This window comes from Ailuropoda melanoleuca, chromosome 2 (assembly GCF_002007445.2).
Source record: "Ailuropoda melanoleuca isolate Jingjing chromosome 2, ASM200744v2, whole genome shotgun sequence".
Lineage (NCBI taxonomy): Eukaryota > Metazoa > Chordata > Mammalia > Carnivora > Ursidae > Ailuropoda > Ailuropoda melanoleuca.
In genome coordinates, this window is record NC_048219.1 from 177853797 (window position 1) to 177997975 (window position 144179).

The 144179-nt window shown below is 38.8% G+C and overlaps 2 protein-coding genes across 13 annotated transcripts; one reads left to right on the top strand and one right to left on the bottom strand.

The window, feature by feature from the left end:
- The first annotated feature begins 15242 nt into the window (after positions 1–15242).
- Positions 15243–43845, top strand: ATIC (5-aminoimidazole-4-carboxamide ribonucleotide formyltransferase/IMP cyclohydrolase). Its single transcript, XM_034655129.1, has 16 exons — positions 15243–15402; positions 15704–15830; positions 18978–19054; positions 20209–20275; positions 23555–23643; positions 24179–24330; positions 24632–24788; positions 28969–29094; positions 29865–29972; positions 30822–30907; positions 32078–32167; positions 34976–35104; positions 39896–39988; positions 41195–41377; positions 42926–43081; positions 43622–43845. Exons 1-16 carry the CDS (start codon positions 15384–15386, stop codon positions 43739–43741), a joined length of 1779 nt encoding a protein of 592 aa, XP_034511020.1. The 5' UTR covers positions 15243–15383; the 3' UTR covers positions 43742–43845.
- An 8642-nt stretch (positions 43846–52487) lies between these two features.
- On the bottom strand, positions 52488–116892 carry FN1 (fibronectin 1). 12 transcript variants are annotated; one of them, XM_034655138.1, is made up of 46 exons: positions 116465–116892; positions 115364–115492; positions 114302–114439; positions 112807–112938; positions 111463–111600; positions 109117–109275; positions 106805–106996; positions 105839–106018; positions 105040–105216; positions 103807–103959; positions 101971–102099; positions 100811–100954; positions 95971–96092; positions 93451–93631; positions 93109–93285; positions 92019–92147; positions 91824–91913; positions 90842–91036; positions 89817–90089; positions 88231–88497; positions 84269–84363; positions 82685–82853; positions 82016–82102; positions 81578–81769; positions 80000–80272; positions 78700–78882; positions 76563–76652; positions 75036–75305; positions 74015–74131; positions 73186–73350; positions 72513–72668; positions 71724–71837; positions 70643–70912; positions 69247–69434; positions 67946–68033; positions 66914–67090; positions 65823–65912; positions 65431–65610; positions 64178–64267; positions 62796–62902; positions 61423–61561; positions 59081–59245; positions 56873–56998; positions 56255–56361; positions 53598–53705; positions 52488–53233 (listed from the first exon to the last, which is right to left on the bottom strand). In XM_034655138.1, the coding sequence occupies exons 1-46, from the start codon at positions 116610–116612 to the stop codon at positions 53162–53164; spliced, it is 7071 nt and encodes a 2356-aa protein (XP_034511029.1). In that variant the 5' UTR covers positions 116613–116892; the 3' UTR covers positions 52488–53161. The 12 variants fall into 12 exon arrangements, with proteins under 12 accessions (XP_034511029.1, XP_034511022.1, XP_034511021.1 ...); XM_034655131.1 differs by having other exon boundaries at positions 62796–63187; XM_034655130.1 differs by having other exon boundaries at positions 62796–63262.
- Positions 116893–144179: the final 27287 nt, after the last annotated feature.

Here is a 144179-nt window from a genome sequence, read left to right on the forward strand (position 1 = left end):
AACACACACACATATATAAACTTGAACTATTTATATATTCTATCTCTGTAAGTTTACAACACACTTTCTTTTTTTGTATTTTAATCTTCTGAAACTAAAATGCAACTTAAAATTAATGTGGAGTGTTACACTTTTCTTCCTACCCAGCAACAAAAACCTGATATAAAATCGAAGGTGTACCTTAGAATTGAAACATTCATTGATTGCACCTTTCTAGGCTGAAATTTATGCTCCCAGGAGGGTGCCTTTTATCACATGCTCATGATTCCCTATTAATACCAGCACAGACTTTGGAGTAGGAAAAGGCAGTTTCAACTCTACTTCCTGGCACTGTGACCTTGAGCTTCTATAAGCCTTTCCTTTCTGCATCTGAAAAATGGGCAAGGATAGGATATCCCTGACTGTGTTATAATGGAAATGAATGATAAGAACACTTCGTTGACTGGAAAGCATTGTGCAAATGTAGTTGGCTATTTTTGACTGAGATTCTGAGTTGATGCTGGTGACCCGGGGAACAACCTCTACTGCTCCCTAGTGGTGGTACGTTCTCCTGGAAGCCCTGGTCTAGAAATAAATCATCTTCTCTTTCATTACTCTTTGAGGAAATGCTTTTCTTTTGATATGCTGAATACTGTGTGTAGAACTGCATGAACTCATTACATGAATATGTAGAGAATAATCTAAGCAGGAAATGGTTTATGTATTCTGCTGTGGCTGTGCTTTCGTGAACATCCCCATATCTCCGCCCTTGTTAAGCTTAAATGACCTAAATTGCCTCCATTTATCCATTCCAATCTCCTTGCCCTTAACTTCTTAGTGAGCATGAATTTTTGGTGATTACACATTTATGTTGTGTGGCCCCTTTTTAGTTTGCATTATCCTCTGGCCCCTTTCTAGTCTGCATTATCCTTAAAAATTAAAACTAATAATTTCATTTAAATACAGCTTTTCTAGCTTCCTTTCACTCTTAACCAGAAGAAGTTAAAAGTTTTTCCTAAGAGCCAAAATCATGTTTATTCCTTATTATGTTATTTAAAGGAACTAGTCATTGCCCTGTACTCTCCTGCTATCATACACATGTTGAATCACTATCTTCTCAAAAAACAAATGAAGGAGACACATTCTTAAATGCTTTTTGAAAACTTGGTATCAAGGAACCCAAACATATTACATTTGGGTTTCACAAAACTTATATGTAAAAATCATCCCTTTGCATTTAATGACCAAAAAAAATAATAATAAATTATACTGATGCTATTCTGAAATAATTCTTCTGCTTGGAAGTTCTTTTGACATCCAGGTTCAACGATAAATTGATGCTGCATGTGTTCTCTGGGTTTGATATTTAATCTTAATCCTAAACTAGATTCTTTGCAGGGAAAGGAGACATATGACAGATGACAATTGTATTTCGTCTGTAATTGCACATATGGAGTCTTTTCTCTACTCTTGAAGGGTTACATGTTTTTTTTTTTTCTGCAAGAAAAGCAACCAAGTATGTTAATATGCTCTTATTATTTCTAGTGATCCAAAATATTTTTCTTTTGCTATTGATTTTTATATGGAACTTTTCCAGGTGTTAGATTAAAGATTTTACTTTAACCTTGCAAACTGACCTTTTCTCTTCAAACACTAAGGATATTGGTTTTCGGTGCTAAAAATATGATGTAATATTAAAGATTTGATTTTTATGAGTAAATTCTGAGAAAAAACAGCTGATTAAATAAATTGATCAATATGAAGTATAGAGAGCAGTGCGCAGCATGTAATAAGTAATATATAATTATTAGCTATCTATTTATAACGACACATAAACATTGCTATGGCTATACTTTTGTAATGGGGATATATACAAATATATTGCTAAAAATCAGTATAACATATTTTGCTGAAAGAAGTTATATAAAATTAATGTAAATCCATAGAAATTATTTCTTTTAAAAATCAGTGCAAACAGGAGTTTTATAAAAACCTTAAAATACAGAAATTTACTTTCCTATGTATTCAGCCAAAATGTACACTTTAAAATCTATGTATGTATTCAACAATTTTATTTCTAAATTTAAAAACTGATATATTGGCAAGCAACCCTGAAATAAAACAAAACTTTTACATGGTGGTTACATTGCTTTTTAGCATGAGGGAAAGGTCAAGGTTCACCCACTTCCTTGGAGCCTTATATAGGAACATAAGGAGAGTCTATATCATGCTGTGTTCTATTTCTATTTTTTAATGATATTTTTTAAATCAAGTTTTAATTTAGCTTTTCCTGTTGATAGAAACATACCCTATGATAGAACCCAAAATCCAGGGTTTTAGGGTTAGAGGAACATACATTTCTGATTTAAAGAACTGAAATTGTACAATATGCATTTATTTGTCCCTGTATATTATTCAGTATCTCAGACACAGGAGGAAGATATGAAGAATACATCTGTAGGATCTGGTACCCAAATCTTGAATGTAAATAAACTAGGCTCTATATAATCAATCCTAAGTGTTTGGAACTTTTAAGAATTCAGACAAAACCAAATGTACCACTTTCCTCACTTTAGAAAATTTCTAAATTTGCAATTTATATTTGAATCTTGCTATATAAATAGTATTTGCAAAGTGTCAAATATAAAGCATGTCAAAGAATTCTGCACCTTACCTCAGTTGACAAATGATATGACAATTCTTGAATTCTGTCTAGATTAGTGCTGTCCAATAAAAATAAAGTGGGAACTACATATCTTTAAATTTCCTAGTAGTTCTGTTAAAAACAGTAAAAAGAAAAAAGTGAAAGTAATTTTAAGAATGTATTTTATTTAACCCAGTATGTCATAAATATTGTCATTTCAACATGTAATCAATTAAAATTATTAAAAACACCTTATATTTTTATTATTCTTGTTATAAGTCTTTAAAACATGATGTTTATTTTATACTTACTGAACTCTCAGTTCAGATTGGGCACGTTTCAAGTGCTCAACAGTCACATGTGACTAGCGGTTACCATATTGGACAGCAAAGGATGGCACAGTTAAATAGTCAACAATATACTCTATGAAGTAGGGATGTCTTTGCTAGTCTTTTTCTGAAACAATTTTTTTTGCTAGTCTTTTTCTGAAACAATTTTTTTTTTTTAATTTTGAGGATGTTTTAAGCTACTTGTATAGGAGACAAAATCCCAACAGGCTTAAACAACAAAAAGAAATTAATTACTCAAATACCAAGAATTTGAAAGTGGGGTGGCTAAGATTTGGCTAATTCAGAGGCTTCAAAATGGTATCAAAAACTCAGATTCTTCTCCTCTTTCTTTAGCCTCAAAGTAGAACTTGTAGTTAGAAGAGATAGTTAAAAGATTGCTGCTACAGTTTTAAGAATCATATCCAACAGAAATGGGGTTGCTTTTTCCATGACCCTCTTTTTAATACATAAGAAGAGTTTTCCAGAGGCCCTACCATAGACCTTCTTCTACTATGTCTCATTATCTAAAAAATGGTCATATGTGCACCCATATACCTATCATTGCCAAGGAAAACAATATTACAACAAACAGCTTCTTTTGTAAGTATTTCTGGTCCTCTGAAAGGGGTAAATTGGAATAAAATTGGAGATCTGCCAGCAATAAGTAAGGAGGGGGAATAAAATTTTGCATGGGCAATTAAGCGTCTGCCACACATTGTCTTTAAACAAACTTTCTAATGGGGTTTTAAAAATTTTCTCCAATAGAAAGTATCAAGGTCCTTATATCAAGTCAAGCTCCTAAACTTATGTCTTCCTTTCTGAAAAAAGAATTTATGTGTCTCAAAAATGCATCATTTCCAGATATAGAAATTTAGAAAGACTCCCACTCCCCCTGCTTGTGTTCCCTCTCTCTCTGGCTTTCTCTATCTCTGTCAAATAAATAAATAAAATCTTTAAAAAAAAAAAAAAAGAAATTTAGAAAGATACATGGAATCTCAATTTGTTAAGTTTTTAAGGTGTCACATTACATTCTGTTAAGTATAACCATACATCACAATTTTACCAGAACCATGAAATTTCATGAATTTTGTCTGACTGTAATTATTAAATGACAATAATGTTCACTCTAAGGGTCCTACTTCTTTAAAAAAAAAAGTTGGTAAAAATTGCCTTTTACATAAGCTCAAGTTTTGAATTTAGCAGACAAAACTTCAAAGTAGTTACTATAAATATGTTCACAGAACTAAAGGAAATCATAGTTAAACAATTAAAGGAAAGTACAATGACAACAATGTGTTGAATTAAGAATATCAATAAAAGGGGCGCCTGGTTGGCACAGCAGTTAAGCGTCTGCCTTCGGCTCAGGGCGTGATCCCGCGTTATGGGATCGAGCCCCACATCAGGCTCCTCTGCTGGAGGCCTGCTTCTTCCTCTCCCACTCCCCCTGCTTGTGTTCCCTCTCTCTCTGGCTGTCTCTATCTCTGTCAAATAAATAAATTAAATCTTTAAAAAAAAGAATATCAATAAAAGATATAGATTATTAAAAAATAATCAACTGAAACTCTAGAATTCAAAAACATAATAAAGGAAATGAAATATTCACTAGAGGGGGTCAAGAGTAGATTTGACCTGACAGAGAAAGAATGTGTGAACTTGAAGATACATTCCAACAGATTAAACAATTTCAAGAGTAGAAAGAAAAGAGAATGAAGAAAAATGAAGAGTCTCAGAAAATTATGGGATACCAGTAAGTACACCAACATAAGCATAATGGGACTACTAGAAGGAGAAGAAAGAGAAAGAAGGACAGAAAAAAAATATCTGAAGAAACAATGTTTGAAAACTTCCCAAATTTGATTTTTAAAAAATTAATTTACAAATCTAACAAGTTCAATAAACTCTAGGTAGGATAAAACCAAAGATATCCACAACAAGGCATATTGTAGTAAAATGTTAAAATCCAAAGCAAAGAGAAAATCTTTAAAGCAGCAAAAGAAAATAATTCATCATGTACAAGGGAATTCAATAATATTCATAGCTGACTTCTAATAAAAAAAAAAAATGGAAACCAGAAGGCAGTGTGATGACACAGTCAAATTACTTAAAGGAAAAAAAAAAAAGCTGTCAAGCAAGAATCCTACATGTAGCAAACGATCTTGAAAACTAAGGCAGAAAGGAAGATATTTCCAGATAAAGAGAGACTGAAAAAATTTGCTGATAGCAGACCTATCTTGCAAGAAAGACTAACTGAAGTTCTTCAAACAGAAAGGAAGTGACATTAGACTGTAATGTGAATCCACATGAAAAAACAGAGTGCCAATAAAGACAATTAGATAGCAACTACAGAAGATAGCATCATTTCATGTCTTCTCTTTTTCCCTCTCAATTGATTTTTAAAAACAATAGCACAAAATAATACCTATAAAATTGAATATGGGGATTTATAGTTTATATAAGTTTATATATATATGAATTTAGGGGATTATAGCATAGAGACATATATTTAACAATAGCAGCACACTGTGGGGAAAGAAGGAAACTAGAGTGGAGCAAGGAAGTGACATTATACAGTGACTCAAATCCACAAGAAGAAGTGAAGAGTATGGGAATTGGTTAAGAATGTTAACATAAAAACTTGGTTAATATATTTTTTCTTTTCTTAATTTTTTCAAAAGACATATGATTATATAAAACAATAATTATAACACTGTACTGTTGGATTTGTAACAAGAAATGGAACTACAGTGGAGCAAGTTTTCTGTATCACACTGGAATTAAGTTAGTATAAATCTCAAATATATTCTGATAAATTAAGATATATATTGTAATTCTTAGAGCAACTACTAAGAAATATAACTCAAAAATATAGTTAAAAATCAATAAAGGTATTAAAATGGTAGGTTAGAAAATACCCAGTTAATCCCGAAGAAGACATTTTAAAAAAGAACAAAACAACCAAGATACTAGCTCATAGGATCCAACAGCACATTAAAAGGATTATTCATTACGACCAAGTGGGATTTATTCCTGGGCTGCAAGGGTGGTTCAACACCTGCAAATCAATCAATGTGATAGACTACCTAAATAAAAGGAAGGACAAGAACCATACTATCCTCTCAACAGATGCAGAAAAAGCATTTGACAAAGTATGGCATCCTTGATTAAAACTCTTCACAGTGCAGGGAGCGAATATACCTCAATATTGTAAAAGCATATATGAAAAGCCCACAGAGAATATCATTCTCGAGGGGGCAAAACTGACAGCTTTTCCCCTAAGGTCAGGAAAAGGGCAGGGATGTCCACTATCACCACTGTTATTTAACATAGTACTGGAAATCCTAGCCTCAGCAATCAGACAACAAAACGAAATAAAAGGCATCCAAATCAGCAAGGAGAAAGTCAAACTTTCACTATTTGCAGATGACATGATACTCTACACAGAAAACCCAAAAGGCTCCATGAAAAATTGCTAGAACTGATACAAGAATTCAGCAATTCATAGGATACCACCACTGTTTTTTAACATAGTACTAGAAGTACTAGCCTCAGCAATCAGACAACAAAAAGAAATAAAAGGTATTGGAATTGGCAAAGAAGAAGTTAAACTCTCACTCTCTGCAGATGACATGATACTCTATGTGGAAAACCTAAAAGACTCCACTCCAAAACGGTTAGAACTCATACAGGAACTCAGCAAAGTGGCAGGATATAAAAATCAATGCACAGAAATCAGTTGCATTTCTATACACTAACAACGAGACAGAAGAAACAGAAATTAAGGAGCCAATCCCATTTACAATTGCACCCAAAACCATAAGAAACCTAGGAATAAATCTAACCAAAGAGGCAAAAGAGTTTTCTGTACTCAGAAAACTATAGAACATATAGAACTATGGAACACTCATGAAAGAAACTGAGGAAGACACACACACAAAAAGGAAAACCTTCTATGCTCATGGATTAGAAGGACAAATATTGTTAAAATACCTATGCTACCTAGAGCAATCTATACATTCAATTCAATCCCTATCAAAATACCATCAACTCTTTTCACAGAGCTGGAACAAATAATCCTAAAATTTGTATGGAACCAGAAAAGACCCCAATTAGCCAAAGGAATGATGAAAAAGAAAACCAACATCATAATTGTTGGCATCACAATTCTGGACTTCAAGCTCTATTACAAACCTGGAATTATCAAGAGAGTACGGTACTGGCACAAAAACAGACACTTAGATCAATGGAATAGAATAGAGAACCCAGAAATGGACCCTCAGCTCTATTCTCACTAATCTTAGACAAAGCAGGAAAGAACATCCAATGCAAAAAAGATAGTCTCTTCAACAAATGGTGTTGGGAAAATTGGACAGCCACATGAAGAATGAAACTGGACCATTTTCTTATACCATATGCAGAAAATAAACTCAAAATGGATGAAAGACCTAAATGTGAGACAAGATCTATCAAAATCCTAGAGACCACAGGAAGCAACCTCTGTGACCTCGTCCGTGGCAGCTTCTTGCTAGACAAGTCTCCAAAGGCAAGGAAAACAAAGGCAAAAATGAGCTACTGCGACTTCATCAAGATAAAAAGCTTTTGCACAGCAAAGGAAATAGTCAACAAAACCAAAAGACAACCGACAGAACAGGAGAAGATATTTGCAAATGTCTTATCAAATAAAGGGCTAATATCCAAAATCTATAAAGAACTTATCAAACCTAACACCTAAAGAACAAACAATCCAATCACGAAATGAGCAGAAGACATGAACAGACATTTCTCCAAAGAAGACATCAAAATGGCCCAACAGACACATGAAAAAATGCTCAACATCACTAGCCATCAGCGAAATACAGATCAAAACCACAATGAGATACCACCTCACACCACTCAGATTGGCTAAAATTAAATCAGGAAACAGCAGACATTGGTGAAGATGCACTGTTGGTGGGAATGCAAGCTGGTGCAGCCCCTCTAGACAATAACACAGAGGTTCCTCAAAAAGTTGAAAATAGAGCACTGGGTGTTATACTTAACTAATAAATTGTTAAATACTACATCAAAAACTAATGATGTACTATATGTTGGCTAATTGAACGTAAAAAAAAAAAAAAAGAAAAGTTTAAAATACAACCCAGCAATTGCAATACTAGGGATTTCCCCCAAAGATACAAATGTAATGATCCAAAGGGGCACCTGCACCCCAGTGTTTATAGCATCAATGTCCACAATAGCCAAACTATGGAAAGAGCCCAAATGTCCATCAACAGATGAATGGATAAAAAAAATGTGGTGTATATATATACACAATGGAATACTATTCAGCCATCAAAAAAACCCAAAGTAAAATCTTGCCATTTGCAACGATACGAATGGAACTACAGGATATTATGCTAAGCAAAATAAGTCAATCAAAGAAAGCAATTATCATATGATCTCATTCATGTGGAATTTAAGAAACAAAGGATCATAGGGAAATGGAGGGGAAAAGTAAAAGAAGAAGAAATCAGAGAGGGAGACAAACCATAAGAGACTCTTAATCATAGGAAACAAACTGAGGGTTGCTGGAGGGGAAGGGGGTGAGGGGATGAGGTTACTGGGTGATGGACATTAAGGAGGGCACGTGATGTAATAAGTACTAGGTATTATATAAGACCGATGAATCACTGAACTCTACCTCTGAAACTAATAATAGATTATACGTTAGTTAATTGAATTTAAATTTTAAATTTTTAAATTTAAAAAATTAAAAAGAACAAAACAAAAAGGGACACAAGACTAGAAAACAGTAAAGCTGCAGACACAAATTCAAATATATTAGTAAATATAATGTTATTATTAAGTAAAATTCATATTGGAATACCAGTTCTAATAATATGTTAGTAGGAGTTTCTCAAGGACAATTCTAAGGAAATTTGCCACAGATTGGTACCACTTTAAAGTTTTTGAGTTTTTTTTTTTTTACACATGGAGTTGAGGAAGTGAAAGACCACAGTATTAAATGGGTCACTGATGGGGACAGTGATGTTACCAAAATAATCACAGAGGTTGAGGTGGAAGGGAAGACTGTGAGCCTGGTGCCAAAATCTCTGTAAGTAGGGATGGTGTTTATGAATTTGAGGTGACAAAGACTGAGAGAAAGTAGTAGAGCCAGATCTTTTGAGCTTCTAAAGTTAATGTCTGTTATCTATTAGTTATCATATTAGGCATTCAGCTAAATACAGAAAAATAAAACATAGTCTTCACCCATAAAATATAATGATATAGACAGCTTTATAAACATGAATACAGTACAATGTAAAGGTGTTATCATTAAAGTAAGCTCTGGGATTAAAGGAAGGGAAAGAATCATTGATCTGGGGACACAGTGATAAAGAAATCCTTTAGTAGTGAAGAGCTATCTTTTTCTATCTTGGGATTAATTTCTTATGACATTTTATCATTTGAAGTAGGGTAGCAGGGGTCCAGTTGCTGAGAAAGCTCTAAAAACTACAAAATACTGATGTGGTTATTTAGTCAAGGGTGAAATATAATGGAGGCTGGGGCTAAGGAGTAATCTCCAAACCTAGTTCTGACAAATGGGGACACAAGTGATCTAATATAAGTGGCAGAGGAATTCAACAGTTGGGCAAGGCTGGCCAGAAAGACCAAGATATTAGCAAATATTTGAAAATCCAGGCAGTTATGCCTAGGAAGAATAGGATAGGGGCACTGACAGGAAGGGCCCTAATCCCAGCTGGAGACTGGTCTAATTGGTAGATGACTGGAAAGGAACCTCAGAATAAAAATCAAAGCAAAAGGCCTTTTTTTGTAAATCTTTGCCCAGAATGTTCATTATCTGCACGGTAGCTGGAGCACCATTTTCGGTTTTAGCATCCATCGATGATTCTAGTCTAAATTAATTCTTAACTATCAGAATTGCAAAATTGTGATAATTTGGCTTTAATTTCAAGTACCTTAAATACCCAGGGGAGCCAAAGTTAGTGCTAAAATGAAAAAGATACCTATGTTAAATGTAATAGGAATTTGTGAATTTATAATTTACCTTTATACCTCCATTATAATTACCTTTAATAAATTCATATTTAAATATATTAAAATTGATATTCTTTTTAAAAAGATTTATTTTATGGGGGTGCCTGGGTGGCACAGTCGTTAAGCATCTGCCTTCGGCTCGGGGCGTGATCCCAACGTTCTGGGATCGAGCCCCACATCAGGCTCCTCTGCTAGGATCCTGCTTCTTCCTCTCCCACTCCCCCTGCCTGTGTTTTCTCTCTTGCTGGCTGTCCGTCTCTGTCAAATAAATAAATAAAATCTTTAAAAAAAAAAGATTTATTTTATTTTGAGAGAGAGAGAGAGAGAGCAGTGCAAAAGCACGAGTGAGTGCGTGGTGGGGAGGGGCAGAGGGAGAGGGAGAGGGAGAGTCTCAAACAGACTCTCCCCTCAGAGCCTGATGCAGGGCTTGAGTTCATGACCCGAGCTGAAACAAAGAGTTGGACGCTTAACTGACTGTACCACCCATGCGCCCCTAAAATTGATATTCTATGCTGAGTTATATTTTATACAAATAACAACAAAATTATAAAAATTCCATTTGGACCACATAATTCATTTTCCAAATCAAAATACTTTAGAAGGTAGAAGTTAACACTATTTACAAGTACCAAAGAAAAACAGACAAAAACTGGCAAAGTCCTGGGCACCCGAATTAGCTTCTCTCTAAACTCTACTCAACTTCCCACTCACATGACCACACTCTGAATATGGTCAACAACCAAAACTGCTCCGCCCTTAAAAAGCCATTCTCTAAAACAGTGCTTCCTTCCATCCTTCCAGCTTGCCATATCTAATAGTTATTCTTCATCTGCACATTTGACCTGCTAAAGCCTTCCTCTTGTCTTTACTTCTCCCCCTGACCAGCTTAGATTTCACAGCCTATCAAGTAAATCACACTTGCCAAAATTCCAAAGTCCCCTGACTCTTGTTCTTTTCTCACCCTCCTGGCAAAACCCCAATCCTGGATGAACTGAACCATCTACCTTCTTTGTGTCTGCATAAAGACTTCCAAGCTGCTGTAGAAAAATCATACATTTCAACAGTCTCCATAAATTCATGATCACCAATTTCAAATGGCTTTCAACATTGCCTGGCAATCTTCCTTCACCCTGGCTTCGGCTGTCACCACTCTACTGAAGCTGGTCTTACCAACATCACCATTAACCTTGATAATGACAACACTGCTAGTCATAATGATCACCTTTTAGTCTTTTTATTGCCTTCCAACAATATTTAAAATAGTTGACAGCTTTTTTTGACTCTATCCTTGGTTTTCATGACATCTTGAGCTACTTCTCCCTGGAGACTTAGTCCAAAATGCTCTTCTCATTCTGCTTTTTCTCCCCTGAAGTATCTTTGTAACTAGCACCCTATAAATTTTATGTATCTGTTTTGTTATTAACTGTCTTCTCCTCTGAGAACATAAACTCCATGAGGGCAGGGATTTTTCTTTTTGGTCTGTTTGGCTTACCTTTGCAATCTCATGGCCCTCTAGCCTGTGCACACTAGGGCCTCGGTCAATATTTTTTTAGTCAATCTATAAGTGAATAGGATCGTTAATAAATATTCATCAGATGAACATTTGCCATAATAGCATTTTTTTTATTACACTATCAGCTACTGCATTAATTATATGAAGGCTAAGCAGTTAAAATCCACAAGTACTCCTAGTGCATTAAATGCTTGCTTGAGCAAATGTCCCGTTTTTGGCCGTCTGACTTAGTCTATTTGTTGGGCCTAATTAAGCAAGGGTGGCTTCTTTCAGGCTTAAACCACTACTTCAGTGTCATTAACTTTCCAAATTTGTTTATCTTTAACCTCACATCTATTCCTTATTTGTATTTCCAAAAACTTACTGTATTATTTTCATTTTGATGTCCATCATTATTTATATTTCAAACTCAACATTTAGAAACTTAAATTTATCTACCCAAACTCTCACACTGACCTCAAATAAATAGAGACACATGCTGAAATTGTTTCTCTCTCATTTTTTTAACGTTAATTATTTGTTTCGCTGGCTACTCAAATGACCAGGCTAGAAACAATGGTGTCTCCCTTATTTCTTTCCATTTCATATTTCCTTTATGTAATCGTTCTCCATGTGATGCTGATTTTAACTGATTTTGTGTCACACAAATCTCTCCTTTTCCATGCTTTCAGGTCTTTGGTCAGGAGTTTGTTAATGCAAAACCTTCCTAATTGCTTTCCCTGCTTCTAGATAATCAATTCGTTCTTTGCATCATTGCCAACTTTACAATTCCAAACAGCTCCATACCCTTCAAGGAAAATGTTCAAATTTCTTAATACATCATAAAATACTTTAACCTTTAGATTACAGAGGGAGTTTGTAGACAATACTTAATCCTATTATCCAAACTCCTGGGAATCCCATCACATGGCAAACTACACCCACATGAGTAGATAAACCCTTGGAATAAGTTAGCCCCAAAACAAGCAGTTTAACTAATCATTAGAGATTGGTAGGAAATCCCAGATTTAGTAATGAGATGGAGGCTTTTTGGAGAAAGGTTTAAGTTTACCCAAAGAACAAATAACACATAGGCCAAACAGATTATAGCACACTTGAGGAACTCAAATCACTTATAAATATATTAAATATTTTTCGATACAGTAGTCCCCTCTTATTCGCAGGGGAAACGTTCCAAGACACCTGGTGGATGCTTGAAACCACAGATAGTACCGAACCCTATATATAACATGTTTTTTCCTCTACATAAGAATGATAATAACGTTAAATTTATAAATTAGTCACAGAGATTAGCAACAATAACTAATAATAAAATAGAACAATTATAACAATACCCTGTAATAATAGTTATATAAATCTCGATCTTTCAAAATATCTTACTATACTCACCCTCGTGATGATGCGAGATGATAAAATGCCCACGTGAAGACATGCGGACCATGAGGTACAACTGTGATGTAGAGTTAGTCTGCTATTGACCTTCCGCTGATTCGTCATGAGGAGGACCATCAGCTTCCCTGCCGCAGTTGACCACGGATAACTGAAACTGCAGAAAACTAATCCACAGATAAGGGGGAACTACTGTATAAAAAGATGATCTCTCTTCAAGTTTCCTTTGGGAGGGGTGTGAATTAAGAAGAGAAGAAATGAAAATGTAATCACTATAGTGCATGCATGTTCTTTTCTATCTGAAACAGTCATCATAGTGATAAACCCTTGGGGGATGAATTCATCATGTCTTTGTGGGATCTTCTTCCATTTCTAATACACTAGCTTCTGATGACAAGCATCTTTAAGGAGGATACACTCTGAAGCCCAGAGAGAGACACATTTATTCACCTACATCAGGGGAATGAACCATGAAGGAAATTACAGGTTCTTTATTACCCTTACCAGTCACTTTACAGTTTGTACTTTTTTTTTTTTTAAGATTTTATTTATTTATTTGACAGAGAGAGACAGTCAGTGAGAGAGGGAACACAAGCAGGGGGAGTGGGAGAGGAAGAAGCAGGATCCTAGCGGAGGAGCCTGATGTGGGGCTCGATCCCAGAGCACCGGAATCACACCCTGAGCCGAAGGCAGACGCTTAACGACTGCGCCACCCAGGCGCCCCTACAGTTTGTACTTTCAACAGATTAATTTACTTCTTACAATCTGAAGAAGCCTGCAGAACAAACATTATGTCCGTATTACAGACAAGGCAACTACAGTCCCTAAAGTTGGAGTGATGTGGCCAGGATCACAAAGCTAGCCAAAAATCCATTTACTCATCCTGCCATTAACAACGTAGTTATCAGGTCTGAACTTTAAAACTATGGCGGGATTAGTCAGAATTCAATTTAGTAAACATCTTTATATGAAAATGTTGTGTCTTGGTCTGGAACCCACAGTTCATTCTTTCTTAGTACATATGACAGCATTCTGAAAGACCACTATAAAAATCGGCTTAATATCATATTTTTTTCTTTATATCAATATTTTCTCGTCGTACCTATGTTTCTATACTTTCCATCGTGAGCCCCTTAAGGACAGTGACTAGGTAATATTCATCTATTTCTTTCTGACACTGTATTTCTGCCATTTACACAGAAAGGGCTCAATAAATATTTATTAAATTAAATATTTAAAATTCACATGCAGGAAAAATATCCAATGCCCAAATACTATTTTCCTCTTATCACTATTCTCAGCATTATATTCTCCTTTCTCTGCTTTCTGTTTTCCATAAAAACCTAATGGTGACTGGGCAGGAAAATCAAAGTTGGCAAACACAACCTGAAGTCACTGTGATAACCTTAATATTTCTTTTAGAAATGTGAGAAATATTCAGAGCAAGAAGTTCACATATTCAGAAGTTATAAAACAAAGCTCTCGATTCTAGCCAATAAGTATTCATTTGGGGGAGTAAAGAAGAGACTGTAAGAATTACAGAGGGTAACAGGAAAAGCGCAAATAAATAACACACAGGTAATAAGAAAATAGACTCCTTTCTGCAGCTGCGAGCCCCAGACTAAAAATAAAAGATAGAAGTACAATTTTGTAATATAATTCTAATAAGGAACATTTTTAAAAATGTCCGTAAACAGCAATATGTATTTATTTTGTGGCAAAGTGTTTTTTTCAAAAGAAACAAGTGTGCAGTTTTTTCCTATTTTTAATGAATTGAGAAAGGTGTTCTCTCCCTCCCCCTTAACCATTATCATTCCTCTCACCAGGCTTGAGTCAAATATTATTTACTGATGCAAGATACCATCTTTAAGCAGATTTCGGGCTATTCCATAATGTGGAATCAAAAACTTAAACGAATGTCAGTTTCACTTTGTTTTGCCTCTATTACCTGAACTGTGAGCTTATCTTTAATTATCAGGTCTTCGTTTTATCAATTTTTTTAGTCTATTAAAATGGGAGTAGATGATTGCCAAGATGCTTTCTACCTTCCCCGCTGTAGAAACTTTCTGGTGTTGCTCTTGTTTTCTGTACCAGTATTTTGACACTTGTTAGCTGCATTCCAGCCTCTGGGGACAGGCTGCCCTGGGCAACAGAAATTTGCCCCTGAGGTCCTGCCGCCGCCTCACCTTTGCGAAAAGGGACAAGTCACGCTCAGAATGTGAGACTGGGGCGGCGATCCCTTCAAGTTCCGGGCCTAGGAAGGCCAGCGGTAACCTCACTCCCGCCAACCCTTCAGCCCGGATGTTCGAGTTCCAAGCCAAAAATTGAACAGGGCGGGGCTCCGGGTGGGGCGACTGGGTCACGTGACAGGTCAGGCGGCCGCCCAGCGCGCCCCGCTGTCTGCCCGCGCGCGCGCCCTGGCCGCTCGGCGCCCCTCCGCACGTGGCGTCGCCGCTACTGCCTCCGCTCGGTCCAGACTCCGCCGCCCGCAGCCATGGCACCCAGCCAGCTCGGTGAGCCCCTCGCGCGCCCTCCCGGAACCCCGCCCGCGGCCCCCTGCCCCGCGGCGTCCCGAGCCCGCAATGGCGGCGCCCGGCTGCGCGGCGTGACTACGAGCCCCGCGGCCTGTTGGCGGTAGAGCGGCTCGCGGGTGTCTGACCCCGGGAGGCCCCGGGCTGGGCCTGGCTACTGTGGGCCGCCGTGATGGCCTCGAGATTCGCGACTGCCCTCCCAGCCGATCCCCTCCCCGCCAAGGCCTTGAAGGACTTAATGTTTTGTACTGTGAGTGATGAGGAAAAACGTCTTCTGTTTCAGCCTTATTTAGTGTCTCTGACAAAACGGGCCTTGTGGAATTTGCCAGAAACCTAACTGCTGTTGGTTTGGATCTGATCGCCTCCGGAGGGACTGCAAAGGCTCTCAGGGATGCGGGGCTGGCAGTCAGGTAAGGCACAATTGAGTTCTTAAGCTCAGTCCAGTCGGAACGTAGTGTGATCCGGTTCACTGGAAAGTCATGCACCCCGGGCACAGTGAGTAAAAAGACGTCATTTCCCCCTTCCAACACCATTTACCCCGTTACGGAAGAGGAAAGTGAGGCTCAGAGAGATGAAGTAACTTGTGCTCAAGTTTACAGAGTTAAGTGAGGAGTTCAGGGTTGGAACCCCAGGAGTCCCCATTTCATAGCCCTCTTTCTTACACTTGCTATGGCACATTAATTTAGGTGGGCCATTTGTTATTAAAGAAAAACTCAAATTAATATGAGTCACATGATCTGTTTTGATTGGGTTATTAGTGAAGCTGTTGACAGCGTCAGGATTCAAGTCTACCTGTGTTCCCTTTCCATCTCTGTTAATTATTTGAAGGCACAAATCGGTCATTCGTTCCCTTATCCACAAGCTGTTCATTACCTGGCTAAGTGATGGGAAGAAGGAATGAGCAAAAGATAAATCAGGCTGCCATTCCTGACCTCAAGGAGGTGGCATTCTGGTTGGAGAGGGAGTAACTACTGAGGGGTAGAAAATGGAAAAGGCTATAGGACAGCTGTAATGAATGACAGTGAGACTTCAGTGGAAGGACATACCCACTCCTGAAATATGTTTCAGAAAAGGAGTGAAAGATCTGTCTGCTTTTATTGCCATGTGAAAAATTTTGCTGCTTGCCCTCTGGGTCAGGTTATTACCTTTTTAATCGTATAATTCTGCCTTCTATGGGCAGTAGACAGCTTTCCTAAATTTGACAAGTTCAAAAGGCAAGAATGCCTTACTTTATTTATTAAATAAAGAATTTATATTTTACAAAGTCTTTTTGCATCATGTTTTTGATGTTCTCATAAGAGCACTGTAAGAATCATAAAAGACAGTTCAGCCTTTTCTGAAGAGCAGCAGGGTGAGAATCCAAAATATAGACTGTTCTTTCTTTTGGAGCATGTTGGATGCTGTTGTAGTTGGACCTTTCAAATTAAGCAAACTCCTATAGCCTTTTTTCCTTCACCAAACTGTATTATGGAACTATTTGAGACATAATCAAAAATATAAGAATATAATTAGCCATCCTGTTGCGTATCCATTCCTGTTTAAAAACTTATCAACAGTTTAGTCTTGTTTGATCTGCACCTCTCCCCACTCCTCGCTTACCCATTGTAGCTATGTTTTTTTTTCCTTTTTTTTTTTTTTTTGAAAGGTTTTATTTATTTATTTGACAGAAGCAGACAGCCAGCGAAGAGAGGGAACACAAGCAAGGGGAGAGGGAGAAGAAGAAGCAGTCTCCCAGTGGAGCAGGGAGCCCGATGCGGGGCTCAATCCCAGGACTCTGGGCTCATGCCCTGAGCCGAAGGCAGACGCTTAACGGCTGAACCATCCAGGCACCCATTTAGCTATGTATTTCTTAAAAATTGGGAATGTAAATGTATTTCTCTCCCGTTGAAGTGTAAAACTGTTCACACATATTATGCACACACACACGCACACACTCATGTAATCCTTACAACAACTTTTTGGTGCAGGTAATATTATCTCCCTTTAATAAATAAGGAAACTGAGGCACAAGGAAATTAGATGACTTGCCCAAGTACATACAGCTAACACAGCTAATAAAATGCAGAGCCAAGATTTTATCCCAGGAAGTTAACCTGGAGGTGTAAGGTAAACTGATGGGATTTTAATCGGTGACTATACAGCAGTGAGCATGCAGAGAATTATTTGAAGACTGCCCCTGTTGCATGCAAATTCTGAAATCTAAAGGAGCAACAAGCTTTTTAATTCCACCACATGGTTTATCATGCTAAGAGTACATCTCCCTTCTTTGTTTTTAGCAGTCATCCTCTGTTGGAGAAACTGGATTTTATTTCCTGAATGCCAGGAAAGGGAATTTTGAATTGGACACCATGATGTCACCAGTTTTCAGTTTATTGGAAATATGTGAGCCTTTGGTCAGATACCAGTCATCTGCCAATGACCCTTAAAAGGAGACTCCACCCAGGAAATTCTATATCCTATTGGAATTTGCTGCTTTAAAATATTTATTATTTTTTTGTACTACAAAGGCAATGTATGTTGATTGTAGAAAATGTGAAAAATATAGGGGCGCCTGGGTGGCTCAGCCGTTAAGCGTCTGCCTTTGGCTCAGGTCATGATCCCAGGGTCCTGGGATTGAGCCCCGCATCAGGCTCCCTGCTCCTCTGGGAGCCTGCTTCTTCCTCTCCCGCTCCCCATGCTTGTGTTCCCTCTCTCGCTGGCTGTCTCCCTCTGTCAACTAAATAAATAAAATCTTTAAAAAAAAATGTTAAAAATGTAGAAAATAATAAAGAAGGTAGTAAATAGCTTATAATTCTGTTTAACATGTTGATGTTCTTCCTTCCAGTCTGTTTATAGACATATTTCATAGCTTATACAGAAGATAATTTTGCTCCTTGATTTTGTTCACCTAACATTGTTGGCATTTTTTCCTCTCATTAAAATTTGCTTGTAAATCAGGCTGGGGGCAGGGGAGTTCGTGCCAGTTTAGTGATCAGAATCGATATTTAAGTATTGCCTTGCATTTGACCCTTTGTCATATTTTGCAATTATTTTTTCCGGTTTAATTTTTTTTTTCTGTGTAAAACTTTAAACATTTTACATAGACACATCTGTTGATCTTTTGTTTAATGCTTTGAGCACATTCCTCGTGTATTGAATTTTGGCAGTTCTATGCTTTTTTAAAAATGTTCAAGCCTTAGATTCATTGGGAATTTATTTTTATACGGGCTAAACCAGTATTATTCCAATACTAGCACCACCTTACTAAAACACAATCTTTTTATTTCCCCACTCATTTGATTTGCCATCTTTAGCGTTTGTTTAATCATAAAGCTAAATGCTTGTTTTTACTTTAGTCCGTTTCTGAGATAAAGATATTTTTAGTGCTTTTTGTATATACTGCTAAATACTTCTCAATTGAATATATGGCATATGATTCAGTTTCTGAATTCTGAACATTCAGGCTCTGGAAAAATGCCCCCAAATGAGGACAGTAGATGTAATGTTGGAAGATGCTTTAGAATAGTGTAAAATGACAGTTCAGCAGAAACAACAATATGCTTTTCATCTATTTTCAGAGATGTCTCTGAGCTGACGGGGTTTCCTGAAATGTTAGGGGGGCGTGTGAAAACCTTGCATCCTGCAGTCCATGCTGGTAAGTGGTTGGTACTTTCCATTTAAAACAATCAGTGGTCTTCAGGAATATTTTGGTTGATTACTATGTAGAATAAATGAAAAAGGCAGGTCATAAGCTCAGAAAATTACCTGTGAGTCTATATTGGTTTTGTCACATTTGCTGCTAAAGTTCATAATACGTTAGAACCTATTTAAAATCTGGTTTGCTTTATTTGATGATGGATTCATATTGTTTTCCTCTGCTCACTATTAGTCCTGACCTGAGAATTAATTTAGAGTGATATTTTCTGCTGGAGTTAATAATGAAAATGTTTCAGTTTCATGTGTGAAAAGACTTTTATTACAATCCAAACTTAGAATGAAGTATCACAGTGTAAGTGACTTTTTTTTTTTTTAAAGATTTATTTGTTTATTTGAGAGAGAGAGCAGGCACATGTGTGCTTGAGTGTGGGGAGGGGCAGAGGGAGGGAGAGAATTCCCAAGCCAACTGCCGGAGGAGCCTGAGCCAGACAAGGAGCTCAGTCCCAGGACCCTGAGATCATGACCTGAGCTGAAATCACAAGTCGGACTTTCAGCCGACTGAGCTACCCAGGTGCCTTTGTAACTGACTTTTAAAAGAATTCTTTTTCAAAGTGCTTTAGTTCGCTCATCTGAGACTGCAAATTATATATCAACCAAAAATAGTAAGAAGCAGATATATTGCTAATTTACCAGTTAAAGTAAAATTAAGCAGCATTAAAAGCTGTTAGGCTGCTGAGGACCGTCAGATAAGCCATTTACTTATGGGAGCACGTAGATTAATGGAACTGGTAACAGTTATGTGAAAATTCTTTTACGTTTTGTTGCTTAAGAAAGAGTAAGGGGGGGGCACCTGGCTGACTTGGTGGAGTGTATGGCTCTTGATCTTGGAGTTGTGAGTTCAAGATCCATGTTGGGTATAGAGATTACTTGAAAATAAAAAATCTTAAAAAAAAAAGAAAGGGGTGATGAGGAACTGACAAAAGAGCTTTTTAAATATACTCTAAATTTTTAACTCTCTATTTTGTCTTCTTGATTAGGCAGTATTAGAGGCTTTAATTTGATTGGTGGGACCATATTGGAAAGAAGTATTTTATTCTGATGTGTTTTTTGAACCTTTACTTTGTTAAATTTACTTTAACTTTGTTAAATTAGGAATCTTGGCTCGTAATATCCCAGAAGATAATGCTGACATGGCCAGACTTGATTTCAGTCTTATAAGGTAAAATTTGGGTGTTAAAATTTTAATACATTAAGGATCAAAGAATAAGTATGCCAAACTTGGTGCCCTCCCTTTAAGACCAAGATTAACATTAGGTTTAGTTTCCTATTCACTCACTATAAACATTTATTGAATACCTTCTGTGTGACATTTTACATACATAAGCATATTTAATTTTGCCAAGTTTATATTACCAAAATTCATACTTAAACTAAAAAAAAAAAAACCTTTATTTTTTTAAGGAAGTTGTGACCTAAATGTTGGTACATGTTAGCAGTGTAATTATTTGCATAACAATATGCACTATTTCTTTTCAATGTATGTAACTCCATTGAGATATAACCCATATACCATATAATTTCCCAAATTAAAGTCTACAATTCAGTAGTACTTAGTATATTCAGAATTGTGCAGCCATCACCACAGTTAATATTAGAATATATTCTTCATCCCCCCCCCAAAAAAACCCATACCCATTAGCATTCGTTCTTCATTTCCCCTAAAACCTTTAACCCTATGGAACCGCAGTCTTTTCTGTCTTTATGGATTTAGCTATACACAGCATTTCATACCAATAGAATCATATAATGTGTGGTCCTTTGTGACTACTTCTTAACATGTTTTCAAGGTTTATCCATGTTCTAGTATGTCTCAGCACTTAGTTTTTTTTTTTTATTACTGAAAAATAACCCATTGTATGGATATACCCCATTTTATTTATCAGTTCATCAGCTGATGGGCATTTGGATTGTTTCCACATTTTGGGTACTAGGAACAGTGCAACCATGAGCATTCATGTACAAGTTTTTGTGTAGACCTATATTTTCATTTTTCTTGGTTATACATCTAGGACTGGATTTCATTGGTCATCTGGCTAAGTATGTTTAACGTTTTCAGAAGCTGCCAGACTATTTCCTAAAGTGCTGCATCACTTTACATTCCCTGCAGGAATATAGGAAGTTTCTCCACATCCCCACCAACATCTTTTACCCATGATGGCTGGCATGTCATTGTGATTATTATTGACGTTTCCTAGTGATGTTGAGCACCCTATCATATGCTCGTTGGCCATTTGTATACCTTTGGAGAAATGTGTGTTCTAATCCTTTGCCTATTTTTTTTTATTGTTATTTCTCATTTTATTATTGAATTGTAAGAGTTCATTTTATCCCATTGTGTGGATTGTCTTTACTTTCTTTATGGTATCCTTTGACCATCATAAAACCTTTAAATTTTGGTAACATCCATTTTATCTATTTTTCTCTTGTTGCCTATGCTTTTGGTGTTATATCTAAGAAGCAGTGGCATAATCCAAGATGGTAAAGATGTAAGAGTTTTTTAGTTGTAGCTCTTTTGCTTAGGTCTTTGATTTTTTTAAGTTACTTTTTATACATGGGTATGAGTTCGGGGTCCGATTTCATTCTTCTGAATGTCGCTGTCCAGTCCCAGCATCATTTGTTGAAAAAACTTCTTTCACCCGTTGAATGGTCTTGGCACATTCAGTAATATTTATATCATTATTATATCTTTGTGGCAAATACTGAAATTGGGAAATGTGAGTCCTCCAACTTCTTTTTCAAAATTGTTTTGGGCATTCAGGTGCTTTGCATTTCTGTGTGAATTTTAGGATCAGCTTGCCCATTTCTGCAAAAAACAGAGTTGGAGTTTCCTAAGGATTGCGTTGAATCTGTATATCAATTGGCGGGGGGGTTGGTTTGCCATCCTAATATTAAGTCTTCTAGTCCATAAACTGGGATGCCTTTCCATTTGTTTAGATTTTCTTTAATTTATTCTTCCAGCAGTGTTTTGTACTTTTTAGTATACATGTCTTATGCTTTTGTTAAATTTATTCTTAAACATTATTTTGTTATTTTTGATGCCACTGTTAACAAAATTGTTTTCTTGATTTCCCTTTGGGTTTTTCGTTGCTATTGTACGTAAATTAAAATTTTACGTCCTATAACCTTGCTGAACTCAGTGCTAATAGTTTTTTTTGTTAAGTCCCTTAGGATTTTCTCTATACAAGATCATGTCACCTGCTAATAGAGATAGTTTTACTTTTTCCTGTCCAATCTTGATGCTTTTTATTTAATTTTCTTCGTTAATTGACCTGTCTAGAACTTCTAGTACAGTGGTAAGAGTAGACATTCTTGTCTTGCTCCTGATCTTAGGGGAAAGCGTTTAGTCTTTCACCTTTAAATATAATGTTAGCTGTGGGTTTTGGGTTTTTCTTAAATACCTTTTATCATGTTGAGCAAGTTCTCTTCTAGTAATTTGTTGAGTGTTTTTTTCAAGAGTGGATGTTCAGTTTTGTCAGATGTTTTTTGTGCATCTGTTAAGGCGCTCAGGTGGTTTTGTCCTTTGTGTTATTGAAATGGGCTCTTACATTAACTGGTTTTTAGATGTTGAACCAACCTTACATTCCTAGGGTAAACCATATAGTGTATGCCTCTTTTTATATTTGTTGGTTTCAGTTCGCAAGTATTTTGTTGAGGATTTTTGTGTCAGTATTCATAAGATACTGGTCTAAATTTTTCTTGTGACATTTTGTCTGGTTTTGGTATCAGGGTTATAGGCATTGGGAAGTGTTCCCCCTCTTCTGTTTTTCTTTTTTTAATTAGTTTTTACCAGTTGTGCTTATTTCACTGGGTATGAACCTGCCCACAGAGCTCTTCACATTGCAGGGCTAGGTGTGGAACTCTACTGGTTGTTAATTTCAGATTAGTTCTCTATTTTAAATTATTCTTTTGGACTTCCTATTAACATCATTGTATACGATCTCTCTGAAGAGAAAACAAGCAAAGAAACAAATATTTCACCCTTAGAATGGTCTTTTTTCATCATTGTACATGACCCATTGGAAATAGAATCTAAAATTGAGTGTTGTAGATAAAAGTGATTATATTCCAAAATGATGATGTTATCTGTAGCTTTATATTTTGTATTTCTATTAAAATTTTTTTAAAAATGTGTTTTTTTGATGGCTGGATTATATAATGGGTAGTTAAGTTTACCCAGGCAGCAACATTGCAGTGTGATTTGGAGGAAATAATGTTTTGAGAGCACTTACTGACCAAAGCCACTTTTATTTATGACGTTATGAAATAGTGGGAGCTCCTGACATTTCAATGTATTTTTTAGAATTCTAAAATGCTAGGATTATAGTTTATATTTTAGATCGTTAGACTCTTTTGATCACGTTAAAGCTAGTGACTGACTTATATGTAAACCCCATAAAGTTTGTGTTTCTAACAATAGCTAAATTCCTTTTTGGTTTAGAGTTGTCGTCTGTAATCTGTATCCATTTGTGAAGACAGTGGCTTCTCCAGATGTAACCGTTGAACAGGCTGTTGAACAGATTGATATTGGTAAGTTAGCAAAACCACATTTGAAGACTGATAGGGGAGGATTACTTAAATTTTATTTATTTATTTATTTTTGGACTATTTCCTTTTTTTTTTTTTTTTTTAAGATTTTATGTATTTATATGAGAGAGAGAGAGAGTGAGCGAGCAGCAGACCCCACGCTGAGCCCAGAGCCTGACATGGGGCTTGATCTCACAATCCTGAGATCATGACCTGAGCCATAAGTCAAGAGTTGGACGCTTAACCAACTGAGCCACGCCCACACCCCAAACACTACTTATATTTTAAAATAGATTTTGTTTTGATGTTCACCGAGAATCAGAACATTGAGGGAGCAGAAAATCATTACTGCTCCCAGATTGTGTTCTGGGATGATTGTAATTCCTCTATATTTTCTAAGCTATTTCTTGGTGTAGAGATTCATCTGGGGTATGTTTTTTTATTTTTTAAGTCAAAAATTAGAAATATGTGTACAGTGCCTTTATTTGAAGGAGGTTAAACTTACATGGAAATACAAATTATCTTTTGTTCTCTCAAGGTGGAGTGACCCTACTGAGAGCAGCAGCCAAAAACCATGCTCGAGTGACAGTAGTATGTGAACCCGAGGACTATGCAGCTGTGTCCACAGAGATGAAGAGCTCCGACAGCAAAGACACCTCCTTGGAGACTAGACGCCAGTTAGCCTTGAAGGTAAGGATGCGCTTTTATCCAGTGCCGTGTTTGCCAAACCAAATGGTATTCAGTTTTCATTAGTTCTCCTTGGAGCTGCTATCCTTTTCCTGTAAATGAAGAGACCCAAGTATTACAGAGGTCAAAAAGATTGAGAGAGACTCGGAAAGAGAATGATTCATTGTGTTTTTAGTGTTACTGGGTGTTATTCCTGTAGTCGTGTGTGGGCAAGGAGTGCGGTTTGTTGTGTGCTACCTAAAACCCTCTTGTTCCCACTTTTGTTAGTGCTGCTGGTGTTTCACCAAACTTACACTTTTTGTAGGCTTTCACTCATACGGCACAATATGATGAAGCAATTTCCGATTACTTCAGGAGACAGTATAGCAAAGGAATATCTCAGATGCCTTTGAGGTATGGAATGAACCCTCATCAAACTCCTGCCCAGTTATACACGCTGAAGCCCAGGCTTCCCATCACAGGTAAAAGGCTGTGTGTTACGTGTCATAGTTTGCTGTGTCTGGGGGTGTGCGTGTCTTTCTCTTTATTGTATCTGATTTGGTTCAACATTGAGAAGATAAAGTAAATTACATAATGCCTTTCATAGCCACCTGAAGTTTGAGGTGCCAGGTGGACTTGTGAACGAAAACTGTTGAGATAATTAGGGTTTCCGGAGAGAGGTCAGGTTGGAGATACAGTTTGGAATGTCTGGCATATAGATGATTTTGGAGATGTAGAACAGGCAGGATGAATTTCACAGAAGAGGTTAAGCAGTGGAGGAACCAGCAGAGGAAAACAAGGCTGGAAAACCTGCGGGGTTTCAATGCTGCTGAGAACAGAAAAGCAACTGTTTGAAAAATTGCAAGAACAATTTCCTTGGAATGATGGATCTGGAAGCCTCACTAAAGTGGGCCAAATTAGGAATGTGAGGTTAGGAAATAACAGTAATAGAGATAATTCTTTGAACAGGAAAGTTAATTAGGACTTCCATGGATCTGTAGAATTAAAAGAGACTTTTCACTATTTTGTTCTATTTTACTCTTGAGGAGGGCATTAGAACATGTCCTACTGTCTGGGAGAGGGGGAAATGGGGGCAGATGGCAGGGGAGAGAGTTGTGGGTATGAAGGCCTTGAAGTCCCAAGCATCGGTAGGAGGTCTGGCCTTGGGTGACAGCATGGACAGCTTTCTTCATGTACTGGGAAGGCAAACACAGACCACACTGGTTGGTACATTTGGTGGTAAGAAGATGCAGGTACTCCTGTCTCTTCTTCTTGTTGGCAACTGAGGGAGAAGAGGAGCAAGGAGCAGTGTCAGAGATTTGAGGAGAGTCTGAAATACTCCTTTCTTTCCCCTTCTCATTTTGGATCAAGTTCTGTTCTTACTCTACTTCAGACATATTTTGGGTCTTTTCTAACACTAAGGAAGCCCCCACAGTGACCCCAAAAGTCTCCCAGACTGCAGTAATCTGTTTTTTTTAAGATTTTATGTATTTGACACAGAGAGCGGGAGTACAAGCAAAAGGAGCAGCAGGGAGTGGCAGGCAGAGGGAGAGGCTGGCTCCCACTGAGCAGGGAGCCCCATTCAGGGCTCAATCCCAGGAACGTGAGATCAGGACCTGAACCCAAGGCAGACACTCAGCCAACTGAGCCACCCAGGCACTCCAGTCTGCAGTAATCTTACTGCTCTCTGCTTTGCCTGTCTTTTCTATTCACAGCAGAGTAATCGTAAACATGTAAATCAGATGATGTTACACCCTATTTGAGACCATTCATTGGCTTACCCTCCCACTTAGATGTCTGTGCATGCCCTGCAGACCCTGTTATCTGACTGGTCTACTTCCTTGATAACCGTCTCCTACCTGCTGCTCCCCAGGGCCTGTTTTCCTTTTGGTCAGCAGGCCAGTGTCTGTGGCCTTTGCTCTGGTCTTCAAGGTCTCACTTACTTGTCATTCAGATCTCACCTTAAAGTCACCTCCTCAGGGAAGCTTTCTCTGATCACCCAGACTGAGGTAGCTCCCTGTCACGCTTTTATCACAGCACTATTTTGCTGCATTTATTTATGTTTTAGTCATCTCTCATTTAGTCATCTTCCCGGGAGCAGAAACCTTGTCAGTCTTTGTCCATTGCTTCTTGTTTGTTCATTGGTGCTTTCTTAGTACTTAGAATATTCTTGGCGTGTTCCCTAAGTATTTATTGAATGAATAGTTAGAAACTTGACATTTTGCATGAATTTTTACTTTTAGAATTTCTTAAAACAGGAAATTTTACTGTTTTATCTTGTTATTTCCTCCTTATGTTTCCCATTTAGATTCAAGAAATACTTCCATGTACTTTCAGTTCCCATATTTTTCATTTTCAAAGCTCTTTCATTGGTGTTGGTTAAAGGAACTGTTTCTTAGGTACTTTTTTTTTTTTTAAGACTTACTCAGTTTTTTTGGAAAGAGAAAGAGCTCGCAAGTTGCAGGGAGGGGCAGAGGGGGAGAGAGAGAGAGAGAGAGAGAGAGAGAGAGAGAGAGAGAGAGAAGCAGATTCCCCGCTGAATGCGGAGCCTGACCCAGGGCTCAATCCCATGACCCTGAGATCAGGACCTGAGCTGAAATCATGAGTTAGACACTATATACATACAATGGAATATTACTCAGACATAAAAAGAATGAAATCTTGCCATTTTCAACAACATGGATGGAACTGGAGGGTATTATGCTAAACAAAATAAGTCAGCTAGAGAAAGACAAATACCATATGACTTCACTCATGTGGAATTTAAGAAACAAAACAGATGAGCATAGGGGAAGGGAAGGAAAAATAAAATAAGACAAAAACAGAAAGGCAAACTGTAAGAGACTCTTAACTATAGGAAACAGGATTGCTGAAGGGGAGGTGGGCTAGGGGGATGGGATAACTGGGTGATGGGCATTAAGGAGGGCACTCGAAGTAGTGAGTCCTGGGTTTCTTATGCACCCGATAAATCACTAAATTCTGTCTCTGAAACTAATAATACAGTATATGTTAATTAAATTGAATTTAAGTAAAAAATTTAAAAAGAAGAGTTGGACATTTAACTGACTGAGCCACCTAGGCACCCCCTTGTTTTTTTATAATAGACTTTAATTTTATAAAGTAGTTTTAGATTTACAGAAAATTTCTCAGTACAGGGAGTTTCTAGACATTCCCTCCCTCTGGATCTCCTCTTCCCAATTTCCACTTTTAATATCTTGCATTAGTATGGTACATTCATTAAAATTGATGAACCAGTAGTGACTCATTAACTAAAGTCCATTGTTTACATTAGGACTCACTCTTTGTGTTGTATATTCTTCAGGATTTGACATGTGTAATGTCATGTATCCATTTTGACAGTATTGTGCAGAATAGCTTCACCACCTAAAAGTTCCCTGCATTCTACCTCCCTGATTTCTGCAGCCACTTATATTTTTACTGTTTCCATAGCGTCATAAGTTTGGAATCATACAGTATATAGCCTTTTCATGCTGGCTTGTTTCATTTAGCAATATACATTTAAGGTTCCTCCATGGTTTTGATAGTTTGAGAGCTCTTTTCTTTTTGCTGTTTAATAATAGTCCATTGTGTATGGATATACCCTAGTTAGTTTATCCATTCACCTCTTGAAGGACATCAGAAATAGACAGTTTTTGACAGTTAAGAATAAAGCTGCTAAAAACATTTAAGTACAGGTTTTTCTGTGGACATGTTTTCAACTCATTTGTGTAAGTACCTAATATCTTCTCTTATTGTTTACTATTAATTGCCTATTTTGTTTCTTCTATGTCTCCCCTGTAAGCTCTATGTGGGAGGGGCCAGTTTGTTCATTGATAATATCCCCAGTACCTAGAATAGTGCCTAACATTGTGGTGGGCACTCCGTAAATATTTGTCAAAGTTTATTTTTAAAAGTATGTACCATCCAAGATAACACAAAGGAAATGCAATTATAAATTTGTTTTAATTAATAGCCCCCATTTTTTTTTTGTATGTATGGAGTTTATAATTTATTCACAAGAGATAGTAGCTCCTGAAAAATGCTGCCATTGTTAAGAAAATAGGCAATGAGAAACTTGGAAGTTGTAATCTTTTTAACTGTGTTTCAGCTTTATACAGAGCCTACTGAGTCTGGTATAAAAGATGAAAAATCCAACTCATTTTTTTCCCCTTATTTTCTCCCACCCACTGCTCTTGCATTAGTTTATAATAATATTCTTATATATTGACAAGGTTTATAACTTAGATTTTCTACTGTCTCTGTAATTGCCATGACTGTGTTAACCTTAGTTCTGTGCTGTGGTGGATCCCTGACGATCACTGGTCTTGTCATTCTTTCACCCATTCCTGAATTCTCTGTTGGTTTGTTTCTAGATTGGCTGGAGTTGGTTTCTCCAATAGCATATGTATGTGTGAGAGAGAGAGAGAGTGTGTGTGTGTCTTTTTGTTTGTTTTTTTGTTTTTGGTGAGGCAGTCTTAGGCTCTAGTGTTTTCTTTTTTCATCAAGTTCTTTTATGTTTGTGTATATGTATTTGCCTCTTAATTATACTTTTCTGAAAACATATTTGTGCAGCCTTGACATATGTTATTTTTTCAGAAATGTACATATATCTGATTTATTGATCTTGCTTGAATAATATGTTATATATGTTTCTATATGTAGTTCTAAATGGAGCCCCTGGATTTATAAACTTGTGTGATGCTTTGAATGCCTGGCAGCTGGTGAAGGAACTCAAAGAAGCTTTAGGCATTCCAGCCGCTGCCTCTTTCAAACATGTCAGCCCAGCAGGTAAAGCAGTATTGTCTGGAATGCCCTGGATCTGTTCAAAATGCCTTCTTTTTGATTTTAGAAAGAATTGATACGTTCTAATGTGAATATAGACATTTTCTAAAGTCTCAGACCACTTTTGTAGAGTCTGTTAATAGTTTCAGTATAGTAATGAGACAAAATCTTGTAATAACACTATCTGTTATTTACGTATATGAAATTGTATAACATTACTGTGAGATAGGATCAGGGAATCACTTTTTTGCAGTAGAAATGTGTAAAAAATAAAATGGCTTAATGTCATTTGACTAAATATTTTTCCACATCGTTGAAAATGGAACTGAGTAGACATAAAGAAGTTCTTGACACCGTATGTGTAACTTCTTATAGTCGTTGTATGAGATACCTTTTTGCTTCTATGTCTGAGTCAACTCTAATCCATAGTTCTTTGATGTTTATTTGATATTAAATTGATGTAAACAGGGAAGAAATAAATGGTATGTGGTATCAGGCAGGGTGGAGAGAGAGTCCTTAATGAAGTAAACTAGCTTTGTACACATGCATGGTGCTGGCAAACTCAGACAGTAGTTGCTTCCAGAAGCCCCCTCCCACCTTCCCTGCAACTGTATTTTTTGGTGTTTAATTATCTGGCCAGATGTTTATTTAATTTGGTGCAGGCACTAGAAATTATGCTGCATAGACTAGATGTGAAGAAAAATGTTGTCTTCATTTAGGAGCGGATGAGTAGTAACTTGAGACTTGGAGGTTTATTTTATGGTTTTCTGTACCAGGTGCTGCTGTTGGAATTCCACTCAGTGAAGATGAGGCCAAAGTCTGCATGGTCTATGATCTGTATAAAACCCTTACACCCATATCAACTGCATATGCAAGAGCAAGAGGTCAGAACAGTAGTCGGGTTCTTGTTTGTTTGTTTGTTTGTTCTTAAAAGAGAAAAAAGAATATTTTATCCTAAGTAGAATAAAGTAGTAATACCCTTTGTTTCAGATTTCAGATTATCTTTAATTTGTTTTTTATTAATACTTAGGAATGACTATATGAATGCCTTGGAATAAATTTGTTTATTAAAGTGTGTGTTCATATTTTCATTTAATAAATGGAAACAATTATAATTTGGTGCATCTAATTTCACATGAGGCTATCGAATGCATTTATATTGTTTGATATATGACTAAAATTATATGGTTATTTTAACTATACTGAATATGGTTGGAGTTGTATTTTATATATGTCTAATGAATATCTAATTCATGAAGTTAATAACTTGTGAATATTATTGTAACATTTTCAGAAGATCATCGAAAAACTTGATGGCACAACTGACCTTCTGCCGTAGGGGTTAGCATACTAGGGCGCATGCGCTAAATAAATCCAGCCTGCCACCTGTTTTTGTAAATACAGTTTGATTGGAACAGGGCCATGTCCCTTTGTTCATGTGGCTGATTTCTACAACTGCAGAGCTGAGTAGGTATAACAGACCATGTGCCTGCAAAACTTAAAAAAATATTTGCTATCAGGCCCTTTTAGAAGTTTGTCTAGAGGGTGAAATTAAAGAATACTTTGTTATGATTATTTCAATTAAATGACTTATTAATCTTTTATTTAGATCTTACATAAACAGTAAAGTTCTGTTTAGAGAAATGGATTTTATGTGATCATGTTGGGTTTTTTTAAACATCTTTTTCTGCGTAGGGATATTTGTGATACCTCATTTTAATTTTTATTTATAGGGGCTGATAGGATGTCTTCATTTGGTGATTTTGTTGCATTATCTGATGTTTGTGATGTCCCTACTGCCAAAATTATCTCCAGAGAGGTTAGTGGACATTATCTTCTCGAGTATTGATCCATTCATAACTGAGGAAAGCTCTATTTATTCCTAGTATTCATTCATTGAAAGCATAACTTATAATATTGATTAACACCATCTATAAATTAGTTACGTTTATGATTTAGAAGGTTTATGTTTTATATGGAACATGAATCCTTGACTGAATTGTAATTTTGGGATTTAGTGAATGTTTCAAATGGATATTTTGCTATTATGTTTTGATTTATATATTTAGTCTTTTTTTATTCTCTAGTAGTCATTATCTTAATGCCAAAATTATTGTTTCTAAAGAGCAGAGGATGCTGTCTTGGAAATGTAATAATGAACCTTACTGTAAACCTTTCTAGCTCTGTAATAAAAGAGATGTGTAGAGGAAGATTATAAACTACTCTGAAAAACTAACCCCATCAGTTGAAAACCAAGCAAGCACTCCAGAAAGGTGGCATTTGGGGGTGGGGAGACAGAAAGAAAAAAGCAGGTAGCTCAGATTAGCTTGGAGGGAAAACAAATAGGTGGAAATGAAGGCTACATGGGCTTGATGATATTTAGTTGCTTTAGGGATTCTTCCCATGACCACTACCATCCCTACCCACAGTGGAGCTGACCTACTGCGTTTTATTTGGTAGCACAAGGCTTTGTAGTATGAACTATGACTTTTCTATTTTTCAGAGATGTTAAATCTGATCCCTTTGCCTTGGTGTTGAGGTACTTGCCTTGCCTAAGGTTATTAGCAGAAATGTAATCTGATCCCCGTGTCTTGCTCTCATGGAACTTGCTTTGCCTAAGGTCATTTTGCCTGATACTGGCGGAGAAGGCAGTAGAACATGCTTTTTCTGGTGCAAACACCACTCGAGGAACAGAATAGTGAGAAATTTTTCTTCCTAAGGTACATATATTAGAGTGAATTGTTTGTATATTCTTAGTTAAAACTGAAACAACCAGAAACCCTGGAAGGATAGCAAATGAAATAAGGTTAGCTATACAAAGCTGTATTCTAACATAGGCTTATCTCTTCCGAGTATAGGTATTAGCATTATCTGTTGGAGGTAGAAATGAGAAAATGCTGCTGCATTAAGATGGATACTTGTGTTTAGATTGGTTAAGAAGTGTTCCCTAATTTTTGAAAGTAGAAATTAATGTTTAATATATTTATAGGTATCTGATGGTATTGTTGCCCCAGGATACGAAGATGAAGCTTTGAAAATACTTTCTAAAAAGAAAAATGGGAGCTACTGTGTTCTTCAGGTTAGTTTAATTCATGTTTAAAACTGTAATTTGCTCTTTTATTTTGTGTTTCTTTTTTCCCATATTTAGTCTTTCCTTTATGATGACAGCCTTTTAATTTATTCTTTTTTACTAAGGTTTTTTTAATTCTTTTTTTTTTAAAGATTTTATTTATTTATTTGACAGAGATAGAGACAGCCAGCGAGAGAGGGAACACAAGCAAGGGGAGTGGGAGAGGAAGAAGCAGGCTCCCAGCGGAGGAGCCTGATGTGGGGCTCGATCCCATAACGCCGGGATCACGCCCTGAGCCGAAGGCAGACACTTAACCGCTGTGCCACCCAGGCGCCCCGGTTTTTTTAATTCTTAATCCTACAGTTTTCTTCTTCTTAACTGTTAATTTTGGGTTTTTAGATGAGGAGAGCTTCTTTACTCTTAAATTTTAAATTTTTAAGAAAATAATTAATATATACACATGGTTTCCTATTAAAAAAGTGTTGTTAGTTGATGAAAAGTCTCCCTATCCTTCCCTTTTGCTACTGTTAAGTCTTTAAAAGTAACTAATATTTTAAATTTCTTGCTCATCCTTCCTGAAATAGTAGATACTTTTCAGCAAATATTTGTAGTTCTTTTTCTTTTTTGTTGTTGTTTTTTCCCACTCACACAAATGCACATAGTCTCACCGTCTTGGAAGTTTGCCCCATGTCTATGTAGCTTAATGTAACAAGTCACCAGTCTTTAGCTACTGCAGACACCCTGCAGTGAATTAGGACTGGGTCGCAGTCGGTGTATATTGGTAGTTTAGATAGATTCTGCTCATCTTTGAGGTTGTTCCAACAAATTTTATGTCTTATTGGGAATATGAAGGGTGCTGATTTCCTAATACCTTTGCCATCATTGTGTTCTTTAACTTTTTCATCTTAACAGTATGATAGATAAAAATGGCATCTCATTACAGCTTAATTTCCCATTATGTACGGAGTGAACATTTCTTCATATTTAAGAGTATTTTTAACTCCTTTTTATGAAGTCTCTGACTGTATTCTTTGCCTCTTTTTCTAATTGTTGAGATTTATCCTTATTCATTTTTACAAGTTCTAATCTATTAGGGAAACTAGCTCATAGTCTAAGATTGTACATGGATAAAACAAAGAGTTATTTGAATTAAAATAAAAATTCATAATGTTGTTTTACAGAAAGTGCTGATGTCAAAAAATTTGTGGAATCCTAACTCCATACAATGGAAGTCCTAAGTGTATAGCCTTCATTGTAAGATACCATTAATTATATGATACACCACAGATTCCATGTCAGCTTTTCAAGGAAAGAAGAAAAAAATATTACATTAAATATACATACTTTTTCATTAAGGCCCTTCATTGTACGTTCAGCCGTTCGGTCAGCTGGTGCTGTATTCTTCAGTTTCTTAATCAAGGGGTCATTTTTAAGGGTGTTAAGTACTTATGGCTCTATTTAATAATTTTGTGTATCATCATGGAGAATGTTTTCCAAACCTTGAACTCATCATTGTGACCTCTTCAGCACCTCACAGTGTCACAGTTGAAGATGTCAAAAGACTACATCGGGCCTTCCCCAAAATGAGAGTTTAGCCAAGTTTGCACACGGACACATAATTATAACCATGAAACAACTTTATTCTTCTATCTGGCTAGTGAGAAGTTTCTTTTGACATCAGTTAATAGGGAGGGCACATCCCAAATTTAGAAATTTGATAATACAGAGGAAAAAGGAACATTTTGGAATTCAAGAAAGTACAATTTAGGAAGAATTAATATGAGGACTTGCTTGTAAGTTACAGATACCAGTGCTTTCTAAGTCAAAGATTATTCGAAGGATAAATGAAGAGATACTGTCAAGTCTAGGAAAATAGGGAGAGAGTGGTTTGTTTTTTTTAATAATATTTTAAAGTTTTGTTTTGTTTTAGATTTTATTTATTTGTCAGAGAAAGGGAGAGAGAGCATAAACAGGGGGAGCAGCAGAACCAGTGGGAGAAGCGGACTCCCCACTGAGCAGGGAGTCCAATGTGGGACTTGATCCCAGGACCCTGGGATCATGACCTGAGCTGAAGGCAGACAGTTAACCGACTGAGCTACCCAGGCGTCCTGGGAGACAGTGGTCTTATGCAGATTATTCTCATGTCATAATACCTTTTCAGTTCAAAATTTGTGAGCAGAAGATAGCAACAAATGACGTATATTCCCAGGATGCCTGCCTGGCTGAGTTAGTAGAGCAGGTGACTCTAGATCTCAGGATTGTGAATTCAAGCCCCACATTGGGCTGTAGAGATTACTTTAAAAAAAAAAAAAAAGACCTATGTTCCCTTTCAAATAACAAAGACCTAGACTCCAAATGTTGCTTTCCCCCTTTTAAATATTTAATTCAAGTGTTAGCTCTGTATTTTGTAATAGATTATTAGAAACAAGGGAAAGGTAGAATTTATTTTTTATGCCACTACCTGTTTTTTTGTTGTTTTTTTTTTTTTTTTTTTAGCAAATCTGTTTTTATCTGCTATCTTCCAAAAGGAAGAAACAGACAGTGCTTTCAGTTATTATAACCAAAAATGCTGTCACTGGAATCATTGGTTTTAATATGTTTGTTACGAAACACCACAGGGTTGTAAACCTATAAAATTTTTTAGAACAAAATATTAGTGCTTGGCCATTCTATTATACCTTTATTGAAGTGATCTTACACATGCTTAAGTTAGAAAAAGTTCATATAACCTTGCTATGATTTTTTTTGTATGTGAATTACGTGAAAAATGTTGAAGCTTGTAGATATATTACTTTTGACTCTTAATTTCTATTTTAGATGGATCAGTCTTACAATCCAGATGAAAACGAAGTACGAACTCTCTTTGGTCTTCGTTTAAGTCAGAAGAGAAATAATGGTGTCATTGACAGGTCATTATTTAGCAACGTTGTGACCAAGAATAAAGATGTAAGTTTGAAAATATCTGAACTGCGAATGCTAGTAATTCAGTAAGTCTGTTTTTAATAATTATAAGCTTATCCATTTATTAAGGCCCATATTTAAAACTGGTTGATCTGCAAATGTCTAGCTCATCTTTGAGTTATCAAATAAGTATTAGAAGCTTCTTTGCATATATACATACTTACGGGTATTTATCTTCAGTTATGCCTAAGTGGGATCATGTCTTTCACAATTCTGTTCCATAATTTGCCTTTTTTCCATGCACTAAGCTACAAATATGTTTCTGTATCAACAAATAATAGATCTCTACCTTCATCTGAAAGGCCACATGGCAATCCATGTATAGATATACTCTGATAGATATTTTGTTTCCATTTTCAGTGCTGTGATCAGCGTTTTCATGTGGTCAGGTTTTTGCTCTTGGGCTGTTTGTCATTTTTAGGAAGGACATACTCCTAGAATGATAGTGTGACTTTTTTTTCACATATTTACATGTATTCTGTCATTTAATACGCATAGCACTCTATGTGGGGACTTGGGGATGGCCGACTACTATCATCTCTGTTGTAAAGATCACAAAATTGTGACGTAAGTTATGGCGAAGAAATTTGCCCAAGATTACATAATATGGAAATGGATGAGCTAGTATTACTTTTCTGAAATCTCTCAACTGACCTTCAGTTTTGAACGATTTTTTGCTGGTTCTAACATTGCCCTCCCCCCCCCCGTACTTAAGATTTATAGCTACATTGTTTTGTGGTCTTTTCTGCTGGTATGTCTGGTATTTTTTATTGAATGTGAAAAAACTAGAGATATTTTGAGTGTCTGGATGGTGTTTTTTTTTTCTCCAGAAAAGGTTGGCTTCTACTCTTGGTAGGCAGATTAGGCAGCAGTCAGATCATCTTTATCCTGGCAGGAATTAAGCTGATTTGAATTTGGGCTTAAGTCTTTGTGAGGACTGGTCTGTTTATGGTTCACCCCTATTCTTTTTTTTTTTTTTTTAAGATTTTATTTATTTATGACAGAGAGAGAGATAGCCAGCGAGAGAGGGAACACAAGCAGGGGGAGTGGGAGAGGAAGAAGCAGGCTCCCAGCGGAGGAGCCTGATGTGGGGCTCCGATCCCAGAACGCCAGGATCACGCCCTGAGCCGAAGGCAGACACTTAACGACTGAGCCACCCAGGCGCCCCTGGTTCACCCCTATTCTGCTGAAAGCACCAGTGTCTGTTAGTGTCACTTTCCCCTGGTGTACTTTGAACTCCATTTTTGCCACTTAGGCCTCTAACACCTCCAGGAGTGGTGCTCAGTTCCTTTACCATTTAGCTTATTGTCTTTCAGCTTGGAAAATGCCTTGCGTCAAAAAGCATAGGTGGTCACACTCATTTCTTCCTGCTTCCTTTATCATTGGGATCTTTGTGTCTCAGTACTTGCTATTTTACTGCCTTGGTGTTGAGCTTTTCTCTTTGTTCCTAGAAAAGGTTTAGTCTCTTAACAAGTCATTCCTTGTAACAGAAATAGAAAATGAGGAGGTGCAGTTGTTCCCAGGTCTGACTTCGTTTTCATCATCTTTAAGTAGAATTGCTGAAAACAAGCTTTAAAACCTTTATCAGAATAGTTCAATCTGTTAATAAGTATATGGTGATGAAGACGCAATCTTTGTTGATTTAATATTCTTAGAATATCTGTTTTTGAAAATTAATGGTGCCCTGAAGTAAAGGAACATGGTAGGCATCATGTGTAGAAGAAATACCTTTATTTTTTTATTTTTTTTTTTTAAAGATTTTATTTATTTATTTATTTGACAGAGATAGAGACAGCCAGAGAGAGGGAACACAAGCAGGCGGAGTGGGAGAGGAAGAAGCAGGCTCATAGCAGAGGAGCCTGATGTGGGGCTCTATCCCCTAATGCCGGAATCACGCCCTGAGCTGAAGGCAGACGCTTAACCGCTGTGCCACCCAGGCGCCCCAGAAGAAATACCTTTAAATTTGTTGCAGTCTGGGGCGCCTGGGTGGCTCAGTCGTTAAGTGTCTGCCTTCAGCTCAGGAAGTGATCCCAGCCTTCTGGGATCGAGCCCTGCATCAGGCTCCTCTGCTGGGAGCCTGCTTCTTCCTCTCCCACTCCCCCTGCTTGTGTTCCCTCTCACACTGGCTGTCTGTCAAATAAATAAATAAAATCTTTAAAAAAAAAAATTGTTGCAGTCTACTCCTTTGGTCAAGCTGTAAAGTAATGGGATTTCCAGATGGAAGCAGTGTTTTGTACCAACGTTACTTACTGTATATAAGCTCACAGTAATATGAGGCCCCCCCCCTTTTTTTTTAACACTTTATTAATCTGGCTGGCTAGTGGATCTTTTAAAATACTGAAACAGTATTGACCTAGATTACATGGTACCTATGTTGACAGCTCTGCCTAACTATTGAGGCTCTTACTTTTGTAAGTTTTCCTTGTAGGTTTATAGGTATTGGACTGATTAATAATTTAGCAGTATTTGATAAGTTTTGTGCGCCTAGCTATGCTAACTTGGATGTTTTTTACAAGGAGTGAGGTATGTTTTTAATTCATCTTTTATCTAAATTCTTCTCTACTTGTTTCATATGTAGTTTTAATTAGAAATTTGGAAGCTCAAGCATAAGAGTGATGGTTTTATCTTTTAGATTCCCTTCTCCTTTTAAAGCAGTGTTTTGTTAACATGTCAAGCTCAAAATCCTTCTAGGCCTTAGAACAGTGGGAGAAGCAGAAGGAGTATGTATTAAGCATTAGTGAACATGCTTGAGTTATTTCCTCTTCCATTTTTCTTAAATAATGCTTTAATTTGTTTTAACTATTTGTGTCCCTTACTCCAACCCCCACCCCATCCCCCACTTGAAGTGTCTTGAATTCCTCCATCCTAACTCAGAATACCAGGGTTGCATTTCAAGGCAGACCTGTGGGAAAGCTGGTTTATGTTATTAATTTTTCTTAGAACTAAAAGAATAAAATGTACAGTTGGTGTCTCAAACAGAGATACAGATAAGAAAGGATATACTACATTAATACTATCTTAGAATAATAAATTCTCAAGAAATTCTAACAATGTTTTTTAATTGAGCCTTTAATTTTGAGATAAAAATGAAAATTGCAGGTTCACATGCACTGTTAAGAATTCTCGTGTACCGGATGTGAGGGCGTTCTGGCTGTGACATCTGTCACCCTATTGATCGCCAGGGTTGATTCGGCTGATCTGGCTGGCTAGGCAGGTGTCCCCTTCCTCCCTCACCGCTCCATGTGCGTCCCTCCCGAAGCTGTACGCTCAGTCAAAGAGGACAACCTTCCCCGATAGGGGGGGAGAAAAGAAATCTCGTGTACCCTTTGCCCCATTTCCCCTGGTGGTAATGTCTTGCAAAACTATAGTACAGTATCGTGACCATGATAATGATAGTGATACAGTCCAGGCGCAGAACATTTCCATGACCATGAGGATCCCTCGTGTTGCCCTCTTACAATCACACTCATTTTCTTCGTCCCTCCACTCCCTCCTTAACCTTGGGTAACATCTAATTTGTTCCCTCTTTTATAATTTTCATTCAGTGTACTTTCATGAATGGGTTTTTATGTGAATATAAGCTTTCATTTCTCTCTTATAGAGATCCAGGAGTGTAATTGGTGGCTGCTGGGTAGTATCATAGTTGCATATTTCGTATTTAAACTGCCAAACTGTTTTCCAGAGGGCCTGTGCCATTTTACATTTTACACCAGCAACAGATGAGTGATCCAGGTCTCTGCATCCTTACTAGCTGTTAGTGTTGTCACTTGTCTTTAGTTAGGTATGTGGCAGTATCTCGTGATTTTAGTTAGCATTTTCTAAAGGCTAATGATGGGTGTTTTTTTCATATTTATTTGCCATCTGTATATCCTTTTCAGTGATATGTCTTTTCATGTGTTTTGCCCATTTTCTAATTAGATTGCTTTTGTCACTGAGTTTTGAGAGGTCTTTGGGTATTTTAGATAATAGTTCTTTTTTGGATATGTGGTTCGCAGATTATTTTCTCCCAGTCTGTAGCTTGTCTTTTTATCCTCTTAATACAGGGTCTTTTGAAGAACAGAAGTTTTAATTTTGATGAAGTCTCATTTATCAGGTTTTCACTTCGCTAATTGGTCAGTTAGCTGCTGCTTTTATAGCCTTTGTCCACTTAGCATAGCTATATAGATTATCCTTCTTTTCAGTTTGTATTTGTTCTTTTTATTAAACATAGTGACATTTTTGGCTATAATAATTGTTTTATTCTATTTGGACTGGTAGTTCACAAGTATTTTTGAATACTTTCTACGTAGAATTTCTAGACAGAGCAGAAAATGATCCTAATTTGTTTTTTCCTGAACAGCCTTGGCTGTGTATGGACATCACAATTGTTTGTAATGTCTGCGAAAATTATTTTATGTTTTTTCTGAACATAAATGTTATCGTGTTTCCATATATGTTTCTTGGTTCTGTGGTTGAGAAGGTATTGTCAGTTTGGGGTGGATATGGTATTTTGTAACTAGTGTGATGTGTACATGGGCTTAAGCCTGAGTCGCTGCAAATGGCATTAGTCTGAGTCTGTGATGCATTAGGCACTGCTGAGTTCCACAACAAGTATGTTGAATGTTGATTGTTTTTTTCATTCAGTAAAGCAGTTTCCAAAGAACAGTTCATTTCATTCTGTCCTTTGAGAGATACAACTACATTATAGGTCTGTTAAAATAAATAACATGTAAGATGTTTAAAGTTAAACGGAGTTAACAAAAGTCTGATGCAGTTGACCATCCTGTGTTTTTTCAGTTGCCAGAGTCTGCGCTCAGAGACCTCATTGTAGCCACCATTGCTGTGAAGTACACACAGTCTAACTCCGTGTGCTATGCCAAGAATGGTCAGGTAATCAAGCTCTCAGACCCACTTGGGGCAGAGTGTTTTACAAAATGATACTCATCTCTCAGGTCCTATATTGCTTGGAAAAGAAAATCTGCCCAGTTTTTCTCTTCTGGGTTTGTCAGTATTTACTCAGTAACATAAGGGACTGTTAAAGCTAATGATAATGACAAACTATCTTTGGACCGATGTATTAAAATTGGTCGTATTGCTTCTTGCTCAGACTGAGTTGACACATTTGGATTAGTGGGACTCTAATAGCTGCTCTAACACTAGTTTATTCTAGCTCTCTTCCTCCTGATTGGTGTCCAGTGAAGAGAGAGTAAAGAATGGTACTGCCACCCATTATTCCATGTTTTTGCAGCTTGTTGGGTATTTTCACATGTATTTCTAAGGTTACTTCACTGAGAATCTGTAGACTGCAACTTAATGTGATCTTTTAAAATCCAGTTTACTGAGACATAATTTATATGCAATAAAATTCACTCTTTTTAAGTGTCGAGTTTTGAGCAGTTTTCCCAAATTATGTAGTTATGTGACCACTACCATAATCAAGATATTGAACATTTGTTGCTGACGTTAATTAAGCAAGATATTTAACTTGTTTTCTAGTGCACTGAGCCATAGAATGCAGAACCAAGCTAGCTTATCACTGGGGCCTCTCCTAACCTGGACTGACCTGGTTCTGGTTTTGCCATAGCTTCAGCAGCATTGGGAGCCTTTTTCACAGTGTCTTGAGCTCTTCTCTTAGCATTTGTTCAATTATTTGGCCCATAAGTGGGGGAGGGAAAGTGTGGATATTAATTAGCGTGTGACCTAGAAGACTCTTTGAAATTCAGAATTTTAGCTGATTGTCAATTGTTAAAAGATTGCTTGTCTCTAATAATGAAAACTTGGGAGATTGTGGCTACTGGTCTCCTTTGACTCAGGTTCTAAGAAGTTCGAGTAAAATTGTGCTTCACTACTGATGTCTAGGAGTTCTAGAAAGTTCCAGAGTATTAGTAGCCATACTTCAGATGTCACTGAAGAGATAAAATGTATAGATAGTAGTTATAAACTTCTGCCTTTACTTTTTAATGACTTAAAAATTATTTGTAATTTGGCCTGACATTTTTTCCACAAAATTGATGGATTTTAGGGACTGTACACAAAAGATCTGTTAAGAAAAACATGTTGTTGGAAGAGATTGATCTTAATGTTCATGTTCTTCAGGTTATTGGCATTGGAGCAGGACAGCAGTCTCGAATACACTGCACCCGCCTTGCAGGGGATAAGGCAAACTATTGGTGGCTTAGACATCATCCACAGGTTCTTTCAATGAAGTTTAAAACTGGAGTGAAGAGAGCAGAAATCTCCAATGCCATTGATCAGTATGTTACTGGAACCATTGGCGAGGTAAAAGTCTTGTCATTGGGTTTCTGGGTAGAGTATACTGGTATACTCACCTTTTTCTGTAACAGACTACCTTCATCGCTGCTGAGAGAAAATCGTATTTTTCTTGAAGTTTTATGTTGTCTAAAATTGTAATTCTGAATTTGTTAACAGTTCTTCATTGTCCCGACTTGAACTTTGTTCACAGTTCTTCATCCCTTTCTGACACCACAGACCTTCCCTGTCTTTAAATTATAACCAATGGTTTAGTTTTATTTGTTTGTACTTCCCCTGTTGATTTTAAGCTTTTGATGGCAGGGACTCTTTTGTCACCTATCCTGAGGTTTCTGTCACAGTGCCAAGCATGATGCTTGCTACATGATACGTGTGTATTTAACATGGAATACAAGTTATCTGGTAGCAGGTAATCACGGTCTTCTCCTCCAACATTTTCTACCAGTGCCTTTAACAACTCTGTATATTTTTGTTACGTTTCATGTTCTTTAATGTCTTCAGTTTTAAAGAAGGCATATGAGAGCAATAAAATTACAGCTAACAAGTAGCCTGCCAAAAATACAGAATTTAGCCCCATCTTTGGACATAGCAAGTGCTTGATCCTGTATGGAAAACGAAAGAGAGAAGTCTGGTTATCAGACTCTCGATGGTCTTCTGAGGGGGTGAGTTGACCACACTATCTTGTCTACAAATTCAGGGGCAGGAATCCATGACATAATAAGTATCATTGAAGAGCGTGCCTTATAACCATAAAGTACTTAACTCATAAGCCTTTCTTTTTTTACTTTAACATTTGTGTTTAACTGTTTGATATTATCTAGCAAAATCCAGCTCATAGTTCTGGGAGAAGCTTTATATGTATGTGAACAAGAGGTTAAAAGTACCTTGTTTAAGCCAAAAAATCATCCAAAATGGAAGCACCTTTTTTGAAAAATGAATACCATAAATCATACCTTGATTCATCTGTTAAGACTGACTGTAGACTTAAGGCTGTATAAATACAGTTCTAGAACATCTATCATCATCTGTTGGCTTGCTTTTGACACAGGGATATAAGGTAGCTCTCACTTAGGCAGATTAAAAAACAAAATATATTTAAAATAAACTGATTTATAAAGTAAATGGTATAGGGGCGCCTGGGTGGCTCAGTCGTTAAGCGTCTGCCTTCGGCTCAGGGCGTGATCCTGGCGTTCTGGGATCGAGCCCCACATCAGGCTCCTCCACAGGGAGCCTGCTTCTTCCTCTCCCACTCCCCCTGCTTGTGTTCCCTCTCTCGCTGGCTGTCTCTATCTCTGTCAAATAAATAAATAAAATCTTTAAAAAAAAAAAAAATAAAGTAAATGGTATAATCTTTATTTGGTACACTTAGAATTACTTTTCTTAATGAAATGTTAAAAGCATTAAAAAAAAAATTCTAGAGATGTAAACTGGAATGAGCCATTGTAATTAAATCCTGGGAGAAATGCCTAAGTGCTTTCTGGCATTCTGATTTGCATCAGAAAGTACTAAAGATCATGTCCAAAACCTTTCTCTCCTTTCTCCACCCTCTACTCTTAGGATGAAGATTTGATAAAGTGGAAGGCTTTGTTTGAGGAAGTGCCTGAATTATTAACTGAAGCAGAGAAGAAGGAATGGGTTGACAAACTTAGTGAAGTTTCTGTCAGCTCTGATGCCTTCTTTCCTTTCAGGGATAATGTAGACAGAGCTAAAAGGGTAAGTATGGAATTGATGTGCATTTGCATAGAATTGATTATTAATGTAAAAACTATTTCAGGGACGCCTGGGTGGCTCAGTCAGTTAAGCTTCTGCCTTTCGCTCAGGTCATGATCCCAGGACCATGGAATCCAGCCCCACATCAGGCTCCTTGCTTAGCAGGGGTCTGCTTCTCCCTCTCCCTCTGCCCCTCCTCCCTGCTTGTGTGTTCCCTCTCTCTCTCCCTCGCTCTCTCTCTTTCTCTCTCTCTTTCTCGGACAAATATTAAAAAAAAAAAAACTACTTCAGAAATCCTACTTCTGTTTTGTTTCTGTGAATTCTGTATCCAGGTTATGGCAGTGTGGTATATCAGTGATATTTAATTATTTTACTTTTCCATTTGATGAATGAATAACCCAAATCCTATTACTTTGCTGTTTTGATGGAGCGAATCAGTCTGCATTGTGAATCATTAGCTTATGCTTTCTAGAGGGGATTTTGATTTTTGCATGTCTTCACCTAAAATTGTGTTTTGAAAGTCAATATCTCTTCTTCCCTCAGAGTGGTGTGGCCTACATTGCTGCTCCTTCTGGTTCTGCTGCCGACAAAGTTGTGATTGAGGCTTGCGATGAACTGGGAATAATCCTTGCTCATACGAATCTTCGGCTCTTTCATCACTGATTTCATTGCACAGTATTTTATGGTTTGCTTATATGTAGTGGAAAATCACATGTGACATTCTATCTTTTTTTAAAAATAAAACATTAAGTAATAGTCATCTTGGATCCATAGCTTTTGGTTGTATTTAATTTCTTAAAGTTACAGGCTCTCTAGCATGACAAACATTACCCACAAATATTTGTGTGTAAGAAATACAGGAACATGCCTGCCTCCAGGAGCTCAACTCATCCCAAAACATTGCCTGTGTGAAACATCTAAAAATCATCAAGTAAGCCAGAGAAACTGAGCAGACCCTAGAGTTAGATAGCATAAGCATCCTGCAGTCTCACTGGTTTTCTCAAAGGGGATTCCGCTCATGCAGCTTTTCTTTTAGTCAGAGTTCTAAAAAGGTTGGTTGTCTCCTTTCTAAGCAAAATTTTGAGATCTGTTTGAATTTTAGCGTGATGTATGGGTCAAGTTTTACTTTTCTTTCCATATATTTATCCCAGTGTTTCACCATCATTTGAAAAAAACTGTTGGATTGCCTGTTTGCTCAGTTAACCGTTACTTGCAACAGGTCTGTTTCTGGACTCTGTTCCGCTCATAGTTATGTTTGTCCTAAAACCAATACCACGCTGTCTTGAAAATTGTAGCTTTTTCTGAAATCAGATAACGGGAGTCCTTCATCTTTGTCCCTTATAAAACTTGTTTTGGCTATTCCAGGGCTTTGGCATTTCCATATAAACTTTAGAACTAACTAGTCTATTTCTACAAAAAAAATTGTTGGGGTGTTGATTGGAATTGCATTGAATCCATAGATCCATTTGTGGAGACTTTACATCTCCCCTTTCCCTTTGAAGGTTGATTCTGTCTGGTTTCCACCACCTTTTGTTGCTCTCCAGTGGTTTCACATAGATTTTGTAACATTTTTGTCCCATGTTCATAACTGTCTGTAGGAGGGTTAATCCAATACAATCTGCTCTATCTTTAAGAGAATCAGGAATACATAGGAATATCATAGGAAAATTTCTAATCACTGTTTCCATTTCTTTTTTCTTCTAAGTCAATTCTAGCAAAATATATTTTTTTCTCCTAGGAAATTTCACCATTTTGTCCAAGTTTTCAAGATTGTTGGCACGTAGTAATATTTTTCTGAATTTTTAAAGGGTGTTTTTAATGGAAGTTTTGGGATGGACTCAATTAAATTAGTTAAACTGTACCTGTCATCCAAGTACAACTCATGATCACTAGTTTTATCTACCGTTTCCCCACTTACTTCTCAACACTGATTATTGTGAAGCACGATACAGGTATTTCCTCTGTAAATATTTCAGTTAAAGTAACTCTCAAAGAAATTTTTGAAGTAATATATTTACTCTTTAAAATACATAATAATACCAATCTGCTGAAAGAGCCAAGAAATAATGATACCCTGGTAGCAATGAGCATACCCAGTGCCAAGTTCTTGGTTTCTAATGCCACTCCAATAAAAGGATCCAAGACTCCTTGGAGGAATAGCTGACTTTAGGCCTGGGGCAGGAAATAATACAAGATGAGATGCCTGGAGCACCTTACAGTGCCGGAAGGTAAGGAAGTACTTTAAAAGCAAACACATGATGATGGGAGTGTGTCAAAGGATAGGAGCCAACTAAAAGAATTCCCAATAGCCAAAGTTGGAATCATTTGAGCAATGAAGTAATGTAGTGTTGGCTTATAACCCAATCTATGAACTGTCTGAGTTCATGGCTGACCTAATGAATGATTGAATAAATAAATGGAGAATAAATCTGCAGAATTTTAAGTAATTTATATGGATATTCCACTTTTCAAGAAGATGAGCATAACTCCCCACCCCTTAAGTGTGGGCTGCGCATAGTGACTTCAAAGTGTGTGGCATGGAAAGGGGGATAAAGGGAGAGTGGAGAGACCTGACCAACAGCACCTTAGCCACGTGATGAGAGTTAAACAAGCATGTCACATTGATGTCTGTACCTCCAAATGGGAATGGCACTTTACCTCTTTGGTCATCTTTCCAAAAATCTACAACCCCAGTTTAGTCATAGGAGAAGCATCAGGCAACTCCCAATTTAAGGACATTGTACAAAATACTGGTACTGAAAACTGTCAAGATCATGAAAAACAAGGGAAGTCTGAAAACCTCAGTCTAGAGAAGACTAAAGAGACCTGTTGACTAAATGCAATGTCTCCAGGATAGACTGCTTGAACAGAAAAAGGACACCAAGTAAAAAAGACCCAGTGAAGTTCAGTTATTATGGATCAATGTTGATTCATTAATTTTAACAAATGTTGATAAAAGGAGAAACTTGGTGTAGGGCATATGGGAACTCTGTACCACCTTCACAATTTCTTCTGTAAATCCAAGTATTAGGAAATAAAAAGTTTGTTAAAAAATATATAACCATACTTCAAGTATCACACTGAAAGGCATAACAGTTATTAATATCAAATACCCAGTCACTCTCCATATCTTCTACATTGGCTTTTTTCCCCCTGAGTTTGTTGGTAATAAGAGCCAAGCCTGAGAATGAAGCATGAGAGACTATGGACTCTGAGAAACAAACTGCCGGCTTCAGAGAAGGGGGTGGGGGAATGGGATAGGCTGGTGATGGGTAGTAAGGAGGGCACGTATTGCATGGTGTACTGGGTGTTATATGCAACTAATGAATCATCGAACTTTACATCGGAATCCGGGGATGTACTGTATGGTGACTAACATAATTAAAAAAAAAAAAAAGAGCCAAGCCTGAGACACACATTGCGTTTGGCTCATCTCATGTCACTTAGTTGAGTGGTTCCTCCTTTTTTATTTTTATTTATTTTTTTGCAGTCAATTATTGAAGATACCAGGTTTTTGGTTCCATAGAGTTTCCAATATTCTGAATTTTGTTACTGGATTCCTGTAATGGCATTTTATTTCATTCATGTCTCTGTTCCTTTATTTCTTTTAAACTGATAGTTGTAGTTTAATGATTTTATTTTTAAGTTTGATCTATCAACAGTAGAGAAAGATGGATAGAAGCCTCCCTCTGCAAAGATGAGTTTATCAGTTTCTGCAGATTTATCAAGGTGCTTCATGTATATTTGAAGCTAAAAAAAGTGCTTGCATGCATTAAGGTACTATTTTTCTTTTTTCTTTCTTTCTTTTTTTTTTTTAAAGATTTTATTTATTTATTCGACAGAGGTAGAGACAGCCAGTGAGAGAGGGAACACAAGCAGGGGGAGTGGGAGAGGAAGAAGCAGGCTTACAGTGGAGGAGCCTGATGTGGAACTCGATCCCATAACGCTGGGATCACGCCCTGAGCCGAAGGCAGACGCTTAACTGCTGTGCCACCCAGGCGCCCCAAGGTACTATTTTTCATAGTGATTTTACGTACTAACTCCAATCCTACTAACAATGTTTGTCTTAGGTAAAATAAGTTATTTTATCTACTATGAGCATAGCTAGACTAGCTCTTTTTTGGTGTATGTATGTGTAGTACGCTTCATTCTTTGGGCTCTTATGCTTTAGGCGCAGATATATCTGGAATCTGGTTTTGTTTTAATGCAGTTTGCCAACCTAAATGCAAAGGCATTCAGGTCCTTTATATTCATTTCAATTACTGGTGTATTTGGACCCTATTTCTACCATCCTTTTAAGTTGGAACCATTTTTATTCCGTTTGTACTATTGCTTTAAATTGATAGCTATATTTCTCCCGTAATAAGAACTTCTACCTGTTTAATGAACATTTCCCCATTCCTACCCGCCCAAACTTCCATAATGTCAATTCCTAGACTTTTCAATTCTGGGATGGAGACATTTTCTCTTAGGTTTTGTTGTTGTCGTTGTTGTTTTTTAAGACAAGCTTTCCAAGGTTTCTGTTAACCTTTACTTCACATACCTCTTGGCATTTCTCCTGAGTTTCTCTCTCCTCAGATATAAACTGTATGCAATGTGGTCTGCTAGGCACAAATTCATTTTTAAAAAGAAATTATAATAAATCATGCCTGTGGAAAGTGCATAAAACACCTACAGTTTAAAGAATGATTTGTAAACAAACACCTACGTCGCCACTAGCCAGGTCAAGAAAAATAATTTTGCCGGCAGCTCCTGTACCCACTGATATGCCTCTTCTGGATTATGTTTTCCCATTTTTCCCTCCAGAAAACTGCCTTGTACCTTTTATGATAATCACTAACTTGTTTTGCTTCTCACCAGTTGGGTGATCTTGGGCATGTTGTTTGACCTCTTGCAGTTTGTTTCCTCACCTATAAAATAGGGACGGATTTGCTCCTGGAGAGGGTGAGTAGCTCTCAGTTAAAAGCACTTCTGGTTAAAACTACATGAAACTAGTTTGTCAGGTTCAAGTCCCAGCTCTGCTACTTAGGAGCTGCGTGATGGCAGGCTGTTCACCCAGCCTGCCATCTATTTGTAAACTGATGCTGATAACAGTACCCACCTTGTAGGGTTGTGATGAGTAGATGAAACAACGTGTGTTAGAACACTTAGAACACCATCCGGAACATATAAAAAATACCATTTGTAAAAAATGCTAGGGTTGCCTGTCTGGCACAGATAGGTTGGGCGTCTGACTCTTGATTTTGGCTCAGGTCGTGATCTCATGGTTGTGAAATTGAAGCCCGTGTCAGGATTCATGCTCTCTCCCTCTCCCTGCCCCTTCTGCTTGTGCTCTTTCAAATAAATAAATCTTTAAAAACAATACTAGTTATTATTCGTAATGCTTTTGTGTATATGGAAGCATGGAAGGTAGTGGAGGATGATATTAATGTGCAGAAATTGCTTAAAAATAGTAAAGGTATGTTTATGGAAGATTTTTTTCAGTTTCTGAATAGGTAGCCAAAAGATTTCTGAGTTCTTTCAACCTTTCATCTACTGTTTCCCCACACCTCACTTCTTACCATTAAACAAAAGGATATTACAGAGACTTTTTGTAAGTAAAGTGGCATTTTCTTCTTTTTATTGAAATAAGATTCACATAACATAAAATTTACCATTTTAACAATTTCAAAATGTACAAGTCAGTGATTTTAAGAGGTGTATATTCACAAATTTTTATCACCATCACTACTGCCTAATTCTGGAATATTTTCATCACCCCAAAACAAAGCCCATCCCCATGAGCAGTTATTCTCTGTTCCTTCCCCCTGCCCTTCGTAACCCTTAATCTATTTTCTCTGTTGGTTTGCCTATTCTGGACACTTCATATAAATGGACTCATATGATACGTGGCCTTTTGCGCCCGACTTCTTTCACTTACCATAGTGTTTTTAAGGTTCATGTTGTAGTGTGTTTCAAGAACTTCATTCCTTTAAACAGTCAAAATAGTATTCCATTGTATGGATATATCATATTTTGTTTATCTAGTCATCAGTTAAACATTTGGGTTGTTTCCACCTTTTGGCTATTACGAATAATGGTGTGATGAACGTGTGTGTACAAGTTTTTATGTAAACATATGTTTTCAGTTCTCTAGCGCATATACCTAGGAGTGGAATTGCTGGGTCCTGTGGCAGTTCTGGGGCTAACTTTTTGGAGAACCACCAAACTGTTTTCCACAGCAGCTGGACCATTTTACTTTTCCACCAGCAATGTATGAGGGTTTCAATTTCTCCACCAAAGCGGCATGTTTTTGAGTCAAGTACAGCTTTCAGCGCTTGGCTCAGAATCTTACAACTAATGCTGAATTACACAGATCAGTAGATTTCATTGTAAAGTCCCGTCCAGTGGTTTGCTGGCAGAGGCCATGTTTCCTTCTGGAACAAAATGGATGGCAGTTTCCAAAGTACCATAATGCAGAGAGAAAAGAAGGCCAAGGGAAAATCCTTGGCCTTTGTTGTATTTTATGTACGAGGGGCCCATTGTGGTGGGCAGCATGCAGGACGTGGGATTCCAGCACCGGTGCGCCCAGGGTGCTGTCGATCCACCACGCTGGCTGCCTCCCACAGCCTCCAAGCAGTACTAATTGTGAGTCTTTGGGGGCTCCACACCAGAGCTATCTTACAGACAAATTTGGCTCCTGATTGTTGAAACCCACATGTCTCTAAAGAGTAAGTAAAAACGAATTCAAGGAAATGTAAAACATGCTTTAATATCTCATACCTGACTCTACTGAGGAATGTTAAAAAAGGAATTTCCGTGTTTGGCTTTCAGCTGAAGCACCATTTCTCTGCTCTTTTATCGCTGTATTTTCTTTCCTTCCTTTTTGTTTGCAATTCAAATTAATCTTTTATTTTAATGAAGATACTGAGTGAGACAATGTGGCAATCACAGTAACTCTCATTTCAAATATGAGCACCATATACTCTTTAACAAGAATTTTCTGAGTCTGAAAAACCCCTGCAGTGCCTGGTCATCTTTGTGCTGCTTCTGCTTTATCAGCCTTTATGGTGTCTTTAAACGCTCCCAAACATGAGAAGTCCCAAGAGTGGTCGTCGTCGTCGTCGTCGTCTTCTTCTTTTTTTAATGGTTGAAATGTATCTCCTGAAAATGGGATTTTTTAATTGTAGCCTGCCACTTTCCCTACCCCAGTAATGGGAATTTACTGAATAGGAAGCAGTTTCAGCAGTTAAATGTGCTGATGTGATGTTTCTTAATCACTTTAATGAGTTTCATGCAACTAGAAATGGAATAGAATTTTCAGTGGAAATATAATTAAATAGAAAAGTCATTTTCTATACTCGTAATTTCCACCTGATCATTTCTTCATTCACCACCTTAGGAAGTGTGCCTCAAAGACTTACAGTGATATTATTATGCATGCCAATTTGCATCATTCACTTAGGTCATTAGAGCTGAAAACAATATAAATACACAATAAGTTTTGTTTCAAATCAAATGCAGCAATGCAAAGTAAAGCTTCAAATCTACAATTTGTCTTTTTAGAATCTGATATATTTACTAGTTTTACCTGATTTTTTCTTGAATTGGCAATTTCTTGCCTGAATCGAGATTGGTCTTTCAATTATGTCTTTTCAATCTGGCCTGTTTAAGAATTCTCAGGAGAAGTATCATGAGTCCGTAAAAACTAAAAGAACTTTGGAAATCATCTTGGTTCTCATGTTTGAATGATTTTACTGAGAAATAGTAAAAAAGAAAGTTTTACCATTCTTGCATTTTGATGCTGAAACATAAAAGTCCATTTAAACTTGTTTAATTTGTTATTTAAATGTAGCTACTGATTCACTATTCAAAGTTTAATTTGTAAGATTAATATACTGCTTTTGAGAATGTAGCAGACATTCTGCAAAAAGTGGTATTTTTAAATCTTAAATGTGGAGCTTGTGTCTTTTACATTTCGTTCATAAATTGTCAGAAGGGCCTGCTATTCGTTTAATTAATACAGTCCAAGTGGATTTACTTAAATTCACATTTAGGAAGAGTTTCAGGCTTGCAGATAGGCAAGTGGTTTGAAGCACATTCTCAACTGATAGCTGTTCTTTCCTTATGTTTTAAAATATGAAGACTTTTAAAGCAAGATGGTGTTGAGGTGTAGACCTTCACCTGTTACCTGGGCCTCCCCTTCACATATGAAGACCAGCCTGCTTTCTCTCAGGCCTGCGTCTTTGGTGGGACTTCCCACTGCACGCTGTGTGGATTTATATTGAATCACATTTTCTCTTCAGTGATCAGTGATGACACATATGTGAGACGGTCATATAACATCACCACGATCTGTTTCTTCTGCGATTTATCTTTTTTTTCTTTTTTTTTTTTTTTAAACATATACGAGCTGCTGCTGTTTTGGTCATTACTGGTCTAATTAAAGCTGAATGATTAGGAACGTTAAGCAGAAATCTGAAGTTTGGGTTTTTGTCTTGCTAAGGAAAACTAATCTGAGCTGCATTCTTTATAAAATTAGGCTGCAAAAACTCCTCCCAATGAGACACTAAATGTCAGGGCATTTTGTAAACTGTAAATCCGTTCAAATATGAGATTTCTTCTTTTTTTAAACAAATGAATCCTGAGGAAATCTCTTTCTATAGTTTATCTTAATATTTGTTGACAGGTATTTATTGAAATATTTTCTTCCATTACACAGTAATGTATAAAAATATTGTATATTATGAATTACTTTTTACTAATTAAAAATCAACTATTTCCAGTGCCATTATTTACTATTCTAGATGCCAGATTTAATCTCAAAGTTTTGTTGTTTCCCCAAAGTTAAATTGAAAAGGAGATGTCCTTCGGATCAGGAGTTTTGCAAACTCTCTTCTGCTGAGGTGCCCTGAAAGTGTCAGCTGGCAGGAATCAAGAGGAGTGGGGTTGAGGTTCTTGTATCACACTGTTTTCCTAAGACAAAACTCTGCTAAGATGTGCTATACAAGGAGTTTTAACATCTCTGTCATCTTTTTTTCTTCCTTGAAGGTAACCTCTTTGAATAGGTGTCTATTCAGTGAAGGGAAGAAGGAAGGGAGGAGGAATGATGTTTGGAAAAGAACAACAAAAGTTCTTTCAGTCCCACGTCTGAAGAGCTGGCTAGCAAGTTCAACAAATATTTGAGTCCACTAAAATCTGGGAAAGCAGAAATATGAACCTAGCTCCATTACCGAAGAGATGAAATGACGAGAATGAATTTGTTTTTGTAGTGACAGACTTGGTTTTGTACTTAAGTCTGCAAGAAGGAGAGAGCTATACACATCATACATAGGTTTTCAAATGTTTGCTGAATTGAAAAGGAACATTCATGGGGATTCTTCTTTTGCCCCAAATTTCTTTATGCAAAAAAGAAGCCACGACATTCAAGTTGTGGAATGTAAATCTTTTATTAAACGGTTGTCTTTCCACAGTAGTAAAGCTTTGGCACATACAGTATAAAAAATAATCACCAACCATAATTATACCAAATTCCTCTTATCAACTGCATACTAAATGTCTTCAGTACAATTTTTTCCATATAAAAATACTGGGAAAAATTGATAAATAACAGATAAGAGAAAGATATTACTAGAATCATTTGGAAAAGGTGAATACTGTGGCTATTTTAAATATCACAGTAACAAGGACATGCCGTTCTTACAATATTGCAGGCCAGTTAAGTGGAAGCAGAAGTGTTTGGGTAACTTTCCTACTCAAAATTTTGAGGATATCATTTCAATGAATTTTTATGTTGGTTGGTGCCTGTGCTTCCCTTATCGATCCCAAACCAAATCACAAGTAAGAATCATTTCATTTAAAATACTGAGCAGTATTGAATACTTCAGAGCAGAACAGGCAATGTACTGCCTCCATTTATGAGAAAAGTCTCAAAACACTCCCAGGGTGATGCTTGGAGAAGCTGTGAGTTGAGCTGAAGCTGGAGAAGTTACTCCAGAGCAAAGGGCTTAAGAAAGAAACACTCTAAGATGGGGTCCGCTAACATCACTCCAGTTCGGGTGGACCTGGACAGAGATCCATGCTTGTTCCTCTGGGTTGAAAATATTACTCTCGGGAATCTTCTCTGTCAGCCTGTACATCTAAAGGCATGAAGCACTCAATTGGACAGTTGACATTCTGTTAAAATAATAAAAGAAAAAGAGCATTCTGTTAAAATAGAAGAAAAATTTACAAAAATATCCTGTAAAGTATATCGAACAAAAGTGGGGAGGCTTTTATGACACCTACTTACAGATGGGAGACTATTTCTAGCTTCAAGAACTGAGCAGTATACTGAGCAAAAGGAGATAGATATTCAAGAGTCTTGATAAATTTGAACCTGAATTATGTTACAGGGTGTAGTCTTCTACTCAAGGCATTTAAACGATGTTTTTAACAATAAAGAACACTTGGTTCATTCAGAAGAAAGGTACCTACAGAAAGGTACCTAGATATCTAACTGAGTTTAGGGGAGAAACACTCAAGTTGCGGGTGCACGTACAGTGTTAGTTCTCTGATGGTATCTTTGCGAGTACTGGTTGTAGTGGCCAGTGGAGCCTTCATGACCGGGTTCAGCCCCTGGTCTGCGGCAGTTGTCACAGCGCCAGCCCTGAGAAAATGCAGGCATGAAGTCAAACACGGTTTACAATCACCTGAGAGCATCACCATTAGTGCTTGCGTTAAAGAAGAATTTCAGGTCTTACCCATTGGCAATGTATGAGCAGTTAACCACAAAGGAAGCCCTGATGCTAATTTTATGCATCTATAACTTGCAGAATACATTTTGGCTTATTACTCATATCTTCTGATCACCCCTGTCTATTTATGCTTTTCCTGAAATGTCCTCCCTTCTCTTCCCATTCAAACCCCACCCATCTGCTAAGGCTTGTTCCAGGCCCAACTTTGTAAGTATGCTTTCTGTACTAAAAGACACAGAGAAGTTTCCCCAGAATCCTGGAGCTTTTTACAAGGGAGTTGAGATCACAGCGACAAACACCTCCATTTTACAGGAAACTCAGCCCCAAAGACAACCTTGCTTGGAGCGAGTGGGAGAGCCACACAGTGAAGTGCTGGCAGATCTGGGACTGCCACTGAGCTGAGTGATGCCTGGCCATGCTGCTTCTGCTGTCCCTTCCTGCTTACATTGCCACGGCCAGTGTACCTTGTAGATTTTCATCTGGCCAGACTTGGGATAAGAGATGGGAACGGGACTGAGCTGGACCACTAAGACTTCTCCCTGAGATTTTTGCTAGAAATGTGAGGAAATGTGTTCTCTTTCACTGTTGCTCTTAAACCTATAGGGAATAGACACGGAGCTGACAGAGGTCATCATTCTATCAGCAGGAGCTTCTGGAAAACAAAGCCAATACAAAGGAACAAAACATATGAGAAAGTGAGAGACTCTGAATGCCACTGTTGGAGCAGTCCTGAAGCTGGGAGATCCTGGACTCTTCAGTTCTGTGAGTTTTTTTTTTTTTTTTTTTGCCTTAATCAACCTGAGTGGAGCTTTCCTCTTACAACCAAAAGAACCTTAAAAAATATAGCCACTTTCTTTCTTATACTGTCACTTAAATATTCCAGACATATTTCTCCATTTAAAAGCATATTCTCCATCACACCTAATACAACACAGGTAAATACCTACTTACAGAGTCACTGAATCTTGCTTTCACAGAAAAGTGTAACAGTTTCCGCTGCTGTCCTAAGTGTTTCATTTAGCACCTTCTTTAGAATAGAACAGGTGTCACAAATGAGAGGTCTCATGTGCATAAATACAGAGGAGATGCTGAAGTGAGACTACGTTCTACAAATTCACTTTCCATCACACATTTCTACACCAGTCACTTACCAGAAATGTTCTACCATCAGTCTTTATAAGTGTTAATGAGAGACAGAAAGAGCACCTCCATAGCTTCTATCAGAACAGGAAGCCTCTCCCTCCCCACCTAACCACTAGGGATGCAAGGAGATCAGAGTAGTTTCCATGGGCTGCCCCATGTCCTCAGGTGAGGGCAGAGCCAGAGCCCTGAAGACCCTTCCCTGCTGCAGGACTAACCTTCCTAAAAACTACTTTCCATCATGCTCCCTTTCTTCGTGGGTATCTACAATTGGCTAATGCAAAAGGCATCAGCCAGTGAATCTTACCCTGGGGTGGGAAGCATGGTCTCTGTGTATCAGAATGTGAGGAGCTGTTGGAGAGGGCATGTTTTCATTGAAAACAAAGGAATGTTATGTTCCCTTGTTTTTGAGTTACATGAGTCATTTTATTCTGAAATGTCAAACAATATTAGAGGAAAGCACAGCATTTTTTTATGATAGTGAAGTAGAGCACAGATTAGAAATCATTGAGAACTTCTGGCTTAAATAATGGACTTCCAGGCCCTTCCATGAGTGGCTCCCCACTTCCTCTCATCTGATCTGTTACCACAAGATACCAGGCGGAGGGCTGGCTCACTGGAACCCACATATGCCAGCTCCATCCCATCCCAGCTGGTATGCTTACTCTGGTCTCTCTGCTTCCTCCTCTTCCCTCAACCTATTGTAAACATCCCAAACTCCAGCCAGTGTGTGTTTCGCTTTTCCATGGAACCTCTCTTGCCGATTCCAGCCTACCTCGAAACTATCTGTCAGACCCACTAAGAAACTCACTTAATTACCTTGACTTCCAATGTATGCTAACTTAATGTCTCCAGTTCTATCTTTAAGAGCCAGGACCATTCCTCATTCCCTCTGTTTGTCCCATATTCCTTAAACACAGTGCTAGATCTGTAGCAGGAATCTATTACTGGACTGAGAAAGGGTATTTTCTAGGATCCTTTCTCAGATCTTAACAACAATGCCACGGGGACACCCACCCATCAGCACGGGTCTAGAGGCCCAATGCTACCCAGCATTTAACACTTAAGCTGCTGAAGAACAGAGACAGCCTGAGAATAGTAGGTGTGAGAGGGGCTGCAGCTGCCATGGAAGGGGAGAGCTGGGAAGGGGTGTAGAGCAAAGTTGGCACAGAGCTGCCAACAGGAAAGGAGGTATTTCAACTTTCCTAAGGGGCATTACCACACCTTGGTGTACAGCACACACACAGGAAGCTGACCTCTCAACCACCAGTGCAGGAGTCTCCCCTTTCTCTTAGCTCAATTACAGGGAGGCTGGCCTTACCCGCTGGCCTCCAAAGCATGTGCAGGAGCAAATGGCACCAAGATATTCCTTCTGCCACTGTTCTCCCACGTGGTATGTCTTCCCATCATCATAACACGTGGCCTCATCTACGTGGAGACACAAGTCAGAAGCTCACGTAAGACTGAGAAAAATCCCGACTTCACTTTAATATATAGGGGTGAGTTCTGGTTCTCTCCGAACTGTGCATCCTCACAGCCAAAATCCCACACATTTACGGGACCCATTGGTAATAGAGGTACTGCTGTATAGATCTTAGGGCAGCACTTCCAAAAACTAAATCTGATAAACTGGAAAAGGTTCATATTTTAAAAGTTGAATCTAAAGACCCATAAAGCTTTCTTGTAATTTTTCACTGCAGATTATGGTCAAAATACTCAGGTTGGAAAAGTGCTAACATGTCCTGTAATAACGTTAAATCATGGCTCATTTTTGAAGCTTGTCTCCACTTTCCCAAATCAAAAGATTAACAAACCCACAGTTCACTCCTCAAGGAGACCTAAAGTCTCCAATCATTTCTGTGAATGAGAGTTACAACTCAGTAATAAAAGTGGGAGTGCTTAATAAGACACTAAAAATGATCTGTGGCAACGAACGTACGAGGATCACACTTGAATTCTCCTTTTCCATTTCCAAGACATGTGCAGCTCATCATCTGGCCATTTTCCCCCTGACGATCCCACTTCTCTCCAATCTTGTAGTTCACACCGTTATCATGGCACCATTCTGTGGGGTGGAGAAAATCAGAGGCAAAGAGATATCAGTGTGTTCTGACTCTCAAGACAGTGCTCTGGGACATGTCATCGGATTTTAAAAGCCAGGTACCTGGATGGAGTGGCAAGAAAAGTTGAGGGTCATGATCTCCATGACAGACCACTTTTTGGTTGGATTTAAAAATATTATCTTTATCACTTAACATTTTCTAGGGTATTTTAAGATGCAATTCATTCTACCATAATCATGTCACAAGAATAGTTGGGGACCTTCATTTGCATTCTCACTATTAAAGTTTATCATTATGGAAACCAAAGTGGGATTTATACAGTCTTTTGGGAATGGATCATAGATGAAAAGTCACTTTTTGGATTTGCAGAGAACCTGGATACAAAGTAGTTCTCTTAACCAACAGAGCTCAGCTGGCTTCTACATGCCCTAACCTGTTTCTTGTAAATGGAAAGAATAAAGGAATAAACCTGTGTATCAAAACAAAGTAAAAACCAACAAAATGATAAATCACTGGTTATTATCCCAACAGATAAAACTGGTTCTGAGGAATATCTTAGAGTCACAGTTATATGTCTTTTACTGCTATCCATAAAAGAGGGCTTTTTAATCTCAAAGGTGTTTACTAAAATAAAACACACTTCAGAAGTTTGTATAACAAGTCAGCCATTCCTTAAACTTTTTTTTTTCATTCCTAAACTTTAAAAGTTATTTGACAATTATGACATCTAAGCAAAGAATATGTCAGTTGAGCCAGGGAATCACATAAATCACTTTATAGCTCTGTTCCCGCCATTGTGCCTAAGTACTTACCTAGGTAATAATTATACAAACTTAACATAATTCAGTTTCAGAAATGAAAAAGCACCTAACTGATGCCAAATGTTAAAACTTCCAACTCCTAAGTGACATAGGACACATCTGTTCCATCTTTCCATTTTCAGATGGTCAAACACAGTAGTCTGCATTTGAAAAAATTAGTTGTCTCCATATTTTAGTCTGAATTAAACCATTTCATATTTTAGTGTGAAAATCTTTTAAAAATCTGTATGCTGTATTTCCCCATTATAATTTTGGGATATGTCTGTAGAAGGCTTGTTTATAAGCCATAATGGGTAACACCTACAAAAATAAACCGATTGTCAATAATAATCACATCCCCTAAAAACAAAGCATAAATGAAAGTTTTATAAATTCTAATGTTAAATCTTCAAAGCATAAGTTATCCCTAGGATCAAATTAGCTGAAAATATCATTAAAAATGTTAAGATCTTTTTACAGTTTGAAAATCAAATATTTTTCCTTTGAAGTTGATTCTTAATTATCTATAGATGATTATCGATACTCTCACATTACTTGGCAAGATTCAAGCTACTGACGTGTGTATGCATACATGTGATAAGAGAGTGCGTATATATTATGATATGTGTATGTTTGGTTTGTGTTGAAAGAAAGTGTGAGTATAAATGTTCACCTCTGAGCTCACTCAACATTAAAGACTAAAAGAGATTTGGGATTCCTTTGTGTCTCTGATACTTACGTTTCATTAGACTTGGCTCCAGAGTTTGACTTTATTATCTTAACAGAAAATTTAAAAAAATCATTACCGTCACAAATGCATTTTTAATTAATAGTCGGATTGACACAAAACCCTTGAAATGAAGCAATATTCAAAAAGTAAAATTTCCCATCATTCTTTATGATGCAAAATGTTACTTTGAGTCAAGCAGTCTCCCCTCATTTGCTTCATGTTTGGAAGAGCCTGTGTCTGCCAAACATGCTTCCTTGGCACATTGTGCGAATGCATGGAACTAGAGGAGACGGACAAAGCAAGCTACTCACTAGATGAGTCACATCTGAAATGACCACTGCCAAAGCCTAAGCACTGGCACGAGAGCTTAAAGCCAGATTCAGACAACCGCTCCCACTCCTCTCCAATGGCATAATGGGAAACCGTGTAGGGGTCGAAGCATGAGTCATCTGTAGGTTGGTTTAGGCCTTGGTCGACTACATGAAGAAAAGGAGGAAAAAGAAAAAAAAAAAAAAAAAAAAAAAAAAAAAATTTNGACAAAGCAAGCTACTCACTAGATGAGTCACATCTGAAATGACCACTGCCAAAGCCTAAGCACTGGCACGAGAGCTTAAAGCCAGATTCAGACAACCGCTCCCACTCCTCTCCAATGGCATAATGGGAAACCGTGTAGGGGTCGAAGCATGAGTCATCTGTAGGTTGGTTTAGGCCTTGGTCGACTACATGAAGAAAAGGAGGAAAAAGAAAAAAAAAAAAAAAAAAAAAAAAAAAAAAAAAAAAAAAAAAGAACATCTTAATGGTGATTTTGAACCATAAGAAGAAAACTAAATTATTGTTATGATAAGTTAATCTAAAACAGAGATCCCAGCAGCATTAAGAAACATTCATCTGTTTTACCAATGCAACAGTTACTCTAACAAACAATGCTTAGCTGTAGCTAGGGGACCCTTGCCACAAGCACCTTAAAAGGAGCCCGTCTTTCATTTTACCATCAGTACTAAAAAAAAAAAATCATCATTTTTGGTAAAACTAGTCTATAGCACATGGAACATATCTTGAGGCATTTTTAAGCTAGTTAAGAACTCAAATGGGATGCAAAGGCTGGAATGTCTCTCCGTCAGAACCTGAGTGACCTTAACCTAGTTATTCTGCATTTCTCTGCCTTACTTCCCTCCTCTATAATATGGGGTTAATCAAAAATATACCTACCTGCTCAGGATCTGGTAAAGATTACGTGAATATCATGAATTCAAAGCATTGGTCCATTGCCAGCACTTAGAAAGTGCTCAAAGTAAAGAATAATTATTAGCATCCTTTGGTTTTAATGCAAAAGTCTTAGCCATTTTTATTTACCATTATAATGCAATATTCACTTTTATTATTGCATTTTTTTTGCATCATAGCTATATTTTGTACATTAGTATGAGAGTAATAGGACAGCTTTACTTTATCAATAAAATCAAGTGTTCCAAATAAAAGAAACCAAGTAATGGAGTCTCTTCATGTTGCTTAATATATCGGTCTTTATGGTTTGAGAAAGCTTAAAGTAATCTATGCAACCAAAGTATGCTTCCAATGATTCTCTAAAAATGACATAAACTAATTTCTGTGACTTTGAATCCCACTGTGTATATTTCTTTTTACAGTACAAAAAAATCAAAAGCTCGAAAGCAATAGATATTTGAAGTGTGTAATAGTTTAAAAGGCATTGCCCTGGAAGAAAATAGAGTTTGGGAGAAACTAAGAAGTCTGACATGTCTGAAAGCCCAGAGAACCTGGCTAGAATGCAGAATATTGCTGCTGGAGATACGGGGTCAGAAAGGAAAATGAAAGGAACCTAAAGGTTACTAGGGGTTTCAGGAACCCTCCTAAAAACAGCCACCAGTTAAAATTCCACCTGACTTAAATTATAGAGATGGAATCTTCAAAAAAAAAAAAATGATGTGGAAAAGCACAAAGACTTTTGTGCTTTTGAAAATTCCTTTCATATGGCGTTCTACTAGTAATATCACGCAAGGCAGAAGGCACGCATTACCATGGCTACATACCACAACAAGCACAGTATGATCCCCCCACCAAATAGTAACCGCTCAAATTCACCGGTATTTATTCATGTAAAATAGCACGGTCATCTGCAACCCTACATTCAGTGACCAACCCTAGGAATAAAGCCTGTCACTTGAAAGAGACAGAATTTAGCACTCCCTGCTGCTAGGGGATGGAGACCCCTCTGGTGTTGATGATTCCCTATCCTGTGTTCCTTGGTGAACCCTCAGCTGATGCAGGTTGAAAAGCCAGGTGATTCACTACAGGTTTAAAAGGACTTTGCAGGTGCTACAAAGAGGAGTCAGTGATCATTTAACTTCTAGTTTGGCTTTGGGGTTATATAATTAGAAAAAAATTGAAATAGCATTGGAATAAGGTAGCTCTTTGAACAGAAATGGGCTATGTTGGTAGCATTTTACATCAGGAACAAAACCCAGTGGTCACTAATGTTTGCAGATAGGGAATTTCCTTTATAGGTAATCCATTTCGGTACTTAAAGATCACGCAAGAGGACAGCAACGTGGTGAGGAGCAGAGGGTCCAGGAAAAGAGATCGGGAGACCTGTGCCCTGTATCAACTCAGACACTCGCTAGCAGGGAGTCAGAATGTTGGACTAAATCATGCTTGAGGTCCCTTCCAGGTCTATTATCATATCAGTGCCTGAGACTATTTTACAGAGAAAGTAAATACTATGAGGGAAGAATAACTGAATTTAAAGGTGCTCATTTACTTCATGGCATCACTTCCTGAAGTTAAAAGACAAGAGCAACAAAGGAACCGTCGAGAGAAAAAGTGTCTTTGGAGTGGTCCAGAGGGGAGCCTGAACCTGAGTAACCAGACATTCACATACCAGAGTTGCCCACGGTAACAACCTCCTCCCGAACCTTGTGCCTCTTCTGGTCTTTCAGGGCCTCCACTATGATGTTGTAGGTGGCCCCTTTGGTGAGGCCTGTCAGCGTGGCACTAGCAGAAGTTCCAGGAACTCGGAACTGCAATCATCAGCACATCCAAAGTGAGGGAGAAAGCATTATGGTGAGGAATTGACCTGAATTTCCCTATTCTCTTATCAGTAACCTGCACTATGTAAATAAAGCAAAGGGAGACAAAGACAAAGACAAAGAGGAATTGACCTGACTTTCCCTATTCTCTTATCAGTAACCTGCACTATGTAAATAAAGCAAAGGGAGACAAAGACAAAGACAAAGAAGGAGGGTGTAAAGGTCCCAAACCAACCATGAAGAGAAATGGAACTTGGGTGAGGGGCCATCTACCCTATGTGCTCCGCAGTTACCAGGAGCCCTCAGTAATTCAACAGCCTCCTGTTCAACCTGTTGGGATTGCAGGTCTGTGCAAGCCCCCCCAGAATCCCCCAGCCATGTCCTTCTCACATAAAATGTGGACACTGCGCTGTGTGGGAGATAGACTTATCCTCTGCAAGGTGGCATGTGACCCTGACATGGGGTCCTTAACGCATCTGGGCAAATCCTCAAACTCACGTTTCTGAGCTCATAAATCTTTCACAGTGTAGTCAGGGTTTTGGTTTTTGGTTTTTTTTTTGGTTAAATTCTGCCACTTTCTAAAAATAAGAACCCACTAAAAACTGGTACCAGCAAGACGAATTAAAGAATAAAAGTTTCAGAGACTCAGTCACTTGTAACAGCCGATGTGCACGACTTCACCTAAGTTCTTTTTCCTTGGACGTACTGTAGATAATGGGATTCTTCAAGGGCAGACTATAACAATGGCATTTCATCCTTTTTATTTTTTATTTATTTATTTTTAAAGATTTTATTTTTAAGCTATCTCTATACCCAACGTGAAGCTCGAACCTACAACCCTGAGATCAAGAGTCGCATGCCCTTCCAACTGAGCCAGCCAGGCATCCCAAGGATGGCATTTTAGCCCTTCCTGCACAAACGTTAAGTTCAGGCAGAATATTTATCTCTTTCCGCAGATCATTTCTTTGTCTATTTTACTAAGGAGCCTCAAATGTGTGAGAATAATAGAAATGATTTTATTCTCTCTACTAAAGAAAAGCTGATGCTACTCTCTGGTAACAGCCCCCAAAGTACCGCCATATTGAAATTTAAAAAAGAAAAACCAGGGCTTCAGCGTGCTACCTTTCTAAGAGGCCCTAGAATCCTTATGTGAGAGCTCTCGTCACTTCAGTTACCTAGCTCGCTTATTTCTAGGCTGCCCAGAAGTAAGGGGAAAATCAATTACCTGTAAAGGTTCTTCATCAATGCCAACTGGATGACATGAAATGATATACTCAGAGCTTTCTTGGAATGGGGTCCAAGAGATGGTTGTCTGAGAGAGAGCTTCTTGTCCTGTAGAGGCATTTGGATTGAGTCCCATGACGTGAGGGTAGAGGTGATGGTCAACGTCTCCCCTGGGGACGTGACCAACTTGGATCTCCTCATTTACATTCGGCGGATATGGTCTTGGCCTATGCCTTACAGGGGTGGCCGTTGTGGGCGGTGTGGTGCGCCTAAAACCATGCTCCTCAAAGATCATTTGTTGCCCAACACTGGGCTGCTGACCAGAAGTGCCAGGAAGCTGAATACCGTTTCCAGTGTCATACCCAGGGTTGGTGATGAAAGGGGTCTTTTGAACTGTGGAGGGAACATCCAAGATCTCTGGTCCGTGAAGATTTGGGTGTGGAAGGGTTACCAGTTGGGGAAGCTCATCTAGCCAAGAGAGGTTAGAGCCAAAAAAGCAAAGCGTGTTAAGCTCCCAAAAGTAGCAGCAGTAGTCATTACCAATCCAGGCAACAATGACTGTTTATCAAACTGATCAAAGCCCCTCGAACATTAGCAGTTCTTAGATCACAAGACACTTTTTCCAAAAAAGAAATCTTTAAGATTTTTCTCAAAGGTTTCTTTATAGTTTAGAATGAAAAAAGCATTAGTATGAATTTATCATACACACAAAGCTTTGAACCGCTAAGCCCCATAGAAGCTACTTCTGCTCAAATTAAGCCTAATGGAACTGAAATGTGTAGGCTTTTTTCTTCTTTTCTTCATTTGAGAATCATGTTATAAGGACTAGCATCCAGACTAATTGTTTCAGCATCTGAAGTAGGAGAATTCCAGTTTTTCATGAATTGAAATGGTAAAGATAGATAAAAATACATACATGTTTATTTAAAAAATTCTATTAGTGTAAATATAGAATTTTCTTCAAATTAAACTGAAATTAGATGAAAAAGTAAGATTATTTAGTTCAAGTTTCAGAAACCAAATAATAAATAAAGATAATGGGATTACTTTCCTTACTTTTTTTTTTTTTAACATTAACAGAAGGTATAGGAGAATAGCGATCATAGCAACCTGGTTTCTACATTTTAATATCTGGCTTAGATTTTTTAAAGGTGAATAAAAGTCTTTATATTGATTGGTTAAAAAAAAAAATGAAACGAAGGCTACAGAGCACGTTAGGTTATTTGTGCTATCAAAGAGCCCAACATATATATGCTAAGCTGTTGAAGAAAAAATTTCCGTGAGAAAGGTATCCAACCTGGAGACCCTTTTCACTGCGAAACTGATCACTTCTGATTAGTTTTGTCTTGATTATCTTCCTATTACCCAGAAGGTGCCCTTTACCTGTCTTTTTCCTTCCAATCAGAGGCTCGCTCTTCTGGTTGTTCTTGAGGGCAATGACCTGGATGGTGTACTCGGTGCCTGGTTCCAGACCTGATGGAAGGACAGATCATCACATTATGTCTGTGGGCTCAGCTAGTCAAATGGGAGTTGATCTTACCAGGAGATGCTATTGGGAAGCAAGCGTCCTCTCTCTAGCTGGCCTATGGCCTCCTGAAAGTTAAAATCGACTTTACTTTTTTCCCACAAAACCCGAATACTCCACATATGATGGCCACTTGGTAAATTAATAACTTTCCTACCAAATCTGACACCTGAGAAAGCACTTTTATGCTAACGTTTTGTGGGTATTCTTTTAACGTGTGGTTTTATTTGCACTTTGAATTCAAGAAAATCCATCAGCATCGTATACCGCCAGTGGGATATACATTTGGGAGAGATCACAGCAGATTGTATACAGGAATCTACTTAGGGCCTAATAACCAGATGGTCCTCAGCGGCAGGATCAATGAAAAGTTAGACTACAGGTAAGTACTCTATAGGAGAGAGTGGCCAATCTTCGTGTGGTTCCTGTAGGAAGTATCCCATTCCACTCCTTCCATAAGTGATTGTATTTTCCTGCCCCCGAAATTTCTAAAAAAGCACTGTCTCTTTTTGATGTCTCTGTGTTCCATAGGATTTTCAAGTCCAGATGATATACTGTACAGAGTTGAAAAATTTAATCTCCTGGACAAAAATAATACCAGAGGCTTATGATCTTTCCCACTGAAATGGACAATCCTTATTCCCCATTCCACGCATGCTCTCCAGTATGGGTGGTTGGGAATCACTTTGCCTCAAGACCCATTCTGTGAACCTGGATAATGACGGCGGTGGCAGGTGGCACTCTGGCAAGGCCTGTAAGATCATTAAATCTTTAGAGAGCTAGTGGAAGGACAGGATCACAATTAGCTAGTTTGTTTTGAAGAATGTCTTTTTCTAGGACAGGACTTACAAGTATCTGGCAAACATACAGAAAAGAAAAGATTCTAGTTATGCCATCATGACAGTATTAGAATTACTGTATTTTCATGAATTCATGTCTTTGGAGATGTACTGAGCTCTATAGCTCCTCAACAGAAGATGCTTTTTGAAGTTGTCAGAAACGGGGCTTCTTGTTCTCATGATACAACATCAAAGACACAGTTGGAATCTGCTAAGCACTTTGTGTGTCCTAGGGAGTCTGGAGGAAGATGACAATGGGGAGGCAGCCATACCAGTGACAGTAGCCTCTGTGACACCAGGGCGGGGACGAGGGACCACTTCTCTGGGAGGGGACCCAGGCTTCTCATACTTGATGATGTAACCAGTAATCTTGGCACGGGGCGGCTGCCATGATACCAGCAAGGAGTTGGGTGTGGTGGCCAGGAAACGCAGGTTGGATGGTGCATCAATGGCTAAAAGAAAACAAGATTAAGTCTCTAAGAAAGTGAATAACCAGGGAAATTACTCCCACTCTCTTTTCCCACCCTTAGAAACAGACTCAAGAGAATGTGAGAGCTCTGATGACTATAAAAATGATTCTCTGTCAGCCTCATTTTTGTTTTTTACGTTCACATGACCAATCGCGTATAAGTCGGTGGCATTTCTTCAGTAAAAAAGTAGTTACCAGTGGAGGCATCAATGACCACGGGGGAGCTCCGGGCATTGTCATTCAGGGTGTACAAGTAGATCTTGTAGTCGGTGCCGGGTTGTAAACCTGCGATTTGTGAAGAGATGCTTTTTATCTGATTTTAATTTATTAGGAACATTTTCAAACTCATCTGTAATTTTCATGGTTCCTCTACCATCCCGTATGTACACAGACCACAGAAGTGGTCCATATTTGAGCAATAAATTAGAGCCTGGCATGGGTGTTAACCGTTAATGAGAAACATTATCTCAAAAGAAAATCACTGATGCATACAAAGATACTGGCTAAAGTAAATTTTAAAATTAAAAAATGCTATGTTAAAAGTAGCTGTCTTGGAGAGGGGGCCCAGGTGGTGCAGTCAGTTGAACGTCTGACTCATGGTTTTGGCTCAGGTCATGATCTCAGGGTCATGAGATCGAGCCCCACCATGGGGCTGCACGCTTAGTGTGGAGTCTGCTTGGGATACTCTCTCTCCTGCTGCCCCTCCCCCCTTCTCCTCTCTTTCTCTCTAAAATAAATAAATAAATCTTAAAAAAAAAAAAAAAAGAAGTAGACATTTTAGAGAATGAGGGGCAAACACCTGAGTGTGTTTTCCCTTTATTGTAATCAGTCACTGGTAACTGGAATCAGAATTTTAAATCTCAAAAAGACCTAAATTGAGCCAGATAGCAAACATTCTCTGACTACAACTTGGATCTTTATTTTAAAATTTAATTATGTTTTATAATCTAGGTTAATGTTAAGAACTATATGCCACTATTGAGTTTCTTTTGGTTTTAAGCATTATGTTACATTTTTTTTTGTAAGAAAGGGTACATTGATGAAAGATTAAATTTAATAAATGGAACTTATGCCGTTTCTCTGGTAAACATTAGACGAAATCAGGCATTCACAGAATACACCTATTTCTAATCATAGTATGAAAGTAGGTTTTTAAAAATTATAGCTGGATTATTGTAAAACACTGACAATAAATTTAATCAGTGTAAGTGGTAGAGTAACTGATAAGCTAGTGTATGTTGTGAATAGCAGCCAACAAACACGGTCAGTACAGTGAGTTCCCAGACCTGTGATGGTGTAGCTTCGAACATCTGGCTTGATGGTTCTCTGAATTGGAGTCTGGCCGTTTGCTGGGATGGCATCAACTTGGAAGCCAGTGATTGTCTCAGTCTTGGTTCTCCAGCTAATGGTGATGGTGGTCTCGGTAGCATCTGTCACACGGGCCCTTCTTGGAGGGCTGACATCTGCACAAACCACAACTAGAGATTAGTACCTGGCTGACTCATTTCCGTAAGGTTTTGATATTTTAAAATGTTTCTTTATTATACACCAAATATATCCATTTCTACATATAACTAATAATGTTTAGATTTTCTCCTGTGGCATCCAGAAAGGTTGACAGTAATTAAAAAATATGAAAAGATTCACCTCACATACTTTTTTTTTTTTAACCAAAAACCTTTACAGATACTCCCAGTGGTTCCCAAGTCTGGCTTTATAGTATCTGCAAATACCCCAATAAGTGTGAAAATTATTAATTTATTTTAACATAAAGTAAGTGTAGTAGGAGTTACAATGATATGGCCAGCCACCAATAATATATATATGCATTGTTAGTACTTTGAACTTTTTTATAGGGCTTCATTTTTTTTCCCTCTCAACGTATGCAAAGGCATCCCTATTTTATAGATGAGGAAACTTAAATATTCCATGTGATTTCTGAAAGAGCATACATAAATCATTGATACGGCACAGAACCAGAATCTGGGCCCAATTTCGTCCAATACTGACTGTTAAAGTACAGTAGAAGCAGGGTGTCCTCCCCAAACATGATGAAAACAAGTTCCAACAAGTAGAGCATAAACTAGGTGTCAGTCCCAGTTCATAACACTAACATGGCAACACTTTGGAGTGATTCCATCGCTGTGCCAGTATACCGCTTTCTGGAGGGGCATAAAAGGTGACAATAGTAAGTCAACAAGAGATGGGCGAGCAAATCAGTTTCCAAGCTGGGAATCCTTCTATTAACTTGGTGATCTAGAAGATCATTTACCATTTATGGAGAATGTTTGTTAATACGAAAAACCTGGATTACTCACTCTCCAGAGTAGTGACGACTCCCTGAGCCGGTCTGCTTGTCAGAGTGTCCTTAAGGGCATAGACGCTCACTTCGTATTTGGTGGACACCTAGAAGGAAAGACACAGTAGACTTTAGCAACGTGATCTTTTAAAGCACAGGTGTTTTCACTACAGCATTAGAAAGACACAATGGTTATAAAAGAAAAAATAACCTAGCAAAACCCACAGCACTATAAATTCCTACATGAATTTCATTTCTACCTATAGATGATCAACGACACATGTAAATTTTATGAATTTAAAAATGTGCTTAGGGGTTAACACCAAGGAAGCCATAACTTACACACTTACGCTGAGCTGATCCAAAATGGGGAAAATGGGTATTAGCCTGTTTTTCTCCTTTATGATCTGACAGGTGCCAATCATGAATTTGTCTGATCATGGAGAGGCAGAGAGAATGTTCTATTCTATCTCTGAACTCTCCTCTGTCATTTCTCCTGAAATTGGCCTTATGTTAAGAAGTACATCAATTTCCTAGAATCCTGGCTAGTTTTCCACATGTGTGTCTAAAGGATTAAAAATGTTTCAATGAAGGGAGGGTCACGTAGGTTGGTACAAACTGGAGAATATTCCTTGCCAAGGTAACAGAGCTCAGATAATGCATAACCAAAGTGGATTTATACATTCAGCCTATGGACATATAAATTGCCCCCCCCACACACACACACATAAAACCTTTTTATAATAAACAAAATGCATATACATTTAAAGAGTTGTGCAAAATCCAACACTATTTGTAAAAGTCCATCCCAGACAGTCATCTGGAAGAGTTTAAGTCAATATAGAGAATTCTATTTGACACAAAATAACAATAAATTATTTGGTGGCAGAGGCAAAGAACACAATTAGATTTATTACAATATTTATTTCCACAACCTGAAACTGTGAAAGAGATGACTACAGTTGATCCTTGAACAATGGGGGGTTAGGGGTGCCAACCCCCTGCACAGCTAAAAGTCTGCTTATAACTTTTGAATCCCCAAAAGCTTAACTAGTAAAAGTTGTATTGTTGACAACAAACCTTGCTGATAAATAGTTGATTACCACAAACATCGTATGTTATTTGTATTATATACTGTATTCTTACAATAAAGTAAGCTAGAGAAAGGAAAACATTAATAAAATCTAAAAAAGAGAAAATGCATTTATAGTCCTGTACTATAGAAAAAAATCAGCATCTAGAAGTGGACCCACACAGTTCAAAACCACGTTGTTCAAAGGCCAACTGTACCTTATTCCAGGGAAAAAGGGCACTTCTTACCATGAGTCCTGACACAACCACAGATGAGCTGTCAGGAGCAAGGTTGATTTCTTTCATTGGTCCAGTCTTCTCCTTGGGGGTCACCCGCACTCGATATCCTGTGAGCTGAACATTGGGTGCCGTCCACTGGGCGGTCAGGCTTGTTGGAGTAACCTGAGTGAACTTCAGGTCAGCTGGTGCAGGAATGGCTGTCGGGATGGTCATTGGTTAGAGGTTATCTTATAGGAACTGGGGAAGAGGGAAAATAAAGTGAATTCCAAGAAGTAGAATAGATTGTGCTTGTTGGGTTAGGTGGGTCCCCTGGTCAAGCAAAGATTCAGTATGAGAAAGTACAAGAAAGGATACAAAATAAAGAAAATGTTTGCTGAAAAAATGTGTTTTATATCCACCAATTCTTAGAATCACTGGAGGCACTTGGGTAAATGCCAGAAGTCTGAGAGACTTGAGATTTTAGAAGTCATTTTTTTTTTTTGCTTTCCCTTAAAAAATAAAAACAAAAACAAAACATCAGAATGGTTTATTGGCCATTAGGATTGATTTTCCATTTGTATGGAAAGATGAGCAATAGCCCTTTTCCTAGATAAATGATCTCTGTATGGAAAAACATTTCACAGAGTAGTCCATCCCCCCAAAGATAGAATTATGTTTTTATCCTCTTTATTTGAACCCCACAGCAGCTAGTGCTGCTAAATTTGAAGTATTCTCTGTGGTGCAGCATAAGAAGAAAATTGGCTCACAACAGAAGCAGAAAAGAGAAGCAAAGAGCAATAACACAGATAGTCACCCCCAGGGTTGATGCTGTCACAAGGACACAAATTTAGCATTCCACTCTGCTTCAGAAACAAAGCACAGGAGGATACAGTATTGTGGAAAGCATTTGCCCTAAACCATTTCCTATGTGTCTGATTCTCAATCCTTTAAGCAAATCACACACTCAGCACCTGATATCTAACCAGAGAAGGAAGGTCTTACCTACGCGTTCTCAGAATCACGCTGCTAGGAAATGGCCCAGTTTGGATTCCTTTTTTAGAGTAAGTTATAGGATGCCAAACTTCTTTCCTTCATGCACAGTGAGTGTCGTAACCACAGGGAGACAGGGTTTCAGGAATAATCCACAATTTTAGTATCATCTTCAAATGTCTCACTCTATGGCCTTATTTACAAGCCAAGCCATTCTAAAACCTCCCTTTATTAGACTGTATCTGAATATCACCTAAACTTTATTGTTTATGGCGATTCCTTTCTAAAGAGGGTCTTTCCTAATAGAGAGGCTGCTTTTTTTTTTTTTTTTTTAACCCCCTTACAGGGACTCAATAGCCCAATAAAGTGTAGCTCATTCAGCAGGGCGTAAAGCCGCCGCGCCCGGGAGCACCCTGTGGTGCAGTTAACGGTATACCTGTGGACTGGGTTCCAATCAGGGGCTGGCTCTCCATATCATCGTGCAAGGCAACCACACTGACTGTGTACTCAGAACCCGGCCTGAGGCCTTGCAGCTCTGCGGTGTCTTCTTCACCATCAGGTGCGGGGGATAGCTCATGGATTCCATCCTCAGGGCTCGAGTAGGTCACCCTGTACCTGGAAACTTGCCCCTGTGGGCTTTCCCAAGCAATTTTGATGGAATCGACATCCACATCAGTGAATGCCAGTCCTTTAGGGCGATCAATGTCTGTTAGGCAAATTAATGGTAAGAGGTTATGTGAAAAGCAAGTTGTGAAATAAGCATTTTTATAACGTGCAAAGCAGTCCTGCAGATACCATTTTCTCTGATGAATTCAACTCCAATTAACCCACTATCAAATGGAAAATTACTTGACACTTGATTAAGTTTTTTTTTGGTTTAGAAAAGATTAATGTTACATTACTTATTAAGATGTAGGTGTATGTGAGACACATAGACACCTTGCAAAATGTCCCCACAATGAGGATTTATTTATAGTAATTTTACAATATTATACCAAGATTTGTTTTTGCAGTGTGATGTTAGTCTCATAGACCTGGATTTTCTATACCTTGGAAATGGTAAGGTTGATTTTCAATGCCAGATTCAGATTATTATAATCTTTCTTTAACTCTTCTCTTCCCCTCTCTACTATTTACATTAAAATGCTGCTCTAGACAGTTTTCCAAATGCTCCAAACATAATGGCTTCATGAAGCACGCTGCAATCAACTTTACCATCCAGTCGTAGAAAAGAAGGTCCAGGCAAAATATTTTGTAGATTTGCTATAGGCAAATAAGATTTTGCTGAGGCCATTTGAGCAAAAGAAATTCAAAGCACAGCAACTACGATGATCTTTCCCTGGATGTTCATTGCTTGGCACCAAGAAGGAAAAATGTTTGTAAAGGGCTCAGCTCAAGATAACAAACTAACCGAGTTGGCTTTCTCTAGGTGTAATTGCAAAAGACATGAGGAGGGCATTCAGATGCCTAAGAACAAAACTGACTTTGAAAATGGGAAAGAAGAATTCTTTACGTACTTGTTACTGCAGTTTGAACCAGAGGCTGACTCTCTCCATGTTGATTCTGAGCATAGACACTAACCACATACTCCACTGTGGGCTGCAAACCTTCAATGGTCATTTCTGTTTGATCTGCAAAGAGAGTGAAAAGGAAATACAGCATCTGTGTCGTCCACTGTAAGGCCAGCAAAGTGACTGTCCGAGTTTGGTAATAAATGCCTGGTGGCCTGGATTTTTCATTTGTAGAATTACCATGAAGACATGGATGAGTCAGATATGATTTCTCTTGGACAGATATGTTCATTGCTAATACAAATTGCCATATTGGAGTGAAGTCAAACTAAAGGATACACTCTAAAATTTAATATGATGTCTCCAACAATGAATGATGCTGCTCTTGGAAAAAATGAAAATAAGTTTGACTTTAAGATTTTGCCTAAGGATCCTAATTTTACCAGGATTTTATATAAAAACTAAAACAAGAGCTAAAAGGATCTTAAGAAGTTAGGCCATCACTCTCCTTTGTGTGCATGACTAAATAAAACCACAAAGAGAGATCTAATAGTGCAAGATGTCCATACCACCAAACAGAACCATGCATGGAAAATCAAATGCACTTCTCCTAAAAATTCTGCTGCGGAGGGAGTCTGTAACAATCTCAAGCCCTGAATTCACAAACGGGGAAACTCCAACATATGAAATGAAAATGTACAGTACTCAGACCTAGGGGGCTGTGTATTTTAAAAAGCATACTGTGTGGCCCTCTTCTGTTTACCCTGATGTATGAGAGATGCTGGTTATTCTTACCTGGACCTGCAGTTTTCGTTTTTGATGGTCCTGGGCCGTTTTTGGGAGTAGTGGTCACTCTGTAACCAGTAACAGGGGAACTTGAAGGCAGCCACCTGACACTAATGCTGTTGTCCTGAACATCAGTCACTTGCATCTGGGATGGTTTGTCAATTTCTACAAATAAAAACAAGGAGAAACCAGTGACGCCCCAGCCCATGGGGGACAAGAATGGACAAGGCTTGTTTCCAGTCCTGGTAGGCACAGAAAGATCTCTTATTACTATTAACAACTCCCTGGTATTTCTTTTGCAGAAACACTGAGATTGCCTTTGGGAGGTGGGGCAGGCGTCTAGATACCATAACCTATTTTCAAGATGGCTGTTTCATTCACAAAGCAACTATATTCCAGGTAGGTGTTTGTCTTCTTACCTTATCAGCTCATTCATTCATTAACAAATACTTACTGAACACCCCTTACGCCTGTCTCTATTGTAGGCACACGGAACAGATCCATTAACAAAATAGACAAAATCTCTGCCCTTTGCGGTGCTGCTTTGAATATCTGGCTCAAAACTCTGTTAGCTGTCTGTGTTGCTTCCTCTTATTAAAAAAGAAGAGCAATTCCACAATGAGGAAGATACCTTGGTTGGACACTGAAAACCTATCTGTCTCCCCGGAGAAGGAGTCAGTACCTGTTCTGTAATCAATGGAAATCGGCTTGCTGCTTGCAGGGCTGTCTCCACGGCCAGTGACAGCATACACGGTGATGGTGTAGTCTACTCCAGGTTTAAGGCCGCTGATGGTAGCTGTGGACTTGCTCCCAGGCACAGTGAAGTCCTGGACAGGGCTATTTCCTCCTGTGTGAAAACAGGTTAGCTCGAAGCATGAGGGACTGAGAAATAGTTGGGGATTGCTGAGTCACGACATTAACATATTGAGACAGCACTTAGTCACAACTTTGATTATTCCCTTTAAAAGAGTATTATTAATAGGGCCCCCACAGGAACATATTTATTTATGCATGTGGTGAACCCTTAGTAAGTGTGTAAAAATTGGGAGAAAATTGCAGTTGATGCTATTTTAACATTGCACTTTAAAATGTCACTGAGTTGTGGATTAACATTAGAAGGAGAAAAGGTAAGTCCTCAACACAGGATGGCATGTATTGTGTTCCTTTTTCAAAATATTAATGCAATACATTCATGTTAAATAAAATTTTGAAAATATAGGAAAGTAAGAAAAATACAAATCACTTATTATTTCACCACTGATAATGTATTTGTGAATTTGTGATTCTTTCTTCCTCAGCTCTACTGTTCCTCCTTCAGTAGTAGTATATTATATCTTGGTTTCGCCACCAATTAGAACATACAGATTTTTCCACATGTTCTTGGAAGAGACAAGGCTCCCACTGAATGAACTGGCCAAAGTCTCTTTAAATATTCATCCGCCCTTGGGCTTTGAGGTTACCCGCAACAGAATCTGACTTGATCGCAGTGAAATAGCATTTTACTAACGCACCTGTTTCTCCATAGGTGATCCTGTAATATCTCACTGTGACAGCAGGAGCGTCCCAGCTGATCAGCACGCTGGTGGGGGTTGCAGCAATGACTTCCAGGTCCCTTGGAACATCAGAAACTAGAAAAACAAGGGAAGGTTTCCACATCTATAACTTTCAAATGATACCCAGATTCACTCTGCTCATTTTTCAGATAACTGCCTTTATAATTCCTACGTATAATAATGTAAATATTATACAAAATTAGCAGAATTAAAAATTATGCGCAATTCAAAGGAAGGGGTTTAGGAGGCAATTCAAATTATGATAAGATGATTATTACAAATTTATTGAAGCATTTTTTTCCTTCAACTTTTTATTTCGAAAAATTTTAAAACAGGGGCGCCTGGAGGGTCTCAGTCAGGTAAGCGTCTGACTTTATCTCAGCTCAGGTCTTGATCTCAGGGTCGTGAGTTTGAGCTCCACGCTGGGCGTGGAGACTACTTAAAAAAATTAAAACAACAGAGAAGTTACAAAAATAATATGATGAACACCTATATTCCCTTCTCTCAGGCATTTGTTTATTGGTCACATTTGCCACATGTGCTTGTCTCTCTTTCTGTGTCTTTCTCTTCTTGTTAATCCATATGAGATCGAGGTACCGGTATCATGATGCTACTTCTCCCATAAAGTACCTCAGCATCTATCTCCTAAAAATACTGACACTATCTCATTAAAATAATTCTGCTTTTAAGAGAACTCTGAAACAGGGATTTTCTTAATATTTTGAATAAAACTTTGGGTATTAGAAATGCATAAAAATCCATATCCAGTAAGAAATTTTTTATGATAAAAAAATTATCTTCAATAGAGTCTAAGAAGGAGATTTTCTCTACATATTCTCTCACTTCTCTCCCTATGCCTCATAACCACAATCTATTTTTTTAAGAGATGATGACTTAGACAACACAAAGTTGTTTCCCAGGAGATACCACCTGCCCAGAAAGTCCTCTGAGTTTCTTTGCAGACCAGAAAACAAGTTACCTGTTGACTGTTGGCCAATCAAGGGAGGACTTTCTTCTCTGCCATTCAGAGCAACGATGCTGACCACATATTCTGTGCCCGGATTGAGATTGGTGAGGGTGATGGAATTCCGAGAGGGGGGCACTCGATCTTCCCGAGGTCTCCCACCAGTGTGCTCAGGATGATGGCGGATCCGGTAGCCAGTGATGGTGGCTCGAGGAGCGATCCAATGCACAGTGAAAGAGTTGGCAGTGATATCAGAGAAGTCAATGCCAGATGGGGAATCAAGACCTGTTGTTTCCACCCAGGAGAAAAAAAAAGACATCACCAGTTTAGGAGGTGAGGAAGAACGTAGGCAGGTAACACACAGCCAGTGTTTCTGTCCTTTCTCAGTAGCGCAATAGATTGCCATAAACTTCAGGTCGTGATGCACTTATTGTAAGCCACACATAAATTTCAAAATCATAAACTGACCCAGTTCCAAATGGCCATGTCAAGCTTTCTTTTCTTTTTTCTTTCGCTAAGTAATCCGAGTGGTTTATACATGTTGTTACCAAAGGTTTCTGCATCACTTTGGAAGACAGGTGTTTAAGATATTTTGGGAATTATTTTCAAATGCTTCAGTGTTCAAGTATTCTATGTTTTTATTCTGTAAGTGTGTCTCTCAAAATAAGGCAAGATATGCCCACTCTCAAGTCAAGTGTTTGGTTCTCAAAGAAGCTTTCCGCACTCAAGAGGAAATTGATAGGTCAACAGGGTAGTAATAATGCCAAACATAAAACTCTCAAAAACTAAAATAAGACATCATCCTGGACATATTATAATGCACGTAAATCCTCATGAATTGAAAATTCAGTGTACTGCAGAAAAATTAATAAGAATTTAGAGTTTATCTCAAATTCAAATCACTTAATCTCTCTGGGCCTTCCAGAACATTTTTATTTTAGTAATAATAAATTGAGATATCACAAAGTTTTGGAACCAAGCAGACTATAATAAATAAATTAATGGATATACCACATTACACTTTTTTAAAAGGGAAAAATTAATAGAAGCCCTCATATTAAAGAAGAAATGTAATATTATGGGATTCAATTCAACTTCTTTACATAGCAAATGGATATTTCATCAAACAGAAAAAAGAGATAAACTTGTTGGCTTAGCAAAGGAGGGAAAAGACTTCCATGGCAATGACAGCGTTGGGTCAGTCTTAGAGCTGCCTAATGAGAAGGAATGTTCACCATCTCTAAATAACCGAGATTATATTGTTCTTGGGAGATTTTTTAAAAGGAGAGACAGCAATGTTTCTGGACTATTTTGAGTCCTTTCTGGAAGCTGAGAGTATAATCTTAATGACTGAAAGTCAGGGTAATACTTGCAGAAGTGTCATTTAATTTTTAAGACCAGTGATCAGAAAGTAATGACAAGGCTATAAGCGCCACTACCACCACAAAAATGGAGATGTATTTTTAGAAGCAGCATTCCATTCTGCCATTTAAAATTGGTAGGTAAAAGCTATTTGATCAGCATGCTGCTGACATGACTCACCTGTTTTCTGTCTTCCTCTGAGAGGTACGCTCTCGTGCTGTTCGTATACACTGGAGACACTGACCAAATATTCTGTGCCAGGCAGGAGATCTGAGGAGGCAAGGGGGACTTATTTTTAAATTATGCTCAAAAGCATGAAAAAGTAAAGCACCCTCAGGACTATTTCAATGGATAAAACAATATACGCAAAAACTGAGTCCCGTAACCTGCTTATACTGATGTGAATGTTGCTACCTGGAGGGGGGCTGTAATGAGTTAATAAGGAAAGGTCAGCTTGCCCTCTAACATCTCTAAGCCCCACCCTCAGATGCACTTCTGAGAGTATGATTCAGCCAGATCTGCGATAAGATGGTTGCTGCCACGTAGTATTATCTCTGTCATCCACTTAATATTACGTCTGTTGAGGGCATGTGATAATAATGACCATGCCACTGTGGATTATCATTGACTCATCACCAATAACCCTAGGAAGTAGTTTCCTACTATTTAAAGCAGACTTACAGCCATACAATAAACTGCAAATATTTAAAGTGTACAGTTTTGACAGGTTTCGGCATATGTATGAACTTGTGAAATCATCACCACATTCATGACAATGAATGTATCCATCACCTCCAAAACTTTGGTTTACAACTGTCCTCATTTTACACATGAGAAAATGGAGGCACAGAGAAGCTGTCTTCTTTGACATACTTGCCTGAGATCATAAAGGATTTGACCCAGGCCAAGACCAGTGGTCTTAATAATTAACCTTTACTGGAAAAGAGTCATAGTCCATGGGGAAAGTGATTGTTTCTGCCACATTAAAGTAAGAACAAAATACTTTAAAAAATTACATACACTTTCCTGAGTATCTTCTTCTCTCGTTTTGAGGTCCCCAAAAAAGTACAGAGTAAGGTTTCTAATCTCTGAATTCTTACTCGGTAGACCCCATTCCCCTCCACACCATTTCTGTAGAGGCCCATGCAAGGCTTAGCTGCTCAGACCCCACGTTCCTTTTTCCTGCTTGCCCAGGGTGTATCTTCTTAACCACCAAAGACCTCAGTTGCTTCATCTATAAAACTGAGTAATAATGGCTTCTCTGGGGAGAGATGGCTACCTTGCCATCTAGAGCAGGATCTAGAACACATGATGAACATGAGACCAGTTGGTGGGGCAGCCAGTGGTCCTGAAGCAGGGGCTATACTGAGCGGTGCTGTAACTACTGATTCCAGAGCACCCAGAACAGAAATTATAGCCCTGTTGATATGCATATAGAAGGATGTTCTCACCCTCAGCCATGAAATAAGAAGCCGAGTCTACGGTCATGTTGAGTTGCCTTTCCTGCTCTCAAATATGTTCGCAACATAAAGGAAGTGTTCAGATCATCCTTTGGTACTGTACCTAAATGTGAGCTCTTTCTCTCCTTGTGTGGAAACCTACACTGCTCTCATGTGTTACTGTTCTAGTGAGAAGGAAGAGAAGGGACATGGACAGGAAACACAGCACCATGTCTCAGCCTCCTTCTATTTTCTTTAACCAACGATGTCTATTTCAAGAAGGTAGGATCTAGAAAGACACAATTTCCATAAATGGTTGCTGTTTTTCTAGGCCCTCAGCCTTCAGAGAAATCCTGCCAACAGATTCTTTCTGAAGTACCAGTTACACTTCTGGGCTCTTTGTTCAAACAGCGTCCTTGTCTACCCTAACAAGTCACCATTTCTACGCTTTCAAACGCTAGAGATTACCTGCTCCGACACTTCTTTAAAAAATGAGAATAAAACAGGTATGGTGACATTATTTTCAATCCTCATTGTTTCTCCCTCCAAACATTTAGATGTAGTCCTACATTTTCTCTTGACATTCGTTTATTTTTATGTGCTCATCTAATAGCAGAGTTTGTTTGAAGTCTTCTAACTTCGCTGCTGGTGTTTTTCTACTATGGTCTTTAAAACGTTGTGGATTTCGGAGATACATACATGAAAATAGCAATAAACATGACATCTTTCAAAGGTACAGAGCTGCACATCCAATTTGGAGTTTAGCTTATAGTCTTGTTGCAGCTGTCTTGATCTTAGTTGCCTCTCCCTGTGAACTTGGAATTCTTTCCTGGGGCTCTAGCTTAGTATTTATTGAACAGATACAGTTGAGTGCTTACTTGTTAAGACCACTGCATTGTCCGAAGGAGAGATTGACAACTCCGCAACATCTTCCTCATTTTTCACAGGAGAGTAGCGCACCAGGAGGTTGGTCAGTTCAATGGATGGAGGTGGGGCCCAAGTGACACGCATAGTGTCTGGGCCAACATTGGTGAATCGCAGGTCAGTGGGAGGAGGCACAGCTGGTTTCAAATAAGAAGACCAGGTTAAGGGAATTTTAAAATTAAAGCTAACAAAAATAGCTGGAAAGGTAAAAACCGTATTTCATGCATAAAGGAAATGAGTCATCATCATGCAAATAGTCTAATCTAAATCTAATCTAGATCACAGTCACTACTGTTAAAAATAAAACACTACACACAGTACTGTTAGGCCCCTTTAACCTTTCTGCCATCAGTACATATCAAAGAAAAATTTGCATCTACTTTCAAATATGTGGATTTTAAGTACATTATTAATACCACTGACAGTTATTTTATCCCAGGCTGAAGAGGCTTAAGTTGCCACACAGCAAAGAGAAACACAGCGGTATTTTCCAAAGAAAAACATGCACACAGACAAAAAGACAAGAGGGTCCTAAATTTCCCCTGACACGAGATGACTACAGCTACTGGCATCGCTACGATCCCGCTCCGTGAATTCTACCTACAAGTGAAAAGGTTCATGCAAATTGGTTCTCGGCATGTTTCTTACCATGCAGGGCAGAGAACCTTTGTAATGTTGCATGCTCAGCCCCAGACTGGTTAAAGAGGAGTTTCTTTACCTAGCCATGGCAAGGCAATCCACTGTGCTCCTAAGTTTCTTTTCTTCCTATGTCAAAACAACCCCCTTCCAATCCACCCTAAATTTGACTGGGCTTTTAGTCAACTACAAAGAAGGAAGATGGTAGGGTTTATCAAAGAGTAGAAAGAAAAGCATAATGGTACATTTTGGAAGTACCTTTCTTATTAACTGGTGCTCATTACACAATTTGGTATTCATTAAGATGTGTTTAAAAAGAAACCCCAGGTCTACAAATTCATCTAACCTTTCCCATTTTGTATCGAACAGATCCACTCTCTCTCATTTTCTGCACATGTGTGGTTTAAATGAAAATGTATTTAAGACCACATGCATATGCTTTCGACCAATCAGTTTAGCATATCCATCCAATTCCTTACCTGCCCCAACCCACCCTTCCTCTCTTAATGGCTGGCAAATTGCTGGCTTTTCCCATGAAACATCCATCTTTAACCAGAGTGACTGGTGGCAGCATGCAACACCATCCATGTCTCAAACACAGAAGTTTTCAAAATTCACCCGTTTGCTGTGTCAGTGTAGTAGGGGCACTCTCTCCGCCATTAATGAGAGTGATAACGCTGATGTCATAGTCAATGCCCGGCTCCAGCCCTGTAACTGTGTAGTATCCTACTGAGGAGTCCACAAAATCTTCAAAAATGGGGATACCTTCTCCTGCCGCAACTACTGTGATGCGGTACCCAATAATGGTGGAAGAGTTTAGCGGGGTCCACCTCAGGCCGATGCTTGAATCGGTTATATCAACAAAGCTTAGGTCAGTGAGTTGGGGCACCTCTATTGAGTTACAAAGCAAGGGAGGGGGGCAAAAGGAAGATAGAGGCAAAAAACAGGAAAAAATAAAGCAGTGTACGTCAGGTTACGAGTGGCAAACTTGACAGAATGTTAAAGCAATGATGGTAATATGCGATCTTTTCCCAAAGTTCTGAATGCATCATGAATATAGTTTGTTTCCCTGGGAGAATAAAACAGGTTACAATATTCTTGGGGATTTTCTTGCATTTGAAAAGTATCTCTAAACAGTAGAGTTTGAAACTCTCAGGTTCTTAAAAATTATAGGCCTGTTAAGGATGTCAAAACCATTCTTAGAACCTAGACATAATATCCGTAATAAGTATCAACAATGCTTTAAAAAAAAAAAAAAGCCAAAACTTTTTTTAGCAGGAAAACAGAGCTTGCATGAAGAAGGTTAAAAAAAAAAAAAATCGGTTGGTGAGTTTTTCTTCTTTTCCTATAGAAAAACTCAAGACAACATTATGGCCATGATGCTAATGCATTATGAAAATATGGTGTGAAATGTGCCTTCCATTCAGGAGGAAGACAGATAGACTTGAGTCCAAGACCACTGCCAATATTTTGTTTAATTCATAATCAAAGTTATTTAATCAGCATTAGTAAAAACATTCTACCAAATAGTGCAAAGGAGAACACAATTTGTCCAATGCTTTCATTCTGTCACAATCCAATTTTGGACAAATAACAAACCTATCCCTAGATAGGTCTTCTCAATGTTGTCTTTCAGTCCGTGAGAAAGAACACCCGAAGGTGAGGCTTTCTTTCTTTCTTTTATTTTCAGTTTTATAAAGGAAGGATTTGAAACTGCAAGATGAAGAATTGAACATGTCAACCAAGTGCTATGTCAATGCTCACATATGGAGACAGGCACGATTTTATAGACAGCTGTTCAAAATTGATACGGACTGTAAAATCAGGGACAAATGTGCCGATGGGATGCATTTACCATATTACTTTTAGCCTGTCAGTACCGAGGACAGACACATGACATCGTTTTAGTAATATTTCCACGTGAGCGGACAGTACAGAGTTAATGCCATGGTGGCCAGTCCATTACATCCCCATCACCACAAAGAGCATCCTGGTGAAGCAGACAGGAAAGCGGTGTTAACAGCAAGCATTTGTCCAAACAGCTGCTTTGACTTCCTGGTTTTGGAGAGTGTGGTTGGGAGGTCAGAACTAAATCCCAAATGTACTTGACACCCTCAACCACCTGGGGATTAAGATCTTAATCCCCCCTCTCACTGAAACTGCCACTCTTACGATAACAGCTTATTTTTCCATTACCTGGGATGATGGTATCAGAGATAGGGACACTTTCCTTGTCATCTTTGATAGTGTAAACACTGACATTGTACTCCAGGCCAGGACTCAGGTTTTCAAAGGTGCAAGAGCTCTGATCTGCATGGACCACTTCTTCCAAAGAGTATCCCTGTTGTCCATTTAGAGGGGTGGTGGTAATTCTATAACCAGTAATGTCTAAAAAAAACAGAAAGGAGGAAGTTACTGCACAGAGCATTTGTGACGCAGGGCACATTAAACTGGACTCCAGTGATGGACCCGCAAAGGGGAAAGGAGAAAGACTTGGCATTTATTGAGGACTCTCCTGTTACTCAGTGCCACAATGACCCTTTGAGGCAGGTATTAATATCCTCGGTTTAAAGAAACTCTTGGAACAGGGGAGTGATCACCAACGCCTTGCCCTTTGATACATCCCAGGCTTACCTGGTGTGGTGCTCCTCTCCCAGGAGACGGTAAGCACTCCAGTGTCAGGGTTTGCCTCCAGGTGCAAGTTTGTTGGTGGAGACAGTGCTATGCAGAACAAAATTTTAAATTAAAAGTTAAAGCTAACACCAAGCACTTGACCTGTGGAAAGTTTTCTTCTTTCTTTCTTCTTCTCTTTCCTTCCTTCCTTCCTTCCTTCCTTCCTTCCTTCCTTCCTTCCTTCCTCTTTCTTTCTTTCTTTTTCTTTCTTTCTTTTCTTTTCTTTTCTTTTCTTTTCTTTTCTTTTCTTTTCTTTTCTTTCTCCTTCTCCCTTCCCCCTCCCTTCCTTCTTTTCAAGAATCAGTAAAAATATAGAAGTTACACTCTGAAACCATGGTGGACAGCGATTCTCTGACAGCATTTCTTTTTACAGTTAACAATTTTGCAATACTATTGAAATTCTTCCTGTCTTGCCAGTTCATAAATATTTTTGATGTGGAAAGAACAGTTCTGATGGCACAGAATATATGAGATGAGTTGAACTTGCTGCCCCAAATTTAGCAATAGCTAATAAGATATAGGGATGGGATCTTCCCCTTGTGCCATTATCAGGAGCAAAAAGTGATTTTTAAAAGCTATTTTTAAAAATCAGACCAGGTTTAACTAAAAGAGGCAAAGAACTCCTCTTACGTGTCACTACTTTCTTTACAATTGGAGCATCTCTCTCTTGCCCATCCCTCAGGACTGAGATGGTGTACACGTATTCCACGCCTGGAGTCAGGCCGGACACAACGATGCTTCCTGTTTCTGAAGTCACTTCTCGCGGGGCTTCCCCTCCCTGGCTTGGTCGTACACCCAGCTAGAAGAAGGAAAGCCAAATAAACACCAAGGACAAGTATTTCCAGAGCTGGATTTTTGCAGAAAGGTTGTGGTTATGCTGTAGATAACGTGAATGCCTGTGCATACTGCACACCGTGCTTTGATTAGGGGATAAGTTGGGGCCTGCCTTTAGCTCTACTAGACACTTTAGCAGGAAGTTCCTTGGACTGGGGGGCCAAAGTGGGAAAGGTGACTTCCAGAACTGCATTACATTGGTTTGTCATGGAAGGTTCTGGAAAAATGTCATTACATGCTGTTTTGCTTGATCAATAATCTCCAGATATAAACCAGAAGCACACGGGGGCTTTGGGCCACATGGCAGTTCATTTCTATTGTCTTTGTTGCTGGAAGAAATCCTCCAGCGCTCTCTTTAATGAGTTATGAACATTCAACCTAAAGGTAGCAGCCCCTTTAACATTTTGTACTTCAGAAACATTCCTTTTGAAGAAGTATGTTCATAGCTTAAACTGCAGGACAATATATTATAAAAGAAGAATTAAAGTGAATGTGCCCATAATTTTCAATTTTTTAATATTTTATTTCAAAACCTAAGTAATATTCTCTCATCAAACAGTGTTCAACTCTAGAGACGTCCTTTGTAGGTTATAAGCCTTCTGAAAGTCAGAATGACACAATTAAGGGAAATTTAAAACAGCAAGCTTCAAAAAGGGCTTCTCTCTATATAAGTACCATAATCATCAATATGGCCATTTGCATATTTCAAAAAAGAAGTGACCTTTGGTGTATTTTTTTAAACAAGCAATCATGGGGATTTAGTCTTGATTTCCAATTATAATAAATATTTCTCTCCCCACACTCTAACTGCCAAAGAAAAGAATTCTTTTAAACATATTCATTTGCATTCATCACTTCCCTAATATCATTACTTTAAAGAACATGAATCCAGATATCTACAGGGAAGACCTTAATCTTAACTTCTATTAAGAGAGTCACCCAAGGGGCTTTGAACAAGTGGAGATGAAACTGATTGGATGGAAATGTGATTTTTAAGTGACTCTGAGTTTAATTGGTCTCCCTAAATTGGTTTTCGTGAACTTGTTGACACCCATTTACAACAACACAACAAAAGGCATTTCCCGATCTATTTTGAAATGCAGTTCCCTAGGGGAAAGGATAGAGAAAATCAGATCACAGCAACAGTTCCATACTAATGTTTTATCCTTTGCAAAGCACTCCGATGGCCTCGGTCCATCCTTCCAGCAATTCAGTGAGGGAATGGTCATGTTATACCTGATGTGGTCAGAGAGGCACAGACGGAGGCAGCTAACAAAACCCAGGTCTCCTGACTCCCAAACACCCTGTTTCTACCACATCCAGGAACAGGAGGGCACTTCAGGGCTGTATCACAAGAGATTAGGAATATCCGCAACTTACCTTAAAACCAATCCTTGGAGCAGGTGTCCATGTGATCACAATGGTGGTCTCAGTGACCTCCGTGTTGTAAGGTGGAATGGAGCTCAGAGGCTGCACTGTGAAAGAGAATCAATGCATGTGTTCAAATCTTGGAATCACAGACGATGGCACAGAATGTACAGAGAGCCTCAGTTTACCCAGCTAGTGGACCCTGAATGTCATAACCTTCACTGGGTGGGAATTTGGAGTAGGTCAATGCTTCCCAATCTTTCATGTGCCACACAAATTATCTGACACCTGGCTAAAACGCAGGGCCAATGTGGGGCTAGAAGTTTGCATTTCTGCGATGCCGATGCTGCCAGTCCATGAATCATACTTCAGTAACAAGGGCCTAAATGACCTCCAAAGACACTTTGGAGTCCTTGGATTCTTTGACTTGTGTCTTTTCATCGAGTCTGGGATTTGAGTTTTATGACAATAAATTTCCCTCTATAGTAGTATAAAATCCCATTTGAAAAGTAAAACTGGCCACCACAAATTGATTATCATTCTGCTTTTTAAATCATTAATTTGAGAACAATTGTTAAATTATAGAATGTGATCTGAAAATAGCTCTATGCTGAGTTATTCTGTAACAATGGTCAATTATTTTTGGTTGCAATGAGAAAAGCCATATGAAAGTTAAACAAAATCTGCCACTATGGACGTACTTATAAATTCTAAAGATTCCTTAAATATGTGATTATCCATCTAGGAGAATCATATTACAAAAATTTAGTACTCTGCCACTGGAATTAAGAATTATAACAATTTAATTTTGCATCTCTTGGCATCCTGACCTCGCTGTTATTTCTCTCAGTGAAAGTATTACTTTAAAAAAAAAACAAGAAAAGAAGAAAAAAAAGTATGTGTATACGCACTTAAGAAAGACATTTTCAACTGTCTACAAATCTTATTACAGATTTAGAATCTCTAAAATATAATCAGCTGAACAACTAAATCTGGTAATAAGGGGAATAAGCATTTCAATAACTGGTTGCTGGTGAGGTCTGAGAAGCCAAGACATCTGAACAGGGTGGGTCAAATTCAAGGGCTTTGAGTGTGTTGCCAGCCTGGGTCAATGTTTGGTGCCTTCATAATTCCTTCCTTTTTATGTCCCAACCAAATTCTGTGTCCACAGGGGAAAGAAAAAAAAAAAACCTATTAAATGCATTTATGCTAAATTATGAATGGCTGGAGAGACAGTGATCCTCCGGAGGTACACAGTGGAGATTAAAAGAATCTTAAGACCCTGCTCACTCCTCAGCTCCAGTCACTTGTTTTCCCTTCAACCATGTAGGGATTTGGGCACCGCTGCAATTCTCCTATTGGACTTGAATGTATGATTTTAAAAATTGATTTGAAAATACTCTGTGGAAAAAAAAATAAAATACGTGTGTGGGCTACTCTGTAATGACTGCTCTAATGGCTGACCTGAAGTTCTACAGGTTTAGTGAGCTGTTTCCTAACTACGTTATTATTTCAATGGTGTCTTCGGGGGAACCAGAACGGGTGACCCATGATCCCTTCCCAGAGTCTCTGAAATCATACACCACTTGGCTGCTGCTGACTTTGCCAAAATGCCGTGGCTTGCCCCGTGGGACCACGTTAATGGCCACAAAAAATGATCCAGAGAGCAAGCAGTTTCTTGCACAGAACATCTGTGGAAGCCACAACTTTTTCACAAATTACATTCTCTTCAACTGTCTTGGGCTTTAAGACTGGGTGTTTTCTATTGCTTGAGCCAGCAAGCTAGAATCTTCCCAAGTTTAAGATGATGCTCTCTGCCTGGGAAGACCATTACAGGAAAATCTCCAAACCACAAACCCACAAACTGATGTCAAACAAAGGATGTGACTGTAAGTATGAGTTATGGGTTCTGGCAGACTTTGTTAGGTGAAGCACAGCCTGGCTGTTAAAGAAATAAAATTTGCCCTATTTATAAAGGAGTAAGCTGCATTTTCCCCAGAAACAGCCCACCCCCCACCACTCCACCCTCACATTTGCTTTTAAGAATTTAGCACAAGTTACAAAATCCAGAAACGTTATTCCCAGAATTAAGCGAGGTAAGACAGTGAAGAGCTACAGAAACTTACAGCAATTGCAAAAATATGCAAGCCGTACTGATGTTTACAGCCTCAGAGAGTACTTAAAGTTCAAATGAAGTTGTGGAACTGCCTACTTAAGTAGGTTTATTTAAATTGAAGCTTTGCTTGGTTGAACTGTTTTCGTTCTCATTCTTCCCTCAATCATCTATTCAGTGAACAGTTTTTGAGGGTAGACTGTGTGCAAGGCACTATGTTAACCTTTATCCAGTAAAATCAGTTTTGACAATCAGTACTTTAACTCAAATAGAATTGTATTTTATAGAAATATACTGTGCAGAGCATCAACGTGATATGGCCAATGTATCGAAGTCTGTAAAAGTGCTTGAAATAGTCCATATTGACTCACCGTACTTAATTGTTGTTACTTACTTAACAATACTGAATTATTGCCACTATGCTTTTTCTTTCATGGGCACTCTATCCAACAAAAGAAACTACATAAAATAGGTCTCGTGTTAAGGAATGAAAAAGTAAAAATGATCATTTGTAGAATTACATGTGGTCAGTAAAAGGCTAAATCTACTGAAATCTCCATTCTAATTCATGAAGGGCATCTATAAGAAATATATATTTACAAGAAATACAAAGACACCAATTTCACATTAATAGATTCCAGAGTATCTTAGTAACATGTAACATAAAATGGCAAAATTTAGAGGTTAATTTACAAACGAAAAGCAAGATTTTACTTGCTCATAATTAGCAGTTACTTAGGAAAAAGACTTCACGAGCTAAAAATCCTACACCAAATTTAAGTGGAAATACAGTTTTGGTAAATTATGAATTCCGACTGGGAAAAGTTTGTAGAGAATTTTCTTTGGGAAGTAAATTCTATAGTTATTTACAGTTAAACTTATTTTCACTTTTTGAAGACTTCTTTCATCTATATTTTTAAACACTCTTGGAAAAATGCAAACTAGTTCATAGTTGTAATATACGTTGAAAAGTGTTGGGTGCCTCTATAATTCAAGAGGGCTAGTTAAAAATAACAGCTGATGCTCAGGTAGAAATTAGGGGTCTCATCGTTCTTTGTAATGTAAATGAGAATGTTTTTAATAGAACTTAGTTTGTGAATACAGGTCTTTATTGTGATGTAGATAGGTAGGAGATTTAAGGCCACTTCCCATAAAGTGTTGAGCAAAAAAGGACAGACGTGGCCAAAAATTGTCAGTCTCCTTCCCTCTGTGGAACTTCGAGAGTCATTTAAGAAAGATGAAAAGAAAAAGAAAAAAAAAAAAACTTAACTCTGTTCTGCAGAAATACTTTAATCTGCTACAGTCTCATAAAGAAATCCTTTCTTAGCTTCTTGTTCTGTTGGTTTCCATTCAGCTGGTAAATGTTTTCATTCTACACTTACTGCTATCATTCAACACCTAAAGTAGCAGGATGTACACATCCGTGCTAGTTTTGTTTCTTGCCTTAACTGGGGTTTGGTAAATTCATTTACTACAATAGCATTAGACTCTCAAATAACTGGGTACTTTAAACCATGTTCCTCAACATGGTCCCTGACGAAATAAGACGCTTGGCAACATCGGTAATTTAACCTTCATCAAGGACATCTTGCTTCAGAAAATGATCAACTGAACTGAATAGTGTGCTTCATGATTTCTATTCCAGCACAAGCTCCTTAGTGTCCAATAACAAACACGGATCAAGGGCCTGGTCCATGACCACACTTTGAGTAGCACTGCTTTAAATCTTCCTTTTTATTTAAACCTTGTACTATGGTTTTTTAAAAGTTACCTTTTTAAAAATCAGATGAAGCACGGAGAATATAAACATCAGTAAGAACCTACGACATCACTAAGACAAGACGTTCCAACTTTGGCTTACGAGTGGTGAAGACTCCAGTGGCTTTGGGGCTCTGCTGGTTGCCTTTGACAGCCACGAGGGATACGGTGTACTCGGACGCAGGCTGCAGATTCCTCAGGGGGTACTGCGAGGCTGAGGGCCCCACGTTGTACTGCTTGGGCTGGCCTCCCCGGGTCGGGCCCACGGTCAGTCGGTATCCGGCTATCCGGGCCCGAGGTGGAGTCCAGGTCACCAAGACAGTCGAGTCAGTTTCGTTGGTAAACTGGAGGTTAGTGGGAGCATCCAATTCTAGAAAAAAAGATGACGCACATCAAGAAATATTTGACCCTCAGTAACGATCATACCAAAACTCAAAAGCTTGACTGAATTTTCTAAACCTTTCTTAAGGTTGAAACTAAGTAAAACTCAAAGCCTTGGCAATGTGGTGCCATTATGAGATGGAGTGTTACACGGAACTTTGCAAAATGGTGGCAATCATGAGAAATGGCTGACTTTTTTTTTTTTTATGCTTGACTTTGATCCTGAGGAAGGTGGAAATTTCCAGCATGACTTTCCCATCACCCTCTGAAATTATACTAACGTTATAGAGATAGCATTATCAAAACAGAAACAATAACAAAAAACCCACTTATGAATGCCACAACGCGCTCTGAACCAAACAGGTTAAAACATGAGAGACAAACCCAATAAAACAAGGGCAAGATGAAACCTCTGCAAGGAACATAAAGAATATTGTCTGCACGTGTTGAATGAATAGTCTTTTGCTAGAGAAATAAAAGTGATTTTCGCATGATCCATATTAGATAATAATTAAAGCATATCTGTCAGAATCATGGCAGGACATGGGTGAGTGCACACTATCAGAAAGAATCACACAAACCGTGAGTTTTCTTGAGGGTGATAGCTAGCACTTTCCCTGCAGTAAATTAAAACCCTTTTCAGATGAAGGAAATGCTTACAAGGGAGTCAAGTATAATAACTGAAAGAATGGGACATGGAGTCACAATGGCCGAAGTCCATGTTCCAGCTCCATTGCTTCCTAGCTCTGGGCCTTTCAAACTGCAGAATTTTCTATGAGCTCTAATTTCTTCATAAATCCAATGCAGATAAGAAGACCTTTTTTCATTACACCAAAAAGAGTATGAAATATAAGCACATTGCTTGTAAAGAATTGAGCAGAGGCCCTGTGACTTCATATGCTATAACTGTTTCGGCAATTCCTATTTATAAATAATTCTGCCATAAAAGGGTTAAAAGCATACATTTGTTTTGATCTAGATATTTTCAGCTTACAGAAAATATCCTCAAATTCACAATCCATGTCTCTGCCAGCAAAGAAAATCAGGTTCTCTTATGTTCCCCTCTTTCGGTGCCATTACATGGGTACGTGTATTTCAGAAATGGATCACCATTTAGGATCCACAGAGCTGGTCTCGGTTTTGTTTCAAAGTGTAACATGCTTTATGTCCACCACGCTTCTCTTATCGACTGGGTATTTCCCCATCTGTAACTGCACCCCTAGGAGTTAACGGTTTGCTCTACATTCGCCACCACCTGGAAGTCTGGGTGGAGAATTTGGGGTGGAGATAGTCAGGAGCAGGACCTACTGGTTGCTTGTTCTGCTGTCAAAGGCTTGCTCTCCCTCCCTTGGTTCACAGCGAAGACTTTGAAGAGATAGGTGACCCCGGGGGACAGGCCGGTGACTTCTGCAAAGGAGTTCCTGTTGACGGGCAGCCTCTGCCCGTGTTCCCCAGGCAGGTTGACGGGGATCACGTCCACGCGGTAGCCAGTCACTGCACTCTCAGGGGGTGTCCACATGATGGTGATCTTCACGTCCGTCACTTCCACAAACTGCAGGTCCCGGGGAGGGGGAACTTTATCTAAAAGACAAAAGCCAAGCGGTCATTCACAACTCCTGCTGAAGAATATTGTTTTTAAGCCCATTTCCCTGATGTGTATAAGGAAAATCGTGGTGCCTCTTATTCCAAAGCAATGCTAAGTTTTGTCTCCTCACCAGAGAATACATGTTTTTGCTTATATTTTCATGGTTTAGTCATCCTGCTTGCATATGACATTTGAAGCTTTTTATTTTATTTTACCTAAAATGTGTAGCGAAGCAGATAAGTTTCCAACGTATTAAGTGTCCTATCAAGGAGTTTAAAAAAAACACATAAAAAATAAAATTAAAAAAAAAAAACCCTAATTGTGACAACAGAAAAAATGTGGTTTGCATTTTACTGACCCATTTTGTAAAACTTAAAACAACAGTTGAACAGACACTGAAGTTTCTGGGGGAAAATATGAAGGCTTTATGTGCCAGTTTTTAATCAGGAAGGCCAATAGCCAGCTTTGATAAGTGAGTTTATAGTGTGGACATTTCAGCCAAATTTCTTAAGTTGAGGGATAAACTAATCTATAAGATTCCTTGCATATAGGAACTGTTGACAGAGACAAAACCACCTTCCCACAGAAATAATCATTCTTTCATCTTACACTTCTGGTCTGCCCCAGCAGGCTAATGAAATGGGCACAATCCAAGGGCAGTTTTATGCCTCCAACAAAAGCCAGGTTAAATGTGTTACGCTGGTAAGCCCTAAGAGATGGAATATCCCAGGAGATGTCTTTAAGGTACCTGAACGCGGGACGCCAGTGGTTTCTTGTTGGATGAAAACAGGAGTACTTTCTTGGTTTTCTTCCACCGCGTAGATAGTGATGTTATATTGAACGCCGGGTTGCAAGTCACTGAGGGTAACCGAGTTGGCAGTTTCAGGAAGGTTGAGTTCTGTGCTGCTACCTTCTACTGAAGGCGAATACACTATTCTGTATCCTGCAGATTGAAGGGGAAAAAATTAGCCACGCTGTTTTATGAAACAGAGGTTTAATGAGTCATAAATGCGTCTTCTCAGAGCCCTTAGCATCTTGCTTGATTAGTTAAGAACTAGTGATGCTTTCTGACTCTTTAGATGTTGGCACTTCTTATAAGGACGATTCAGTACAAAGATAAAATAAGAGCAGCCGTGCGATCCTTTTAATAATGAATGTCATCCTTGAAGACCTGATATCCTTCATAAATGCCTATTAGAGATGCCATGAGGTGAAAATCTTCATGTTAAAACGATTTCTTCTCTTTGAGCTCTGGGCAGTGAAAGCAATTAATGAACCACCTTGAGCGGAGAGGGTCTAGCACTGTCTGTCTTTCAGAAACTTCAGAGGCACTGAGGAACTTAACGAGCTAAGAAGGCAACTGAGCTACCTCTTTAAGACTAAGTCTTAGAGTGAGGTTTTCAGAAAAGTTACCCCTCTTCAACCTCAGAAATGCCTGGTTTAATAAGTCAGTGAGCTGGCTTTGAGGTGTGTGTGTGTGTGTGTGTGTAGGGCGTCGATAAAATGGACATGATGGGAAATAATCTGTAAGAAAGTTGAGCTATAAGACTTGAAAGTAATCACATTTGAATTATCATCATGCGCGCACACACACACACACACACCCCTCTACTCTGGTCTAGAGTTACGTAAGAGAGTGAAATGGTATCCCTGTCCACAGATCAGAATCGGCCCCCCACCACCAGTGTCACCAAGATGAACATGGCAGCCAAGAAGGAGGCCAACCTCACCTGTGATGGGCGCCTGGGGTCTGCTCCAGCGAACAACAATCGAGGTGTCATCAACTCGGTCTACAGCAGGGTCGGGAGGGGCGTCAGGTGCTAACAGAAAAAGAAAGGAGCAAATGAGGAAAACAGTGAGGAACTATTGCTCTGGCCTGTTCTGCAGAACAAAGATTCTCTTCACAGCACGTAGTGCACATGTACCTGTTGTCTGCGAAGTAGACAGGATCAGACTCTGCTCTCCTTCTTCAGATATCTGATAGACATTTACAATGTATTTTCGGCCAGGAAGCAGGTCAGGGATGTTCACAGAAGTGGCCGTGCTTGGAAGATCTTTAAAATAAAAAGGAAAGATTACCAGTCAGAGCAAACCAATCCCTGAAATCACTCCACAGTCTATAAGAGGGACATTTTTTAAAACTATATATTCATAAGGGAAGGGGGCAAGTCTAGAAGGAAATGCACTAATGGATAATCAATAATTATCAATGCATTATGGGATTAATTTTTCTTTTGTTTACCATTTTTCTAAAGTTTTTCACTGAAGATATACAGTTTTTATAATCTACCCCCAATTTCTAAAAATAGCTCCCTGTAGTTAGAAGGCAGGGTGATGGTTATGGGCAGGGGACGATGGGGTAGGAGGGATGTTCTTTTTCTTGATCTGGGTGCTGGCCACATGGGTGTGTTCACTTTATAAAAATTCATCAAGCTCTATGCCTATGATATATTATGCTATAATAAAGCTTTTAAAAAGGCCCCTAACCATGAGAATTTGAAAAAGCATGAATGAGGGTACTGTGCACCCCCAAAGGCTAACATTTTCTGCTGTGGTCCTCAAACTGGCAATCACTTCCCGAAAGAAAACACTAGGAGCTCCTGGGTGGCTCAGTCGGCTGAGCATCTGACTCAATTTTGGCTCAGGTCATGATTTCAGGGTCTTGAGATCAAGGCCTATGTAGGGCCCTGCACTCAGTGTGGAATCTGCTTGTCCTTCTCCCTCTGCTCCCCTCCCCACACTCTCTCTCTCTCAAATAAATAAATAAAATCCACTTTAAAAAATTATTTTAAAAAAGAGAGAGAGAGAAAAAACACTATGGTTGTATAGACTGTGCCCAGGCAAATGGGTAATGCAGCTCATATTGGGGACCAGGAAAATGTGAGCATGGCCCAGGAAAAACCCAGCTCAGTTCTAGAAAGCTTAGCTCTTTCCCTTCCTCACAGTGGAAGTTCGTCCCGCCTGAGCCATCAACTAGTTCGTTCCAAAGCTATCATGACGGCGCATTTAGCTTACCGAGATACTGCGGTTCATCGCCCTCCTCACTCAGCTCGTATTCCACACGGAATCCTGACACAGTGTCTGAGGCCGACACCCATGAGACCACAAAGCTGCTGGCCGTGATTTCAGTCACAGATTCAGAAGTGGCCACAACGGGAGAAAGGGGTGTCGTCTCTCCTGTCACGGTGTTGCCTAGAGAGTCACAGAAAGGGGGAAGGGGGCCTTCAGCCGTGGAGAACATTTACTCCTGTTGTCAACAGAACACCATTTAAAACAAACTGTTGGTGCCATCCATGTTAGAAGAGGACTTGGGCTGAGGAACACGGGCACAGCCATGAGGACGGGTGGCATACATACTGGTCACCGGGGGGCTGGTGCTGGTGGTGGTGAAGTCGAAGCGTGTCACCTCTTTGTGGCCGTAGTGCTGGACACTGATGAGCTGCCCCTCATATACCACACCTGGCGTCAAGCCTTTGATGGTGTACGAATTCAAGTGGCCGGGGATGGTGGCTTCCCTCCACCGGCCTGGAGAATTTTTCTGAAGATTTCAAAGAAAAGAAACCATGTAAGTATTCACAAGGGTGGACATTCAGAGATGATCCTGAGTCAAAGAACGAGGGACCTCGGCAGCTCCCTTGTGGAGAAGAATCATGGAAAACTGGAATCAGAACAGGGACCTGCACCAGAGTTTAATATTAATAATAATTATTATTATAGATAATATTTACTGGTAGCTCACTGTGTGCCATGCTCTGTGCTGTTTTACATGCATTCGCTCATTTAAACTTCATCTCTGCTTTCCTCCAAGTTAATGGTATAATTGCCCTCATTTTACAGGTAAAGAAACAGGATTATGTGACATGCCCTAGGTCACACAGTCGTAGGTGCTGGGCACCTTCCTTTTTGCCAGACTAATAATGAACCCAAGTTTTGCCTCTCCCATTTTTTAAATTTCTACAATGAACAGAGATAATTCTTCTTGGAAGTGGGAAAAGGCCATATAGTCTTTCACTTAGTAGGATACAAATTTCTTGCCTTGCAGAAATAGTCTAAAGTATAATACTGCTTTGTGACTCAGTTCCTGGGACCATCACATAAGGTTCCGCTGGTCTGGCTGTATGACTCATTCTTGGATATGAATAACCCCATCAAAAGCAGTTCCCAACTTTGGGCAAGACTGCAGAAGAATGTGATTTCAGTTTATTTAATCTTTGATTCCAGTTTACATTTTCACATCCCGTCCAACTTCATTAACATGTCATGGATCACAAAACTCATTGCAATAAAATGTGTGGAAAAGAAACGGCCATACTTCAAACAAGATGAGATCCTTTTAAGTGTAAATATTCTAAACTAAGTCAAAATACATTTTTAATGCCCAGTGAGTTTTTAAAATTATCCAATCAACCAGTTCCTCAATAATTCAAATACTCAAGTGTCCATTTATATTTTTGAAATCAATGAAACGGATCCTAGTATATTTTAAATTTGAATTTTAACTCAAATACCCTGGGGAAAAAAAAACTGCAATTATTCAATACAATTAGCTCAGATTTAATGATAAATCTTTCAATCAATGTAACTTTTCTAGACAGTTAGCTATCAGAAGAAAATACTCAAAAACAAACTCTCAGGTAACATCCATTGAGGAAAAACCTGAAAATTCTTAATTGTTAAAAATCTCAAAGAAATTCATCATTGCAGCTTCTTTGAAGATTTTCCAATTCAATATACACGTTATATCTCTCTGTAAATGTTCCTTATTACAGAGATTTCACATAACACCTCAGAGTTAGCTTTAAAGTAAATCAAATTGGTAATGAGATGAAATGATGAAAGACAAGAAGGTTTTGAGGGGAAAATACAGTGATCCCATTGACTAACATCTACTAGATACAAAGTTCTGGAAATGGCTGCTCCATATACTATGGACAAGAGTACTGAGTATACTAAAAACAAAACAAAACAAAAAAGATCTCACAGCTTGAATTTTTCCCCAAGAGTTTAAATACAACTGCATGAGTCAGCCAAATATTTCATTTTGTTATTTATTTGTTTATTTATTTTTTATGTATTTATGAGAGAGAGAGAATAGGAGCAGCAGGGGAGAGGCAGAGAGAGCTGGAGAAGAAGGCTCCCTGCTGACCTGGGATCGGGGCCCGAGCTGAAGGCAGATGCTCAACCAACTGAGCCATCCAGGCACCCATCATGTTTTTAATTCCTAGAATTTAATAGCTATGATTAAAAGTGGGCATTTTCCTTCTGTGTCTAAAATAGTGTTTCTCAAGTTTTGAGTCATGAAATTTGGAGGTATAGCAGGCAGGTTTGAAGGATAAGAAACACTGAAGCTTACTAGACCAATATCTTCCTCTGTATGATTTCTTCAATTTCTAGATGGTTCTTATTAGAAAATCACAGGGTTCATGTTTTAAACAAACCGTCATTCCTCATGTATTCTTCCCTTGCACCATCTTTTCCCCTTTTATGTAAATAACTTCAGAGGATCAAAAGTAATATTTTAAGAAGTGTTCCCTTATAAAAGTGAACCCAAAGAGCTAAATATTAATTTTTCAAATCATGGAAATGATGCCAGTAATTGTTTTCCTCTGATATTAGCAAGACATACGAAACCTTTAGATTCTCTTCCCATACTGGGGAAGAATTGTTTCAGGCATTATCATTTCTAAGTCCTTGTTAAGAAGATCTTTCTAAATAATAAATCTTTCTAAATCCTTCTAAATACCAAAAAAGCTAATCTGTATGTCACATCATGGATAGTTAATCGGATCTGTTGGCTCAACAGCTGGGAAAAGAAATGTTCAGAATGTGTTCATTTCATTAGCTTCGGTGTGCTCAGTTTCTGAGTGGGATACTCACAGGCTTCCATCTGAGAATGTACTTGGAAATGTGAGATGGTTCTGGTGCATTCCACTGGATGGGGTGAGAATTGGGTTGACTGGGGGTCTCAGTGATGATTACTTGGACGGGACCAGTTGTGCCTGAAAATGAAAATGTGAGATTTGGCGATCTTGGGTATTCACTTACTCCAGCTTAAAAGTTAGTGCACATGGATGGCCATCATTAAAAGGCAGTTTTACTTACAAGTGAATGCAAGTAGAGTAAAAAAAAAAAAAAAAAAAATTCTGGGATTACGTTTTTTCATCCTGACCTTACCAATCAATGCAACAAAATCCTTTCTTAGTCAATAGATCACTGTCCCTCACATGAGAAAAGGAAATAGAACTTGTTTATAGCAAATAAAATTTGAAAAATGCCTCTCAGTTTGCTTTCCTCTCCATTTTCAAAGTAAGAATTTTGAGAAAATTGCGAAACTATCCTAACCCAAATAAAGTGACACAGAAACTAAACTCTATTTATTTATCATACTAAGCTTCTTTAAAGCAAATTCTCCTCTGTGAAGGCTTTCATCAAGAATGCATCTGCCCACAAAGAAGAAAGCATTCCAAAGGCCATACAACATGATGTAAAACACACATATTTCTAAATGGGATAGAATCCTAGATGAAGAATTACAGACTCAGTTTTATTTATTTTTTTAAATTTTATTTAAGTAATCTCTCTACTCAACGTGGGGCTCAAACTCATGACCCCAAGATCAAGAGTTGCATGGTCTTTTGACTGAGCCAGCTAGATGCCCCAAGACTCAATTTTATTTCTGATAAGCCTAAGCATCCTATTAGTTAGGGGGAAAGTTTTAGTTTTTGTTTTACTCAATAAGTATACTCTAAAATCCTACCACTGGGCGCTCAAATGATAAGAGATCAAGCTTTTTTTTTTTTTTTTTTTTTTTTTTTCAAAACCAGTTACCAACTGAAAGGGCATTTTGAAGTATATACCAAATTCAGTATTTCCACATTTGATATATATGAATGTTCCCAACAAAATTTGAAGTGTGGTTTTGTGGTTCTTGTTCTTCCTTTTTTTTTTTTTTTAAAGAAAATCCATATAAGGGAAGTGGAATTAATTTCTTAATAGTGTAGACTCCATTTAGGATAATAATGAAATAGCTAGAGAATTTAAGCTTGCAGAACAGAACACCATCTTTTTCCTAAGCATTGTCTTTTTCTACGATGTTAATCAATGTTCTACTTATTAGAAATAAAAATAAAGCTCCTTGTCATAACCTTTCCAAGAATTTCTAACTGCCACTCTATCAAGAAAAAAAAAAAGTGCAACATTTTGCAAGTTTCATAAAGCATTTCACTGGATTGTTAACAGAGTTGTTTTCTGAAAGCTCTTAGAAAAAAAAATAGTGACTTTCAAACTTAATTGTTATCTTTGCTGTTCAATTCTCTCTGAAAACAAGTTTTCTATAGCAGAACAAATACAAAACTTGCATATCTGTGTAGACTCAAAAGTTTAGAATAATACACTCATTTCCACGCTGGGAATAATTCAAAGTGGCTGATGACTAACAAATATTCTCTGAATCTTAAATTTCATTTAATGCACATATTTCTAAGCCAGATAAATACCAAAATCCAGGCATAAAATCCCCAGTTTTCCATTCTAAAGTAGCATCTATTTCACAGAACATGGCAGGATGTTTGTTTTAATCAATTGGCAGAAGTTAATTGCATGTCACTTTCTAAATTACCCCTTCTGTTCATGAAGATCCTCACAGATATAAATAAGTACACTTACATTTATTTCATTTAATAAATTTACATAAATAAGACAAATAATGAAGCAAAATGTCAGCGATGTGACCTCTGTGAACATGAGTAAATACAGGAATATCACGTCCTTAAGTTATTTTCAATAATTGGCGTAAGGTTGTTTAAATATTGATCCTCTAAAGAAGTCCTACTATAATTTCCTTAAGTAAAGAGACACCTGATGTGTATTTTACTTAGTGTGGCAACCACGATTTTGAGGGAGGAAGTTTATGACGCCACAGCATGTACAACACCAAGAGTGATCCTTAATGTAAACCATAGACTTTGGGTGAAAATGGTGTCGATGCAGATTTCTCGATTGTAACAAATGCACCACTCTGGTGGGGTCTGTCCAAACAGGGGAGGCCGTGCATGTGAGGGGCGGGGGCTAGATGGGAAAGCTCTGTACCTTCCTTTCAATTTTACTGGGAACTTAAAACTGCTCTTTAAAAAAAAAAAAAAAAAAAACAGCCTTTAATTAAAAGCAAAAGTTTATGATGGTAAAACGTCTATTAAGTTTTAGAAAGACAATACAAATTTCCTTTCCTGCTCACCTTTAACCCTAATCATATTCTTGGGTCCATGAGGAGGAGGGTGGAAAAAGGAAAAGGTGACTTGGTGGGTTTTTACCTCCATGATGGAGCAGAACTACAAAAGTTTCTTTTCTTTCTAAAACTTTAAGCACTGGTTCAAAATTATAGGTTTTGAAATTTACGCTTGTACCATAGCCCACCCTTAAGGGGGCTGCACTGAACAGCAGTGTGGATTTCATGCATTTAGTCTATTTTTGTTCAGAGACAAAAGTGACCGTTGTCCATCATTGGTGAGGTCAACTCAATTCTGATGACCACTCTACCTTAATCTACATATGATCTGAAGACAGGAAATCTGAAAATTCTGACATCATTTACATCAGTGAGATTTGATAAAACTAAAATTAACCTAACTGGTATATGCTAGCAGTTACCATTGTAAAAAAACTTGACTCCCGCTCTTAGTCCGATCAGGTTAACCATAAAACAATTAAGTAAAAATATGACATGGTTTGTATACTTGGAAAATCAGTTTAAAATAAGGCTGAAATGAACCATTTCCATAAATGACGACCCTGGGGAAGTTAAATATTTATGAGTTTGTGACTCAGTCCTTTTTTTCTCTCTTTTATTTGCTGAGATCTGTGCTTTCCTAGCTGTTTATTGACAAACCAAATGCCTCTTATCTTCTGTTAGTTTGAACAACTCCACCAACAGGGCAAGGCTCCAAGACAGTCTACTGGTCATCTGCGGCTCCTTTACCCTTCTCACACTCAGAAAGCCCCGTGTGCTAGGCATGAACCATTGAGCAAACCAGACACAGAGATAAGCGCCCAACCTCGTACTGAGGGCAAACACCAATCCCCTCTCTAAATCTCCTCCTCCATGTTCACTGGGCATTCCTCTGAGCCTTTTTAAAAAGTAGGATCAAAGTCAACTTGTAAAACCCCAAAGCAGAAGGCTTCCTTCCTTCCCATCTAGATTTCACCCCGTCACGTCCACCTAAGTGCTTCCAGGGAGCGGCTTTGTGAACAGCCTGCTTTTAAAAGAGTGAGAAAAAAATTCTCTCTAAATCATGGAGGACGATTTTCGACAAACTGCCACACCAGTAACAATCCTAAACATAGAAACGAGAGTTTCTATCTTTTAGTTGCCTCATTAAAGAATAAAACCAATTATAAAATTTCTGAACTTAAGGTTTTTCTGCAATCAGGTTTTAAAAAAATTATTAAACAACAAAAAATTATTTTAAGTGATTCCTACACCCAAATGCACCATGAAATACAATTTAAGAGCCAGGTTAATTTGTGCTGTAAGCCTGTGAAGGCAAGGCCACCTTCGACAGCCCTGACAGTGACTGAGGGTTGGGGAGAGGTGGTTTCCTTCCAAGTTTGTGGGAAGCGTGTATCTGGGTGGTTGGTATTTAGGATCAGAGATCGTTAGATGGTTAGTGCTAGAAGGAAATTTAAAGGCAATCAGCTTTAATCTCCCCATTTTACAGATGAAAAAATGACGAGTGGAACTTGGTACGGATCTCTTTCACAGCACGTGTATAGTCAGGACCCACGTCTTTGGCAAACTCTACCTTTAGCCAAATTGTTCCATACCTGGCTCTCTACAATAGTGAATCTCTTACTACACTATGGAGGGATTTAGTTTACTTAATCTTCATTTCTGTCAGAGACAGTTTCCAATGCTCTGAAAACTTGTTTTCGTTTCTAAATGTGGGCCATGTTTCAAGTCTAAAGTTAGCGGAGGTCTAGGAGGCTTTGGACCTCGGTAGTTGCTCCAATAACTGGTACCTAAAGACGAGAGCTTCATAATTCACCGTGTTTTATTATAATTAAATTTTTAAAAAATTGGTTTCTTTCTAAAATGAGTTAATCACACCTACAGCTAGGCATTATGTCCTGTGACCTGAAAAAAACCCCAAAAAACAAAAAACCCCAGCAATAATCATTTGGGAGTATTTGAACTGCGTGGGCAGAAAATTGACCAAATTACTCAACTCTTGACCCAGAAGACTTTGTTCTAAACTCCAACTGATCAAACAAATGAAATTTTGACACAAAGAGGCCCTGGCTGAAATGCTGAGTGACCACGCATACCCCACATTATATTCCATGTCATCTCTCTATGCAACCTCTCTGTCAAGAGCCATGACATAAAACCCCAACACTTCGCTCCCAGAGTAGCTCACTGCATGGTTTCTATTTCCATGTGCAGACAGGAGATCAAATTAGCCGGAGTGTTTTAACCTAATGGAATGCTCTGCTGTGTTCAGAAACCAACTGATACGCAGGCACATTTTCCCAGCCCCACACATCTTTTACTTGACTGGGGGAGAAAGGAAAAACATTTGAGTCAAAAATCTGATTATTAGATCGTGATCGGAGAAAAAGAAGGGAAAGAAAGAGCAGGGATCAGAGTATTAAAAACAATGATGCTGTCCAGTTTTTACCACTCAGTGAGAAGTTGTCAGTTGGCCTTAATCCAGCCACTTACCTGGATAGGTCTGCAAAGGCTGGCAATGCCACTCCCCAATGCCACGGCCATAGCAATAGCACTGGTACCTGACTCCATGTACGTACTTCTCCCATGAGTCTCCAATTTGATAAAATGTGCGGGTTTCTGAGTCCTGGCATTGGTCTAAAATATATACAAAGTGAAAGAAGCAGCATTGAAGATGGAGAGCTACAAATTGAATGTCAGTGTGCTGGAGCAAGGGAACATACATTCTCAGTTTTAATGGAAGCTTGCAACTGTCCTTACAAATATATGTGGTTACAAAATATTTTGCTCCTATCTTTTACCTTAGAGGACAACTAGCAGTAAACAAGTACCCATTGGAAGAAAGTTTTAGTCTTCTAGAAAGACAGTATTTCTAAATAAAAATTGTATGATTTAGATGTCAGTACAGACTGACATTATGAATATCAATTTGAGAAAACTCAATTAGATGTTATATTTTGCCTACATTAATGCAACAGATTTACCATTTGAATAGTAAGAACAAAATACCACTTTATATACTTCTTTACATTTTGAGGGCTCAATTTTACCTGCAAATGGATGAATTAGATTTTATCTATAAATACTTGCTGAGCAGTTTCTGGAAAGACCTCTCAGGCTTCTGTCTCAGCTTTGATCATCTCAGGTCAAACAAACTCAACTGATCAGTTTGTTTTCTTAGTGAGCAACAGGTCTCTTTTAGTAAAGGAATATTAATGGGTTACCTTAAAGCTGGCCCACAACTCTGTGAAGGCTCAACCTTCGCTATTTGCTTAGATCTATTACAAAGGGGAGCCAAGAAAAATGAAGTATTTGGAAGGAGGTATTTACTGGCATGACATCTGCACAGTCAGCAAAGGAAGGTTCTCTTTCATAACATGGATTCTCTTTATGATTCAGCACCAGAGAACTAAACCTATTGCATCAAAATAAACCTGCATGGGTTACCAAACTCAATAACTATAGATAATTACCAATATCAAGTTGATATACAGGATCATGATTAGAGAAAAGATTTTACAAAGCTCTCTGCAAGCCACTGATCAAAGTCTGGAGTCAACTTCAATGATGTAATATAAAATAGCTCTCCTTATCTGAAACTTGTTAACTAGTCCCAGCAGCCAAAACCATCTAGAGACGTGACGGCTAATTACCAATGGGATCGCACTTCCATCTGCCCCGGCCCTGACCAAAGCAGGTACAATTCAGCATGTGTCCCTCTTCATGACGCTTGTGGAATGTGTCGTTCACGTTGTAAGTGATGTCGTCAACAATGCACTGATCTGTTTAGGAAAAAGTTGGATGGTGGAAAGCTTTTTTAAGTTTCATGATGAAATTAAAAAATGCCATGCTTTTTTTTTTTTTTAAGATTGATTGCTTTATTTTAGAGAGAGAGAGAGAGAGCATGTGCAAGCTGGGGGAGAGGCAGAGGGAGAAAAAGAATCTCAAGCAGACTCCATGCTGAGCGTGGAGCCAGACCTGGGGTTCAAATTTATGATCATGACCTGAGCTGAAATTGAGAGGGGGATGCTTAACCAACTGAGCCACCCAGGTGCCCCCAAAATACCACGCATTTCAAAGCATACAGTTTTTTCCACTAAATTATCAGCACCTCCCACTAAAATAACTTCTCTACTAGCATAGAATGAACACTTTTTCAAAGCTTGGTCAGGAATACCATTTTTGGAAAAAATAATTCTTTCATAAACTCTTTCTTACAAACTTAAGTATCAGAGGTCAAAGTACATGCAACTACAGAATGTGGTAAAATATGCCTTCCTGTGGAAAGGCAATTTTTCAACAAATGCATGTTTTACTTTTGGACAAGTTCTTGCTTGGTTGATAATGTCCTTCAGATCTCTGCTTGTTCTGAGAAATAGGGAGGAAGATCAAACATATTTATACAGCCCCCAGCATGGCATGACAGTCTGATCTCTGCACCGGCTGGGGTGGGGAGACACTTGGATTTGGGAAATAAAATAACATCTATGGCATTTGTGAAATTAAAAAGAAAATTAGGCCAACTCTGTTCCTAACTCTCTGAGAGATCCTGAGAAAATGACTCTCCCCCTTTGGGTCTCTCAGCTTTTTCATCTGGAAAGTGAAGAGTTGGTCTGTATGTCTTTCTAGGGTTCCTTTCAGTTTTGCAACATCATATGGAATTATCATTAATGGAGTGTGTTACCCACAAAAGGAGAACACGTTCAGGCCAATGTCAACATACCAGTTACATGAACTTTTTATTAGCTTAGAGTTCCACCTAAATCTTAGTTTTCAAATCAAAGAAACAGAAGTGCTAAAATGGTTTTAATAAATCGCCCTTCCTATATTATATACCAGGATCCAAAGGAAAAAAATTGAGCTGCACAAAAGAAATAGGTCTCTCAGTTTGTCACCTTCAGTTTGGATCTGCAAGGATCTGATTCTAGAATAGCGAAGTCTCAGGGCACCTGGGTAGCCCAGTTGGTTAAGCGTCTGCCTTCAGCTCAGGTCAGTATCTCAGGGTGCTTGGATGGAGTCCGGAGTCAGGCTCCCAGCTCAGTGGGGAGTCTGCTTCTCCCTCTCCCTGTGCCTCTCCCTCCACTTGTGCTCTGTCTCTCTCTCTCTTTCTCAAATAAATAAATAAAATATTTTTAAAAACCAGCAAAGTCTCTTTTCTTTACAGAAATTATCCAATCTTTTCTAGACATGACTCCAATGGGATAACTAAAAGCTCAAAGGACTGGAGGATTGTGTTCTAGCCTTTGGAGTCATCTTCTCACCTCAGTGTTAAGTACTTACATCCTAGGGATGCTTCAGAATTTTAGAATTGCTCTGCCAACTCTTCTGAACTGGCTGCCTGACATGAGAACTCAGCGTGCACAGGAGACCAGTGGCGTGGCACTGCATACTTCCTCTCCTGCTTTTGGTAAAGTGCATTTTCACCTACAAACTTGGTCCTCTCTGCGCTCTTTTTCCTCTTGAATGTTCTCATTAATGAGTAAGCATACCTCGGAGCTGGGAGTAGGCAACACAAGTCCATTCTCCACGACCATTCCCAACGCACGTGCACCTCATCATGTGGCCCATATCGTGCTGTTTGTCCCACTGATCTCCAATGCGATACATGACCCCTTCATTGGTTGTGCAGATTTCCTCGTGGGCTGTATGGAAATGGATGGAGAAATGACCACAGTGTCTAAAAACATACGTGGTATTATCAGTCCAGCTTGGTTAGCCTAAGAACTCTCACTTGGGAAGCAGTCTGGCATGCCTCAGAGAAGTCTCAGTGCTGCTCTGGGCATGGGTAGAGTTTTGAGGCCCAGAGAGAGCAAACGTAGTCTGAAGGTGAAGTATGCCGTGGGGAATCATTGCAGGAAAGGTGGGGGGACGTTAAACCATGGTAATACCTACACATTCACACAACAGGTCTGCATTATTCTAGAAGACTAATGTTGATGACTGCCCCATAACTTTTGCTAGATCCAGTTTATTCTATCCCAAAGGGACACTACATGTTCGGGCAGAGAATTGCAAGCAAAAGCGTGGTTTTCTTCTAAACCCAACAATCTCTTTTGTTGAAAGAAATGAAAGTGAGTTTAAGTAGTGTTCTTGGGTTTCATCGCCTTATACGGACACTTGACGATAGCGCATGGCTCTTAGTTCTACAAATAGAAGATCAAATGTAATCTATGGGGTTCTTGAAATTTGAACACAAAAGGTATTGGCTCCCCTTTCACCATTCATACCAACTAGATCCCCCTTGAGACCATAAAAGACACCAAACTTGTCAGAAAACATAGAGTTTGGGACGTTTTGGTATTTTGGAAGCGATAGAGCTTATTGCAGTCGGACCACAGTTATGTGTAAATACCGTAGGTCTGTGCCTACATCACTTACACATGAGATGTGTTACGCTATGCAGTTGTGTGTTCCTTACAAATGACAAACCTGTGAAAAATTTGCATTTCCAGATATTTTAAAAAGTATTTTTAATGTATTTATATATTTTTGGACATTAAATTATATCAAAAGGATTTTTAAATTAAATAATTATATACTATATACATTGTATATAGTATATGTTATATATGTATATATAATAATAGACATACTTACATAGTGAGTATATCTTATGAAGTTTTGTGCTGTCTGAAAATTAAGACTGACTGGGTGAACTGGGAGAAAACTGGGCACTATTCTGTCTTACTCCATAAATGGGTGTCTACAGGGCTTCACCTTACCAGCCATGGGGCAGAAGCCAAACTTCTGGTCAGCGTCATAGTTCGGCGTGGTTCCACACCACTTCATGTTGTCTCTCCTGCCCTCAGAAGTACAGTCCGTGTAGTTGTGGTTGTTGTACAGGAAGGGGAAGTGGCACAAGGCACCATTGGAATTCCCACCTCGAGTCTGAACCAAAACTGCCCAGGAGAGGACACAAATAGGAAGACGAATATTACAACGGAGCTCCTCAGCGAACGGCGGGCATTACTACGGGAGGCTCCGAGCGAGCCGGGTTTCTGTAGCCGATTCACAGGGAGTCTACCCCCGAATAAAGGACGCCTGATCACAGAGTTGCAAGCTTCCTTAGCATAGTCACCTTCACCTTCAAAATAGATTTAAATCCAATTTCACTCTCATTTTCCCAGCCAAAAAAGAAAAGATCAAATGGCTGCTTTGAATAAAACATAGTTTTAAGCAGAAGAGCTGCAAAAGCTCTCAGGCGTCCATCCTGTGGTTTCTTGAGCCCTGCGGGATTGCCTACGGATTTTAACATACCCGTATCTTTAATCACATCCTAACCCCAACTGTGTCAAAAATAATTGAACTGGAGGGCTTTCTCTTTGGTGTCATTTCCCAAGGGGACTGGGGAACACGGAAGGGTCGTCAGCGGCTAAGTTAGCTTCACGTCTCTTGGGTCCAGATGGAACAGAAGTGCTACTTCTGTGGTAGCCTCACGATGAGGGGCTAGAAGGCTGGCAAATGAAAACAGAGCTGAGAAATGGCTTTTTCTCACTACTGTTTTCCCCTGGGAAGACTCACCGGTATGGTCTGTACAGAAGGAGTATTTCTGGTCTTGCTCGTAATTGGAGGTGGTGCTGCACCACAGGTGGCCGTCCTGCCGCCCTTCCGTGGTGCAGGAGTAGAAAGTTCTGCCGTTGTAGGTGAACGGTAGGACACAGGGCTCCCCATTGGAATTGCCGCCGTAAGTCTGGGTGACAGCTACAAGCATAAGCAAAAGGGTCTCGGTAAATAAGGCTGCATTTCTCTCCCACCAGGAGCTGTTTCTTTCTAGCTTAGTTGAGATGGAGCACGTGCCCTCAAGCTGCCAGGAGAGATCGTCACCTAGTTAACGTCAGTCAAAATGTATTTCTCAGGAAACCTGTCTGTTGCGCATAGATGGATGCCTGAGTTCTTTTGCCCATGTCCCTTGTTGCCACCTCGGCTGCCATGCCTCAGTTTCCCCATTTGTAAAGGTATATCAATTTGGGTTCATTAAGAATGCTGCTCAAGGTCTACTGGAGGGATACAGACGACTCTGTTGGTGCCTTAATAACTAACACATGAGGTTATTCTATGGGAAACGTCAAGTGTACCGATTGTTACTGTTATCCTTATTACCACCTTGTAGCCCAGAGAAAACGCATTCGGTTGTTGAGAGAAGTTTACACCGCAAAGCTCAGAAATTGGCAATTTAGAGTCTAAAATATGGTTGATTTGCTATTCAGAAGGCAACCATCTTGTAACAACATTTTAGACAAATAAAGATAATACATAGCAGTTGAATTCCCACTACAGGAAAGAAAATACATAGATTAAAAAGATTATAAGAAAATATATGAAATGCCAAACCTGGTTGTTATCACAGGGTGGAATGATTATAAGCTTTTCTGGTTTGTTCTATTGTTTCTTTTCTTTTTTTTTTTTTTGTAAATGAATGTATTTGCCTTTAAAAAATTAAGTAACAAAAAGTTATCAGTACTATTTTTTTGAAAAGATGACACAGACCTGTCTCTTGGCAGCTGACTCCATTGCCCAGGCAAGTGCAAAGCATTTGCTTATTTCCTTGTGTCTTCAGCCACTGCATCCCCACAATGTAAACCACACCACTGTCTGTGACACAGTGACCGTACGCAGCAGGCTGGGGGTGAGGCTGGGGCTGGTAAATGGCTGTTCGGACATCTGTGAAGGGGCCGGATCCTAAGGGCATGAAAAAGGACAGTCATAATGCTGGATAAGAGAAAACAACTTGCCCCTCTGGACTCGGGATCTTCAGGTCCCATACAGATCACTCTGAAATCCATGGTATTACTAACTGGAACTGGAAAGAAATGCCCCTCCCTTTCTGCATTAGCTTCTACACTCAGCCTAGGAAATAATGTGTATGAGGCCACCAAATGGTCTCCATGTTCCAGCTCATCTGGAGCTACTGGGATTATTTCTGAATCACAGACATTATCCTGTCACTCAATAGAGCAGATGCCCTCAAAAATTCCTCACTCACTCCAGGAAGCTCATAGTCCACTCCTTCATAATCCTCCAAACCTAAGTTCCTTCCACTTCCTTCCTTGTTCTATGCCTCATCTCCTCCTTCCCTCATGTACCCTGTGCTGCCTTCGTGCCTCTCCCTTCTGGAAGGGTCTACCTCACTCTCGCTCTCTTAGCAGCTTCCGTAAGTTCAATATCACTGGACATCTCTCTTCCTGATATTGTTTTTGAGAAGTGCCTACCACTCTGTAGCAGACCCGTGGTCATCTAACTCTGAACTCATCAGAGAATGCCCTGGAATTCTCCAAAAGTTGCCCCTCCTTCCACATATTGTTTCTCCCCTGGATTATTTGGGAATTTGTGTGTGTGTTTCTAAAACCAATCAATGCTCCTAACCCAGCTTTCCTTTCAGAGTAAGACAACAGAATATGTTGATCTTGTCTTTAAGCTTTTGGAAATCTGTTCTTACAAAGGCCAGGCCCACAGAAGAAGAGTCAGAACTGATGCCAGGATAACTGGTAGACTGAATTCAGCTCGACACGAGAACCCAAAGACTTCCCAGACAATGGGTCCCAAGGTCACACACTGGGGAGACGGCAACTCTGTTTACATACCCCACTGAAGAGTCACAATGCAAAGGGACAAAAGATCCTACAGAAGGAGGTGCCAGTTTGTTTATCCCAGTGTTTCTCGAACTTTTTTGAATAACGGAACCTTTTCCTTATATTATTCATAATATTGATAAAATTAGACAACATTTATTGAATCTTTACCTCGTGAAACCACAACTACCCTCTTAAACTATTTCAGGAGATTGATATTTGAAATTGTTTCTTTTCTTGGTTGGCAGTAATTTCACTGATAATAATCAAATAACTCAAAGATACTATCAAATCTAATCTTGTTCACCTCCGGGAGTGCTCAGAACAAGATGAAAATTCATCAAAAGGAGAAAAATCTAAACAAATAATTAATATTTTTAGCTAAATGACTGCTCGATAAAAGGCTAAGCAACACTGCTAGTACATTATGTAGTGAAACCTGACGAGACCATATCAAGAAGGGTAACAAGCACACACCCTCGATTGTCATATTTCTGTCCTCAGACTCTTACAAAACAAGCCACAATGCAAAGATCTTATTCTTGGACTACAAATAATGAAAACTTCTTTTTTTGTTTTGTTTTAAATGCTTAGACATTGTGTCATTCATTCTCATCTCTAGGCCTCCTCTGAATTTCTCAAATTGTGAATGCCAATACATGAAGAAAATGATTGTGCATTATTTTATGGAATGCAACAAAGTTTGCTGGAGCATGGAAACCACACATAAAGGATTGTTTCCGCTATAAAGAGAGCTGAATGTCAGGACAAGGAAATATATTCCGTTTTGAAAAAGAACAAATGTCGTTTTTTCCCTTGTCCTAGCAGAGGAATCAAGTAGTCATGTAACTCATCATGACTCTTTCATTTCCATTAAAATTCCCTTTAGGTATTAAAAATGCATCTGCATGGGAATGTATATGGATGCATATACAGCTCTATATAAATCATGTAGGTTTTATAATATTAGTAGTTCCTTAAAGGTTAGTTTAATCTCTTGGGGCTAAAACTGCTTTTTCCCCCCAAGACCTATTTTTATTTCATTTTTATTTAAATTTAAAACCTGGTATTAAACAACGTCTTAACCACCAACAATCTGTAAATGAATTCAGACTATTAACAGAAACCTGGCAACTCATCCTCAAATGGCAAGTCAAAAGAAAGGTGGATTTGCAGACATATTTTTTGAAATGCCTTCCTGTTTCCGGCCCCGCTAGCTCTGCGCCTCACCGGTGGACGTGGTCTGCACAGACGTGTGCCTTTCACACTTCCACTCCCCTCTGCCGTTGCCCGTGCAGATGCACTGGAGCAGGTTTCCCCGATTATCCTTCTTGCTCCACGTGTCTCCAATTCGGTAGGATGTCCTGGTGTCCTGATCGTTGCATCTGTCTGTATCAGAAAGGAAGCATTTAAATATGCGAAGCAGGTCACACTGGGAAAAGGTGCCAGAGCAACCCAAAAAGAAGGTTCTAGTTTAAAGTTTGGTCAGCTATTCTTTGGTGATATGTTTATATGGGGCTCTGATGTCACAGGCATCGACCTTCTGAAAGATGGGATTCCATTTGTTCCAGCAGAAAGGGAGATGTGTAGTTTTGTCTGATTTAGTCTTATCTGACCCTCCCTGTTTGCCAAAATACTTTTTCATCATTTTTCGTTTGTTAATTTTTTTTTTAAGTTGTTTTGACAATGGTCCTTTGATCAAATTCATTCTCTGGCTTTCTATTTTTCCCTCTCTTTCCTTCACAGGCTCTCCCCGATTTCTCCTGGTAATTACTGTATATGACCCAGCCTTTTGACAAGGGGACCTTCTTTAGAAAATAAGAAACAATAGGGAAGCAAGTAGGTTTCAAAAGTTCTCCCCAATTGCCCCAAAGAAGCTATGAAAAGATAGCAACGTCTCTTTCTTCAATTGTTATGTAAGAAAATTCAGGGGACTACCAACTTCTTTGATTAAAATGTTCTCTTCTCTCCTTCCCCAACACACACCTACTTAAAATCACCAATAAAATGGCTTCTTTTGAATTGCTCGGTGTTAACCCTCCCTGGAAAAATGGAATTTTATAATTTGTAACTAAACTGCCATCAGTCTATGTGTTCAATTATCTGGCAAATAGATTGTTTCAGTCATAATCCAGTTTTGCCCATATGCTACAATGAGAGAAGAGAGGATCTGATTGGTGTATGAATCAGAAAGTCACTACACTGGATGAGAGAAAATAATTAGATGGTTGACGTAAGTCCACACAAATACACCTACATTGATCTGCTACCAGAATGGAGGTCTGGATGAAGATATGACAGCTGCTTACGGCTTTCCCCAAATCCCCAGCCAAAAGGACGGTTTTCCCTGACCTCCCCTAGAACTCTTCTCAGTATTTGTCTTGAAGCCCTTAATATTGCACTTCGCAGATGAATATGTATAAGCCTTTCTCATCTCCCTGACCTTCTCACTAAGTGCTCTTTGGAGGCTAGGCTAATGTCCAGTTCAGTTTTGTGTTCCTATACCATCCTGTACACAGTGGGGACTTATAAAATGTCACTGAATGAACGACTTTTCTTTGAGGAACTTTTCTCAGACTTGTTATTAGAAGAGCTTTAAATAATAGATGAGGGTTTGAGTCATTGCCACCAAGGTCTTAAAAGTTTGACGATCATAATAACTTTTTAAATGCAAAAGAGCTAATGAACCAGCAAGTTTCTGGGAAAGACTGTCAGAATTATTATCACTTTCCGTGAAAGACTTACTTTTTTTTATTAACAGAGAATTCAAATTTGGATGATGAACATTTTAAGATGGCTAAACACTTTAAATTAGATAAAGGAAACAGGTCCAATATATTTAGATTTGATTTAGGAATTACTTATAACACCAATTGTCAATGGCTGTTTTACTTCAATAAATTCTATAGTTGCTATTGGTTTGAAAGTTCAGAAAAGGAGCCTTGGGTTCCCAAGGCAGCAAGTGGGGCCTAAAGGCAATCTTGGAAGGAGCAGAAGGGGTACGAGAGGCCAGCTTTTTTATGGCACTAATAAGCCTGTAGGAGCTTTGGATAAGAGACACTGCCCTTAACCCCAGGTAGACACATAATTTTAACCTATAAGTACTTTTTATTTTCATCAGTTTTGCCAATGAATATGCCTTATTTAAATTTCAAACATAGAAGGAGACCTAAGACTTTAGAGCTTTGCTCCATTCTATGTCAATAGCATCTCCATGCCCAAAGAGGTGTCTGCATGTTATTTTAATGATTTCTTTGCTCCTGATACTTGGAAAATACCTCAATGATAATTTAGATTAAACATTTGCAACTAATCTTCAGGTCCACAGTACATTTGCCCTTTAAATGAATATTTGGGTTCCTTCTTAGTAGCTGTTAGCCTAAGACCTTATTAAACTTTTTCCTTTTCCTTGAAGAAGCAGAATAAGTTGATTGTGGGATTTTTCTCGACATCCAAATGTTACCAAAGCCTGCTGGCATATTGGGTGTGCGCCAAGTGACATCACATTACAAGTCTCTCTAAGAATCCAGAAAACAATACCTGGTCTCATCTTGAGTATAACAAGCTAAAACATACTTCTAGAAGTGCAGGTGATACGTCCACTGCCTTCTCCCAGACAAGTACAATCCACCATCATCCAGCCTTGATATGGCTTTTCCCAGGTCTCTCCAACAACATAGGAAGTCCCAGCAGCGTGATCAAAACATTTCTCAGCTGAAGGGAAATTTGGATGAAAAACAGGAAAAAAAAGGGTTATTTTGAATTGTGCAGTCTCCTTGTAATTTAAAGTATATTGTGTAAGCAAAAATCCAGCCGCATTTTTTTTTAAGTGGTACTCTGTTCAAAAAGAAAGGCACGCCCTGTAACTAAGCACATAGTAAGTAACCAAAGCAAAAGAAAGCTCAAGCCGAGCTGGCAGGCAGGAATCCTGTTCTCCTAATAAGTACACGGACTGTGTACATTCTCTGAGGACCACTGTTCACACCACTACCGGAGTGAAAGCAATCTATGTACGTGTTCCTCTGTGGGAGACTATGCACAATTCCAATCTTAACTATGAATGCGGGGAAAAATAAAAGACAAGAAAGCTGTCAAAACTTTGATTCCTGTAAAAACAGCTACAACACAAAACAAAACAAAAGCCTTTGAATTTACAAACAAGAAGTAAACAGAGTAGAGGTTACAGGCAGAAACTTAGATTTGTATTTATAGAGTCCAGCTGAAGATCGCGGCCAAAAGAAGCTCAAAAATTTTTATTTTGAAGAAAAGAAGTCACCAAGGTGTGACAGAGGACACACAATATTGTTTCAGTCCAGCATGTTCCAATAAAGAAGTATATCAAAAGCGCCATTATTGGGCTGCCTGGGTGGCTCAGTTGGTTAAGGGTCTGCTTTCAGCTCAGGTCATGATCCCAGGGTCCTGGGGTCGAGCCCTGAATTGGGCTCCTTGCTCAGCGGGGAATCGGCCTCTCCCTCTGCCTCTCCCCACCATGTGTGCGCACATGCACTCTCTCTCTCCCTCTCTCTCTCTCAGATAAATAAATACATTCTTTTAAAAAACGTCATTGTTTTTTCTTTTAACTAATTTACATCTTGACCAAGGAGAAATCTGCGACCAGATATTACACAAAAGGAATGACTTTTCCTAAATCTTTCAGGTCTATCTTGTGCTTTTGAAACAAAATTAAGACTTCCATCAGTGCTTAGTACTTTCTGATCTGATTTCTTCGGGACTTCAAGACTACTAAGAATCCTAATCCTTCAGGATTATAAACTACTTCAGTATTTGAAATAAAATTTCCATTTCATTCTTTTTTGAATTGGAATTCGGATCTTGTGTTAGCGTTGTGTGGCTTTTTGGTTCACCTCAACGTTGTGACCATGCCTCCCCACCTCTCACTCATCCCTCAGAGCCACACACCTATGGGCTTGCAGGTCCATTCTCCTTTCCCGTTGCCGAGACATACACACTCTAACATGTAACCACCAGTCTCATGCGGTCTCCTCCAGGTGTCACCAATCTTGTAGGATTGACCCCCTTCATGGCAACGGTCTGTTCAAGACAAAAAGCAAATGTTAGAGACAGAGACAGAGACTAGAGAAAAGAAAGAAAAGAAAAGAAGAAAAGAAAAGAAAAAAGAAAAGAAAAGTTCTCATGCTCCACCCATGTACTAAGTAGGTACTTAAGTTAGCCAAAGTAAGGAGACAGAGAACAGCTTTCCCATCAGAGGCAGGGGAAAAGTTAACAGGGCTGGTCACTTTGGGTCATTCAATTAATGTCTTGTAAGCATGATGGGAAATCACACAGAAAACTGAATGTCAAAGAAGAGGTCATAAATCCTGGTTCCTTGGAGAGATCACAGGAAATTGGGTCCTAAAACAGAAAAGAAAGGCTGGCAGGCATGACCTTCCCACAACGACAGCGGGTTAAGCCTGACTGAATGAAAAGGCACCTCACATCGGGCATAGCTTTTCAGCTTTCTGGAGTGGGAGGGCCCATGTTTTACCTGAGGATAAAAATGTCATATTGGTGGAAATCAAATAGACATCTCTCAGGTAAGGAAATCTGGTACTCTTCTAAGCTGTTAAACACCGTGGCACATCCAAAGGCTGAATGCCCACTAGACTATCAACACAATGGACCACTGACTCGTTAAGACTGCCAATAACCTTGAATAAACCCTAATATTAAATATGGGAAAAGCTGATTGGGTCTGTTCACAAGGGACTGGTTTGTTCTTTTGGACAGAAGCCTTTCAAGTAACTGAGTCTTAAAGGACGGATTAAACAAATGAAATGCCTTGTTAATAGAGCCTATTGGTATTCCAGTGAATCACAGTGGACGGATTGCCTTGGCTAAACTAGAATTGATGAGAGTCAACAGTCCCCAAAGAGAGACTGTCCTCAAAGGTCCTTGGAAACACTAGTAGGCTCATCATTCCATAGTACCACTGGGGATAGAGAGATTTGCTTCCTGGGTAAAAACTATAGGTTACAAATAAACCAGAGTGTATCCATGAGCTGCAACAGGTCTGTGCCTCACAAACACAAGCAGACCACACAAGGGCTCATTCACTCTTCGAGACCAGCTTCCTAATCCCTGCAGATAATCACTTAATCAGTCCGGATTGGAGAACATGCCTAGGTAATATAAAACGGACAACTCCCCTGAGCTGGTCTTACTGCAGTGGAACTCCAGAGATCCCTTCGGTACCCCTAAGTCCACACAGACTAACTGTTTCCACCTGTGCACAGAGCCATCTTCCAGAAGCATGGCAACCAGCTGGGTAACCACAGAAGAGCGACTGGCCCCCTGGGAGTAAACCAGTCATGTATAACAGAAAGTGACATCAAAGATAATGAAGAAATTCACACACACGATATTTTGGCGTCATTTTACGGAATGTCTTCCTTACTTGCAATGGTGCAGCTTATCCGCCCTCGCCCGGCTCCGATGCAGGTACAGTCCCAGATCATGGAGTCTTTAGGGCGTTCATAAGTGTCACCCACACGGTAGGTGTTCCCTGTGTACTTGTCGAAGCAAGTCTCTTCAGCTGAGGAGAGAAGGAAAGTCCACGTGAGCCTCACATATGTAAAAGCTTTTCTATTCCACTCATCCCATCCAAAGAAACACTCAGTCTTCCATTCTGGGTAGCACGGTACAACCAGCTATGTAACAAATTAAAACAGGAGATCTAGCTAGAGTCTACCCCAGGCTTGAATAAAGCTCAGCTTTTGAATTTTGACTGGTTCTCCACTTTTCGGTAAATGAATTTCTATCGGAAAGGATCCTCAGGCCCTCAGGAAAAAGCCATCTTCAGTCCTACTTTAGGACTGCCTAGACTTCAGAATCTGATCTCTGACCAGATAGTCAAACCAAGGTCCACATGAAAAGCAAACAATCTGAAGAGCCCCACCGCCCAGCAGGCATGTCATTTCTTAATCCTACGGATTGGAGGATTGGATTTCCACTCTGGCCTCATCAGTACTTCTCGGTTGGAGATGCTATAATTTACAAGAGAAACAGAACAATGGTCCTAAAAGAAAGGGCACTTTGAAGTAAGTGGTTAGTGGGTTTTTTTTGCGGCAGACAAATCACTTTACAGTATAGTGCCCAAAGAGTTTCCTGGCCCATAATCTTAGAGTGCAAGATCTGAAATTCCTTTCTAATAAATTAAAATTTTATAAGCAAATTTTTTGGAGGGAGAACACAAAATCTTCCATTTTCTCATCAACAACTTTGGGACAATAAAACAAACAAAAAAGACTCTAGGAACTACTTTGGGACGCATTGGTTCATTTGTTTAAAAGGTAGAAGTAACATGTAACAGGCGAAAAGAAGCAGTCATTAACAGTTTTTAAAGAGGAAACGACAGATAATCCTATTGGGAAAATTTATTACCAATGCAAAGTTTAAGTAACAGGCACCGGTTCTCCATATATCAAAAGATACTAACTGCCAGGCTCCCACCACTTACGTTCAGGTTTGCTCTCGCAGTTAAAGCCTCGGCTCCCTCCGTAACAGGTACAAACCAAGGCATTTCCCAGGTAGGTGCGCTCCCATTGTTGGTTTATCTGGTAGTGTTTCCCATTGTCGTAACAACCAGCTATAAATGATTGAAGAAAAAAGTGATTACAACTGCATCCCCTCTTTTTTCCAAAGTATGGAATTTTCTTGCACAACTAAATCGATGAGACTAAGCAACAAACATAGAAAAATAAGTTAGTCATCCGAATTAAAAGCAATATTCCACGAAAATACATAGAAATTAGCTATCTAAAATGTTAACCACAATTGGTACACATAGATGTTTAGGTATTCCTTTTTGTTTTCTTTTAACATAGCTAAATGTTACATACAATGATGTCATTTCCATCTGGCCAGGGGTCTACATGAAAGGAATGGAAACATTTTGGAACGCAGATACCTGGAATTACGTTTTAAAATATGCAAGGACCTTCAATGCTTTTTTGGGGAGTGGGGAATAAATCAAGAAGGACTTTAAGCAGTTTCCTTTAGCCAAGGCTAAGGGAGGGTGTGTCTTTGAAAAACTGGAAGAGGAATTCTGGTCTCTGTTCTTGGAGAAGTATCCTGAAGGGTCCCCAAAGCACTGTGAACCAATTACATCTCTTTCAAGTTCGTTAGGAACCACATAGCTATCTAGCCACCCTCCTCCTACCCCCATTAAAAAAAAAATATTTAACCAATTATTTAGTAACAAAGAAAATCAGAAGCGTAAGAGCCACATTAATCCCAAATGGAAAATTTAAGGGCATACATCATTTCCCTCTTTAAAGGCAAGTTTGGATGAGTGCATAGGAGGACGACTTGAATATGTAGAGTTGACAAGAGCGCGGTGGGACATCGCAAAACCCCTGTCCTCCAATGCATTAGTTTATTCTAGAGTCCTCTAAACCAGCCTGCTCCAACCACAAGCCTTTTGTGTCCTCGGCCGGTTGCTCTCATTAAGGCGTGCACACACGCCGCACACGCGCGCGCTCAAAACTTCAGCCGAACTTTGGTTGGCTTTAGGTCCCATCCCCGCGACAGCCTGTTTCAGCTCGCAGTCAGTACTCACGCTTGCTCTGGCTGACAGCCCCTGGGGTCTGGGGCTGCACGATTTGCTGAGCCTGCCTCTTGCTCTTCGAGGCTCCTGTGGAGGGCACCGCTATCCCCAGGGACAGGACGGCCAGCAGCAGCAGCCGGGGCCCCGGACCCCTGAGCATCTTGAGACGGTGCGGGGAGAGACGCCCTCACCAGAAGGCAAATTGCCACCAAGTGTGTCTCCCTTTGCAACCTGCGGGAGGACTCCCTTCCAGTGCCTCCTGCGAGTTGATACCCCCAAGAAAGTAGGGGCCAGGGGACGGGGAAGGGGACAGCTGGAGGGACAGAGGGGAAGGAGAGGACGAGAGAAGTTGTGGCTGCAGGTCCCCTCTCCCGCGCTCGCGCCTGGGGCTCCCTCTCCTCCCCCTGCAAAGAGCAGCCGGCGCGGGCGGCCGAGCCCCGAGCTCCGGGGTTTATATGGGACGGTCCCCTCCCGCCCCCCGCGAGGCCCTGGGCGCCGCGGAGGAGGGACGGCCCGGCTCCCCCCACCCTCGGGCCGCCGCCGCCGCCGCCGACCGCGCGCGGATTGGCTCGGGCTCCCGGTGACGTCAGGGGGACTGTGGGTTCGCCGCGAACAAAAGAGATGCTGATCGCCCGCCAGGACTGGGGCTAGAGAACTTTTTTTTCGGTTTCCTTTGCGGTCGTCAAACTTTCTTGGGGCTGAGGGGGAGGGATGGGAAGCGGCTGGAAAGGGGTAGACTGGGAGGAAAGGGAGGGGCTGGAGTTGTGCTAGGCGAAGGGGTTTGCAAGACCCCCCCCCCCCGCAAGCTTTCCTTTCCTTTCCTTTTTTACTGGGGGCTCGGGGAGTTGAGGAATTGCGTCACTTCTGGAAAAAAAAAGTCTGCTCACTGGAGTGTAATTTTTTTTTTGGGGGGGGGGAGGAAAAACCATAAAGTAGCCACCACCTTGCAGTTGTAGGAATGTAGACTTCGCAGTCCCAGGGCGGGGCTGGCTTTCCTTCTGTTCCCTTTCTTTGGTCTGATGTGCACTGACTTGGGACTCACCTTCTTTGCCTTAACAGCTCAAGACCTCTCCCCTTCTGAACACTGTACCTCCCCGGGTCTGAGGAAGGGCTAGCTGGGGAACTGGGGGGAAAGCGATTTTTAAATGAGCTTCTACTAAGTATCTTTAATGAGCTTCTACTAAGTTCTACGGGGTGCTTGGAGGATCTGGGGGAAATTCAGAGAATTCAGAAAATTCAGTTTTCTTTTTGGAAGGACAAAGCAGCAGTTTGCTTTTTAAAATGTGCAGGAGTCTTTCTTTCCTGGGGATGGGGTGCCTGTTTCCACTCAAAGTGAAATCAGTTGTGGACGATCTGTGAAACCTGGAAGGTTGGACCGGCCATGGAGAGAGAAAGGTCTTCATGTCGTTGCCCACGTTCACCATGACCGTTACACACAAAGCAGAGATCTTGTTTGATTCACTAAAAGCTAAGAAAAGACCATTTACAGCCTTCCTTCCCATAGCCCCTTCCTGGCTTTTATTTGGCATTTTCATTTGGTAGACATCAGTTTCATCACAATGCCCTTCCCCCGGCCCCTGCTGCCAATTTTTTTTTAAATACCTCAATTGTTATGTATTCCAAGAATGTGGAAAGTTCCCATTTAAGGTTTCTCCCTCTTTCCCTAAAATGCAGAGGGTTGAAAGGGAATCTGAGCAGACTCAGAGGATTTAGCAACTCATCACATCAGTCTGTTTTCAGACAAACACAAGTTACACTTGCTTTAAAAGATCTTCAAAAGGAGGACTCCACAATTTTCTTCATTTTTTTTTTAAGATTTTATTTATTTATTTGACAGAGATAGAGACAGCCAGCGAGAGAGAGAACACAAGCAGGGGGAGTGGGAGAGGAAGAAGCAGGCTCATAGCAGAGGAGCCTGATGTGGGGCTCGATCCCATAACGCAGGGATCACACCCTGAGCCCAAGGCAGACGCTTAACGACTGCGCCACCCAGGCACCCCCACAATTTTCTTCAGTGACTCCCATGAGACCCCAACTCAAAGCTCTGCCTTCCAGTTACGTTAGTGGTACAGACGTCTTGTTTGCTTTGAGAACCTATGAAAGCTACTGGCAAAATGTTTATTTCTGCAAGTACTTGTTTTCTCCAAAAGTTCCACCTCCAGTAACTGCCACGGGGTAAAGAACTCTATGGTCTATAAAATGCCCAACACATCAAAGACACAAAACTAACATTTGTTTTTAGTAACGCACAGATTAAAAAAAAAAAAAAAAACCCACAGCAAATATCAGTTTCTCACAAGTAGTATAAAATAACTTCATGAGTAATCTTTGTGACCAACATTTCAAGTTGAGAGAGTGCCATGGATTTCCCCAAATTTAGAGTCCTGTCTGGGTTAGAGGGTTTTTTTTTTTAATTTTTTTTTTAAATCTCTCATCATCATTTGACAAAGCAGTTTTCTCTTTTAAATATAAAAGGGCCCCTTGTAAAATTCCTAGTAAATTTCTGGGAAGCCAGAGGGAAGGATACCTGGAAATCAGGATGTAAGCAAGATAAACCTGAAGCTAAAGCTTTCTTAAAATACATAGATTCTAGGGGAAGGAAATAAGTGGTTAGAAAAATATTTTGTCAACAAAAACCATGATAGTTTGATATATTTACTGTACTCAAAATACATTAGAATAATATACATATGAGAGCTTGAAGGAAAAAGGACTACCTTACATTTCAGAAGAAATTTTTATATTCAATCCCATTGAAAAATAATTTAAGGAACTAGCATTTCTCTTATAAATTATAAGCAAAAATATAAAAACATTTGACTGGATTTTATAGGAATGTTTGGAAGTTTACCCTTTTACTTGAAATTTTTGTTGTTATTTTTCTTACCCTTTGCAGACAGACATTTCCTTAGTTACGATAACAAGGGTTACTTTGGTATTCTTTCATTATCGAAATCCCTTGTAACAATGTAAAGTCTATTATCTCTAACTGGAGAGATAATTAAATATTGAAGACCTCACTGACTCTGTTCTAATTCGACTGATACGCTTGGGGTCCAAGATTCCCTTGCATTTCTTAAGAATGCTGGAGACTATTTTGACAGGGTGGGTTTTTCAGTAAGCAGTGTCCTTCTACTTGTAGGATATATCCTTGGATTTCTTTTTCTTCTCTTGGTTTGGAGAAGGAAGTGTGACAAAAGAGACAAAAAGTAAATTCACAGGTGTCTGAGGCTGGGGCTGGGCCCAGGAATTCACTGTAAATGGGTACAAGAAATCTTCCTGGGGTAATGAAAATAAATGTTCTAAAATTAGAGTGTGATGGTAACTGCACAACTTGGTAAAGTTACTAAAAATCATGGGGTTGTACACTTCAAATGGGTGAAATTTTGTGCTATGTAAATTACACCTCAACAACGTTGTGTTTTAAAAAATTGATTCAACAGTCGTGTTTCTTTGTTCTTTTTACTTGTACCCCTTCTGATTTTGGTTCAAAAACATACGCCCAAGAGGCTGCAGCACACACAAGGCAGCCTCATTTCTTCGTTTTTCTGAGAGCGTTTGCCTTTAATAAGCAGTCGATTCTTTCCTCTCTATACCTGAAACTCCTTAGGAAGCCCAGTATTTGTGTCATGACATGTATGTTAGGAGACAGACCAAATCCTCACTTACAGTTGTGCCTTGTTTCTCCGTGGAAATGCCATGGTGATAGGATTTTCCTAGAATTTAGAACAATTTAAAATTTCAGTAACAAAAAGGCGCACGTGTGTTTGTGTGGGGGAGGGGCGGAGCTGTTATTTCGTTGTTTTGTTTTGAGAGGAGTTTACTGAGGATTATGAGCAGTTATGGAAATCTGAGCTGAATTGACTTCATTAGCTGAAGATTATGGTGAAGCACAAAAAGAATTTATCAGATCCAGTCATTTAAAGAGGATTGAAATTAAAACAATTTAAGGGATAAATTTTAAAAGGCAATTTTTCTCCAAGTGAAAATGAGTTTCCTTTAAGAGTAATATATTGTAGACACTACCCTTCCTAGTAAAAAACCTTGCCTATTGAAAAAAAGTCTTACCCCTGATAAGAAATAACTCCTTGACCCAAAGTTTACTTTAAAGGCAGATAGGCTGTTTTTTTCTGAAAACCTTTGGCTTTTATCCTGTTCTTAATCTCTTTGCAGCCGGTTAGAAGAAGGCCATTGACTAGTGACCTTTGGAACTCTCTGCCCTCAGAGACCATAGTGTCTTTTTCTATTTCATGGTTTTCTATAGGAAGGCTGAATGGAGGTAAGTTGCAGCAGTTTTGTTTCTTGATCGTGTTTTTTCACCATGAAATCCTACCCATCTTCTTCCCTTGAAAATGGCCAAGCTTGCAAAACTGCTACTCATTAAACACAGGTGTGAGAAGGAAAAATAAACTGCCCCATGAGCAGCTCTCATGGGTAGAATGTCTGAGCAGTTTGTCTGCAATTGACAGGGCACCTACAGCCAGGGAAGAATACTTGATAAGGGCTCTCATTTATGCCTTGAAAGCCAGCCAGTTTCCACTTAATAAGCATTTTGTTTATATTTTAAGTTACTTTATTATTTGATCAGCACTTTTAAAAGCCTTCATCTACGCCCTTTGTTTTTTAACAGGAGTACTCTTTTCTCATTAGAGAAGCTCCCAAAAGGCTTTGCAAAAGAATCTAATTCATCCAGTAAAATGGAGCTAACTAGTGCAACTAGAACACTTCACCGAAAATATGATAGAGGACATTTCAGCGTCCCAAGATAGGTAACAGTTTCTGGGAAAATTTTAATTTTTGTATGTTGCTCCTTTTTCCAGTTTTATTTTATCTTATGTTGGTGGCTTTAAGGGTTGTGTTTTGGTTGGGTTTTTTAAAAGATTTTATTTATTTATTTGAGAGGGAGGGAGAGAGAGCAAGCAAGAGCACAAGAGCAGGGTGAGGGAGAAGCAGACTCCCCGCGGAGCAGGGATTCCCAGGACCCTGAGACCATGACCTGAGCCAAAGTCAGCCACTTTGCCCACTGAGCCACCCAGGTGTCCCTAAAGGCTTGTTTTGAAAGGCTGAAAAATTTTTTTACAAACTTAAAATATTTTTTAAAAACTTAAAGGATTTCCACTATTTAAATTATTTTCTGTCCTTGTACATTCATATACTTTCAGTATCTCATATGCAGCTAATCATGAGGGTTGTGTCAGATGCTTAAAAATTACTGTACACATTATCTCTGAAATAAACTTTCAAGCCAACAACACAATACTGGGATATAGGTAGTCAATAGATGCTCTTTCTATCGACTTTTTTTATTGCTTAATTAGTTATAATACATTAAAGAGATGCAACTGAATTATAAAAGTGAAAGTATATTTCTCTCTAAATCTATGCCAAACCATTTTCTGGATAAATTTAAGAAACTCTCATTAACTATGAAAGTTTTATTGAGATGCAATAGATATTTAAAATCATTACTACCTTGGGACGCCTGGCTGGCTCAGTTAGAAGAGTGTGTGATTCTTTTTTTTTTTTTAAAGATTTTATTTATTTATTTGACAGAGATAGAGACAGCCAGCGAGAGAGGGAACACAAGCAGGGGGAGTGGGAGAGGAAGAAGCAGGCTCATAGCAGAGGAGCCTGATGTGGGGCTCGATCCCACAACGCCGGGATCACGCCCTGAGCCGAAGGCAGACGCCTAACCGCTGTGCCACCCAGGCGCCCCAAGAGTGTGTGATTCTTGATCTGGGGGTGTGAGTTTGAGCCTCATGTTGGGTGTAGAGATTACTTAAAAACAAAACCTTGAAGAAAAAAAAAAAGAAAATTCTGAAATCATTACTGGGTCAAACATGGAAAATGAAGGCAAGCTGAAGTGCCTGCATCAGGTCATAAAGATTCTAGCACCTGAAGAGAAATATATTTAAATGGCTAGATTTCATTAAGCACTTACTCTGAGCCAGACCCCATCCTAAGTGCTTTTTATATGCATTTTTTTTTTCATTTAACCATCAACAACCCTCTGAGGTAAATACTGTCCTCCACTCACTCCCTTTTACAGACAAGGGTCTGAGGCTTCGAATGATGTTTTCTGAATCACCAGCCTTGTTGAAATTGTGGTATCACTTATCCTTCCTGTGGCACAAAGGTATGGGTCAAGCACTTGGCTCAAGAATTTAGTGGATGATTTCTTCAGCCTGAGACTCATTTCTTCGGAAGTTGTCACACACAACGCTGCTCCTGATACGTCACCTGTGGTATCCAGGGCCATTCTTTTGTGAACCAATTTCCTTCAAACGGTCTATGTTCTGATATTCTGAGTCACACGTGGAGGACGGTTACCTCGGACTCCACTGGACCACAAGCGTGGTGGGGCAGAAGCTCTGTCGAGTTTACTCTGGGTGCCCAGCACAGAGCACCAGGCACCATTCAGTAAGTACTTGGCACCTGGGAATGAAAAGAAAGAAGGGCAGATGAGAAGCGCTCTCGAATTCACATTTAGGGATTATTTATCCAGCCGGTCACATTACTAAGTGCTCTGCGTATGTTATTTTAGTTTACTGTCAAAGCAACTGCCAGAAATAGATATAAATAGCCCCGTTTTTCTCTCTGAGGCTTTGAGAGTTTGAAGATGGTCCTAAGCTTGTGCAGTAAGAGAGGGACAAGGCTGGAACCTCGATCAAGGTCTTCTTGACACAAAATCCATGTTCTTGGCCAGGACGCCCTAGGCCTAGGATTCTCCCAAAGAGATTTGCTTCATATAAGTTTTAAGAAACATTCTTGGATGGTAACTTTTTTTTAGTTTCCCCAGATCTCCATGCTGTGCTCTTCACTGCCTTCCTCTGCACCTGGGGGCTGACCGTTGGACTATATGGCAGAACCCTCTGCTCGCTGGAGGGCAGGAGGACAGAGAGGTCAGGGTGCTTCTTTTGAAGCCTGCTCCCTGCTACAGGGCCACAGCTCAGGTGGCAGCTGCCTCTCTCTAGAACATTCTCAGAGGAGGCAATAGTGTCCCCAAGAGGGTAAAAACTGGTTCTTGAGGTGTGGGTAGGGGTTAAAAGAAAAAAAACCCAAACAACTCAACCCTACCTGATAAAGTTTTATTTCTTCATTGTTAATTTATTTCATTAGGTAGAATTTGAATTAAATTTAATTTTTGGAGGGAGGTCAGAGGTTGAGGTAGAGCTAATAACTAAAAAGAAAAGGGGGGGGACACTGGAACCACATCTCCTCCCAGACTGTTCTCTGAGGCTCCAGCTCTCACCGGCTCCCTCCTATGATGGCAGCTCTAGAAGTGACAAAACTTCACAACTTACTGGTCCCTGGGAGTCTCCAACCCCCCCCCCCTTATCCCTTGGCTGTGCCTGCACCTCTTTACCAGGACCTTTGCCAACACCTTTCAAGGGAAATCATTTGAATTCTGTTTCCTGATGAACTCTGACGATGCAGATTCCAACAGTATCTAACGATGACATGAATAGTTCACATAAGCTATGGTTTAAGTTGTAAATTATAGCCAAATAGATTTAGGGCACATGAATTCTTTTCCAAACTTAGCAAATAATATGACTCAAAGTTTTCTCCCTGTATTTCCCATGTCTTCACCTTTTTTTTTTTTTTTTTTTTTTTTTTTTTTTTTTTTTGGTCTCTCTCTCTGGTGAATATGTGCCCCTCAACTACTCTTATCTTTCCCAGAGCAAAATGCTCTCATGATTGGAACAAATGATCTAGTGATTATACAATTATAAAGAAAAGAAAACAGGATTGTATTATTAAGTATACATGTCATAACTTCTTGACTCCCTTGGAAATAATTTGATTTATCCACCAAGTAATCTGTTCATACAAAGAAGTTGAGATCAAAAGCCCTACCGCATCAGAAACAGAAATTTATCTTTAAAAGTCCCTCATGAATCTACAAATGTCATATATGTAAAAGCTAAAGATTTTTACTCATTTTTCATGTATGGAAAGATGAGTTTTGCTTTTGAATTCATTTTAGGTACCGAAATAATTTAGCTGAGAGCTTGTAAAGTCAAGGAAAGCTTATGCAGATTGCTCTACTTCTGTGAGCAAAAAACTCCAAAGTCTTATCAATATTTAGTGTACATATGGGGCACCTGGGTGGCTCAGTCAGTTAAACATCTGCCTTCAGCTCAGGTCATGATCCCAGGGTCAGGGATCGAGCCCCACACCAGGCTCTTTGCTCCGCAGAGGTCTGCTTCTCCCTCTCCCACTCCCTTTGCCTGCTGCTGCCCCTGCTTGTACTCTCTTTCTCTGTGTCAAATAAATAAACAAAATCTTTAAAAAATATTTAGTGTACATAAATTCCTTATGCAGAAAAAAAACTTTCTTGGGCAGACCTGATGGATCAGTAATCATTTATGCCTTTCATCAAAAATAAGCAATAGTTTGTCGTATCTTTAACTGTAGACTACAACGTGATATTTAGGAACACAATTTTTCATAAAATGTTTTGAAATTCCCATAATGTTCTGTTGATTTTTCAATTTACTCATCTTTAAAAAACTAGAGAATCCATTAATTTTTAGGTTAACTTGGAAATTAAAATCATTATAATGTCTTTGTCAGCTCTGTGTGATCAGTTACAGCTCATCTGAAAGATACTTGATAGTTTATCCTGTATTTTACAGCATAGTGGTCACATTTTTGTCGATTGCACACAATTCTAGAAAGATTCCTGATATCTTGTCCACTTACACATTCAATTAATCTCCCCATTTTCTTTGTCCAATTAAATTTCAAAGCAAAATAATACAAATGTTTATAGACCCAAGTTATACATTCATTTCAGTTTGGAAGGGAGCAATACTAAGTATGAATTATAATTAGAACATCAAGTTTGTTCTGATACTTTCTAACCTCTCTGAGGAAGTGAGTTTTTCAATTTAGGCACACTATCTGATCAAATTAGAAGGCATTCTCCTTTACTTATGAAGGTCTTTGTCTTTTCATTGTGTGTTTCTTCTTTTTTTAAAGATCTATTTATTTGAGAGGGAGAGAAAGTGTGAGTGCACAAGCAGGGGGAGGGGCAGAGGGAGAGGGACCCTCTGTTTTGGGTCTCTTAAAGGTCACTGTCCCTTGTTGCCTGATGCCCAGTGTCTTGAAGACCATGGTTTCATATACTTTTTCTCTCTCTCTTTCTCTCAATCTCTCTCTCCCCACTTTTTGTTTGTTTGTTTGTTTGTTTCAAGTGAGATTGTAAATTTGTTTCCTATGATCCTATGTTAGCTGGAAGTGGGAGTCCTCTTCAGTTTTCAGATATTTTAAATATATTAATCAATAAATTGAAAAAAAATATGATGCCTTCCTTCAAATATAACTTGGAGTTCTACTGTGTATTTTTACATAGTTTTGTGTCTCTTTTATTTCATGCCCAATATAAGTATTACTTTTGACAGTTTTCTATTACATAGATTCTTTTACTATTGTCTTAATATTTCCTTTTAGCTTGTAAGATATTTCCTTTTCTACCAGTTTGCTCTTTGAAAAAAAATTTATTTCTCTTGGAACATGATGTCAAAGAGTGAAATTGGAAGAAAGTCTAAGCGCAAATCCATGGAAAAGACACCACAGGAAGCAAACGCTATAACCATGGCTTCCCTAGGTGTTGAAATAAATGGTTATTAAGCTAATTGGTAGATAATCTCGGCATCTATTATCATTTAATATAATTAGTGTGTAAAGAAGGTGATATAAATTGTGTTCTGTGTGGAGTTGTTACTGATGACTGTTACCTCTGCGCGCAAGTGAGAAAACCAGTAAGAAAATGATGATTATTAGTGGCAATGATAATAATTATAGGCCACCTTTGATTATTCTAGCCTAATCTGATATTCTTCTTCTCATGTTGATTATACTTATATTCTGTTGCATGTAGACTCTCATACTATCATGGCTCCTTAAAAAATAAGTTTACATGGATTCTTTTCTCCCCAATAGCACTGTAAACTCTTTGATGGTAGGCATTGAATTCACTCTTACTAAAAAGACTTCTTAAATTTTGGGGTGCTTGGGTGGCTCCAATGGTTGAGCATCTGCCTTCGGCTCAGGTCATGATCTTGGGGTCCTGGGATGGAGCCCTGCGTGGGGCTCCCTGCTCAGCAGGACTCTGCTTCTTCCTCTCCCTCTGCCTCTCCCCCAGTTGGTGCTTGCTTGCTCTCTCTATCTTGCATGCTCTCTCTCTCTCTCTCAAGTGAATAAATAAATTCTTTAAAAACAAATAAGTATATTTCTATTATTTGAGGTTCTATAAGGAATATGGTGGAGACCGTCCACCCAGATCCATTCTCTTCTTCCACAGTCAGTCCCTTTGTGCACAACCAGACTACATTTTACAGCCTCCTTTGCAGTTAGGAATTGCAATGGAAATAGTTCTCGCCAGTGGAATGTGAGAAGTGACGTGTTCCTACTGTGGGGTCTGGGACTTAATTCAATGGGCATACCTCCTCCAGATTCTTTTATTCCTTCCCCCCAGCTGAAAATGCAGGCATGGAAGACATCCAGCTTTTACCATGCAGATGAAGAAAATTTCTTGGGAGTATGTTGGCACCTGAATCATCAGGAAGAGCAGAGCTTTGCCACTGACCTGGACCATTCATACCGAGACTGTTGAATGAGAAAGAAATGCATTCCTTTATTCTTTAAGCCTCTGTGTGGTTGATCATCTTTTCGCAGTAGCCCAATTCCACATTAGCCAATATGGGGAGGTCTGTGTCAGTCTTCCTTATATGGCCGGGAGTTGAGTCGCCCCGTTGCTGGTGACCACATGGGCTTGGTTTACTCTGCATTGCTGTTTGCACATCAGCTTCAGTTTTTTCTCTTTTTCTGGCTATCCATATGTACACGGAGAATTTTAGCTCCTATGATAAACTCGCCTGATATTTTCCCATTTATTTGTAAGTAATAGATTTGGGTCATCCATCAAATATTTTTGAGCATTTGCCTAGAGCACTATTATGGGTTGAATTGTTTCCTTCCAAATTCAAATGTTGAAGTCTTAATACCTAGTACCTCAGAATGTGACCTTATTTGGAAATAGGATCTTTACAGAGGTAAAAAAGTTAAAAATGAGGTCATTAGGGTAGGCCCTAGTCCAATACGATTGGTGTCCTTGTGAAAAGAGAAAATTTAAGATGGACGTACATAGGGAGAATGCCATGTGAAAAGGAAGGCAGAGATGGGGGTGATGCACGTATAAGCCAAGAAATGCCGAAGATGGCCATCAACCCATGAGAAGCTAGAGGAGAGGCCTGGAACAGATTCTTCTCTCCCAGCCCTCAGAAGGAACCAACCCTGTGACACCTTTATCTTGGACTTCTAGAACTGGGAGACCATAACTATCTATTGTTTGAACCACTCAGGTTGTGTGTGTGTGTGTGCATGTGTGTGTGTGCGCTTTGTGAGTGCAGCCCTAGCAAACTAATACATACACCTAGAGTATTAATGCTAAGAAGAATGCAGCATTGAATTCAGATTAGTAGCCAGAGCTCTAGAGGAATGACATAACATGGCCAAAGGCAGATTCTTAGTCACTGAAGGACTGGGATTGTTGACTTTTTGGTCCATGCTCTTTCCCGTAGATGTTTCTGTGCCAAACATTGTGTGTAGGAGACAAAAACAGGTAAGATACAGGTCTGACTCTTAAGGAACATAAAATTTAGTAACAAATGGGCAGGGATGAGAAAGTTTGATTCAAATACTATTGGCAAGTGTGTTATTTGAAAAAAGGTATGCCTGTGCACAGATTTGGGAAGTGTAAATTGGTGCATTCTTTTCAAAGGGCATTTTGGTAACACTCAAAATATACATTAGTAAGACATGGTAGGCAGAGCACATGCACTTCCTGTACACACTCCTGAAACCGGGCTCGTAGGATATTTCAGAGAGAAAAACAGTAAAAAACCACAAGAATAAAGAGACTAAAAAGAAGACAGCAGATAAAAGAAATCAGCAACATTTTGGAAGAAAGAAAGCAGATGGAGAAGTGATAATTAAAGTCACAGAATAAATGGCTGCAAGCCAATAAGAAGGAAGCTGATTTGTATTCAAGAAACATTCAAGAACCCTTGTCAGTAAGTAGCTGCACCAGATACCTCTGAAGGTGGGGAAGAAAAGAAGGACTGAGAAGGATCTGAACGTCTCTGTAAGCAGGAGCTTGACACCCTCTTCAATCTCTCCCCTATTCCACCCAGCCAAGGCACCATCCACCCCTCCCTCACCTCATCAAGGCAGGAGCCAGGAATCTGACTGATTGTAGATGGGGCCAGAAATACCAAACACAGAGGCAGGAAGATTGGTAGAGGCGAAACCCAGGGCTGAAACAGGAGGACTGACTGCAAGTCTCGTGTTTACTCTCCATGTGGCAGATGGGAGAATTTCTCTCTGGACTGAGTCTCTTTGGAAAGGGTGATCTGTAGATATAATGAAATAGACGCCAACCGAGTCACCTACAGTGATGCCAGTCGGTCAGTAAGCTCCATCATGGGCACGGTTTCCAATTAGATCTTTGGTGCCTCAATTCTAAATCCAAATAGACAGCCGCAGGCCACCAAACATTTAAGGAAAACCTCTGGCATGAAGAAAGATCAGAATGGATTTACAGAAGACAAAACAAAAAGATTTGGATGAATGACAGTGCAAGAAATAGAAGAAAATGAAAAACAAAATAAAGGAAAACCTGAAAATCAGTGATTGTAGAGAGAGAAGAGATTTATTGTATGAATAAAAAAAGTATTTATATATGCATGGGCGTTCAGAGAGCAAGAAGTAACACTCAAATTGAAGAACTAGGGTAGCAGAAACTCTGAATATTGATTTTACTAGAAATTATGGTGGACTTGGGAAGATGAGAGAAAAGAAAGTGTGTTTAAGGGAGTGGGTAAGTGATGGAGGAAGGAAAGATGGGGAGTGATGGGGTAAGAACAGCTGTTTTTCATTATTAACTTTGTACTAATTATCTTGATAAAAATAGAATAAAATTATAAAAATGCAAAATAATAAGGAAAAAGAACTGTCAAGACACTTGATTTAAACTGAATGTTCTTAATTATTTTCGTACTGGAGATAGATGTTGTACTTTCTCTAATTCAGTAGCTTTCCAAGTTGGAAGGACAATGAGAGGGCAGGACAAGCAAGAGAATTCCACAACCCAAGCTGCAAACTGTCTTTGGCAAACAAGATTTATTTCAGCTCCTTGGGAAGGAAACAAAAGGCTTGTTTCTAGAGTTCAGATACCTCAACATGTCCTGACCAAGAGGACGTTTGAACAATGAAGGGATGGTAGACACTAGATCAGAAATCCTAAGGGAGGACTTGTGATTATTTCTAGAATGTGCTGATGATCTAATGTATACCTATTAAAAGGATTCAAAATTGTACCATAGCTATACTGCATTAAATGAAATTAAATAAGCACTAAAAACAAAATGCATGTGCCTTTTCATGCAGCAATCCCAACCAAATTCCTTTTTTTTTTTTTTTAAGATACCTAACCTAACCCAGAAATCAGCAAACCTAGGGGCCAAATCTAGCCCCATCATTTGTTTTTGTGCAGCCTGTAAGCTAAGAACAGGTTTTAGATTTTAAATGGTTGAAAAACCAAAAGAATAATATTTTATGGTATGAGACAATTATACAAAATTCAAATTTCAGTGATCCTAAGTGAAATTTTACTGGAATACCGCCATGCCCATTTTTTATCATATTGTCTATGGCTGCTTTCTTGCTACAGTGACAGAGTTATGCAGCAAGAGAGACCATATGAACCACAAAACTGAAAACATTTATTATTTGTCACTTTAGGGAAAAGTTTGCTGACCCTTGATGTAGACCATCTGAGTGAAGTATCTTTCCAGATTACTATACTATTTCTTCTAATTTTTTAAGTTGTCTTGCCCACACCCAATTCAAAAACAGTATTTGAAATTATCCACTTTATTATGTCTTTCCCAAGGAATTCAAATTAGTTTTCAAGGAAAATGCTCTTTTCACACTTCGATTGCAAAGGTTCAAAAGTATTTTGAAATCGCATGATTATAAAGACAAGTACAAGTGGAATAAACAGTTTGGTACCTGACAACTGACCCCTGGTAAATACACAACGCAGCTGATGGGAGCAGAAGAGGATGGGCATGCTGGACAGGACCATGGGCTTTGAACATGCGCGGCATCACCGTCAAATTCTACGGAGAGAAAGCAGAACGCAGGTTAACCGTGGTGCATGGATTGAGTGGAAGTTGTTTAAGAGATTTTACGTTGAAATTGTGGTCTGGTTATTTCAGCTGGTTAGTTTTCGGGCCCCAACTAAAGTATAAAACCCAAAAGGGCAGGGGGTCCTCACATTCCTTTGTATCCTTTCCCCACTCCTCCTGGAGTGCTGAACGGAGCCCAGAGCCTCCCGACCGGGGGTTAGACAGTGAAGCGCCCGCAAGCCAGAGGTGACAATTCCTGGGTAAGTCAGTTCTCACAGCCACAGAGAAAGGTTTGCTCACCCACTGATTTTAGGCCCTCAATCTGTTTTGATTTGCGATGCTGTATTTCTTTTTTGCCATTCGCCCAAATGACACTTCAGTTTTCTTGATTCATTTTTATGCTTTCGCGTTACTGCTTCAATATTGGACTCTTGCCTAAGCAGTGAAAATCAAAGAAAAGTCTGCTGTCAGAATTGCTGATGTGAAAGAAGACCGTAAGGTTCAAATGACTTCATAACGCATAAAACAATGTGAGTGAAAACGGGCACATTATTTATTGTTCACGACCAAGCTGGGGATGCGGCGGAAAGCTTGCTCAGTTTTGGTGAGATGGGAGAGCTTGCTGCTCCCTAAAGCTTGAGTTACAAATGTCATTAATAGTGACAACAACAGCAAAAAAAAACCAAAAAAACGAACAAAAAAAAAAAGGGTTGAAGGCCCATTGTTATATATAATTTGCGTAATGCTTGCCCTAACTGTGTTCGTTTTTATTTGCTGGGGAATGTGATTAAGAATCTATGGTCCTGGCAGCCTAGTCTAAAGGTCCTTGTTACCCTAAGAGGAAAATGCTTTTGTGTTGAAAATTAACCCAACATTTTGTGTATATACAAGGTATATATCTCAATGTGTAATTACTCCATATGTGATGAACTGTCAAACGTTAAGTATGCGTAATCTGGTATAGGTAGCACTGATAAAAATTAGGTTATTAATTTTATTCTTCATTTGCCTTATGATTTCAAAAGAAGTACTGATTTTTATTACTGAATCACCCTCTTTTGTAAAAACTGGATAAAATTGGGTCTGTCTACGTCATTAGTATATTGCAAAGATCCGTTAAGAGTGGTCTGCAGAGTGGCATTTAAGGTTGCTTTTGGTTTCGTATTTATCAATTGGCAGTTTTATATAATTGGCACTCTGATCCTTGATTTATCAGTACATATATCTGTGTCACCTTGATTACACTTAAGGAAAAAAAAAACCTCTCTGGTCCTCAGTTTCCTTATATGTAAAAGTAATGTGTTGAATTAGATCATTTCTTACTTCTGGGTTAAACAATTACATTGTTACAAAGCAGTTCTTATCAATTACAATTTTTTAACTTCACTTTAAACAATGGCTGAATATAAAATAAGGACACATTTATACTTGCTAAGTATTCATGAACATATTTTACATATGCCCAGAATATTGAAATATATATTTTAGCAAGGAATATGGGCTTGCATCCCGACTTGCTTTGTTTCTAAGTAAGAGAAAAGGTGAAGAAATAAAGCTTTATCTCTAGAAAGAATAAAAACTTCATTTCTCCCCTCTGTTTGAGTCATCAGAAAGTCTTTGTTACTCTACTTCATGATTTCCTTTTCTTGGGGTCCCTGGAGGTGGGCAGTGCAGCTCATAAAACAGCCATCTCTTCCCTGCCTGCATCCTGAAGAGATGGCCAATGAGGGCTAAGATGGAGGAAGTGATTCACGATGGGACTGACATGGGCCTGCTCACGGTGCCTGGAGTTAGGGAGACTCATCTGCCCCTTGAAGGCCCCATGGGACTGGAGTGATGCACAGAGGGCGTGTGACTGTCCCAGCAAGACCAGATGCATGGAGGAACAGAGAAGCAATAAAGATCTCAATGACCAGGCTCCACACCTAGGGGTAAAAGGAGTGCAGAGTTCAGCTGGCTTGCCTGGCTATTGTTTCCAAATTTACCGATTCAGTAAGTCACTTCACTTCTCCAGAGGAGAGATAAAATGAGAAAAAGTCAACCAGAGTTACAATTACTGTGCCTATGGAAAATCATCAGGAATAGGGTAAAGAAACTTCTTTTCTAAATCTACAGCCACGGTCATTACTAGCTACATTCTCTAGAAATAAACCTTTGTGATTTTTTAAAAAAAATCTTAGAGAATGACAAGATATGGCATGTAAAGCAATTTAATGTAACTTTCCAGGTAGATTTGTCCATAATGAACCACTCTTGGTTCTACATTTGCCGATGCTCTTTGCAAAGAAATGTGTGCACATGTTTAACATTTATCTTCAATATTAAATGTGTTAGCATTACTATGGCTTACTCTGACATTTTAGTTTTAACATTTCTATTTGTAGGAATTAAAACACCCTTGACTTCAAAGGCACTATAACTCATTTTCACAATCTGAGTTCATCTGAGTGTTTCAGAAGAAACTTGAGAAATGGTTTTGCATGAATTTCAAGAATGGAATGGCTTCAGAGACAATGTTGAAGACTATACCACTTGGAAATTAAAATCCTACTTGTGGGAATTGCTTCTGTGAAAATATATGTCAGTGTACAATGTAGAATGTAGTTTGATTGAATGAGCGTGTTGGCCAGAATTTTCAGTGACTAGATAAAGACCTATAATGAAATAATAACTAGCAAGTTAAGAACAAAATAGCTACAATCTTAAGTACAGTTTGACTTTCATGACAATGGACAGAAATTATAGGGAGGTAAAGATTTTATTTCAACATAAGTATGAACTTTTCAATGGTAGGAGCTATCCAAGACTGAAATGGGCTGCCATAGTTGAAAAAAGGCTGCACAATCACTCGGTGATGGTACTTTAAGGAGAATCATTCATGCTTATATTGTGTTGGGTGACTTCCAAATTCTCTTCCAATTCCAATATTCTGTAACAGCTACTGAAATACGTAATGATGTCAACTCTTTCAGAGTTTTTTTTCCCTTTTATATTAACAGAATATACAAAACTAACAACATGCCTCTGCCTACAGTAATAGAAAAGAATCAGGAACATTTAAAATAGCTAGGGGAAGAAACGAATCATTGGAAATGAATTTTCACAAATTAAAGTATCGAGAATCATATCTATTTTCTAACAAGATTAAAAAAGATTCTTCTAAGTGTAAAGTATCTTATTCTATTAGTATTCCTTTATTACTTCTGAAAATAGTTTCTTTGTATAACCCTTAAATAATACTGTAAATGATCAAAATTTTGTTGGTGCAATTACCTGGCAGATTCTAAACATTTTAAGAGGAAACTCATGAATGAAATCTGCCCAAAGAATGGACACTATTAATTTGGAAGTATGGTCCTGAGGATTTGCTAAGGAGATGGATTCTACTGTATTGGCCATAAGTTTTATAAATTAGCCACAGCTTCTTTTTATCTAGATGGATGGAGCAACATTGATTTAGAGACATTGAGGCAACAATGGTCAGAACACATGACTAGTTTCTTTATTGCATCTCAGAGTTAAGCTTCACCAGAAACATTTCCTGATTTGATAACAAATGCCACACCCTCAGTGACAACTAGGAGGAGCTGTTTGGTCTTCACTCCTCAAAATCCTTACCGTGGCAACAAAGCATTGTATCAACTGGCAGGGAGTTCACCTTTTGAGTCTTTTGGTTCACATATGTAAAGAGTAAAGAAAAATACATGTTTTGTAAAGAAAGCACAATTGCTGGGATTCTTTCGCCAATGAAGATATTTCTGCCCCTTTTTGTTCTTAAATGCTTTCATGAGCTATTTTGAAAGGATGGTTTGTTGAATTTTCAGCTCAATCATCAGTTCTTAGAGTCCTGTTTCTGTGCATAGGAACTTAACTACATTCCTCAACTGCTCTTTTACTTTGTAGAAAAAAAAAAAATTAAGTTTCAATCTATGTTCTAAACTATAAAACACCCCCCCCACCAAGGTCATGCCAAAACAAAATCCCCCATATCACTCTACATAACTGAGTCATATACTTTGAATTTCAGAGGGTCATCATTGGAAACCTGAACATTGCAATGTTCATTTATTAAGAGAGCATTATGTAAAATAAAAATTATATCAGAAATAAACATACAGTTTCTGACCTCAAATATTTGAAGATTACATTTGAGAACAGACAAAAGCTTTACTATGGCTCAACATTGGTAATAGCAGTAGTTAGAAACAACATAATTAGAGGTAGGAGACATTTTCTCTGGTATAAGACTGATGAAATGATCAACATATATACATGTTTTGATGTGTGCATTTTGGAGAGTAAAGGATAGGGAGTGAGTAAAGTTTGTGTATATATATTTTTTTTAATTTTTTTTTTTTGGCTGTCTTCCTAAGATGTCAAGGCTCTAAGAACCCAAAAGCCAAATAATATCAGATTAAACACATCCAAACAATATTAGTTTGAATCAAATGAGATCATTATTTATGCAGATAAAAACTGGTGAATATTGGCAATTTTATATGGGTCAACCAATAATAATAATAAAAAAGCCTGCCTTAGTTTTCTATTGCTGTATACAAATTGCCACAAATTTAGCAGCTTAAAATAATACTCATTGTCTCACCATTCAGTAGATCAGAAGTCTGGATGTACTCGATTGGATTCTCTGTTTATGGTCTTACAAGCCCTAAATCAAGGTAGGGCAGGGATTTTTCTTGGAGGCTCTAGAGAAGATCCTGCTTGTAAGCTCAGTCAGATTATTGGTAAAGTCCAGTTCCTCACTGTTGTTGCCAGGTGCTGGTCTCAGAAACTAGAAGCTGCTCTTTGGTCCTTGGATGTGCCCCCCTCCATCCTCAAGCCAGCAGTGATGTGTTGAATCCTTGTGCTTCAAATCTCTGACTTCTTCTGTCACCAGCCTGAGAAAGCACTCTCTTTTAAAGGACTCACATGATTGATTAGGCCTGCCTAGATAATCATTTTAATTAACCCAAAGTCAATTGATTAGTGACCTTGGGGCGCCTGGGTGGCGCAGTCATTAGGCGTCTGCCTTCGGCTCAGGGCGTGATCCCAGCATTCTGGGATCGAGCCCCACATCAGGCTCCTCTGCTGGGAGCCTGCTTCTTCCTCTCCCACTCCCCCTGCCTGTGTTCCCTCTCTTGCTGGCTTTTTTTTTTTTTTTTTTTACTGTTAGAATTGCTGTTATTGGTCTCTGTCAAATAAATAAATAAAAATCTTAAAAAAAAATTGATCAGTGACCTTAATGATACCTGCAAAATCCCTTTCAACATGTAATGTAACTAATCGGGGCTCATCTTATTAGAGTGGGAAATCTTAAGGAATCATTTTAGACTTTTGCCTACCACATATATTAAACATGACCCCAAATGTCTTGGATGTAAAGTCCTCAGTTTCCATAACTGTGTTATCTGTGACCTGGGATCTTTCTCCATGTACAAGATGTCCACGAGAGGATGGGGTGTATTTTCAAAAATGACAAACCTTGAAGGATTTTTCTAGTGCATTAAATGTAGTCAGTGTTCTCCTAACACAGTTCAATTTTAATCTTAGTTCTACTCTAAATTATAAAATAATACTCATTGTTTCATGAGTCAGCATTAAAAATAGTTGGAAAATGTTATGATAAAAATAAAATTAATCTCAATAAAATAAAATAATTCTCATTTTGTAATATGTATGTGAATCAAATCATTACACTATACCTCTTAAACTTACATGATATTGTATGCCAGTCATATCTTGATGAAGCTGGAAATAACATAAAATGAAATAACAATAAATCTGATGATAATCTGAGAATGTGTTCTAGAGAATCCATCCTATATTTTTTACCTGGCACCACTTTAAAAAAAATAGCCAAGAATGTTACCCATATAAAGAGGAATGAAATCTTGACTTTTGCAAAGACACGGACAGAGCTAGAAAGCATTATGCTAAGCGAAATAAATCAGCCAGAGAAAGACAAATACCATATAATTTCACTCATATGTGGAATTTAAGAAACAAAACAAACAAGCAAAGGGAAAAAAAGAAAGAGAGAGACACAAACCAAGAAACAGACTCTTAACTATGAAGAACAAACTGATGGTTACCAGAGGGGCAGTGAGTGGGGGGATGGGTAAAATGGGTGATGGGGATTAAAGAATGCACTTGCTGTGATGAGCACCAGGTGTTGTATGGAAGTGTTGAGTCACTATGGTGTACACGTGAAACTAATATTACACTATATGTTAACTAACCGTAATTTAAAAAAAAAGTAAAAAAAAGAAAGAACTGGAAGAGTTGAGCAATGGAGGTAACATGTATGCAATAATTAATAACAGCAACACAGTAAAAAAAAAAAAGCCAAGAGTTGAAATAATTAGTACATTTGCGAAACTGAAGAAATTACAAAATATCTCTGCTTCTTCAATTTGCAAAAAGTGTGCATCACTCCTGCTAGTCAACATAATGATATTAGGCAGATTTCTACTTCTGGTCTATTTGATAGATTAAATTCAATAACACATGAAGTGTTATGCATGCCTCACAAGTTGTAGGGGGCTGTGCTATGGGGAGAAAAAAATACAGGACATTTTTTTGAGAACCTAACATTGCGATGTAATAATAAAGAAAACAATGACAACCATTTATTGAGTGCCTTCTATGTGCCAGGCACTGGGCTGTGGGTTAGGGGCACAGACTAAAGTGCTGTGAGAGGTTGTGCAGGGAAGTGGCTGAAGGTGTGGGCTCAGGAATCAAGCTGACTGGGTTCAAAGCTAGGCTTGATCGCTAATTATGTCATAGTGGACAACTTTTTTTTGCCTCTCTGTTTCTGGGAAATACACATCATGTTCAATAACCTACTTGTTGAGTGGGTTAAATTAGATCATCTGTCAATGAAAAATATTTAGCACAGTGCCTGGCACATGACAATTGCTCAATGAGTAACACATTTAATTATATTATTGGAGGAAAAGAAGATGGAAGGAAATTCATACAGGTAGAGTGATCAAGAAAGGATTTATAAAGGAGATGAAGCTTGACATGAATGGAATTCAATTGAATTTTAATACAGTTGACCCTTGAACATGAACATCAGTTTGAACTGTGTGGGTCCACTTATATGTGGATTTTTCCCTCATAAATACATTACAGTACTGTTAATATATTTTCTCTTCCTTATGACTTTCTTAAAAACATTTTCTTTTCTCTAGCTTACTTTATTGTAAAAATACAGTATATAATATATGTAACATACAAGATATGTTGTAATTGACTGTTTATGTTATCCGTAAGGCTTCTGGTCAACAGAAGGATATTAGTAAAGGTTTTGGGGAGTCAAAATTATATGTGGATTTTTGACTACGTGGGAAGTGCTACCCCTAACCCCCATGTTGTTCAAGGGTCTGTATTCATTCTAAATTATTTCAAATTTACCAAAAAGAGTTTTTATTTTGTAGAAATAAGAAACTGATGATATCTGCTTCTTTGGACAGTGACTGGTACTAGAGGCAATCCACACATTCTGCTTTTTGGCAAACACTAGGTCTGTATAATTTCATTTTCTTCAAAGATAAGTAAACAGGTGTCTAGTCCATTCAGGCCGCTATAACAAAATACCACAGACTGGATGACTCATAAACAAAAGAATTTATTTCTCACAGTTCTGGAGGCTGAAAGTCTAAGATCAGGGTACCAGTGTGGTTGGATTCTGGTGAAAACCCTTTTCTACATTGCAGACTGCCAATTTCTTATTGTGTCCTCACATAGTGGAAGGGACTAGAAATCTCTCTCTGATCTCTTATAAGGAATTAATCTCATTTATGAGTGTGGGTCCTAATCACCTCCAAATACCATTACACTGGGCATTAGGATTTAAGCATATGAATTTTGGGAGGACATAAACATTCAGACCATAGCAACAGGCAAACAAACCAATAAGGCCACTGGATTAATAGGCTACCATGTTATATTGGATAAACAGACTTGTTCCCAATGCGTGAGACTTAACCCAGGAAATTGGTAAACCGAGTTTTGATATTTATCTAGACTATGAAGGAATGCTATATATGTTTTTCAGCATAATTTGATTAGCCCAAATTCCTTAGTCATTCCCTTCCAACAAAATCCATGTCAAGATGAACAATGACCAATCAGCAAGGTTCAACCTCCAGTCAGAAGATTGGGAAAGCAACACAGCCATTTAGATCACAAAAAGCCTAGGTTTATAGCCATCCAGTCCACCCATTCTACTAAGAACCTTTTGCTTATATATTTCCTATTCAAGAACTGACCAATCCAAGACTGGCCCTAAATGGTGAGTCCATAGACCAGTTAATCAATATCCAATTAACCAATTAACAATCACCTTTTTTTCCAATTCATAATGGTATGATGAGATAAAACACCTTGACTTTCCCCTGAAGAACCATTCCTTCTCCACTTTCCATCCATGATTTTCAGGCATAGCTGACCTCAAGTGTGGGATTTCGACTTGGCTCTGGGTAATCAAAGCATTGAAATACCTTAGCCTTTGCTTTTGGTTCATGGACTCAAAATCCAAACTAAGCCACTGAAATCTTTCCTGAGAATTTTTATAGAATTGGTTAGCAATTGTACTTTATTTTAGGGTTGCTAAAATGGTAGCATATAGGTATGAAGCTCCTGGTGGGTAACTTCCTCTGTAGTGAAAAAGGTTGCCTGGGAATGAAGACAACCCAAAGAAAACAAACTCAGAATTGGAGAAACTCAGTCCTGAAGACGTCATTTGAACACCTATATCCGGCCATGCAGTAAACATCATCCCTCTAGACTTCTAAGTTTATGAGCTAGTAAGTTATTTATATGTTGTTTAAACACATCTGAATTTTCATTTCTGTTACTATCAACCAAACATGTTCTAATTCACATTTAATATTGCTACATCACCCATCCAGACTAATTAATTTCAGTCCCAATTATAGAATCCTGGTGGACACAATCTTTATCTCCTGGTCCAATTGATTGTGTTTAGTATCAGACAAACTCACAGACCACAAGCATGCCTGTTGTTAGTGCTTACCCCAGTGTGTGGGTAAGGAGAGGCACTTTTCATCAAAAAGGGACAGAGATATATACCAGAAGTCATTTGGTTCATTCTCTAAGAACATTTTGGAAAAGAGTAATCGTTAAAGGGTATTTTCTCTAATTATCATAGAACTATAACAAGTAAAATGTGTGTGACTTTTATAATCAGAGAATAAGAACATCTATTTTAAAAAAGGAAAAAAATCTTGCTCTTTTATTAAATTCAGTGGCTGTTTGGAGTTTTTATTCTTCAAATAATTTTAGTTAACATTTAATAATGGAAATCCATGCAACAAAAATGTCTCCTCTAAGTCATTAGAAACAGGGGGAATAGTCCTGAGATGATATGTGGAAAGCTAAAGTCAAGTTAGGCCTTTTTCCTTTCTGTGCTTCATAGAGTTTCACGCTCTTGCGCCAAATTCCTGTCGCCAGTCCCTGGGATCTGATTGTCTCTAACTACTTCTCTCCCCAAGGCACACTCATTCCATGAAAGCATCTGATGTACTGCTAAGTAGACTTTAGAGGCTATTTAAAACAGCTTTCATTTGGGAGATGTTTCTAAGAAGTTAATAATTATGAAATGTAAGAAAGGAGGGAAACCTCATTTGATCAAAAAATCCCCAAGCAACTTGATATTGCAGGTGTTTCAGTCCTAACTCAGGCTGTGGCTAGTTGGGTCCTCAGTCCCTTATTCCTAAGTCAATCTTTTTTCTGTAGGAGTGAGTGGTCCACGAAACTCCCTCAACACAGAGTGGAAGAGCTGTTGGAAGTTTATCCGGTCTAACACCATCATTTTACAGAAGAGGGGACCCAGGCTCAGCAAATGAAGTCAAATAAGTGAAGCTAAGAGAGAAGAGCGTTCCAGGAAAGAAAACCTACTTGAACAAAGGCACCAAGTTGAGAAAAGTTTATGCTCAGGGACAACAATTTTGATAACGAATTTGGATGTGGCTTCCGATGCTTGAGAAGTGGACTGTGAACTTACCAAAGGTAAATTATTAGGTCCAAGTTAGAGAAAAATTTCCAAGTCAATGTAAAGAGTTTTTCTTTCTTCTTTAAAAAAAACTTCATAAAACATACAAAAGTGGGTAATGAAGCCCATGTAGTTATCACCCGTCCTCCATAACGATCAACTCTTGGCCAATTTTATTCCATCTGTTTCTTCACCTCCTCCCTCCCTTCCATGCCCCCAGATTATTTGGAAGCAAATCTCAGCCATAACATCAATTTATCTACAAATATTTCAGTGTATATCTCCAACGGAAAAAAAAAGTTTTTAACTATCCTATAGGTAGGAGGAAGCCTTTGAATATTTGTAACCTGCGAAGCAATGCGGTCAGAACTGTGGTTTTTAGAAAGGCTATTCTCACAATTTCTGTGTGGGTTGGGCAAGGAAGGAACAGGGCATGGTAAGCACTTCATATTTCCCATTCTATCATCACATACGCTGCTTTAAAATTAGTTCCTATTTTCCAAATTTAAAATATGCTGTATGGTTTTCTATGCTGGTATTGAAAGTAGAAATAATTTATACATTCTTGGCCAATGGAGCTATTTCCCTTTTGGAGGTTTTGTCATCTTGACATTTCAGTTTCACGGTTTGTAATTCTTTTATTCATTGAGGTGTATGGCAATAACGTAAGTGTGAATTTTTCTCTTTCTACTTATATATTAAATATTCATCTTTTATTTTATTATATTGCTCATAAGGACATTCTGAGTACTAGCTTGATGTTTATGGGGGGGAAGCTTTCTTAGCTCTAAAAAATTGCCTTTGAGTTCCTTGTCTCTATAAGTAGCAAAATATATCACATAAATTATTCAGGTGATACAAAAATAAATACATTTCAAATGGCCATATAAGAGATCATTTCTCTGTGTGCTGAGTTTCTTTCATATAGACACTGCAAAACCATGAAAGATTGAAATATTTTCTGAATGAGAAAACTTTCAGCATGATGCACCTCACAGGGCATTGTGAACAGAAATTAAAATAAACCCTGTCTGGCCGTAGGGTTCATGTTGGATATTTAGAAGTCGGAAATCCTCATTTCAGGGTACATTTTTCTTTAACCCCATCATCTCAATATGCAACAACAACACTAGAAAATAGATATGAGTGTCTGTCTGACCAGCTGAGTATGCTGTCCTCTCACATTGCTGAACGATTTCCAGAGCACAATAGAGGCTTTTAGATCCTAAATCCATACAGTACATCTTCTGCTTTTAATTTATCCTTTGAAGATAAATACAAATGGAAAGACCAAATCACTCACTTTTCAGTTAAAATGCTCACATTCTCCATCCGGCCTATTGTTATGCATTGCATAATAGCACATTTTTCATACCAGTGCTCGTCTGCCATATATTTATAATCAGAAATGTCACATGGTCCATTGAGAAGAAATCAGAATTACACATGATTGCTATATTTACCTCCTTATATTTCTTACTAGAAGCTTTTCCCAACTGGTTTCGTTTCGTTTCTTTTCTTTTCTCCTTTCTTTTCCTTTCTTTTCTCTTCTTTTCCTTTCTTTTTTTTTCCTTTTTAGAGATTTTATTTATTTATTTGACAGAGAGAGACAGAGAGGGAGCAAGTGAGCATAAGCAGGGGGAGACTGCCATGGGGCCAGATCCCAGGACCCTGGGATCATGACCTGAGCTAAAGGCAGACGCTTAACCGGTTGAGCCACCCAGGTGCCCCCCAACTGGTTATTTCTATCAATTGTGAAGAATCATCAGAGAAAAGCCCAAGGGGAGACCCAGCAGTTTCATAAAATTGTAAAAAAAAAACAAAAAACAAAAAAACCTTTGTCTAACCATCACAGTAGCTTATTTTTGAACATCTTACCTTTTCCAATGTATTTTCCCTTTTTAATCAATCAATTAATCAAATGTTTTAGAATAATTTTGCCTATCACATTTATTTATTTTTATTTTTATTTTTTTATTTATTATTATTTTTTAAAGATTTTATTTATTTATTTGACAGAGATAGAGACAGCCAGTGAGAGAGAGAACACAAGCAGGGGGAGTGGGAGAGGAAGAAGCAGGCTCATAGCAGAGGAGCCTGATGTGGGGCTCGATCCCATAACGCCAGGATCACGCCCTGAGCCGAAGGCAGACGCCTAACCGCTGTGCCACCCAGGCACCCCACACATTTATTTATTTTTAAATTTCAGCTTTATTGAAGTACAGTTGACAAATAAAATTGTAAGGTGTTTAAGCGTACATCATGGCAATTTGATATACATATTCGTTATGAAAAGATTCCCCCATCTAGTTAATTAACACATTTTGAGATGTATTTGTAAATTAAAACACAAGACTGATAGATGACAGATAATCAAGAAGTTTTATAACCAAATCTCTCCTAAGTACTTGAAATTTCAGACAGACCAGCAGGAAGTGATACGAGCATGTGGTGACTGTTATAATTTGTCAGCCCAATAAATACATCATGGTACCAAAAATTCTGTCTTTGTGGAAGTCATGCGTGTTTTCTGAAAAAAGAATTCTTGTCACTGTACAGGATTTCAGGCTTCAAAACTCAGAGAGGTGCCCAAAGCTTTCCCAAACTTCTAATTAACACCAAGGAAAGGCAGGAAACCCAACTTCTCACTACCGATCACCTCCTGGTGGGTTGCCCTTAGCCATGTTGCTGGTTTTTCTGTTTTCAGTGCCTCACTTTTTAAATTTTCAAATAAGATAGGACTTTAATCATAAAAACAGTTTTAAAGGAGCACACAGAAGACAGTAATTGCTGTTCTTTTTATTTACCTAAATCTGGGAAATCAAGATTGCCAACAATCATTCAGCCACAAAATTTATTGACTGTCCATTCGATAAATTGTCCTTGCTGCTGGGGATTTAGGCGTGAACCAGACTGCATCTCTGCTGCTTTGGGTAGAGAGGGGGAAGTCAGACACTGAGGAAAGTCATCTCATCTTCAGTGCCACAAGTATTTCTAGAGGCGGAGGAAAAGGCTCAGTGGGACTGAATGATAGGGTGTGCTACCCAAATGTGGGCAGTCAGAGGAGGCCTCCTAGAAGAACAGAGGTGAAAGTTGAATGAAGACCTGGAGAATAGTAGAAGAGGCTAGGTGGAGGAGAGGCTGATGCATTTGGGGATTGAAAGGAGAGGAGCATAGCTGGAGTAGAGTAGGGTTGACAGATATTTTTTACACCATTGCAAGTGTAAATGGGCCAAGTTCATGCCTCTGACAAGTCCATCTTGGCATATCTGCAATCCATTTGCAGAAGTGCTTTGGGCTTTGGCAAATCAGTTGGGAAGTTTTAGCTTGACATTGAACAGAGGACTCGGCATGAAAGGATGCTGATGGAGTAGATATGCGGCCGGACAGGAGAGGGCTGGGTGGCTAATGGGAGGAGAGAAGGGGAAGTTAGTGCAGACCACACATTCAAGGTCAACCAAGGTCACAGAGGCCTTGTTGGGGATGCCTGACTATACTACGGGCAATG

Coding starts and splice junctions, on each gene's coding strand:
- FN1 (XM_034655130.1), bottom strand. CDS start 116,612: ATGCTCAGGGGTCCGGGGCCCCGGCTGCTGCTGCTGGCCGTCCTGTCC. Junction 88,498..89,816: donor GACAGCAGAACAAGCAACCA/GTAGGTCCTGCT, acceptor CTTTTTTTCTAG/AATTGGATGCTCCCACTAAC. Junction 64,268..65,430: donor CACAGAGGCTACTGTCACTG/GTATGGCTGCCT, acceptor TCCTTCCATCAG/GTCTGGAACCAGGCACCGAG.
- ATIC (XM_034655129.1), top strand. Junction 19,055..20,208: donor GCATCCTGCAGTCCATGCTG/GTAAGTGGTTGG, acceptor TTGTTAAATTAG/GAATCTTGGCTCGTAATATC. Junction 29,973..30,821: donor TGCATATGCAAGAGCAAGAG/GTCAGAACAGTA, acceptor TTTTATTTATAG/GGGCTGATAGGATGTCTTCA.